Source organism: Chiloscyllium punctatum, chromosome 9, assembly GCF_047496795.1.
Source record: "Chiloscyllium punctatum isolate Juve2018m chromosome 9, sChiPun1.3, whole genome shotgun sequence".
Lineage (NCBI taxonomy): Eukaryota > Metazoa > Chordata > Chondrichthyes > Orectolobiformes > Hemiscylliidae > Chiloscyllium > Chiloscyllium punctatum.
This window is the reverse complement of record NC_092747.1, coordinates 58,037,328-58,146,910: the sequence shown is the minus strand read 5'-3', so window position 1 is coordinate 58,146,910 and position 109,583 is coordinate 58,037,328. Positions and strand designations below refer to the sequence as shown.

At 40.9% G+C, this 109,583-nt stretch overlaps 1 protein-coding gene across 1 annotated transcript; it reads left to right on the top strand.

Annotated features, from left to right (window-relative positions):
* Positions 1-7,034: 7,034 nt before the first annotated feature.
* slc9a2 (solute carrier family 9 member 2) lies at positions 7,035-98,641 on the top strand. Its single transcript, XM_072577598.1, has 12 exons — positions 7,035-7,615; positions 28,145-28,608; positions 39,721-39,971; positions 62,287-62,504; positions 64,249-64,451; positions 70,217-70,306; positions 74,747-74,817; positions 85,105-85,266; positions 86,344-86,440; positions 93,199-93,321; positions 94,761-94,848; positions 97,884-98,641. The coding sequence occupies exons 1-12, from the start codon at positions 7,312-7,314 to the stop codon at positions 98,258-98,260; spliced, it is 2,448 nt and encodes an 815-aa protein (XP_072433699.1). The 5' UTR covers positions 7,035-7,311; the 3' UTR covers positions 98,261-98,641.
* The last annotated feature ends 10,942 nt before the right edge of the window (positions 98,642-109,583 follow it).

The window sequence follows — 109,583 nt, the reverse complement described above, 5'->3', positions numbered from 1 at the left end:
TGGAAGAATATTGGAAGAGTAGGACAAGTCTTAAACGAAGAATCACGCAGGCTAAAAGGGGTCAAGGAATAGCTTTAGCAAGCAGAATTAAGGAGAATCCCAAAGCATTTTATTCTCATATAAGAAGCAAGTGGGTAACTAGAGAAAGGATTGGTCCACTAAAGGATAACGAAGGAAGGCTGTGGGTCAAACCTGAGAGAATGGGTGAGATTCTGAATGATTACTTTGCATCAGTGTTCACTGAGGAGAGGAACATGATGAATCATGAGATTAGAGATAGAAGTTTGATTAGTCTGAATCACATTGACATAAGTAGGGAAGATATGTTGGGTAGGTTAGAGGTTACTAAGGTGGACAAATCCCCAGGACCGGATGGAATCTAACCCAGGTTGCTGAGGGAGGCAAGAGAGGAAATAGCTGGGGCCTTGACAGATATCTTTGTGGCATCCTTAAATACAGGTGAGGTGCCGGAGGACTGGAGAGTTGCTCATGTTGTCACCCTATACAAGAAGGGTAGTAGGGATATTCCGGGTAACTACAGACCAGTGAGTCTGACGTCGGTGGTGGGAAAGTTGCGGAAAAGGTACTGAGGGATAGGACCTATTTATATCTAGAAAAGAATGGGCTTATCAGTGATAGGGCAGGGGAGATAGTGCCTTACCAACTTAATAGAGTTCTTCGAGGAAGTGACCAAGTTGATAGATGAAGGAAGGGCTGTTGATGTCATATACATGGACTTTAGCAAGGCGTTTGATAAGGTTCCCCATGGTAGACTAATGGAGAAAGTTAAGTCACATAGTGTGCAGGGTGTTCTAGCTAGGTTGATAAAGGACTGGTTGAGCAACAGGAGACAGAGAGTAGTAGTTGAAGGGAGTTTCTCAAAATGGAGAAAGGTCACCAGTGGTGGTCCACAGGGATCAGTGTTGGGGCCACTGTTGTTTGTGATATACATAAATGATCTGGAAGAGGGCACTGTTGGTATGATCAGCAAGTTTGCAGATGACACGAAGATTGGTGGAGTAGCAGAAAACATAAGGGACTGTCAGAGAATACAGGAGGATATAGGTAGACTGGAGAGTTGGGCGGAAAAGTGGCAGATGGATTTCAATCCAGACAAATGTGAGGTGATGTATTTAGGCAAGACTAATTCTAGAGTGAATTACACAATGAACGGAAGAGTCTTGGGAAAAGTTGATGGGCAGAGAGTTCTGAGAGTGCGGGTCCATTGTACCCTGAAGATTGCTGCACAGATGGATAGAGTGGTCAAGAAGGCATATAGTATGCTTGCCTTCATTGGAAGAGGTATTGAGTACAAGAGCTGACAAGTCATGTTAATCTTGTAGAAGACATTGGTTTGGCCACATTTATAATACTGTGTACACTTCTGGTTGCCACATTACCAAAAGAATGTGGATGCTTTGGAGAGGGTGTAGAGAAGGTTTACAAGGATGTTGCCTGGTATGGAAGGTGCTAGCTATGAAGAAAGGTTGAGTAGGTTATGTTTATTTTCATTAGAAAAAAGGAGATTGAGGGGAGACCTGATTGAGGTTTACAAAATCATGAAGGGTATAGACAAGGTGGATAAAGACAAGCTTTATCCCAGGGTGAAGGATTCAATAACAAGAGGTCATGCTTTAAAGGTGAGAGGTGGAAAATTTAAGGGGGATACACACGGCAAGTACTTCATACAGAGGGTGGTGGGCATTTGGAACGTGTTGCCAGCAGAGGTGGTAGAGGCAAGCATGGTAGATTCATTTAAGATGCATCTGGATAAATGCATGAGTAGGTGGGGAGCAGAGGGATACTTAGGGATTGACTGACAGGATTAGACAGTAAATTTGGATCTGTTCTGGCTTGGAGGGCCAAAGGGCCTATTCCTGGGCTGTAAATTTTCTTTGTTTTTTGTAGATAGGGTGACAGTGAGAGCCTTTTTCCTTGGATGGTGAAGGCTAACACAAGGGGACATAGCTTTAAATTGAGGGGTGATACATATAGGACAGATGTCAGAGGTAGATTCTTTACTTCAGGGGTGTGGAATGGCCTGGCTGCAATAGTAGTAGACTTGTCGATGTTAAGAGCATTTAAATGGGCATTCATATGGATTAACAACCCCAATCAGGGAGTCCTGGCTGACAGATATAAACAGGAGTATCAGGGGTTCTGAGGGACCAGTGTCATGGTCATCCAGGTGAGGCGTCACCTGGATGATCACGTTATAATCACTACATCTCTCCCCCTCTAAACCCGCAATGTAGGCCTGTTCTTTTCTCTTGTAGCTTCTCCTGGAGTGTTTTCACATGGGGTCCACTTCCAACGAATCAGTCTCAGATACGGGCAGCAGTACTGGACCGTAGCTTGCCTCTTGTGCCCTGAGAATCGAGGAAGAAGTTCATTCTCTTCTTCAGGTGGTAAAGATGTCGAGGCTGTTGTGTCCATCTCAGACTCCAAGGTTTCTTTGATGCTAGACAGAGGGAGAGAACCCATATCCTTTCTGGCTGCTCTGAGGGCCTGAGTATGTTTTGTTCCTGTTGCGTTTGCAAGTTTGCAGCTTTCACGTGGTTCATGTGCTTGTTCAGGAGTGTCGCACCTATCTGTGTTTTTCACGTCATGTGACCTGACTTCACGTCGACCATGCCTCTTACCGCGTGGGGCCATTTCTGTGGTTTGGCACCATACTTCATCATCTAAAGTGGGCGGCAAGGTGGCTCAGTGGTTAGCACTAATGCCTCACAGCACCAGGGTCCCAGGTTCGATTCCAGCCTCGGTAGACTGTCTGTGTGGAGTTTGCACATTCTCCCCGTGTCTGCGTGGGTTTCCTCCAGGTGCTCCAGTTTCCTCCCACAGTCCAAAGATGTGCAGGTCAGGTGGATTGGCCATGCTAAATTGCCCATAGTGTTAGGTGCATTAGTCAGAGGGAAATGGGTCTGGGTGGTTAATCTTCGGAGGGTCGGTGTGGACCTGTTGGGCCGAAGGGCCTGTTTCCACACTGTAGGGAATTTAATCTAAAGTGTCTCTCTCATTTAGAGGGGTTTTGTGTCCGGCATTGATGCTCCTGATGCCATTCCACTCTCCCTCCCCCAGGTCCAGGAAGATCAGTTTTAACCTGGTGCGGAGTCTTGCCCCATTTGCAACTTTGCTTGAGCTATCCTTGTAGTTGCATGAGGGGTGGTCCAGTAATTGAATAGGAACCGGGACAGTTTGGTATCAAGTGAACTTGTAGACTGTTTCTTAAAGCCTGCCCTCAAAGTGATGGCCCTTTTGCTTCCCCCATCACCACCAGATGTTTTAGTCTGGCCAGGACCAGATCTTTTTGCATCCACAGTCTGCTATTGTCAGCAATGACTGGAAGGGTGTCCAGAAAATTTCAAACCAGAATGAGCTCTTGCAGTGGCAGCACCACCAGTGGCGTGCCTGCCAGTGAGACGCGGTGCAAGGCATCTGCATTTGCTACTTGGCTTCTCCGACGGTGGTCCAATTTGCAATTATACGCACTGAAAATGAGCGCACTGCCATTTTCGACCTGAAACTCTTGACAGCACTGGCCTGTCCTCTTTCAGTAGCCCTAGCAGGGGTTTGTGGTCTGTTACTATTACAAATTTATGTCTATAAATTTGGTGGAACTTTCTCACACCAACGATGACCGCCAATCCTTTCTTGTCTATCTGGACATATTCGCACTCTGCATCAGCCAACATCCGGGAAGCATATGCTATTGGATTTTACTCTCCATTGTGTCATCTGTGGGCCAACACCACCCTGATACCATACAGAGAGGCATTGCATATCAGCACAAGATCTCACTTTGAATCATAGTGTGCTAACACCTTAGATGATGAAAGCTGCATCTTCACTTCCCTAAAGGCTACATCTTGGCTACATTTCCAAGGTTGACCCTTTTCCAATACAGATGCACAATCCTTTATCTGAAACGCTCGTGACCAGCATTTCGTAATTCAGCATTTTTTTGAATTTCAGAATAAGTGACAGTTTAATGGTGAAATTTTAAAAAATCTTACCAGAGGAGCAGACTCACTGAGTAAAATAGGCCTTGAGACAGAATTGAGGCCTGCCAGTGCTGGGCCACGCCCCCCCCATGTCGCATCTGAGTGACATGCATCTGAGTGACATGCATCCAGTGAGTGTCGAATTGAGTTAACTGTTTGCACGTGCAACAACCTTGTTAATGAGAAAAACACTTCACAAAAAAACCTTCGGACTTTAGAGCTTTTCGGATTTCAGATAAAGGGTTGTCTATCTGTAACATATGTAAGGCTGCCAGGATGGAGGCCAGGTTAAATGTGAACTTTCTGTAATAATTCACCAATTCAAGGAAGGACATACTCCTCCACGAGCTTTGCTTGTAAGTCTTCTATGCAAGCGATTGCGTATTTATCCAGCTGTGAGAAACGGTTTACCATTTGTTTAAAATCCAACAAAGGCGAATTGATCCATCAGACTTCAGAATTGGTCTGACCTGTGTTGCCCATTCTGCACACTGGACTGGTTCGATGATTCCTTCGCTTTCCAGACTCCTGATTTCTGATTCTACATTTATCCATAAGGCAAATGGCACTTGGTGGGCCTTGCAGAATGGTGGAATTGCTTCCTGGTCAAGGTGCAATCAGAAAATGATGAGTCAATCAATGTCAACCTTTCTCAACCAATGTGAGGCTTGAACCCAAGCATTTTACTATAATCAGTAGTAACTGAACCAGTTGCTTCTCATACAAGACTGGAACCAAAGTTGTATCATTAATCTGTAAAATTAAAGATAATCAAAGAGATTAATTCAGATGGAACAGTCCCTTCAGATAGCCAGTCCACGCCGATCATTATCCCAAACTAAACTAATCTGACCTGCCTGTGCTTGGACAATATCCCCCCAAAACATTCCTTATTCATGTACTTATCCAAATGTCTTTTAAATCATAGAATCATAGAATCCCTACAAATCCACACCAACCCACCAAAGATTTCCCACCCATTCCTCTACTGTATTACTTTACATTTCCTCTGACTAATGCACCTAATCTACATGATCCTTGAACACTACGGGCAATTTAGCATGGCAAATTCACCTAACCTGCACATCTTTGGACTTGTCGTTACTGTACCCATATCCACCACTTCCTCTGGAAGTTCATTCTATACATGGACCACTGTATGTGTAAAAATGTTGCCCCCATGTCTTTTTTAAATCTTTCTTCTCACCTTAAAAATGTGTTGAAATATCCTACCTTTGGGAAATCACAGCTGCCATTCACCTTATCTATTTCTCTCACAATTTTATAGACCTTTGTAAGGTCACCCCTCAACCTCCTCTGCTCCAGTTAAAAAAAATTCCTATCCAGTTTCTCCTTATAATTAAACCCTCCATTCCTGGCAACATCTTGGCAAATCTTTTCTGAATGGTCTCCATTGGGTTGGGATATCTGGTCACCATGGACGGGTTGGACCAAAGGGTCTGTTTTCATGCTGTACATCTCTGTGACACAATGGCTGTATAACAGAGTGACCAGAACTGGATCCAGTACTCCAGAAGAGGACTCATCAATCCATTCAGATAAGATTGCAAATAATTAGTGTAAGATTTGAGAAGTATAGACAGGCCAATCAGATACAGGAATTAAAAGATACAAAGCTAGCATTGGAGCATTATACACACGATAGCAACTTTCAAATTAGAGTGTTCAGTCTACGCCTGAAGCCACATGTTGAAGCAAAAGACATAAAACTTGCAATTGTTTCGATCAGTTTCGGTATTAATAATTCTGCAATCCTGTTGCCATTTCAAAACATAATAATCGCAACATTGCTTGCAGATTTCATGGTAGAAACACAATTTTCACACCTAAAATCCTCCTCAAAAGAATCAGACCTCTTCAGTTTTTATTGAAGTCCAGGCTTCTCTATAAAAACAAAAATTGGACATAAAATAGAAAATGCTGGAGAAACTCAGCACATCTGACAGCATCTATAGAGAGAGAAGAAAGATCTTTGGAATCCAAACATTAACTCACAGATGGTACCAGACTTGTAGAGCTTCTTCAGTACGATCTGTTTTTCTTTTAATTTCAGACTTTTACATTCTTTATATTAAAAAAGAACTAATTCTGGTCTCCCTGCTATAGGAAGGATGTTGTGAAACCTGAAAGGGTTCAGAAAAGATTTACAAGGATGTTGCCAGGGTTGGAGGATTTCAGCTTATAGGGAGAGGCTGAATAGGCTCGGGCTGTTTTCCCTGGAGTGTTGGAGGCTGAGGGGTGACTTAATAGAGCTTTATAAAATCATGGGGAGCATGGATAGAGTGAATAGTCAAGGTCTTTTCCTGGAGCAGAGGAGTCGAAAATTAGAGGGCTTAGGTTTAAGGTAAGGGGGGAAAGATTTAAAAGGCACTTAAGGGCAACACTTTCATTCAGAGGACGGTGTGTGTCTGGAATGAGGTGCCGGAAGAAGTGGTGGAGGCTCGTACAATTACAACATATAAAAGGCAACATTGGTAAGTCTGTGACATCAGAACCTCATGCCACAGTAGGAAGGTGTTTATTACCGTGTTATTTAAATGACTACATTACCGATGGGTATATGAATAGGAAGGGTTTGGAGGGTTATGGACAAAATGCTGGCAAATGGGACTAGATTAATTTAGGATATCTGGTTGACATGGACGAGTTGGACCAAAGGGCCTGTTTCCATGCTGTATAGTTCTAGGACTCTTGAAGGACTCACATTCTCGAAGTTGCATTGTTGAAACTGGAGTACTAGCAATGCCAAAACAGATAAATATCAGAATTATGAATGGACACAGTAAACTAGTTCTTTATCAAGATTTCTGCATACTCTTACCAGCATTTACTTTCCCAGAAGCAGTTTCTGCCACCACAAGCTATTTGAGGAATACCTGAGGGCGAAACTGAGTCATCCAAGTTGAAACTTATTCAAGGTAATTAAGGGAGTGGTATGCAAGATCTTCCCCGGTAGGGATGCAATAGCAAAGATTGTTAATTGGTTCTGCATCGCCCAGATTGAGGTTGCTGTATGTTCCAGACAGAACTTATTTCGCTGGTACATACAGTCTGGGACGATCAGGTATCATTGGAGCTGGGAAGTCACCGGTGAACACGTTCATTGGTCGGTGCAAGTTGTTCCACCTGTTGAACCGGTTCAGCAGATCAAAACAGCTTGTGTGAGGCCTAGAAGGTTTGATCAGACCGTGTACTGACTCTAAAGCTCAGAACCCTTGGTAAAATAATGTGCAGCAACTGGCCTGATACGATGTGATAAAGCAGTGTTTTTTTTTAAACAGTTACTATGGCTCTGGCCGGTGGTGGTTCCCGGGATACCCGGGGGCTTTGCCGTTTGTCTCTACCTGGATATTTTATTTTGCTTGTTACCCTTTTGAACAATGCTGAGGCCACTTCTAGAAACGAATCGATTCTCCATGGTCAGGAAGTAGAAGGTGGTAACCGGCATCCAGATTCTTCCAAAATTCACCTTTCCAGAAGTCTTACAAATCAGGAAGAACGTCTCAGTGTGTTTTCTCTGGATTATTACCACGTGCAGATTCCCTTTGAGATCACCCTCTGGATCTTACTGGCGTCCTTAGCTAAAATTGGTAAGTTTGCAATATCCGAACCTGACATCACGGTAGGAAGGGGCATATTTACCGTGTGATTTAATTCAGTACATTACCTCCCTGTTACATTGTTGATCTCTTTTAATGTTAACTGAGGATCCCAATGTAAGCAGGTTAAATTGCATACTCCGTTTCCATTAGCTATCCATAAATCTACCTGTTTTGTTTTTGTTTAAATATAACTTCTCCTCAGGTAAGACAAAGTGAATTCTATTCCAGGAAATTTGCAAAGGGAACCGTTTCATGCAAATGAAGTGAATATTTTTGAAACCTCAGCGTCCCAAAATTCTATAAGAAACGCTACAGCACTGTGTGTATTTTCAAAAGGAGGCTTTGGATTGTTTTACCATAAAAATGCTTAATTTTGTTTTTTAATATAACTCCATGATCACCATTAGAATGGATCTTTTGAAGTTCTAGATTATGGATTCAGGGAGAACACTTGTTTAACTACAAAAAATAATATATGTATGTTGGAAATCTGAAGTGATAATGTTAGCATCACCCTGCAGTACAGGTGGCAACTGTTCATTTCTCAGTATAACAAAATATGCGATTTGGGGTGTCGGTCTTAGGAATGGAAGATGTTACAGCACTTTTAGAATGCGCAGAGCATGAGGGAGTGGAACAATCCAAACAAAAGAGCTGGAAAATAAATATTGCAAATGCTGAAGTGGAAAGCCAATGGTGGCTAAATGACAGAAGGACTATTCCCATGACACAAAAGGTTGCACTGTTGAGGGAAATTAAAGAAATAAATGACATTACTTACAGGAAGGTAAATAGATGGACAGGGAATCTTCGAAAATGCAACAGGATCTGTCACAGTAATCCAGACATCGAGAGAAATCAGGAAGGCAAAAGCAGTGAGGACACCAACCATACTTCCATTAACTTAGAAATTCTTCCGAAAAATCAAGAGTATGATATTGAATAGGGTAAGTTAAAAAAATCACAAAACACCAGGTTATAGTCCAACAGGTTTATTCGGAACCACTAGTTTTTGGAGGGGCACTGAGTCAGGAGTGCCTCACTACCTACCAGATGATGGAGCAGTGCTCGAAAAACTTGTACTTCCAAATGAACCTGTTGGCTTATAACCTGGTCTTGTGTGATTTTTAAAAAATTTTGTTTTAATTTTGTCAACCCCCGTCCAACACTGGCACCTCCACATATTGGATGGGGTGAAGTGAAGAGCCCGGATATTATTGTACTCCGATATGGAAATGTAGAGGGATTGTAAACATTTATGTCAAAAAGTGATGGTTGCAGCTAGCAAACTCTGTTAAACAGAGCATAAAAGATCTCTCTGTCTTCTTCACAAATCAAGACATTTTCTTTTACCAATTCCAATGTGACGATTACATTTTGTGAATGTTTGTTTATTCTATGAAATATTAACCAATGTAATGGACTTATTTTAATATAAAAAATATCCAAGTAAACCAAATTGAACTTTTGAATAATTTGTACAATCCTGGGCTTCCATGCTTTAGAAGCTTAATTACAGGTCTTCTAGTGACAAAGTAATTCAGTTTAGTGAATGGTAGGTCAGCTTAAGCCAAAAAAAAACAAATATTGCTGCAAGCACTTGGCAGGTCTGGTAGCTTTTGTGGAGAAAAATCAGTTAATGTTTTGGGTCAAGAGCTCTGTTCTGAGGAAGGGTCACTGGACCTGAAAGGTTAACTCTGATTTCTGTCCACAGATACAACCAGACCTGCTGAGCTTTTCCAGCCATTTATGGTTTTGGTTCTGATTTACAGCATCTGTAGTTTTCTCAGTTTTTATTTCGTCAGCTGAAGTCGTCCATTCAAGGCATGATCTTGTAAGCCACACTGGGTTCACCATTCTGCTAAAGCCTGGATATTGTCGAGGTTTTGCTGCATATGAATACAGACTGCTTCAGCATCTGAGAAGTTTCAAGTTGATACTGAACTCTACAACTGCCAGCAGTTTGTGGTTCACCATAACCATAAATAGAACAGCATGGTGGGTAAAGTTGAACAGAATATTTATTGTGGATCCTCTCAGCTAATTTCATGTTAGATTCTTCCCCTACCCCTGCCTCCAGGTCACCTGACCCACTTTCTTAAAGGGGCAACACAAACCCAACTGCATACTACAAAAAAACCCCTCACTTCTGACTTAATCAATGACTTGCACTCCATCATAAGTAGCTGAAGTTGGTTGGGCCTCAGACACTATCCTGAGGAACTCCTGCAGTACTGTCCTGAATTAAAATCATAGACCTTGAACCATTAATCTAACATGAATTTAGCTGAGAGGATCCACAATAAATACTCCCTGTTCAACTTTACCCGCTATGGACTTCTATGCACACCCCTTCTCCTCCTTCCCAGGGTGATGCTAGTGTTTCCCTTGTCCTCACTTTCCACCACAACAGTCTTCAGCTTTAAAGGATCAACCTCTGTGAGGATGCCATCAAACAGATCCTCCCTGCCCCGGTCAACATTCCACAGGAGCTGTTCCTTCTGTGACCCCCTGGTCCACTCCCCCTAATACCTCCTAACTCCCCCATTAGCGCCTCCTCATGCATTCATTGAACATTTGACACTTCCAAGGCAACTTGTTCCAAACTGTACACCGCTGGGCTGCCATCTCTGATGGGTGTGACCTGTCAGTGGGACAGGACATAACTGGGGACATTGTAAGGTATGATTTTTGCCAGTCTGTCACATGATTAATCAGTGGGGCCCACCTTCCAAATTTTTGCATGAGCACCAAATTGGGAAGATTATACAGGGTTGACTGAATGCAATTGGTCCTTTTTGTTGCCCATCAATGTGAGATGATCCATCTAATTTTACTTATTGTATTTATTTGTTGATTTATTTTTAACTTTTCTGTTGCACTTTGTATCATACTGAGAAGACCATTTTAGAGAGCACACTTAGCCACACTGTGCATTTAGAATCAGATGTAGGCTAAATTGGCTCAGGATAGCTGATTTCCTAAACAATGTTGAGCTTTTCATAGAGCCTTGGATTCTGTCTGCTTTGTTCAACCATGTTCTAAGTCTGCCCTGCTACCTTCAATCCATCTTCCTCTGCTCCTTCATGCCTGTTATAGTTGTACTGTTTGGTTTACATTGGCTCCTCTCATTTCTCCAGAAAAATGTATCTGTTCACACTTTAATGTCTAAAATGTCATCTCCTGCATGTCCACCTGCCTGTTTGTCCTTTGCACTTTTTATTAATATCCTTACCAAAGTTCATAATTGTTTCAAGTTTGGTGTCATCAGCAAATTTTTGAAATTGTGCTTTGCACATCCAAATCTAGGTCATTTCATTTAGACGAAGAAAAGATGTGAAAGTGGTTAATGCACCTGGTTTGTCATTTTAAAATATAAATGCTTATCTCTCAAAATAACCCAAGCACACTGGGCAAAGGAAGGAATCATATAGGGGCCACTACTATGGTGAGCAGTAGGACAGAATCATGTGAAAAGTTCATTGTTGTTGGGAACAACGTGCTACATTTTTAAAACTAAATTTTGGGAATTGAGGCGAGATTCCTGCTGGACGGGAAAATTGCTTATTAAGGGGGATTATTGCTTGTTTTATTGACCTTTTATTAGCTATAGAACTTGCCGCATATATGCAGTGTGGATGTGCCCTAAGCAAGTATAGGGGTATGGGACAAATATTGGAAAGTTGGACTAGATTAATTTAGGATATTTGGTTGGCATGACAAGTTGGACCTTGGGGCCTGTTTCCATGCTGTACATATCCATGATTCTAAAGTGAGTAGGCAGTGTTCAGGCCATGCAGAGATAATGATGTTAAGTGTTAAGACGTGCATGTGAGGGAAGAGTTTTCAGGTGATGGTGAGTATGGTCGAGTTTGGACCTCGGGAGATTGGTACAGGAGCAGAGGGGAGTCAGTGTGAGATATTGGAGAGAAGATGGTAACTTATGCTAGCTAAATAGAGAAGGTATAGTAATTCCTGCAACTAAATGGTTCTAATGTCTCCTAGTTCTGACTTTTGTAATTGGATTTATTCCAGGTTTTCCAGCCTTTCTCAGGAGGACTCATGATGGAAAGTTTGAGCAGCAGCCTATCCCAAAGCTTTCCCAGTTTAGGAAAAAATCAGTTTATCTGTCAATAAAACTAATGAATTGTTCCTAGTGTTATGATTGTTCAAGAATGCACAAGATTTTTACATTTGAAGACTTTTAAACTAACATAAACTTATAATGCAAAAAGTACTTTAACTAAATAAGTAACTGAAAATGCTTGGTATCAATATTTGTGAGTTACGCCACTCTTGGCAGATACGTAGCCTTGTATATTAAACCTCAAACTCCCTCTGTCTTTTTAGAATGTTCTACTGTCCCTGTCATACCTAAGGTGGGTCTTCCAAAATCATTTGAAAATCCCTTCTGTGAATTTTCAGAGTATCCCTAAAATGGCTTCCAAAAGTAAGGCAGTCTCTGGTGATTTCTTGACCTTAAATGTTTACAAGTCCTATCTCTTCAAACAGAGAAGGCAATCTCATCAGCATTTTGCATGGTGGCTAATAGAGAAGATTATTTTCCTGTGATTGTCACAACATCAATTATTTGGGCTCTGTCACCAAATCCGAATCAGTGCTCTGTAAGAACAAATGTCCTTCTTTTGCATCAAATAATGGAAACTTGCATTTGACTTGGGCCTCAGTCTCAGTGACTACTAAATCTAATGTGCCTGTAAGTTTGCTATGTTTTCACCATCTTTTCAACTCTCTGCTACCCAGTTCTTGGCCATACTTTTTAATGCAAGGCAAAATAGAAACACTTTAATGCATAAGTACCTCATAAATTCTGCTGTTCTCAACTCTGTGTTGGAGGCTGGCAACATGCCATTCCTGGTTAACACAATTGTTCGAAGATAATGTGCGGTTCTTTTTACCAAGGTGTCTTGAACTTAGTTATTTTAAATTAGGGTCTCATGAGTGAAGAATTTGTTAACTTGTAGTCACCTATGGCGATGTCTTCTCCAGGGTGCAAACTACTCAAATATTACGAAGATCCTGGACTTCCCAAATATATCGTGGTCCTCTTCCATGCTTGTCTGGCTGGCTTCACAGAGAGGCAGTTGTGTAGTGATAATGTCACTGGGCTAGTAATCCTGAATCCCATGCTATTGCTCTGAGGATATAGGTTCAAATCCCATCTTAGGAAATGGTGAAGTATAAATTCAATAAAAATCTGGAAAAAGATAGTATCCAGTGGCAACCGTGTAAGCCACTGTTAATTGCTGTTAAACCCCATCTGGTTCACTAAAATCCTTTAGGGAAAGAAATCTGCTATCCTTATCTGTCTGGCTGACATGTGACTTGAGACCCACAGTAATATAGTTGACTCTTAACTGTGATTATGCTCTCATCCTGTGAATTGATTCAAAAGCAAGTGTCGGGTCTGGCATTGGCTTGGTTACAGTGGTTGCTGCATGGATGATGGACTTAAACCAAGCTACCATTGGGCTCCATTCCAACTTTTTTGTCAGAGTTTCTTCCATTAGTCTGTACCATTTAGCCTCTGGCATCGAAAGTGAGAATTTTGTCAATGGATTGGAGTTTGATTCTCAAATGCCATAACATATCCACACGCCAGTGTGCCTGCATGCTGCATTCTTAGAAGCTTAACCTCTCGAGGTGCTCACAAGCTTTAAATTGGGACCATGAGGCTCTCCTTTTCATGTTGCTGTTAGGCTAAAAGTGAGAAACACATTAACTCTCCATTCACGCACTGGCTGTATCATTTTGACTTGTGGCTGGAAATACTGTTCTGAAGAGACATTTTGTACAGTATGTCTAGAAAATGACTTCTGCATTTTTATTCCCCTTTTAACTTTCCTTCAATTTAATATAGTTTACACTCAAAACTATGAGAAATACCTCTTGGGAATATAATGATCTACTATTCAATCACAGGAGATCACTTACCTCCAGCAGATCCTGGGGTATGATGTGAACAGAGAGGGAGAATATAAAGTTCATATGTTTTATCTTGTGACAGTGTCACACTTCATGCTTGAAATAACATTATATTTTATGTACTGTGTTAACCATTTAAGCTGTAGGGCAGCATGGTGGCTCAGTGGTTAGCATTGCTGCCCCACAACGCCAGGGGCATACGTTGAATTCCAGCCTCGAGTGACTGTCCATCTGGAATTTGCACATTCTTCTTGTGCCTGCATCGGTTTACTCCCACAGCCTAAAGATGTGCAAGTGAGGTGGATTGGCCATGGGAAATTGACTGTAGTGTCCAGGGACATGCAGGCTAGGTAGGTTGCCGTGGAAAATGCAGAGTTACATGGATGGGTTTGTGGGGGAAGGAATATAGGTGGGATGGTCTTTTGGAGGGTTGGTGTGAGCTTGATGGGCTGAATAGCCTGCTTCACACTGTAGGGAATCTATGAAATTTGCCTAATGCTTGGAAAAAATTGAAGCCTATGGGATACAGGAGAATATGATGAATTGTATTCTAAATTGATTTTGTGTTGACGGAGGTTTGTGTGAATGGAAAATGGTTTCCAGTGGTGTACCACAGAACTCAGTGTTGAGACCCTTGTTGTTTTAGATTAGATTACTTGCAGTGTGGAAACAGGCCCTTAGGCCCAATATGTCCACACCGCCCCACCAAAGCGCAACCCACCCATACCCCTACATCTACCCCTTACCTAACACTATGGGCAATTTAGCATGGCCAATTCACCTGACCTGCACATCTTTGGACTGTGGGAGGAAACCGGAGCACCTGGAGGAAACCCATGCAGACACTGGGCGAATGTGCAAACTCCACACAGTCAGTCGCCTGAGGCGGGAATTGAACCCGGGTCTCTGGCGCTGTGAGGCAGCAGTGCTAACCACCATGCCACTGTGCCGCCTACTTTGTGCAATATATTAATGACTTAGACTTAAATGTGGGAGCCATGATTGGAAATTTGTGGATGATATTAAAATTGACAAAATAGTTGGTGTTGAAGAGGATGGCTCTCAAATACAGGATAATATCGATGGTCTGGCAGAGTGCGCAAAAAAATGACAAATAGAAATCAATCCAGAGAAGTGTGAGGTTCTGCATTGGTGGGGAGCACGTAAAGCAGGGAGGGTATTTTGAGGGCTAGAGGAAGTAAGAGATCATTGAGTTCATGTCCATGGTTCTCTGAGGCATATGAGACCAGTAATTAAATTGGTAAATAAGGCCTATGCGATATCATCCTTCAGTAGGTGAAGTGTTGAATACAAAAGCAACAACTTAGTGCTGGAACAATAAAAAACTGTTACAGCTGAAGTTTTGTATCTAGTTTTGGTAGTCAAATCAAAAGAGGGCATAATTATTCGAGAGTCAGTACAGAGAAAATTTACAAGGAGGTTACTAGGGCTTGAAACCTGCAACTATGTGGAATGAATGGATATGCTATGTTTCCTTAAGGACATAGGAGATGGAGAGGTGACTTAATCGAAGTGTACGAAATAGTAAGAAACTTGGGTCTTCCCTGCTCACACTATCCATTTCCCTGATCAGAGACGTCAACCATAAGAGGGTGCAGATTTTAAAATAATTGATAGAATGGTTAGAGAGAACAAGGGGACACTTTTTTTTTGTTCACCCATTGGATGGTGAATGTATGGAATTTACTGCTTTGTTTGGTGGTAAGGTGAAAACTGTCAACTCATTTAAAAGGAATCTGAATATTTATCTGAAACTCTCTAACCTACAAGATCATATACTTGTGCTGGGAAGTGGGTTAAGAATAGATGGCTAATTTGTTCAGCTGGTATGGACGCAATGGACCAAATGGCCTCTATTTGTTGTGTAGTTTTTCTACAATCGTGAATCACTACATAGAAAAGACCTTTTATATTTTGGAGAATTAAAGTTACAACAGAAATTGCTCAGTCACCTATTTTATTACTTATTCTTATCAGATTTGTGTACTATGCCCTTGATCATGTTTTAACAGCGGTTTCACTTGGCATCAGTCTGTTTCACAAACCATAAACAATTGCCATTGTTCGAATTTTTATTTAGGCAAGCAACAGGAAGAAGGTTCTTTATCATTACTACTTTTTGTTCTACACTATTGTCAACATTTGGTTTGGGTGTGATAGTTTTGTGCAGTTTAACTATGTTATTTAACTCACTCCAATCGTTCCAAAGGCTTGCAGCTTTGGCTCAGCCACACTTACTCTAATTAATCCCTCTTTTGTCTTTAGTCCTCTTTATTTTTAACCCCCTCCTGTTTTGTATATCCCAATTCCCAGAAGGTACCAGCTCTCTACTCAATTACACCATGGCCCAGGTTGAATGTTTAGCAAAACAATGGATCTCGGCCCCCAAATCTATATCAATGACATGGATAAGGAGATTGAATGAACTGTGCAAATTGATGATACAAAGCTAGATGGTAAAGTTAGTATATTGTAGCAAAACAAAAGTTATTGAAAAATCAGTAAATCTGGCAGCATCTGTGGAGAGAAAGCAGAATTAACGTTTTGGTTCCAGTGACCGTTCAGAAGCAAATTAACAGAGGTACAGCAAACAGATCAAAATGTAATGTCATGTTATCTTTGATAACAATGGATTTGAGATGAAACAGCGAAGAAATTTGGAGGGGCATGAGCTGGGTGTTGGCAGGTGGGACTAGATTGCGTTGGGATATCTGGTCCTAGATTAGTGTGGTGCTGGAAAAGCACAGCAGTTCAGGCAGCATCTGAGGAGCAGGAAAAATTGGTGTTTCAGGCAAAAGCCCTTCATCAGGAAGCCCTGATGAAGGGCTTTTGCTCAAAACATTGATTTTCCTGCTCCTCAGATGCTGCCTGAACTGCTGTGCTTTTCCAGCACCACTCTAATCTATAATCTGGTTTCCAGCATCTGCAGTCCTTGTTTTTACCTTGGGATATCTGGTCGGCATGGACGGTTTGGACCAAAGGGTCTGTTTCCATGCTGTACATCTCTGACTCTAAATCCTGCTGCAGTTACTTAAGAATTTGGTAAAGTTACACCAAAACTGTGCAATTTGGCCCTGCTTTCAGAGGTGCTTTTGGATAAGATTAGATTCCCTACAGTGTGGAAACCGGCCCTTCGGCCCTACCAGTCCACATTGACCCTCCGAAATGTAACCCACCCAAACCCATCTCCCTCTGACTAATGTACCTAACACTATGGGCAATTTGACATGGCCAATTCACCTGACCTGCACATCTTTGGATTGTGGGAGGAAACTGGAGCACCCGAAGGAAATCCACGCAGACACTGGGAGAATGTGCAAATCCACACAGACAGTTGCCCAAGGCTGGAATCAAACCTGGGACCCTGGTGCTGTGAGGCAGCAGTGCTAACCACGGAGCCACCGTGCCACCCATAAGATGTTAAACAATAGGTTCATGTTCTTCTTTCTCCAGTCAGCCTAAAAGATCTCACAGCATTGACATGACTAGGAATGAACTGCACGCTGAGAGAAGCTATAACAGAGGATACACGCTAAACAGAGCTGTCTGCCTAAGGGAGATTGAGAACAAGTTCATGTTATTTTTGTTCCCTTCTTGATGTTCTCATCACATTGGGGGTCAGTTAGCTCAGTTGGCTGGATGGCTGGTTTGCAATGCAGAGTGATACCAGTAGCATGGCTTCAATTCAGCGCTGGCTGAGGTTACCATGAAAGACTCTCATTTTCAAATGAGAGAACATTCACATCCTCTATCACCAATATATAATGGTGGCAGTGTGTCCCATCTACAATATGTACTGCTGTAATTTACAAGAGTTGCTTGAATCTCATCTTTCAAACTCTCAAACTCTACAGTCTAGAAGCACAATAGCAGATGACACACAGGAACACAACCATCTGCAAGTTCCACTCTAAGTTATACACAGTCTTGACTTGGAACTTATCACCATTCCTTTACAGCCACTGGAACAAGGTCCTGGAGCTCTCTCCAATTAAACAACCAACAATTGTCTCTCTAATGAGAGAGCATTCCTGTCGTCTGGTACGACTATGATGGCCTGAGCTTTACCTTCTCAACATCTGCCACAGCTCCAGTCCAGCAGGAAAATCCTTTCAGGTTTCTTCAGTAGTGAGCTCCTCATGATGGTGCCCACCTTAGATACATTCTCTGCCCTTGCTACCCTCAGTATGTCATTCAACAAGGTGTGATACTAATTCATCAGCTGGCGGGGTGGGGGGGGGGGGGGAAGCTGCAGTGGTAGGTTTATTCAGCAAGAGGTTTCCCTGCTCATGTTTGACTTGATACCATGTTGATTCAAGATTTAGAGATGCCAGTGTTGGACTGGGGTGTACAAAGTTAAAAATCACACAACACCAGGTTATAGTCCAACAGGTTTAATTGGAAGCACACTAGCTTTCGGAGCATCGCTCCTTTATCAGGTGGTAGTGGAGGGCTCAATCCTAACACACAGAATTTATAGCAAAAATTACAGTGTGATGGTACTGAAATTATACATTGAAAAATTGATGGTCTGTTAAGTCTTTCATCTGTTAGAATACCATGATAGTTTCACTTCTTTCATGTGTAAATCACAAAACCTTTTTTTAAAAAGTTGCATTCTCAGATTAACTGTTAACAATGGTGATAGCTAGACAATATGTTGAAGGTGTTAGTCCCCTGTGTTCTCTGTCTATGCCATGATGTTTAGATTGATTCTAATCTAAAAAGTGAGATAATGAAGTTTTACATAAATTCATGTAGTTTTTGAGCAAAGTACAATGTGACTCAGCCAACGTTGTCTATCTTCTACGTTGCAAGCAAGGATGCCCAGATAGGATTTCTTCAAGACATTTTTTAAAAAAGAAGTTTGGGGTGAGTGTCTCTGTGGAGTTTGTACATTCTCCCCGTGTCTGCGTGGGTTTCCTCCACGTGCTCCAGTTTCCTCCCACAGTCCAAAGATGTACAGGTTCGGTGGATTGGCCATGCTAAATTGCCCATAGTGTTCAGGGATGTGTAGGCTGGGTGGATTATGGGAAATGCAGAGTTACAGGAAGAGGGATGAGTCTGGGTAGAGAGTTGAGTCTGGGTGCGATGCTCTGCAGAGGGTTGGTTTGAACCTGATAGGCCAAATGGCCTGCTTCCACATAGTCGAGAGTCTATGATTCTTGTTCTTTTTCAGTGAATGTGGGTGTCTCTAGCTGGGCCAGCGTTTATTGCTCATTGCCCTTGCAAGGTGCTGGTGGTGAGCTGCTGCCTTGAGCTACTGCAGTCTGTGTATGTGCACCTATAATGTTAGATAGGGAGCTCCAGGACCTTGATCCAGTGACTGTGAAGGAAGGCTGATAAGTTCCAAATCAAGACTATGTGTAGCTTTGAGTGGAACTTGCAGATGGTGGTGTTCCTGTGTATCTTCTGCTGTTGTGCTTCTAGACTGTAGAGTTTGTGAGTTTGAAAGATTATATTGAAGCAACCTTTGTCAATTACAGCCGTCCATGTTGTAAATGGGGCACATTGCCACCACTGTACATTGGTGATGGAGGGAGTGAATGTTCAAGGTGTGGCTGCGGTGTCAAACAAGATGGCTGCATCATCTGAGATGTCATTTTGAGTGCTGTTGGTAATTGCAGTCATCCAGGCAATTGAGGGAAATTCCGTCTCACTTGACTTGTGCTTGTAGATCGTGGACAGGCTTTGGATTTAGGAATGGAGTTGCTCACCACAAAATTCTAGCCTCTGATCTGCTCTGGTAGCCATGGCTTTTTATGCGAATTCAGTTCAGTTCCAGTGTTAGCTCCTGGGATGTTGATAATGGGGGTGCCAATGATAATAATATTGTGGTAAGATAACTTCATCAGATTGTACTCTGGCATTGTAGGGGAGAATATTTGCTGCAGGAACTTACCCCTTTAAAGGTTTAAATACCATTTACAGCATGGGAATGGGTTATTCAGTCTCTGCTGGTGGCTGTGTCTTTCCACATTTCATTCATCTTGCCCACTCAAACAAATACTTCTTTCTTTCACCTTCACTTGGCTATCTGTCCTTGAATTGCATCTTTGCCCTTTGACAATTCCAGGTCAGCTAGGTCCACCATCTCTGAGAAAGGCTTCTTGTCAGTTTTATTTTGTTTGGATGTATTAGTGATAATCTCATTTCAAATCCTGGTTAATTTTTACATGGTTTTTCTAGAGTTTGAAGTGGCAGTTGACACAGGGCATGCTGACATGGGGCACACACAAACTAGATGGCCACTGAGCCATTGCATGGAAAAATACAGCAAAGTACTGCCTAAGGTCAACAGGATACCAGCACAATAGACACAGAACATAGATAATTAGTTTAAGGCGAGTGGGGGAGAGAATGCACATCAGTAACATCTACTGCCGCCACCTTCAATAGAAATGTTAACTACCTGAGACTACTTGTGTACAAGTGTTAATACCTTAGATTTGCAGTTATGGTAAACAATCTTTCTTCTCAGAATGATAATGACCAATTACTACAGCAATGGATTTCTGCATAGCTGCTGAAACTGACAATGACTGTGTAACATTCCTCTGGAACTAAAACGGACAATGACTCTAGTGTTTTCTGTAACAAACCATGCTGCACAAACAAAGACTCAATATCTGGACATTACACCATGAAATATATGTATAAAATATTGCAACATGCTCCCAGGGTGAGAGAAACCAGTCGTGCTGCCAGACGTCTAATTCTCTCTCCCCGGCGCTCCGGTTTCTTTGTACAATAAACTCTTGTCATTGAATCTCGATTCTGACTCTGAGACTGGTGATTTCCCCCACAACAATCTCAGCCTTTCTTTCCCAGAGAAAAGTGTCCAGTCTTTTAGGAGTGTTGTCTCCTCTCAGTTCTGGGCTATAGTATCATAGAATTCCTTTTGTGCAGTCCATCTGGTACGTGCTGACTCTTCAAAGAGTATCCCACCCAGACCCACTCCCATAACCCTGCATTTTGCGTTGCTAATCCATGTAACCTGCACAAGCCTGGACACTATGGGGAACTTTAGCATGGCCAATCCACCTAACCTGCATGGTTTTGGACTGTTGGAGGAAGCCAGAGCATCCAGAGGAAACCTACGCAGACACTGGCGCAATGTGCAAACTCCACACAAACGCCAAAGATTAGAATCAAACCTGGCTTCCTGGCACTGTGTGGCAGAAGTGCTAAATATTGAGCCATCATGCAGCCCATAAATCTGGGTGGGGAAAAATCAACAGCAGTAAAAATTGGGCTCAACTGCTGTTGAGAAAGTTTGGTTTGATGAGACTGGTATCTCTTTGTCACTTACTATCTTTCAAGTATGATGGAATCTTGATTTATTAATCTGAATGGAAATTGGCAGGAAGTCAAGTTTCTTCATGCTCCATTTGCATTGCAGGTTTCACATCCATAAAAAGTTCTACTTTTGTATTGATATGGTATATGTAGCTTAAAATGTTCAAGTTGCAAGGAGAACCTTATTCCTTGTGCTATTTCTCAGTATTAGAGGCTCTGACTCTTAGTTCAGAGTGTGTTTATATTGGAAGTGTATAGAGTTATACAGCACTGAAGTAGACTCTTTGGTTCAACCAATCTATGCTGACCATAATCCAAACTTAATAGTCCTATCTACCTGCACTTGGCCCATATCCCTCCAAGCATCTCTTATTCCTGTACCTATCTAAATATCTTTCAAACATTGTAACTGTACCCGCAACCACCACTTTCTCTGGAAGGTCATTCCACACAAGGACCACACTCATTTTATTTTTAAAAGTTGCCCCTCATGGTTTTTTTAAAAAAGCTTACTCCTCTCACTTTAAAAATATGTCCCCTATCCTTGAAATTCCCCACCTGAGGGAAAAGAAGCCTGCCTTATCCCAAGCTTATCTATACCCTTCGTGATTTTAAAACTTCTTTAAGGTCACCTCTCAACCTTCTGCACTACAGTGAAAAAAGTCTGTATGTTCAAAATTTGCTAATAATTGTTAGCTGCTGCCTTACTGCTAATTTGAACGGGGACAAGGCTAAATGTAAATTACCCTGCTCCTAATTTCTCTGGAAACAGTATGACACTATGATCTTTTGCTACAAATTGTGTCCTAATGTCCTGCCCCACTAGCTACGTGACAAAGGAGCAACGCTTTGAAAGCTTGTACTTCCAAGTAAACCTGTTGAACTGTAACCTGATGTTGTGTGATTTTTAAAAAACTTTTTCCACCCCAATCCAACACCGGTACCTCCACATCATATACAGATCATTACTATCTTCCAGGGTGGACCACGGATGTCCAATGCATATCAGTCTTGCCCATAACTACAGCATCTCATGAATGCAGTTTTAAAAACCTGGAGTATATGGTGTACAGTTTTATCTAAACCAGACGTATATTGCTGGCAATATCTTTCAGTGCCTTTTGAAATGTGTACAATATAACCTTTACAAATACACAGCACCATGCTTCAGGCAACGACTATTTTGATGTTAGAAATCTGGGAAGAAAAGCAACACATAGAGTCATAGAGATCTACAGCACGGAAACAGACCCTTCTGTCCAACCCGTCCATGCTGACCAGATATCCCAACCCAATCTAGTCCCACCTGACAGCGCCCGGCCCATATCCCTCCAAAACCTTCCTATTCATATACCCATCCAAATGCCTCTTAAACGCTGCAATTGTACCAGCCTCCACCAAATCCTCTAGCGGCTTATTCCATACATGTACCACCCTCTGCATGAAAAAGTTGCCCCATAGGTCTCTTTTATATCTTTCCCCTCTTACCCTAAACCCATGACCTCTAGTTCTGGACTCCCTGACCCCAGGGAAAAGACTTTGTCTATTTATCCTATCCATGCCCCTCATAATTTTGTAAACCTCTATAAGGTCACCCCTCAGCCTCCTGTGCTCCGGGGAAAACAGCCCCAGCCTGTTCAGCCTCTCCCTGTAGCTCAGATCCTCCAACCTTGGCAACATCCTTGTAAATCTTTTCTGAACCCTTTCAAGTTTCACGACATCTTTCCGATAGCAAGGAGACCAGAATTGCACACAATATTCCAACAGTGGCCTAACCAATGTCCTATACAGCCGCAACATGACCTCCCAACTCCTATACTCAATACTCTGACCAATAAAGGAAAGTATACCAAATACTGCCTTCGCTATCCTATCTACCTGCGACTCCACTTTCAAGGAGCTACGAACCTGCACTCCAAGGTCTCTTTGTTCAAAAGCACTCCCCAGGACCTTACCATTAAGTGTATAAGGCCTGCTAAGATTTGCTTTCCCAAAATGCAGCACCTCGCGTTTTTCTGAATTAAACTCCATCTGCCACTTCTCAGCCCATTGGCCCATCTGGTCCAGATCCTGTTGTAATTTGAGGTAACCCTCTTCGCTGTCCACTCCGCCTCCAATTTTGGTGTCATCTGCAAACTTACTAACTGTACCTCTTATGCTCGCATCCAAATCATTTATGTAAATGACAGAAAGTGGAGGACCCAGCACCGATCCTTGTGGCACTCCACTAGTCACAGGCCTCCAGTCTGAAAAACAACCCTCCACCACCACCCTCTGTCTTCTACCTTTGAGCCAGTTCTGTATCCAAATGGCTAGTTCTCCCTGTATTCCATGTGATCTAACCTTGCTAATCAGTCTCCCATGGGGAACCTTGTCGAACGCCTAACTGAAGTCCATATAGATCACATCTACTACTCTGCCCTCCTCAATCTTCTTTGTTACTTCTTCAAAAAACTCACTCAAGTTTATGAGACATGATTTTCCATGCACAAAGCCATGTTGACTATCCTGAATCAGTCCTTGCCTTTCCAAATACATGTACATCCTGCCCCTCAGGATTCCCTCCAACAACTTGCCTACCACCGAGGTCAGGCACTTGTTGTAATGTGTTTGACAAATTGGGGACACTGTTTGTTTTTAAAGTGCAAACTTTTAAAATATGTGTTGGCTGTAACGTGATTACTCACAAATACTGTATCTAAAGAAACAGAATACTACAAAATTAATCATATAATTTTTGTTTATTGAAGAAGATATACGATTTTCTATGAAACATCCTACAGTAGATAGAATAAAACAAGAACTGTCAGCAACATATAGAGTACATTGTTTCAGGGGAGAGCACTGTTTCTAAATCTCGATTTTTCTATAATGCGGTGTTGCACAAGAATTGCATTATTGAAGAACTGACTTTGTATTTGCCAATCAGAGTAGAAATCTCATTCAATAAAATGCGAGCAATTAGATTTAAAAGCCTTTGGCGGGGCAAGGTTAGGGGGAAATTCAGCACAAATCCAGAGTTAATGGCAAAAAGTAGGGAAAGCTCAAAGAATCAGGCAAATTGCGAAGAAGAAAGAGATGGAACATGAGAAATAATAAATATTTCTTGTAAACATAGGGCTAGACAGAAATAAGACAGGAGTATCTAGAGGTTGAATAAACTGATTGCCCTACCTCCATCCTCTCAAATGATTGTGGTAAAAAGAATGTTGTATGTGCTAGTTTTAATGACAGTACATTACAAAATATTTACGTACTTGGTAAATATTACACTGTTTGCTGATAGTATTTTTGGGATTCAATTTAAAAGCTGCTTACATCTAAAGATGATCAGATAACAATAATAAAACTGATTTTCAGAACTGCCGCCTTTGTATAAATAATACTCTCGTATAATGTTCTCATGAGGCTTTATTTCATCACTGGTTTCGGTTGGCCTCAGTCCATTTGCAAAACTGGGAAATCATTCTCTAGTTCTCAAGAAACTAGAAATGACTTCTGGAAATGTTGCAAAACTACATCAAAGAGTTTATTCTTGGGGTGGGTGGCAAGTTTGTGATGGTTTTTATAGGATACCTAAGGGTAGACGAGAAACCTGATCCTCCATAAGACAGCTTTTACTGCCTCTGTGTGGTTTGCAATAGTGGCCTTGCAAAGATTATAGGTTTTGTTTTATCCATCCCCCATCCTCCAAATTCCTAGCCCCTCTTAGTGCCTGCAGAACTGAGATTGAGTTTCGAAATGATACTAGGTGGAGTTGTGGACAGTGAGGAGGGCTGTTGTCGGCTGCAGAGGGACTTAGATATGATGCAGAGCTGGGCTGAGGAGTGGCAGATGGAGTTCAACCCTGCCAAGTGTGAGGTTGTCCATTTTGGAAGAACAAATAAGAATGCGGAATACAGGGTTAATGGTAGGGTTCTTAGTCAGGTGGAGGAACAGAGGGTTCTTGGGGTCTATGTACATAGATCTTTGAAGGTTGCCACTCAGGTGGATAGAGTTTGTAAGAAGGCCTATGGAGTATTATCGTTCATTAGCAGAGGGATTGAATTCAAGAGTCGTGAAGTGATGTTGCAGCTGTACAGGACTTTGTTTAGGCCACAGTTGGAGTACTGTGTGCAGTTCTGGTCGCCTCACTTTAGGAAAGATGTGGAAGCTTTGGAGAGGGTGCAGAGAAGATTTACCAGGATGTTGCCTAGAATGGAGAGTAGGTCGTACGAGGATAGGTTGAGAGTTCTCGGCCTTTTCTCGTTGGAATGGCGAAGGATGAGGGGTGACTTGATAGAGGTTTATAAGATGATCAGAGGAATAGATAGAGTAGACAGTCAGAAACTTTTTCCCTGGGTACAACAGAGTGTTACAAGGGGACATAAATTTAAGGTGAAGGGTGGAAGGTATAGGGGAGATGTCAGGGGTGGGTTCTTTACCCAGAGAGTGGTGGGGGCATGGAATGCGCTGCCCGTGGGAATGGTAGAGTCAGAATCATTGGCGACCTTTAAGCGGCATTTGGATAGGTACATGGATGGGTGCTTAATCTAGGTTAGAAGTTCGGCACAACATCGTGGGCCGAAGGGCCTGTTCTGTGCTGTATTGTTCTATGTTCTATGTTCTATGTTCTATGTTCTATTCTACAAAATTCGCCTATCTCACCCGAAACAATGTGTTCCATATGTTGCTGACAGTTTTTGTTTTATTCTATCTACTGTAGAATGTTTCATAGTAAATTATATATCTACTTCAATAAACAAAAATTATATATAATTTTGTAAAGTATTCTGTTTCTTCAAGTACATTATTTGTGAGTGTACCAAAACTAAGGCCTAAGCAAAAAAAGACTCTGCTCTTTGAATATTCAAAGGGACCTTGTTACATCTACTTGTGAAAACAACCATGATACAAGTAGGTTTTGAGATTTTTAAAGACACTATCCTTTGTTTTCCATTAGTAGTTGGCTGGGCCCAAGCTTTGGAATAAATGTAATTTATTCCTGATGAAGGGCTTTTGCCCGAAACGTCGATTTCGAAGCTCCTTGGATGCTGCCTGAACTGCTGTGCTCTTCCAGCACCACTAATCCAGATAAATGTAATTTAAGCTGAATCAGGAATTAGGAGCATATAAAGTGTCACTTGACATTATTACCGTTGCTGTACTGTAAGATTTTAATGCTCATAAACATTGAATCCATAAGATTTATTATATTTTACGAGACTTCCACAGCAATACTGAATCATCTGTATTTATTCTCATAGATAATTTCTGGTTTGCTGTGGACCACATTTACTACTAGAGCTACGCAAATCTATCTTTTAAGTAGTGGAATAATGATTTGGGCTAAAGATCAACCAGGACAAATCATCCCACTTGATTTCCACTCCACTCTATCCACCAACTTAAGCATTCATGTCTTCACCAAAGTACACAGTTGTAACTCTGTGCATCTTGTAGATGGTACACAACAGTAATTCACCAAGGCTCCTCATTCGGCACCTTCCAAAACGGCATGGTGGTACAGTGGTTAGCACTGCTGCCTCACAGTGCCAGAGACCTGGGTTCAATTCCTGCCTCGGGCAACTGTCTGTGTGGAGTTTGCACATTCTCCCTGTGTCTGCGTGGGTTTCCTTCAGGTGCTCCGGTTTCCTCCCACAGTCCAAAGATGTGCAGGTTAGGTGAATTGGCCATGGTAATTGCCTGTTGTGTTAGGTGAAGGGGTAAATGTAGGGGAAAGGGTCTGGGTGGGTTGGTGTAGACTTATTGGGCTAAAGGGCGTGTTTCCACACTGTGTAAGTAATCTAATCTAAAATAAACTGGAAACTCTACCATCTATTTGGACAAGCGCAGCAGATGTAAGTGAACACCACCACCTTCAAGTTCCCTTCCAAACTTCTCACCATCCTGACTTGGAACCATATTACTGATTCTTCATGGTTGTTGGAATATAATCCTGGAGCTGCCTTCCTAACAGCATTGTTGGTGTCCTAACATCCCGAGGATTGCAGTGGTTTCAGAAGGCAGCTCACCACCACCTTCTCCAGAACAATAACGGCTGGGCAGTAAATACTGCCTAACCTACAATGTCTACATCACATTAAGAAATTTAAAAATGAATTTATGTATTTATTTGCAAAATTTTGATGTCAATTGCAAAGGTTGTTGCATTTAAATGTAAATGTTGTTGTGTATCACTTTTTTGGTAATGACTCTTAGGAAATTAATGAGATTAGATTAGATTCCCTACAGTGTGGAAACAGGCCCTTCAGCCCAACAAGTCCACACTGACCCTCCAAAGAATAACTCCCCCACCCCCCCCCCCCCACCCGCCCCACCCCGACTAATGCACCCAACAACTATGGACAATTTAGCATGGCGAATTCACCCGATCTGTACATTTAGATTAGATTTAGATTTAGATTACTTACAGTGTGGAAACAGGCCCTTCGGCCCAACAAGTCCACACCACCCCGCCGAAGCGCAACCCACCCATACCCCTACCTTTACCCCTTACCTAACACTACGGGCAATTTAGCATGGCCAATTCACCTGACCTGCACATCTTTGGATTATGGGAGGAAACCGGAGTACCTGGAGGAAACCCACGCAGACACTGGGGGAATGTGCAAATTCCACACAGACAGTTACCCACGGCTGGAATCGACCCTGAGACCCTGGCACTGTGAGCCACCGTGCATTAAAAATTACTCCATACTGTATCAGTTCCTGAGATGGTCTATTTTTGTTTCTTTTGAAGCTGTGAATTAAGAACAAACATTTGATCGAGTGAACCTTACAATAGTGGAGAACATTGAACATGACTTGTTTTGCATGTACAGACAAAATGCTTGAACTGTTTTGTTTTAGGTTTAACTATCAATAAGGCCAAACCTTGAGGTGCAACTTCAGGCTGTATTTATTAGCATTATATGTATGATTTGTAGAAGACATTTCTGTTCTTTTTGTAGTGATTTGAGGTCTTGTCACTGCCTTTTAGTGTTGTGCCAGATCCCTACATATTTGAAATAAGTGCTGATGATAAGTTATCACTCTGAAATGCTAACGTTTTGTTTCTCTGTTCACAATTGCGGTCCAAACTGCCTCAGTATTTTTGGCATTTACTGTTTACATTTCAGATTTCAAGAATTATATTTTGCCTATGGCTAAAATATTGTTGGCCAGACTGTTAATTATCATGTATAACATGTGTATTCATCGTTTGCTTTATTTTTTCATAGCTAATATTTATATTCTGCCTTCTTCCAGGGTTCCATCTGTATCACAAACTCGCTACAATTGTGCCAGAGAGCTGCCTGCTGATTATCATTGGGTTGTTACTTGGAGGAATCATCTTTGGAGCTAAAGAGAGATCTCCTCCTGTTATGAGCACAGATGTATTTTTTTTGTACTTACTGCCACCCATAGTGCTTGATGCTGGTTACTTTATGCCCAGCAGGCCTTTCTTCGATAATATCGGAACTATCTTATGGTATGCAGTGGTTGGAACCCTCTGGAATATAATTGGTATTGCTGTGTCGCTATATGGAATTTGCCAGGTGCAGGCTTTTAATTTGAGTGACATCACCCTGTTCCAGACCCTGTTGTTTGGAAGCCTGATCTCTGCTGTGGACCCTGTTGCAGTTCTAGCCGTCTTTGAAGAAATCCACGTAAATGAACAACTCCATATATTGGTGTTCGGAGAGTCGTTGCTGAATGATGCTGTCACTGTGGTAAGTAGTGTACCTTTTGTGTGTATACTTTTGAAATAAAATGAATGTGCATTTGTTTGCACCTTTCATGGTGTTAGGAAATCACAAAGTGCTTGCTATCAGTGTAATACTTCTGAAGTCTGGTCCCTGTTAGAATGTAGAATTGTGGCAACCAATTTAGACACAGCAAGCTCCCAGTACCTCCATGCCTCCCTCCCCACAAAAGCAGTGTGATAATGACCAGATGATCTGTTTTATTTTGTTAATAAGGTTAATATTACTCTAGATGTCAGGGATAACTCCACTGTTCTACTTCACAGATCTCATGGCAAGTGTTTTGACACTGACCTAAGGGAGGCTTAGGCCTCACATGAGCTTAATATTTGCCCAGGAAATGTAATAGGATTACAACTTACTGTAACTCGTAGATCATTTATTTAACTGAACACTGATTCACTAGTGGGGCCCCTCTTGACACCTTTATGGAGTTGCTCCGCCACCACAACCCTCCTCCCCCAACCCAAGCACTCATCACTTCACTGCCCCCAACCATACTTTTCTCTAACACTCTTACACTACATTTCCTCATTCACTACAAACAGTGATTCCCTTTAATACAGTAGCAATTGCTATAACAATAGACTGTGAATTGACTTGCAATGCTACTTCCGCATTGAGTGGACTTCCCACTGGTTTCCTCAGATGGACCCATTCAGGATAAACCAGGCTTGGCTACATTTATTGCCAAAATTCCAACATATAGGTAAGTTGGTCTTTTTTTAAAAAAAAAGACCATTTGGTTGAATCTGTTGCAATGGTAATTGAAATTTCTACACTTACATTCTTTGTTACTGTGACTTGACTCCTGTCATTTATTTTGACATGACGCACCACTATATCCTCCTCTAAGAAAATATTGAAATACACAAAGTTGGATATGGCAAGGTATCCTTGCTATCGGAAAGATATTGTTAAAACCTGAGAGGGCACAGAAAATATTTACAAAGATGTTGCTGGGATTGGAGGATTTGAGCTACAGGGAGAGCCTGAATAGGCTGGAGCTATTTTCCTGGAGCATCTGACGTTGAGGGGTGATCTTTATAGAGGTGGCATTTATAGCGTGAATAGTCAAGGTCTTTTATCCCAGGGTAGGAGAGCCCAAAGTTAGTGGGCATAGGTTTCAGGTGAGTGGGGAAAGATATGAAAGGGACCTAAGGTGTAACTTTTTCAGAGAGTGGTGTGTGTATGGAATGAGCTGCCAGAGGAAGTGGTGGAGGCTGGTACAATTGCAATATTTAAAAGGCATCTGGACGGGTATAAGAATAGGAAGTGTTTGGAGGGATATGGGCCAAGTGCTGGCAAATGGAACTCGATTAATTTAGGATATCTGACTTGACATGGACGAATTGGAGTGAAGGGTCTGTTTCATGCTGTAGGTAAGAAATTATGTTGAACATGGAGATTAAGGAAGAGGACAAAATTGTGGCAAGTGGAATTCATTGTGGAGAAATATGAATACACACATTTGGATACAATGTTTTCTTCATGATAAGTAACTAGTAAATTCTGAGGAGCAATTACTAATACAGTAATCACAAAAAGAAGATAGAAAGTTGATATTTTTCTCTCCAAAACTAGAATAGAGCTTGCAAATTAGCTTTAGCATTCAAAACATTGGTCATATGTAATCTGTCCATTTTAGGTATCCTATCATGTAGTGGAGATTAATCAGAATCACACTGGGGATTCAAAGGTTAAATTGTGAGGAGAGGTTGTCCACACTTAGTTTGTGTTCTTTGAGTTTAGACGTTTTGAGTGTAATTCTGATTGTTTGAAACAGTGAAGGAATTCTTTGACTAAGAGATAACAGAAACAACTTATGAATTCAAATTTCTAGGCATCCTGTTTGGCAACATCCATGCCAACTGAACTGAGATTAAATATCAGACCTTTTCTCTTTAACCTTTTGAAACTGCTGGCTGTTTCAGTCTTGAGGAAACTTTATTTTTCAGTTTGAGCTAGCCAGACAATGTGAGCTTTGGAAGCAGCATGTGAAGAAAGCTGCTGTTGCTAGGTGACAGTACACAATGAGCCAAGTCCTCAGTGTTACTCAAAGTAATATGTTTTATATGTGCCAGCTTCTCAGTATCACTATTAATTTCATATTTTCACACAAAATTCCCTCTGCCTTACATTTTGTTAATTCAAAAATCATTTTTCTTTTAAAGCAAAGTTTGAGTAAATGTGTGTAGTCTAATTGTGACTTTAATTTACTTTTCAGTATTTTAAATTCTTGGCAAGGGGAGATGACTCAGCATTTTGTGAAGCCTTTTTAGTTAACAGACCAGTGTAAATGAGGTATAAAATAACTTTGTTTGTCCACATGTAGTTTGGTCACTTTTTCTGAAGCTCATAGTGCAGTTGCATGGAAACATACTTCTCTGTTGTGCCTTTTATCTGTTACATGAGAATCAATAATGAATTTTTTTGACAATGAAATCTAGCCATGTAGCCTATCCTGCATACTAAACTGAGGCAAAGATATTATCTGCTGATCTTGAGGTTACTTGAGCAGATCTGAAACTGCCAGCAGCATTGTTTGTGCTACATTGGATTATGAGGTGATCATTTCTGGTGCTGGATTGAAGTTGATACACTCAATCCAGTGCTAGACTGTCAATTAGTAAAAGTCGCCATGAAGTAGTAGAGGTGAAAGTTAATTGTTACATATTTGCATTCCAATAAGCAAAGTTCAAAATTACTAGAATATCAATGCTACTAAATTCCATTTGGCTTGATGTTTATGCACATTCCTTGCATTCTTAACATTTCTCTGTGCTCCCTTTTGCATGTTATACAAAATCTTTATTTAATCACAGGACAAGAATTGTCTGTTGCCCTCAGGCAAGATCAAAAATGACAGTGTACCCTACCGTGTAAACAGTACAGAATCATTAAAACCACATAACCAAATTTGTGATCTAACACAGAATAAAGTTCTTCAATCACCATCTTCCTCTTCATCCTCTTTGACTTGTTCTCTTGATTTTTATTAACATACTGGACTTCCTTTCTGAATCTTGAGGATGGGATAAACTGACATAATTCAATATTTCATTTGCTATGAATTTCCACTGTTGTGTTCTTTTGTCCGCCATTTTCTTTCGCTTACTTAATTCATTAGAAGTGTTATTTTGGCTAATTCTCTTGCCACTTTGTGCTGATCACTTTCAAGCCCCACACAATCTCAATTTTTAACTTTCAAACAAATCTCCTCAGTAGCCCCAGACCACTGACTTCAGGCTGAAGACATTTTTTTTTTGCCATAGTTTATAAGCATATAGACACCAAATTGATAAGCAAAATCTCGACTGCATTGGGTGGCTCAGTGGTTAAGACTGCTACCTTACAGTGACAGGAACCTGGATTCGATACTAGCATCCACACTGTCTGTGTGGACTTTGCACAGTCTCCCCTGTCTGTGCAGGTTTCCTCTAGGTGCCCTGGTTTCTTCCCACAGTTCAAAGATGTGCAGGTTAGATGGATTGGCCATGCTAAATTGCCCATAGTGTCCTGGTTAAGTGGATTAATCATGAGAAATGTAGGGTCCCAGGGATGGGGTGGGTCTGGGTGGGATATGCTTTGGAGGTTCAGTGTGGACATGATGAACAAACTATAGGATTTCTGTAGCAATTATCATGGGACTATTCCCTGATCCAGTGCAAATTGGTAGAAGATAAATAAGATTGGAAATTAATATGTGACTGAAAGACTGGTGCGGGAGAGGTAGTGTCAAGTTTGTGGGGCATGAATAACCAGTCCTACAGAAGATCTTGAACTGCTGCTCGAACAAGCTGCAGAACTAGGGACGAAAAGGAGTTTAAAAACAGTAGGTAAAGATATCAAATTTGGGTAGATGTGGTAAATTAAAGCGTAGAGGCAAGGCAAGAGAAAGCTATCAAAATGGAAAAAGATAAGCCGTGCCAGGAAGGGATGGTGAGTACAAATCTACAAGTAAATCAACAGATACATTTTAGATGTTATAAAATTAATAAAAGGGGAAAAAAAAAACTATCTGACTGCAAATAGCACTCCAAACAAAACAGACAAACTCGTGGTACAAATGGAAATGTGTGATCTGATAGCCATTACGTCAGTTTGGCTGTATAATGACGTAGATTAGCACTTGAATATTCATAGTCATACAACATGAAAACGGACCGCTCGGTCCAACTTGTGCAAACCAGATATCCCAAATTAGTCCCGTTTGCTAGCATCTGGCTGATATCCCTTTATCCCTTCCTATTCATATACCCATCCAGATGCCTGTTAAATGTTGTAGTTGTACCAGCCTCCATCACTTCCTCTAGCAGCTCGTTCCATACATGCTGCACCCTCTAATTGAACATGTTGGCCCTTTGGTGTCTTCTAACTTTCCCATCTCCCTTCAAACCTACGCCTTCTAGCTTTGGACTCCTGCACCTTGGGGAAAAAGATCTTGATTATTCACCCTATCCATGTCCCTTATAATTTTATAAAGCTCTGCAAGGTCATCCTTTAGCCTCCAATGCTCCAAGGAAATAATCCCAGCCTATTCAGTGTCTCCCTATGTATGGTTCTTTTCCCGAAGTTTCACACACTAGATGTAATTCGCACACGCCAACTTCAACAAACAGTTAAAGTTTATTAAAGCTTGTACAAGCTAGGTGACCCCCTTTGACCTTCTTTGCAGGCGTGTAAAGTTGAGTCAAAGAGGCAGCGAACAAAGAAAATACATTCCCTTTATGCAGGTCAGTTGGCCATGCTTACAAGCACTCTGGCCACTCCCCCCATAGTCACATGCCACTCAAGACAACTCCCAGCCTTCATTACCTGTTACCCCAGGTACAGTGGTATGATGCAATCATCCTCTGAGATAATGGAAATACTAATGCTCTAATCCTGGGGAATCATTATGCAAATGATTTCCTGACTCAGTGATTTCCCCAAGACAGTGCAGGTGCGACATATCTAGTTTCAGGGGATGGCTAGAAAGCATTTCTGAATGGAAGAGTTTGAATGAAAGCTTAATTTGTTAAAAGGAGGAGTATTAGCAAATGATTGTCTGATTGGAGTGGGGGTCATTCACATTCCTGAATGAATGTCGTCCCGCCTGCTTCCAGAATGTTCACTCAGTGCAGTTTAACTATTTAATATTACATTAATATCCAGAGAGAGATTCCCATTTAATCTTTTAACATTACACCTATAGCTTAAACCGTCCAATCCCAGTAATATCCTTGTAGATCTTTTCTGTGCCCTTTCAAGTTTAACACCATCTTTCCTATAGCAGGGAGACCAGAAATGAATGTGGTCTTGCAAAAGTGGCCTGACCCATGTCCTGTACAGCTGCAGCATGACATCCCAACTCTTATTCTCAATGCACTAACCAATAAAGGCAAGCGCACCAAACGCCACCATCACTATCCTGTCAACCTGTGACTCCATGTTCAAAGAACTGTAAAACTGCACCCCAAGGTCTCTTTGTTCAGCAACACTACTCAGGACCATATCATTATATGCATAAGTCTTGCCTTGATTTGCCTTTCCAAAATGCTGGGCCTCACATTTATCTAAATTAAACTCCACTCCTTGGCACATTGGCCCATCTGATCCAGTTATACTTAGAGATAACTTTCCACACTGTCCACTGTACCGACAATTTTGGTGTTATCTGCAAATTTACTAACCATTCCTTATATTCATAAACAAATCATTTGTAAAAATGTGAAAAAGCAGTGGCCCCAACACTGATACTTGCAACACATTGGTCACAGGACTCCAGTCTGAAAAGTACTCCTCCACGACCACCCTCTATCTCCTACCTTCCAGCCAATTTTGTATCCAAATAGCTAGCTCTCCTTAGATTCCATGTAATGTAATCTTACTAACCAGTCTACCATGTGGAACCTTGTCGAATGCCTTGCTGAAGTCCTATAGAAAGCATCTACCATTCTGACTTCCTCAATCTTCCTTGTCACCTTTTCAAAAAACTCAATCAAGTTAGTGAGACATGATTTCTCATGCACAAAGCAATGTTGACTATCTTTAATCAATCTCTGCCTTTCCAAATGCATGTAAAATGACCCTCTGAATCCCCTCCAACAATTCACCCACCACTGATGTCAGGCTCACCGGCCTATAGTTTCCTGGCTTTTCCTTACCACCTTTCTTAAATAATGGCACCATATTAGCCAACCTCTAGTCCTCTGGCAGCTCACCTGTGGCTATCAATGATAAAAATCTTAGCAAGGGGCCCAGCAATCACTTCCCTAGCTTCCCACAGAGTTCTGGGATTAAGTTTCAAGGATTTATCCACCGTTATGCATTTTAAGACCTCTAGCACCACCAATTCTGTATTATGGACACTTTTTTTCTAGACATCACTGTTTATTTCTCTAGCTCCCATATTCTTATCCACAGTAAATGCTGATGGGAAGTATTCATTTAGTATCTCACCCCACCCCCTGTGATTCTGCAGCCTTGTTGATCTTTAAGGGGTACTGTTCTCTTCTCTAGTTACTCTTTTGCTCTTCATGCATAAGATCATAAGACATAGGAGTGGAAGTAAGGCCATTCGGCCCACCAAGCCCACTCTGCCTTTGATGGGCGTTTCAACTCCACTCACCCGCACTCTCCCCATATCCCTTAATTCCTTGTGAGATCAAGAATTTATCAATCTCTACCTTTTGAAGACATTTAACGTCCTGGCCTCCATTGTACTCCGTGGCAATGAATTCCACAGGCCCACCATCCTCTGGTTGAAGAAATGTCTTCTCATTTCTGTTCTAAATTGGCCCCTCTAATTCTAAGGCTGTTCCATCTCTGCCTGAAGGAACAACTTCCCAGAGTTCACCCTTTCTAAGCCATGCATTATCTTGTACGTTTCTATTAGATCTCCCCTCAACCTTCTAAACTCTAATGAATACAATCCCAGGATCCTCAGCCATTCATCATATGTTAGGCCTACTATTCCAGTGATCACCCATGTGAATCTCGGCTGGACACGCTCCAGTGCCAGTATATCCTTCCTGAGGTGTGGGCCCAAAATGGGACACAGGATTCTAAATGGGCCTAACTAGAGCTTTATAAAGTCTCCAAAGCACATCCCTGTTTTTATATTCCAACCATCTTGAGATAAATGACAACATTACATTCACTTTCTTAATCACAGACTCAACCTGCAAGTCAACCTTTTAGAGAATCCTGAACTAGCACTCCCAGATCCCTTTGTACTTTGGCTTGATGAATTTTCTCACCGTTTAGAAAATAGTCCATTTCTTTTTTCCAAAGTACAAGACCTCGCACTTGCTCACGTTAAATTTCATCATCCATATCCTGGACCACTCTCCTAAACTGTCGAAATCTTTCTGCAGCCATCCCACCACCTCAGTACTACTTGCTTGTCCACCAAACTTCACTAGAATGCCCCCAGTCCCTTCATCCAGATCAATAATATATAAAGTGAACAGCTGCGGCCCCAACACTAAACTCTGTAAGACACCACTTGTCACCAGCTGCCATTCTGAAAAAGAACCTTTTATCCCAACTCTGCCTTCTGCCAGACAGCCAATACGCAATCCATGACAGTAGCTCACCTTGAACACCATGGGCCCTCACCTTACTCAGCAGCCTCCCATGAGGCACCTTATCAAAGGCCTTTTGGAAGAATTTGTAGAATCTCTTTGAATTCTCCTTAACTTTTTTGCCGAAGTGATCTCATGTCCCCTTTTTTGCCCTCTTGATCTCCCTCTTGAGTATACGCCTACTGCCCTTATACTTCTTGAGGGATTCACTCGATTCCTGCTGTAGATACCTGACCTATGCTCCCTTAATCTTCTTGGCCAGAGCATCAATTTCACTTGTCATCCAGCATTCCCTACACTTCTCAGCCGTGTACATCACAATAACAGGAAAATACTGCCTCTGGAGTTTTCATTATCTCATTCTTGAAGGCCTCACACTTTTCAGCTATCTCCTTATCTGCAACATTCCACCCCCAATCAACATTTGAAAGTTCTTGCCCAGTACTGTCAAAATTAGTCTTACTCCAATTTAGGACTTCAACTTTTAGATCAGATCTATCTTTCTTTATAACTATTTAAAACTAATAGTATTAGGATCATTGACTCCAAAGTGCTGCTCCACTGACACCTCAGTCACTTGCTGTGTCCTATTTCCTTTTGCCCCTTCTACATTAGGTACATCCACACATGAATAAGAAAATTTTGTTGCATACTTTTTTTTTTAAAAAGAAAACCTGTCCCTCCAAGCCCTTAATGGCAGCGCCAATCTATACTTGGAAAGTTAAAATCCCCTACCATTATAACCCTATCATTCTTACAGATATTTGAGACCTCATTATAAATTTGCTTCTCAATTTCCTGTTGACTAGAGGAGTGTAATCCACCCCCCCACAAAAAAAAACTAGGGACAAAGACTCAGGTGAGTGGCAGATTATTATTCAATTAACAACTGATTAATGCAGGGAGAGGGCCAAAGATCTTCCCCGAATCTAGCCTCGACATGAGAACCCAGTAATTCCCTTAATCTACAGCTCAGATCGGAAGAGAGATCAATGTCGCACTCTGATTTTTTACAGTGGAATACAACATTTTTATACACATTCTGTAAAATCACACACAGCTTGGTTACTGTGTCCTTCTCCCTTATGCAAGACACCTAATCCTGTGAAGCACCTAATCAATAATGGGCATTCCTAGGGACAGCCCCAGGTTCCTGTGATCTTATGGTGTTTTATCAGACATTGTAATCGACAAGGCTTGGGATCTTTCTATGCATCCTAATAGTTCACATTCCAAGGTTACTGGTTATACTCCTTCAGGTCCATTCCAGACTTGCCTATTTCTAAAGACTGCTTGAATCTGTTAGTCATTGTATTCCTTGTGCTATGTTTACCAAATTCTGTTATTCCTCTCATATATTTTCCACTGTCCCAATTATATATGTAACAAAATACAAAAGACAGATGGTATTAGGTAACTGCTATAAGATTTATGATATTAATTTGTTATGTTAGTTATAAGGTTTTAAGTTATACATCTACTTCTACTGTTAGCACTTGCTACTAATAAGTTTACAAGCAATCTATTTCGTTTAGGACGTGCCAGGTGTATTTTTAGAGATAGTGAATGGTTCCCTAGACTGAATAACTTTCATATCTAGGTTTAAATGTTTTTCCCTCATGCTTCTATTATACTTTGGTTATACGTGTATCTATATAATTATGTTGAAATCTATCTCTGATTATCTGAAGAACCTTTAGAACCTATTTCTTAGTATTCTGAATAACTTCAAAGAAACAACTGATTACTATAAAATAACTTTTGCTGTTTTCATAAGGAGTTAAGCTGACTGGTTCACGGACTGAGACTTACACTCGTTATTCTAATGGGCACTGTCCACCTAATGGGATAGTATCCCTTTTATTAATGAGGCTGGAATCAATCACATGTCGTATTTTCACGAGCTTGTGTCTGTCCTTAGATATCCTCTTATCGAACTATCTCGGATGATTGCTTGTAGGGCATCCCATTCACCTTGGCGTAATCCTGTCCAAAGGTACCATTATGTTTCATCCTGCTGGAGCAGATATCTAATCCTGTCTATCTCTTGTCAGTCATTTTTTGTCTTTCAAACATGGACTGCACTTATTGATATTTTGCAGGTCTATAGTATAATCCCAATAAGGTGATTATCCCTTTCTTATTTCTCAGTTCCAAATAACTTCACTAGAAGTACTCCCAGGAATATCCTCCTGAAGTACAGCCATAATGTTATTTCAAACCAAACATGCTACATCCACCTCCCCTCTTGACCCCCATTTCTGTCAATCCTTTAGTTTCTGTACACTGGAACATTGAACTGCCAGTTCTGCCCTTCCCTTAGCTACGTTTCTGTACTCGCTCTGGTATCCTAGTCCCATGTTCACAACCATGCCCTGAGTTCTTCTGCCTTAGCTGTCAGGCCTCTTGCTTTGAAATAAATGCAGTTTAATTAATCAGTCTTATCTCATTCTCTGCTTGCCTTGACTATTTGACTTGCTCCTCTTCTGAACTGTACCAGCCACAGACTTATCTCTTTTCTCATTATCTCCCTTTGGGTCCCACTCAAACAATCACCACTCTCCTCCTGTTTAAAGTAACGTTGTTTTTGATTTTTTTTTAAGTTCCAAAAACTTTGTTGGCCTTGGAGCAGAGAGAAGGTGATTTGGTGAATGAACCAGAGGGGACGTAACTCTAATGGCTAGTTAACTTGGATATAGATTTTGGATATAGATTCAATAGTAATCTTAGGATAAAGTTGGATAAATATTTGAATTTCTTCAGGGCTGCATGGTGGCTCAGTGGTTAGCACTGCTGCCTCACAGGGACCCGGTTCGATTCCGGACTCTAGTGACTGTGTGGAGTTTGCACATTCTCCCCATGTCTGCATGGGTTTTATGGGTTTCCTCTGGGTGTTCCGGTTTCTTTCCACAGTCCAAAGGTGTGCAGGTTAGGTGACTTGGTCATGCTAAATCGCCCATAGTGTTCAGAGATATGTAGGTTAGGTATGTTAGTCAGGGGTAATGTAAAGTAATAGGGTAGGGGAATGGATCTGGGTGGGATATCCTTCAGAGGGTTGGTGTGGACCTATTGGGCATAATGGCCTGTTTTCGCACTGTAGGGATTCAATGAAAATGTTGAAATGGTAAATGGAACAAATAGGGGAGTAGGAATAACTATGTTGCAGTTGAAAGAGCTAGCTCTGACCCAGTGGACTGAATTGCCTCCTGAGTAGCATTGTTCTGTGATTTGAAGAAACATAATTGTGGAGGATGGGGTGTAAAAGATTGAAGTGATGTTGAATAGTTCAATTTAATGTACTTTGGAATGGATCATATCAGAAATCAAATCAAATTTATTTTTCTAGAAAAGACTGATTATATGGGCATGAGACAGTATTTCAGTATCTCTAGGAATTCACCATAATTTGAGTTTGTGAATGTGGAAGGTAATTTCCTGTCCTTGAAACAATCCAGCTATTCCATTTAGCTGTTTGATTTAATAATCCTTTTTCTTTTGCTCCCTTTAGGCCCTGTACCACATATTCAAGTCTTTCTGCCAGATGCGTGATATTCTAACAGTTGATATCTTTGCTGGAATTGCCCAGTTTTTCGTGGTGGGCATTGGTGGCATAATAGTTGGGATTATTTATGGATTTGTTGCAGCTTTCACCACCCGCTTTACTCAGAATGTTCGTATAATCGAGCCATTGTTTGTCTTCCTGTACAGCTACCTCTGCTACCTGACAGCAGAAATGTTCCGATTGTCTGGAATCATGGCGTGAGTATGCAGTTTCTCTACTGAATGAAGGATCAGTTTGTTTTCAAATAATGTCCTCTTGATGAACTTTGGCCAGCAGATCAATGAATCAATGTTATTTTGGTAGCAAGGAAGTACTAGTTTCAAAGTTTTTGCTTTGTTTAAAAAAACTGTACACTCATTCAATTGATAAAATAATGAAAATGTTGTTCTGAATCATTTTCTTTCTGTTTTATTTCCTCCTGGTTTCTTGCAGCAAGATTACTATATTATACATGTTGGTCACTTTTGCAATCCAGATATGAAGGGAATTTTTTCCTTTTGACTTGAGGGATTGTTTACTTCCTGGAAATGACTAAAGGGATCTTTTGTCCACTCAACAGAGAGGCTTCTGTTGGAGCCAGGCCTGCATCACAAGGACACGACTGGTGTTGGGTAGCAATATGTCCTTTGGTTCCGTTGAACTGACCTATTCATTGACAACTGGCACCATTAACGTAATAAAATGTCTAAAAGAGTGTCATTGGAACAATATCAAACAAAAAAAGACAGTGAACCACATATTAAGTCAGACAACCAAATGCTTTGTAAATCATAAATGGGGAAGGTGAGATGATGAAGCATATGGAGAAAATTCCCAACTTTGACACCAGTGCAACTGAAGGCATGGTCACCAGTAGTCGAACTATTAATATTTGAGGCGCTCAGGAGGCCAGACTAACATGAATGCTTGTACCTCTGAAGGTTGTAGGGTCGGAACATTGGGGTAAGCTATTTGAGGGTTTTGAAAACAAAGGTAGGAATTTTAAAATCTGTTAGTTACTGGAAAGGGATTTGATACAAAGTCGATGTATGAATAGGACTTTCAACAGTAATTGAAGCCACCAGCAGAGTTTTGGACAACCACCAGTTGGGAGAACATAACTGACCAAATGCATCCTAACTCCCCATCTGTCACATTTTTACAGGTGTCTGTGTAATTGTCAGTGGAACTGAGTAACTCTGCTGCAGTACTGTAAAGAGTTTTGCTCTCCAGGTTATTTGACTTGAATTTCACACTGCTCACCTTTTGAAGAGAATGACCTGTTGGATAGCAGCTTTATAATTCCTGATGCTGTGTGTACCTTGAAGCTTTAAAGTTAAAATTAAATAATTTCAAACAGTTTTAATGTACCTGTACTGGCATTAACAGGTTGAATACTGTTATGAAACAATATGATTCCTTAGAAAATCTGCCCAGAAACCACTTAGATTTTCTTTAATGTTGGAAGAAAAACTGGTTGGTACTGGATCCTGCTGTTCGCAGTAGCCAGGTGACAGTAGTATTGATTTCATGAAACCAATTTTGATGAAAGTAGTTTCAGTTGTTCACATATATATGATCATTAACTTACACAGCGGGAAGAGTCTTGATTTAATCCTGCCATGCAAACAATTCTTGAATACATTTTGTGAAGACAAAATGCGTCCTAATGGTAGATGTTTAAAAATTTAATTGAGCAGCATTTTGATTGTATGAATTGTGGTGTGGGGTGGGAACTTCAAGTTTCAAAATGGTAGGAAAGGAGAATGCATTTGGACTGTTAGGGAACACATTTGTCTGCTCACTCAGTTTGGTATTACAAGCTCTGTGTCTATCCTCAGGAGGATGCAAAACACTTGTTTCTCCCCCATCTCTTAAAAGTTTAGAGATATTACTGGAAAACACCTTGTGAACAACGCTGTCACAACTTTGGAATTGAAGTAGTCCGATCATGCTTTTTCATAGAAGCAGATTTCTGTGGAAAGAGCGTTTCTGTTGGGTGGGTGTAGAAACCAAAATGTAATTTAGGGGGGAAAATTTTATGAGGAGGAAGTGAGGACTGCAGATGCTCGAGATCAATGTCAAGAGTGGGGTGCTGGAAAAGCACAGCAGGTCAGGCAGCATCTGAGGAACAGGAGAATCGACATTTCGGACAAAGCCCTTCATCAGGAATGTTTATGTCTGGCTTTGCTACAAACAGAATTTTCAGTTAGGTTTTGGAATGTGAGTGTCAATGGTAGAGCTGACCTTGTATTACTATCACTGCCTAATGTTGAGGCTACCTACCTTTTTGTTCGATTTAAGTTATAGTTTTCATTGTCTTTGGAAGAAGTGCAAAAAATGTAATTATTAAATAGTACGGTTTAAAGGTGCAGTCTTAAATACAACTAGCGTGTTACACTATCTGTGCTTCTGAATTTACCCATACTTTTTTACATATTGTAATATGAATATACAGACTAGGAGCAGGAGTAGATTACCCGATCCCTTGAGTATACTCTGGTGTTCAATAAGATCACAGTTGATCTGATTTTATCCACATTCTCCTTCTGTAAAAGCATGAATTTAAACCTGAAAATATAGAAGAGAATACCATGCTCTTTGGGGATTTCTTCATGCACTCTGGCATAAAATTGCCTCTGGAAATTGAAGTAAAGTACATCCATTTATCCACAGCATATTACCATCTCAAAGAACTCCAATAAGTTGGGTGAACATGATTTCCCTCTTACAAAACTGTTGACTCTTTTGGATTTATCTCAAATGCCTTCTCTTAATGTTTGCTGTAATGTTTTGTATAGTAATTTCTAACATTTTTCCCTATGGCACTCATACTTACAGGACTGTAGTTTCCTGTTGTCTGTGTCCCTTGGGGATCAATTAGCTTAGTTGGCTGAATGGTTGTTTTGTGATGCAGAGTGATGCCAAAAGTGTGGGTTCAATTCCTGCAATGGCTAAGATTACCACAAAGAACTCTTCTCCTCAACCTCTCCCCTCATCTGAGGCGTGGTCACCCTCAGTTTAAAGCAGCACCAGTCAGGGCATAAGTTTAGTGTGAGAGGGGAAGCATTTTAAAAGGGACCTAAGGGGCAACATTTTCATACACAAGGTGGTGCGTGTATGGAATGAGCTGCCAGAGGAAGTGGTGGTGGCTGGTACAGTTGCAACATTTAAAAAGCATCTGGATAGGTATATGAATGGAAGGATTTAGAGGGATATGAGCCAAGTGCTGGCAAAGGGGACTAGATAAGGTTTCGGATATCTGGTCGACATGGACAAGTTGGATTGAAGGGTCTGTTTCCTTGCTGTACATCTCTATGACTGTATCTCATGACTCTCTCTCATGGGAGAGCAGCTCTATGGTTTGGTAAGACTGTGATGACTTTAGGTAAAGAAAATACACCTGTTATTTCTGTGCTAATGGAACCTTCCCTGAATCTAAGGAGTTTTGGAAAATTAAAACCAACATGTTATCTTACTTGCTATTTCTTTCTAGAGCTCAGGAGGATGTCCATCATGGCCTGGGGGACTTGTTAACATCCAGCACCAATAACTAGCTCAGTGCCATATCTCTGATTTTGTAGTGTTTTTAATGTTCCTTTTTTCCTTCAACTTCCGGACTTGTAGCTATTTCTGGGATGTTACTTGTGTCATCTATAGTTACAACTGATGCAAAATCCCTGTGTGATTCTCTTTTGTTCCCATTATTAACTCCCCACAAACTTTCTATGTGATCAATACTCATTTTGTTAGCTGTTTCTACAGGTGTTTTAAAAAGAAACCCTGCTTTCTGATTTTAGGTTTCTAATTGGTCAGTCTTTCTTTCAGTTAACCCATGCTTACTGTTAATGTCCTTGCTAAGCAGCAATCTGTAGCTATTCTAAATAGTGTCCAATCATGTCTATTGTCTGTTTTAAAGCAATACAATCAAATCATCAAAAATCAAAGAAACTGTCTGCATTACAACTGTCTCCTTTTTGCAGAAAGATATCTGGAAATAGTATTATATTATGAGTTAAACAGTGCAAAATATTTTTACATTTGTCTGCGTGTATTTTGCTGAAGCACTCTTCCTGGACTTTTGATATTTTACATTCTTGATCTTGTGCCTGAAATGGAACTGCACATTTCTTTTATTCCAAAACTGCTACAGTTAATTTTGAAAAAAGAGTTGGCTTAATTTTTCAGAGAAGGAGAACCCCTATAGTGTGGACACAGGCCATGTGACACAACAACTGACCCATACCACTAACCTATTGCGCTGCATTTACTCCGTCTAATACACCTCCCTAAACGCTCTGGACAATTTAGCATAGTCTATTCATCTATCCTGCACATCTTTGGAATGTGGGAAGAAACCGGAGCACCCGGAGGAAACCCACGCAGACACGGAGAATATGCAAACTCCACACGACAGTCACCGAGGCTGGAATTAAACCCGGGCCTTGCACATTTCATGGTACTTCTTTTCCTTTCAGCAATTGTTTAACTCTCTGTAAAGCTTAGTATTTACATTTTTTTTCTCTCCTTTGCCCCTTTCTTTGATTTTTCCTCTCTTCTTCCAGTATCTGTACTGTCTTTTGGAATTCAGGCAGGGCTGAAACCTGTCTGCTTGTTCAAGCACAACAAAAATATAATTTCCCTGTTCTAAGGCGACCAACAGGAGACTGGAAGAACACAGCAAGCCCAGCAGCATCAGGAGGTGGAGAAGTTGATGTTTCGGGTGTAACCCTTCAGGACTGGGGGGGTGGTGGGAGTAGGGGTTGCTGCAGATAAAGGGGGAGGCAGGGCAGGGTGGTGAAGTGGGGCTAGGTGAAGACAGGTCGAGGATACGACCTGGTTGGTCAGTGGGAGGAATGAATCCGATTGGTGGCTAGGAGGAATGGAAGGGGGTGGTGGGGGGGGGGGGGGGGGTGCCTGTGGCAATGAAGGAGGCCAAGGGTGGCCATGTTGGAAAGGGAGTGGGAAAGGAATTGAAATGAGCAGTGACTGGGAGGTCTGATTGGCCCCTGTGGGCCCGGCTGCAATGCTCAGCAAACGTTCCCTGAGCTTACGTTCAGTCTCCCCGATATAAAGAAGACCACATCAGGAGCACCTGATGCAGTAAACTCGGTTGGAGGAAAGGCAGGTGAACCTCTGTCTCACCTGGAAGTACTGTTTGGGGTCCTGGATGGAGTTGAGGGGGGTGGTGTACTGGCAGGTTTTGCATCTTTTCTGGTTGCAGGGGAAGGTACCTTGGGGATCGGCGGTGTGGGTTGGGGGGGAGGGGGGGGGGGGGAGTTGGTGGGAATAGTGGCGCAAACCAAGGACTGTCGAAGGGGATGGTCCTTGCGGAAGGTGGAGAGGAGTGGGAGGGGAAGATGTTCTTGGTAGTGGGCTGTAGTTGGAATTGGCAGAAGTGTTTAAGGATGATGCTCTGGATGCGGAGACTGGTGGGGTGGTAGGTGAGGACAAGGGGGGGCTCTTAAGTAGTCTCCTGTTGCTACTAACCAATATTTGATATAAAACTAATATCATTTAAAACCGAACAAGTAGGCATTGTCAGGCAAAATACAGAAGATACTGAAGTCTGGAATTAAAAACATAAAATGCTGGAAACTCTCCAGTCTGACAGCATCTGTGGGGTGAAACAGTTAACATTTCAATTCTCTCTCCAATAATGCTGCCAGAACAGGTTCCCCACCCCAGCACTTTGTTTCTCTTAAATGGTAATTTATCTCGATTGCTATTTGTGGGACCTTGTTGTGACACGTTTGTTTATAAATTTGCCTTTAACAAATAGTATGTGAACTTGAAGTAACACAGATGCTGTTGTTGGTCTGGTCTGGGGTACACTTTCATAGTGACCACAGGAAGTGCTGTGTGAATACGCTAAAGGCAAGGACCTTGATGTCGACCGAGGGTCCTGGGAGGTGTTTGACCAGGATTGCTGCACTGGACCCAATCAGATTTTATTTTAAAAAAATTGCGGTCTTCTGTGACAGCAAGCAAATATCTTGGGCAGAAAGAAGATTCGAGGAGAGAAACCCTGAATAAACTCAACTGTAAGTGGCATGCTGTCCCATTTGCAGCCAATGCCAATCTACCTCATCCATCAGAACTTTGCCAGATACGCTAGGTGATGAAATTGGCTCACTTCTCCTTTGAAGGAAGAACAACAAAACATAACAAGTTTCAAATTCTGCTTCACTGGGACTTTTCCTAACTCTGAAATCTAATGCTTGCATTTGTTGTTTTTCTCCGTTTTGTCATTAGCCATTTGATCAGCCTCCTCCTTTCCAAGCCAATGTAACTGTGTACGTGAAGCCTGTCACTGCATCTGCACACTTTGCAGACCCCGTTTTGTTAACTTTTCATTTCCTCTTTCAATCGGTTTGCAGTGAGCTGTTCTTGAAAATGAATTGCCCAGAAAAGGAGTAAGCTGAGCAAGTTCAGTGATGTGATGTGGCTAAAGGCTCCAGGAAGTCATCCATTTACTTAAATCGTGCAGTATTTAGGGGTGATGGGAACATTTGACCTATTTTAAGATGCAAGTTTTATTAAAATGGCCTGTTTAAATGCAGCATGTGAATGATGTCCACGAATGTGATGCTTTGCAATTTCAGGGGGAGTATCATATAAATTTGGTCTGATCCTGTGCATATGTAATATGCATAAAAAATGCAACTTTTGGATTTTTTGCATGGTGCTCTTTTTAGATTGCTTTCACAACTGGAATGTAGAGTCCTCCAATCTTTGTACAGAATACCTGATCTAATCAAGAAGTTCAATGCTGTTTGCTCTCGCAAACTTCCACCAGAATGGTCTGGAAGCTGCAATCAAAGCAGCCAGAAGGCTTACAGTATTTATAGTAGCTGAAATCTAGCAACTTCTTTCCACAGAACAATTTGCATTCATCGTGTTTAATATTCCAACAGGCTATTACATCTAACATTGAGCTAAATTTTTTGGTCCATGTGACATAAGAACACCAAGTGCACAGAATTGTACAATGATTACTGACAAATGGAGACCTCTTGGACCATTGTGGCTGTGTTGGCTCTCCTAACCAGCAATCAACGAGGGTCATTCTCCTGTGTAATCTTAATCCAAATTCTACCTTTATCAGATAAAATTCCAAAGCCCTATTTAAAGACCTGATTTGAACCTGCCCCTGCCACTTTCTCAGGTATTCCAGATCTTGACCATTGCTTCTTTGGGAAAGCTTGTCCTCCTGTCGCGTTGCTGCTTTTGCTGTTACGTTAACTTGTGTTATACAGTCATACAGCATGGAAACAAACCCTCTAATCTAACTCGCCCATGCTGACCAGACATCTCAATCTGACCTAGTCCTGTTTGCCAGCATTTGGCCTATATCGCTCTTCAACCCTTTATATTCATGTATCCATCCAGATGTCTTTTACATGTTGTAATTATATCTGTTCCCACCAATTCTTCTGGCAGCTCATTCCATGCATACATATCTCTGGGTGAAAAAGTTTCTCCTCCGGTCCTTTTTAAATCTTTCCCCGCTCACCTTAAACTTGCACCCTCTAGTTTAAGACTCTCCCACCTTAGGGGAAACAAACCTTGGCTATTCACCCTATCCATGCCACTCATTATTTTATAAACTTCTATAAAGTCATTCCTCAGCTTCTGACGCTGCAGGTTTAAAAAGAAAAGCCTCAAACTAATTACCCTTTCCCTACAGCTCAAACCCTCCAGTCCTGGCTACATCCTTGTAAATAGTTTCTGCACCCTCAAGTTGAATAACATCCTTCCTGTAGAAGGGTGACCAGAATTGTACGTAGTACTCGAAAAGTGGCCTCCCCAATGTACTGTATAACTGCCGCATGAAGTCCTAATTCTGATACTCAGTGCTCCAACCAATGAAGGTAAGTATGGCAAATGCCGCCTTCACGCCCTGTCTACCTGCAACTCCATTTTCAAAGAGCTATGCACCCCACTCCTAGGTCTCTTTGTTTGGCAACACTCCCCACGGCCATACCATTAACTATATAAGTGCAGCCCTGATTTGCCTCACCAACATGCAACACCTCATATTTATCTAAATTCAACTCCCATCTGCCTCTCCTCAGCCCATTGGCCTATCTGATCAAGGCCCCATTATACTCGTGAGATAATCTTCTTCAGTGTCCAAAACTTCTATATTCACATCCAAATCATTTATATAACTGATGAAAGGCAGTGGACCCAGCACCAAATCTTGGGACACACCACTAGTCAGAGATCTCCAGTTCAAAAAGCAACCTTCTATTATCACCCCCCTGTCTCCTAACTCGAAACCACTATCATTCTGCCATGTGGAACTTTGTTGAATGCTTAGCTAATGTCTACCACTCTGCCTTCATCAGTCTTCTTTGTCACCTCTTCAAAAAAATAAATCAAATTAATGGGGCATGATTTCCCACACCCAAAGCCATGTTGACTATTCCTCATCAGTCCTTGCCTTTCCAAATGCATGTAAATCCTGTCTGTCAGAACCCCCTCCAACTTACAAAGAACAAAGTACAATAAACAGGAACAGGCTCTTTTGATCATCATACTTACACCGATTCCGATTTCTTAAATTAGACCTGCTTCTTCTAGCCCACACATGATTTCTCTCCCTCTGTTCACCTCCAGTGAATGTGTCTATCAAGATAGACCTTAAACGTTGCTAACGTACCTGCTCCCCCACCTCCATTGGCAATGCATTCCACATACCCCCAATCTGCTCTATGAAAGATTTTCCACACATTTCTCCCCAAACCTGCCCCCCTCACCTTGAATCTGTGCCCTCTTGTAGTTGACCTTTCCATCCTCATGGGGGAAAAAGGTCTTTGACCATCTACTCTATCTATACCTGATCTCTATCAGGTCGCCCCTCAGCCTCCATTTACCAGTGAAAACAATCTGGGTTTCAGCAACCTCTCCTCACATCCTTCCATTGCCATGTCCTCTGTTCAGAACCTTCATGGTTTTGAATATTTCTGAATCTCCCTGAGCCATTTGGTCCTCCTCTCTATGTAACTGAGATTTCTCATCCCTGTACTCTGTAATCTTACCTGCAATGAAAAGTCTTGATATTTTTCTTTTGAAGATTGGTGTATACAACTGAGTGCAATACTCCATTTGAAGCTAAAAATGGATTTAGTAAAGGGAGGTCATGCCTGACAAACCTGTTGGAATTTTTTGAAGAGGTAACAAGTAGGTTAGACCAGGGGAACCCAGTGGATGTGGTCTATCTGGACTTTCAAAAGGCCTTTGATAAGGTGCCACACGGGAGACTGCTGAGCAAGGTGAGGGCCCATGGTGTTCGAGGTGAGCTGCTGGGATGGATTGAGGATTGGCTATCAAACAGAAGGCAGAGAGTTGGGATAAAAGGTTCTTTTTCAGAATGGCAGCCGGTGACGAGCGGTGTCCCGCAGGGTTCGGTGCTGGGGCCACAGCTGTTCGCATTATATATTAATGATTTGGATGAGGGAACCGGGGGCATTCTAGCGAAGTTTGCCGATGATACAAAGTTAGGTAGACAGGCAGGTAGTACTGAGGAAGTGGGGAGGCTACAGAAGGATCTAGACAGGTTGGGAGAGTGGTCCAGGAAATGGCTGTTGGAATTTAACGTGAGCAAGTGCGAGGTCTTGCACTTTGGCAAAAAGAATATAGGAATGGACTACTTTCTAAATGGTGAGAAACTTAATAAAGCCAAAGCACAAAGGGATCTGGGAGTGCTAGTCGAGGATTCTCTAAAGGTAAACATGCAGGTTGAGTCTGTGATTAAGAAAGCGAATGCAATGTTGTCTCTTATCTCAAGAGGGTTGGAATATAAAAGCAGAGATGTACTACTAAGACTTTATAAAGCTCTGGTTAGGCCCCATTTGGAGTACTGTGTCCAGTTTTGGTCCCCACACCTCAGGAAGGACATACTGGCACTGGAACGTGTCCAGCGGAGATTCACACGGATGATCCCTGGAATGACAGGTCCAGCATAGGAACGGCTGAGGATACTGGGATTGTATTCGTTGGAGTTTAGAAGATTAAGGGGAGATCTAATAGAGACGTACAAAATAATACATGGCTTTGAAAAGGTGGATGCTAGAAAATTGTTTCTGTTAGGCGAGGAGACTAGGACCCGTGGACACAGCCTTAGAATTAGAGGGGGTCATTTCAGAACGGAAATGCGGAGACATTTCTTCAGCCAGAGAGTGGTGGGCCTGTGGAATTCATTGCCACGGAGTGCAGTGGAAGCTGGGACGCTAAATGTCTTCAAGGCCGAGATTGATAGGTTCTTGTTGTCTAGAGGAATTAAGGGCTACGGGGAGAACGCTGGCAAGTGGAGCTGAAATGCGCATCAGCCATGATTGAATGGCGGAGTGGACTCGATGGGCCGAATGGCCTTACTTCCACTCCTATGTCTTATGGTCTTATGGTCTTAAAAATAATGTTTGATACTGGCTTAATATAACCTCCTTTGCTTCGGTATTCGATGCCCTTTTACTGTGTACAAACTGAAGGTAATGTGTACAAGTGATCCCCTTTTTGGGTTTCCCAACTTCCATAGACGGTAATGTAACATGAAAATGCTATTTTAAAATCCTCTCTGCCCACCTCACACATCTGATCCATGATGATCCCTCTGCTCCCCCAAAACCTTCAAAGGTCCTTTCTTTTTAGGCCCTCCCCAATTGAGGGCTGAAAATTGAATGCAGTTTGAAACAATGTTGTCAAGAAGACTTTGTTTCTGAGTTGGCCTCTTATATTTTCCCCTATTACATAACTTTTTGGCAGAGACTTTTAATTGCTTTGGTTTTGCTGCTTATGGACCTTGATCTCCACCTTTGTTTGTCTTGTTTATAAAATAAAAGGAACAATCTTTTGGAACCAGTTTGAATTCCCTGTTTTATCTGCTTGTCTGTGAAGCACTTCTAGAACTTCTCTTGTATGTAGGAGAGACCCTTTAATGCTCAAGTATTTGCCCATCATTTTGTTGCCTTCTATTTTGCCTGTATTAAACCACTATTTAAGATTTTTTTCAATTAAAATGTTTGTCCGCGGATATTGTATATACATTAGTTTAGTTTATGGGAAAATTTTCATTTAAAATATTGGTGCTACATAAACAAATAATTGATTTTGTTAACTTGCCCGCTTGTCGTAGAGTCATAGAGATGTACAGCATGGAAACAGACCCTTCGGTCCAACCCGTCCATGTCGACCAGATATCCCAACCCAATCTAGTCCCACCTGCCAGCACCCAGCTCATATCCCTCAAAACTCTTCCTAATCATATACCCATCCAAATGCCTCTTAAATGTTGCAATTGTACCAGCCTCTACCGCATCCTCTGGCAGCTCATTCCATGCACGTACCACCCTCTGCGTGAAACAGTTGCCCCTTAGGTCTCTTTTACGCTTTAATGACTCCTCACCTATTTACAAACCTATGGTTTTAATTATTGACCACTAGCCAATAGTGATGCAAATTGTAAATCAATTGGATTTCCTGTTAGATACTGAGTTGCGGTTTTGGGGGAAAAAACCCTTCTTGAAGGACTGTTTTCTAAAAGGTCCCCCTGCCTCTTATTAAATTTCTCAGAAATGAAGCTTGCAGAATTTCAGCCTGTGCTTGATTCTGACATCAGGCTTAAAAACAAAAACCACAAACCGTTTCCTGAACCTCCTGGCTTACTGACAATTTAATTTACATTGGAGAAAGGGAGGAAGAGCGGTTGACAGGGCGTGTTACGAAAGAATCTTTGCTGCTGAGGTGAATGGGAACAGCACGCATATGAAAACGCTAGTGTAGTAAAGCAGGTTTTCTCCTCTTCATTATCTGTGTCTTAAAGGGAAGCTCTGAACAGTCAGCTTCCCACCATTGGATAATGTTGTGGTTTCCACAAACACACTGTTTTATATCTCAAACATGTGATCGTGAGAAAGTAACCTTAAGTGATTGCAATGCTGCTCATGTTGAAATAGGTGAGATGAGACCGCATTTGGAGTACTGTGTATTGTACAGGTCACCACTACTTATGAAAGCACCCACAGAAAAACTCTGCTAGGCCAGTAATTGGAATGAGGTGAAAGTGAGGACTGCGGATCAAAGTCAAGGTTAGAGTGATGCTGGAAAAGCACAGCAGGTCAGGCAGCATCAGAGGAGCAGGAAAATCGACCTTTCAGCCAAAAGCCCTTTATCCCGATTAAAGGGCCTTTACCTGAAATGTCAACTTTTCACAGATGGTGGTGGGTGCTTGGAATGCGTTGCCAGCAAAGGTGGTAGAGGCAGGCACGGTAGATACATTTAAGATGCGTCTGGACAGATGCATGAGTGGGGGGGGGGGGAGCAGAGGGATACAAATGCTTAGGAATTGACCGACAGGTTTAGTCAGTACATTTGGATCGGCTCAGGCTTGGAAGGTCGAAGGGACTGTTCCTGGGCTGTAAATATTTTGTTGTTTCTTTCTTAAGCAGAAATTTGTGTTGCTTGAGTGAATTTTTGATGAAAGTCAGTCTTTTCTAGAATAATGAAATGTGGGGATTGCTTATAAAGGCAACATTCAATGACTATCCCTTACTGTGCCTGAAAAGGTGACGGACAGCTGCAGTTTGTGGATGTAAACTCTGCTGCTGTTGGGAAGTTCCAGGATTTCAACCCCGCAATAATGAAGCATTGATATATTTTCAGATCAGTCTGGAAAGTATAGGGAAGGAAATGTGTACTTGGTGCTTTCTTGCACCTGGTCCCTTGTTCTTCCAGGTGGCAGAGGTTACATGATGATGATGTTGATGTAAGATGATGTTGATAAAACCTGGTAGAGACTACAGCCATGGAGCATTGATGGTGGAGGGAGTGAATGTTGATGGTGGTGGATGGGATGCCGATGAAGAAGGATACTTTATTTTGCATGTTGTCACACTTCTTGAGTGTTGGAGCTGCACTAATCCAGACAAATGAAGAATATTTGATCACAATCCTGATTTGTGCCTAATAATTGGTGGACAGAGAGTTGTACAGCACAGAAACAGACCTTTTGGTCCAACTCGTCCATACCGACCAGATATCCTAAATTAAGCTAGCCCCATTTGCCAGGATTTGGCCCATATCCCTCTAAACCCCTTATATGAATAATGCTATTAGAGAAAATGTGACCTATTCTTGGGAAATAAGGCAGGGCAGGTGACTGAGGTGGCAGTGGAGGAGTGCTTTGGGACGAATGACCATAATGCTATTAATTTTAGAATAGTGATTGAAAAGGATAGACTGGATCTAAAAGTTAAACTTCTAAATTGGAGGTAGGTCAATTTTAATAGTATTAGGCAAGAACTTTCAAAAGTTGATTGAGGACAGATGTTTGCAACTAAAGGGACAGCTGGAAAACTGGAAGCTTTCAACAATGAGATAATGAGAGTCGAGAGACTATATTCCTGTTAGGTGAAAGGCAAGGCTGGTAGGGAATGCAGGATGACTGGAGAAATTGAGATTTTAGTTAAGAATAAAAAGGAAGCATATGTGAAGTCTTGATAGCAGAGATTGAGTGAATCCCTAGAGGAGTATAAAGGCAGTAGGAGTGTACTTAAGAGGGAAATCCACAGAGCAAAAAGGGGACAGGAGATAGCTTTGGCAAATAGGTTAAGGAAAATCCAAAAGGATTCTGCAAATACATCAGGGATAAAAGAGTAACTAGGGAGAGAATAGAGTCTCTTAAAGATCAGCATGGCCACCTATGTGTATAACTGCAGGAGATGTTGGAAATACTAAGCAAGTATTTTGCATAAATGCTTACTGTGGAGAAGGATTATGGAAGATAAGAGAATGAGGGGAATTAATTAGCGACATCTTGGAAAAATATCCATATTCCAGAGGTGATGCTGTGCATCTTAAAAAGCATAAAAGTGGATAAATCCCAGAATCTGATCGGGTGTACCCTAGAACGCTGGAAAGCTAGGGAAGTGATTGCTCGGCCCCTTGCTGAGATATTTGTATCATTGATAGCCATGGATGAGGTGCCGGAAGACTGTAGGGTGGCTAACATGGTGCCACTATTTAAGAAAGGTGGTTAGGACAAGCCAGAGAACTATAGACCAACGAGTCTGACATCACTGGTAGACAAGTTGTTGGAGGGAATCATAATATTTACATGTATTTGAAAAGGCAAGGATTGATCAGGGATAGTCAACATCGTTTTGTGCGTGGGAAATCATGTCTCACAAACTTGAGCTTTTTTTTGAAGAAATAGCAAAGAGGATTGATGAGGGCAGAGCAGTGGACTTGATCTGTATGGATTTCAGTAAGGTATTCAACAAAGTTCCTCTTGGTGGACTGGTTAGCAAGATTAGCTCACGTAGAATATAGGGAGAACTAGCTATTTAGATAGAGCTGCCTTGACAGTAGAAGACAGAAGGTGGTGGTGGAGGTTAATTTTTCAGACTTGAAGGCTGGTGACCAGTGGTGTGCCACAAGGATCGGTGCTGGGTCTACTGCTTTTTGTCATTTTATATAAATGATTTGGATATGACTGTTGGAGGTGTGGTTAGTAAGCTTGCAAATGACATCAAAATTTGAGATGTGGTGGACAGCGAAGAAGGGTACCTCAGAGTATAGTGGGGTCTTGGTCAGATGGGACTATTAGCCAAGGAAGATGGAATTTTGTTTAGATGAATGTGAAGTGCTGCATTTTGGAAAGACAAATCAGGGCAGGACTTAAATACTTTATGATAAGCTCCTGGAGAATGTTGCAGAACAAAGAGACCTTGGAGTGCAGGTTCATAGTTCCTTGAAAGTGGAGTTGCGGGTAGATAGGATAGTGAAGAAGGCATTTGGTATGCTTGCCTTCATTGGTCAGTGCGTTGAGTATAGGAGTTGGGAGGTCATGTGTGGATGTATAGGACATTGGGTTTAGGTCACTTTTGGAATACTGCATGGAATTCTGGCCTCCCTGCTTTCGGAAGGATGTTGTGAAACCTGAAAGGGTTCAGGAAAAATTTACAAGGATGTTGCCAGGGTTGAAGGGTTTGAGCTATAAAGAGAGGTCGAATAGACTGGGGCTGTTTTCCCTGGACTATTGGAGGCTGAAGGGTGATATTTATAGAGGTTTATAAAATCATTAGAGGCAAGGATAGGGTAAATAGACATGGTCTTTTCCCTGGGCTGGGGGTGTCCAGAACTAGAGAGCGTAGATTTAAGATGAGCGGGGAAAAGGGGAAACGTTTCATGCAGAGGGATGTGCATGTATGGAATGAGCTGCTAGATGCAGTGGTGGAGGCTGATACAATTACAACACTTTGAAAGACATTTGGATGGGTAAATGAATAGGATGGGTTGAGAGATATGGGTCAAATGGGCTGACAAACGGGACCAGATTAATTTAGGATATCTGATCAGCGTGGACAAGTTGGACCAATGGGTCTGTTTTATGTGCTGCACCTCCCTATGACTTTATTCATGCACCCATCCAGATGTCTTTTAAATTTGGGAGAATAGATATGAGAATAATCTTTATTTTTCCCCTTGTTGGATGTATCTAAGGCAAGAGGGCATATATTTAACATGATTTTTATTTTGTTTGCCAATGGTGACACAAGAAAGCTTTTTATGCAGCAGGTGGTTAGGATCTGGACTGTTCTGCTTGCGAATGTGGCATCGACCAATTAAGTAGAGGCTTTAGATTGCTTTCTGCGAAGGAAAAATGTACAGGGTGACTGCTGTATCTGCAAAATCAGCTTCCGCAGTTTCAGCAGGAAATATTACATGAAACATTCCCGAACCAGGAACCAGGGGGCTGCCGGGGAGGTGGTAACATTCCCATTTGAATGAGTGGGTTCACTACTATCTGTGGTTTCAGACTTCTGCGGCAGGTCCTGGAACATATCCCCCAGAGGTACGGGGCGGTGGGGAGGGGGGGGGACTACTGTAGGAGGCTACTGAGAGAAGGTGGGCCAGTGGCAGTAGGTCAGTTGTTTTTGTGTGTTTTGAGGGTGTGGGGCACTTTTACTTAAGATTTCTGAATTCTTAATTTATAACAATGAGGTGCTGAGTTGTGCCTGATCCAACTATGTATACATAGTCTGTATTTATGACTCTAGTAGAATTTAATAGAGAGTGATTGCTGTTGATATTAAAGTAGTGTTTGACTGAGTAGAGCATCAATGATCCTCAGTAATCAAAGTCGACAGCAATCAGGTGCTCCCCTGCAGTGGCTTGAATCATACTAAGCATAAAGGAAGATAATAATGGTTGTTAGAGGTCAATCATTTCAGAACCTGGTCTTCACTGTAGGAGTTCGTCACTTTACATTTTTATATCCAGGAGTGTTGTTGCATACTACTGATTTTGTTTTTTTTTCTCCACCACTGAACCACCCATACTATTTTTTTTCAATTATTAACCACCAGCACGGGTTCTCCAATTGATTAGTTCCTCAGGTTACTCATTATTTAACCTACTTTTACAATTGATCTGTTCAGAGATGTTATTATTGCACATCTCTGGAGCAGGTGGGACTTGAACCTGGGCCTCTAGGTCCAGGATAGGTGCACTGCCAGTGTGTGTGCCACAACAGTCCTGGTTACTCAGTTCATTGTCCTAGGTTCTGTCACTTGCAGCTGCTTAGTCAAAAGACCTTCCCGTCTGAGAATGTGCACTGATGTTTGCAAAGTGTTCAGGTAATTAAGTAGTTCATGCCACATGTAGCAATACCTGAACAAGATTTAGATTTGGGCTGATGAATATTATTGGCAAGTAAGTGTAAAACAATGATGGATATTATTGGCAACACCGTGCACAACAATGACGATCCTAACTTGACATTCAGTAACATTGCCATTGCTGAATCCACTACTATCAACATCCTGGGGAGATGGGGCGGTTGGGGGAGGGGTGGAGTTGCATTGACCAGAAATTCTGTGACAAGAAACTCACCGGCTGACTCCCCAGACCCATCCGTTCTCCCAAATATACAAGTCTGGTATGTGATGGAATGCCCCCTGTTTTGTGTAGATGAGTCCAGCTTCAGCCGTGCTGTCTTGACATCATCCAGGAAAAAGCAGCACATGTAAATGCTGCATCATCGGTCACCTTTACATACACACACTCATTCCCTCTATTAGTACAGTACTGCAGTGTGACAGCAGTTTGTACATTCACATGGTTCAATTTGTCCAGGCTACTTCAACAGTAACTTCCAATTTTGCAGCTATTGAATCTAGAAAAAACAAAGTTAAAAATCACACAACACCAGGTTATAGTCCAACAGGTTTAATTGGAAGCACACTAGCTTTCGGAGCAACGCTCCTTCATCAGGTGATAGTGGAGGGCTCGATCGTAACACAGAATTTATAGCAAAAATTTACAGTGTGATGTAACTGAAATTAGACATTGAAAAATTAATTGTCTGTTAAGCCTTCCATCTGTTAGAATACAGTGATAGTTTCACTTCTTTCATGTGTAACTATCACTGTATTCTAACAGATGAAAGGCTTAACAGACAATCAATTTTTCAATGTATAATTTCAGTTACATCACACTGTAAATTTTTGCTATAAATTCTGTGTTACGATCGAGCCCTCCACTATCACCTGATGAAGGAGCGTCGCTCCGAAAGCTAGTGTGCTTCCAATTAAACCTGTTTGACTATAACCTGGTGTTATGATTTTTAACTTTGTACACCCCAGACCAACACCGGCGTCTCCAAATCTAGACAAAACAAGTGAGTGTAAAACATGTGGGTGGCACAATGGTTCTGTGGTTAGCACTGCTGCCTCACAGTGCCAGGGACCCGGGTTCAATTCCAGCCTCAAGTGACTGGGTGGAGTTTGTACATCCTCCCTGTGTTTGTGCAGGTTTCCTCTGAGCACTCCGGTTCCCTCCCACAGTCCAACGATGAGCAGGTTAGGTGGTTTGGCCATGCTAAGTTGCCCAGAGTGCGCAAGGACGTGCAAGCTGGGTGGGTTATTCATGGGAAATGCAGAGTTACAGGAATAGGGTAGGGGGATGGGTCTGGGTGGGATATTGTCCGGAGGGGTAGTGTGAACTCAATGGGCTGAATGGCCTGCTTCTTTGATTTGAATATAACCTCTTGCAAGTTCCACTGTAGCCTCATTAATAGAAAGTGAGGGCTGGAGATCAGAGTTGAGAGTGTGGTGCTGGAAAAGCACAGCAGGTCAGGCAACATCCAAGGAGCAGGAGAATCGATGTTTCATGCAGAAGCCCTTTATCTGAAGCTTCTCGGATGCTGACTGACCTGCTGTGCTTTTCCAGCACCACACTCTCTACTGTCGTCTCATACTATCCTGACTTAGAAATCTGTTGCTATTCCTTCATTGTCACTGGGTCAAAATCCTGGAATTCTGTCAACTGTGCTGTAATGAACTGGTTCCAAGAAGGCAGGTCATCATCATCACCCTCTCAAAGACAATTGTGGTGTAAAACAAATGCTCTGCATTGTTGCCCATATCCAGGAATTTTTATTTGACAAAGTGTTTGACACTACGTACATGTTGAGACGCATAGCCTTTTTCCCTATCCACTGCCCTTATTCCGTTCCTTAACATTACTAGGAGTGAGTGTAGTTGCCCAAACTTTGTATTCATGTTGCTCTAGAGCTCAGAAGGAAGCTGAGCTGGGTCATTCATTTAGCATTTCTGGTATGGAAGCAGCGACAGGAATGTCTTTTGCACTAATAGGCTGAGCTTCCCTATCATTGAGGAAAGAAAAATTCATGCAGCAACCACCACTTTATCCTGTTGTTTAGTTGTCCACCTGATTAACTAGATGTGGCAGAATCTGCTGTAGAATGTTGCTTCTGATGTTTAAAAAACAAGTAATCTTGTGGTAGTTTCATCAAGTTTGTACCTCCATTCTTAGCTATGCCTGCACTGAAAATTGTAATGCTTGCTGATTTAAAAAAAAATACTCTGTAATTCATTTATTAGTTTAAGTATTTTTCAGTGGAAATTTTTTTGCATTATTAGGAGCAAAACAACACATTAACGATACTTTTTCCTTGCGTACCCATTTGAAAGATAAAGATGCTACGAGATCCATGGGTGGTTAAAAACTGCTAACGTACACCTTTTCTTCTGCAACAACTTAGCTTATAATTCAGAGCAAGAGTGTAGAACAAGAAAGGTATGTGGTTATTAGACCTGCTGCTCCCACAGATGATGCAAAATCTGTCCATTGTGGAGAATTAACTGCTTTTTAAAAAAACATTTCTACATATTGGCTTACCACATGTAAACCATCCAAAAGCTCTGTAGGAGTTTGATACCTTACTAAGTCATATTCAGCTAAATCTATCCAAATATGGTCAGTCTTGGTTAAGATAACTTTAAATGACATTTTGTCTGCAGCACAGCAACAACCATTGTGCCAGGAAACATATTTTTGTAAGCAAGGACATTTTCCTATGTTTCACATGACTTTTAGTTTTCTGTTATTGACACAGGTGGGCCTGTGTGTCCAAAGGAGACAATTTTTTTTATTTCATCCACAGGTGCATCATCCACCTGTGGGGGACCAGCTATTTAATGCGTGAAAGCTCCTTTTGAATGAACCATATTCTAAACCGAACGTGTCCTGTCCAGTGAATTCCAGCTCTTTGTACTGAGGTTCTTTTGATATTGACAATTGTTATATGTTTTGCAGCTGAATAAGATACATGGCAAATTGCAAATCTTGGATATCTGAAACAAGAATAATACGTGGCAGTCAGCAAATTAAGAGCATCTGCACAGAGAAAAGACAGGGAGCCATTTTATGAAAAATTCTTCTCTGAGCAATAATCTGAAAAACAACGTTAATAGTATCAGTAAGAGACTTGGGTTTACACAATGCCTTTTCATGTCCTCTTGGCATCCCAAAACGTTTTACACCAAATCATTTCTTTTTTTCATCACAATCATAACATAAACATAGCAGCCATTTTCTGCACAGCGGAGTTCCATAGGTAATGTGATAATGGCCCGACAAATTGTCTTTTTATGTTAGGCAAAGGATAAATATTGATCCAAACACAACAGATATCTTCACTTTCCTTCTACAAATTTCCATTGAATTCTGAAGGTAGAATAGTTCTTGGTTTAACATCTTCTCTGAAGGACAGTACATTAGGATCAATCTAGATTTCAGATTTGGTGTGAACTGGGAATACAGAGCGAGAGGGAGACAACCAGGTGAACTGGAAATACAGAGTGACAGGGAGGCAACACACTGAACTGGGAATACAGAGCGACAGGGAGACAACACGGTGAACTGGGAATACAGAGCAACAGGTTTGGAAATGGGTTTAAGGGGAGAAGAAAATATTCAAGTCAGCACACTTAAATGCTCGAGAATGCAACTTTTAAATTGTGTTGCCTCTAAAAGACCCATAAAATTCTTAAAGTAAAAAATAAAGGCTAAGATCACTGTATATTTGTTTACTTAAAAACCTTGCTTTGAATCTTCCATGGTCAGATACCAAACTAGCTTTGTTTTCTTGATCTCATTTCCAGTTAACAAGAAAATGTTGTATTTATCTCATGCTGTAATAAAATGCCCACAGAATTTCATTAGAGGATTTGACATCTCGATACTTGAAAAGTTACAGCACGTGATTAGAAAGTTTGGCCAGACATTTCCACTTATGTGGAAGTAGAGAGCACGAGAGGTTAAGAGGGAAAATTTCCAGGGTTTCGTTTCTTGCTATAGTAGCTGACAATGATGAAATGATTAAAGTCTTGGAATAATCAAGAGCAGAGTTGATGGAGTGCAAATATATGGGACATGGGAAGGAGTGGTGTCATGAAGGGATTTCAAAACGAGGCTGAGAATTGTGTGGTATTGCGTGGCAATGTAGGACCAAACAGATGGGTAAATGGAACTTAGTTTGTGCTGGTAAATTGGCAGGATAACTTAAGGTAGAATAGAACAAGGGGCACTTTTCAGAGGCTGGCACCCTATCACCATTCACCCTTTATTTACAAATCAGTTGACAATAGAACCGCCTCTCACTGTCTCTGGCATTCAGCCCTCAATATCCTTGACATTCATTCTTTTATGATAACCAAGGCTGCCTGATTGAACCACATTTACAGCCTCAATTATAGAATTCATATTAGATTAGATTAGATTAGATTAGATTACTTACAGTGTGGAAACAGGCCCTTCGGCCCAACAAGTCCACACCGCCCCGCCGAAGCGCAACCCACCCATACCCCTACCTTTACCCCTTACCTAACACTACGGGCAATTTAGCATGGCCAATTCACCTGACCCGCACATCTTTGGACTGTGGGAGGAAACCGGAGCACCCGGAGGAAACCCACGCAGACACGGGGAGAACGTGCAAACTCCACACAGTTAGTCGCCTGAGGCGGGAATTGAACCCGGATCTCTGGCGCTGTGAGGCAGCAGTGCTAACCACTGTGCCACCGTGCCGCCCACCGTGCCTGCAGTCATCTGGTTACAATTACTACACTTGCCAAATTGTTTTCAAGTAAAACCAGTGTGCATATTTTTTTAAAAAAGATAAATCATGACAAAACATAACATTTATGTAGCCATTAGGTTTTGTTTTAAGTGATTTATATGGGATATCTGGTTGGCATAGATGAGTTGGATCGAAGGGTCTGTTTCTGTGCTGTACATCTCTATGATTCTGACTCCACATGACCATTTTCTTAATTGCATTTATAGTTTTGTCGAACTCTTGATACTTGTAAGGCTGTTAGGAGGAAAAGGTAAACTACTTCAGAATAAGTAAAATTTGACTGACTATCTTATCAACTGGTGCAAAAGCAGGTGATTCTTGAATTGTGGAGAGGAAAAAAAAGGAAAGTCATCATGTGTGGCACAACTATAACTTCCAGAAATAATTTGGGGACTCTTGCTATGGTTACGTCATGACACAAATGTCATGAAATGTCTGGACATCATAACGGAGATGAATGCATTTGATGCTTGTTGTGTACCGGGTCAAAATCTGCAAAGGTGGTACAGATGAAACAAAATTAAAGGGAAAGAGATATGTTGTATTAAATTTTAAATTCAAACTATTAATTTAAAACATATGCCTCATCTGAAAATTGGAATTGATTTTAAAAGTCAAACCAAGTCCATAGAAAATCTTTCCAATTCCATTTCTTCTGCAGCACCTTAAGCTACAATTAGCCAGCTCAGCACGAAGTAAGTAAGTAAAGTCTCTGTTGTCCTACTGGACCATCGGACTGTGTTCCCATTACAGAGACTCAGCTGGTGGTGGTTTAATCTGAGGGGCACCACACCTCAAGTAAATTGCAAGGTGGAGCAGGAGAGTCCTTTGAGGTAAACTCAACATATGCAGGAACTGAGTCTACATTGTTGATGTCACTCTGTAGAAAGAAGTCTTAAATTGTACATGGAGTAATGCAACATGAAAATTGTGATTTGTATCTGTCAAATTACTGGGGTTGAGAAAATCTGTCATTAAATGGGAAGGGGATAGGTCGTCATCGTCTTAGGAGAAGCTATCTCCAGAGTCGATGCCTGTGTGATATTATTTGAAAACGAATTAATAAAATCCTTCCTCTTCAGATTGATAGCCTGCTCAATGAGCATGAAGTACTATGTGGAAGAAAATATTTCGATGAAATCTAGCACCACGATCAAGTATTTCATGAAGATGTGGAGTAGTGTCAGTGAAACTCTTATATTCATCTTCCTTGGTGTATCAACAATTACGAATACCCACGAATGGAATTGGGCATTTGTTTGCTTCACTCTATTGTTCTGTTTGATTTGGCGAGCACTAGGTAAACGATTGTTCATTTTCTAAACCTTTTAGATTGTCAGTCTGTGTGCAGGAGTTTTTACCTTTTGGCTTTACGCACACAAATAAGAATATTTGAGTTTGAGTGTAGGAAGAACAGGTATGATTGTGAAAGAATGTGGTTATTTAATGTAAATCAATGCAAGGAAAACTGACTGCGTACTTATAAATAAACATCGAGTCAGAGAGTGTTTGGCATGGAAAAAGACCCTTTAGTCCAATTTGTCCATGCCAACCAGATATCCTAAATAAATCTAGTCCCATTTGCCAGCATTTGGTCCATATTGCTCTGAACTTTTTCTATTCATACATCCATCTAGATGCCTTTTAAAAATTGTAATTCTGCTGGTCTCAACCACTTCCTTTGGTAGCTCTTTCCATACATAAACCATTCTCTGCATGAAAAAGTTTCCCTTAAGTCTCTTTTTGAATCTTTCCCCTTATGCTAAACCTATGCTCTGTAGTTTTGGACTACCCCACCCTAGGGAAGAGACTTTGTCTATTTATCCTATCCATTCCCCTCATGATTTTATGAACCTCTATAAGGTCACCCCTCATCCTCCGACACTCCAAGGAAAACAGCCCCAGCCTATTCAGCCTCGTCTCTGTAGCTCAAACCCTCCAACCCTGGCAACATCCTTGTAAATCTTTTTTGAACCATTTCACGTTTCACAATATCCTTCCCTATGGCAGGGAGACAGAGTTGCATGCAGTATTCCAAAAGTGGTCTAACCAACATCCTGTACAGCTGCAACATGATCTTCGCTGTTTATTTATTTTGCTCAGATGAACTCCTATGTCCAGAGATACTTGAAACCAAACAGCAGAGGCAGTCAGCAGTGAGGGTTCACTGCTGGGTCAGACAGATGTGCAGGTTTACTTCTCTGCTTGTTTCAACTGCCACGTCATCACTGCTTTGCCTCCTTTTCTTCCATTTTAAAGTGCTGTTTTGATTTTATTTTTCCCAAAATTCCAGAACAATGCAACAGTATATAAAAGAGTAGTTACTGCCCCTACTGACTGTGTGGAGTTTGCACATTCTCCCCGTGTCTGCGTGGGTTTCCTCCGGGTGCTCCGGTTTCCTCCCACAATCCAAAGATGTGCAGGTCAGGTGCATTGGCCATCCTAAATTGTCCTTAGTGTAGGTAAGGGGTAGGGGTATGGGTGGGTTGCACTTCGGTGGGGCGGTGTGGACTTGTTGGGCCGAAGGGCCTGTTTCCACACTGTAAGTAATCTAATCTAATCTAAAACACTGAAAATACCTCAGAAAAGGAGCACCTCTTACAGCCCCAATTTTGGCCCATCCTCCTTCGTGGAACGTTGTTTAGTTTTGCAGTGTCCAGTGCACTGAAGTAATTGCATTTGGAGCCAAATACAAGGATGTTCTCACCTTTGTTAGATTTACACATATGTATTTGTCTTGGATTTTGCCCAAGTTCCATTCACTATATAACAAAGCTGGTGTCTCAGCTGTCTTGTGGATGCAATGTGAATAACATCAATTAATTTTGGTCTTATATAGGCTAGAGCAATCTGCAATTTCATTGTGTTCAGCTCTTTATAGAAACATTGAGCAAACCTTGTTTGGGAAGGGACAATACAATAACAATGGGCTTGTATGCCAGTGATTTGCATGTAGTTTCAAAGAAGACCATTAGTGAGTGATATCACCCTTTGACAGATGTACATGGTTGCCAATTTTTAACCAATTTCTTTTTTAATTTCAGGTGTTATTGTGCTAACGCAGATCATTAACAGATTTCGGAAATTGATTATCACCCGCAAGGATCAATTTATCATTGCCTATGGAGGGCTGCGCGGGGCAATTTGCTTCTCGCTTGTGTTCCTGCTTCCTTCTCATATCTTTCCTCGAAAGCATTTGTTCATCACATCAACCATTGTGGTCATATTCTTCACCGTGTTTATTCAGGTTAAAACTATCTGCTTATATGTCTTGGTTGCTGAAATATCTGTTACAAAACTTTGTTCTCCACTTGAAATTAGAACTTAGTTATCAATATACTTATTAATACAATAACAACGTTATTACAAGTCCTTAATGTGCAATAATTGACCAGCTTCAAAATATTGAGTTTATTTAAATTGCATGCTTTTTGCAAAGTGTATTCACGAAGACTCTACTAGTTATAGATTTGAATTTTCCTTGAATGTAGAGAGGGCTGGAGAAGTACTTCAAGTTCTCAATTGGACATAAAATTTTGTTCTGATTTGGCTTTCATAAACCATTTTGGCCAACTCTTATTGTAGTTGTTTTAGACAATCTGATGTCTAAATGTTATTTATTTTTTCAAGTGCATTGTTTGGTGAAATCTTTCATTCCAGTTAGTAACAAACATAAGTACCTCCCCAAGTAACAAAGAATATAATTTGTGACCTTGATCAAAGGAAAACCATCCAAGGAGCAGGAGAATCGACGTTTTGGGCATGAGCCCTTCTTCAGGCTTATGCCCGAAACGTGGATTCTCCTGTTCCTTGGATGCTGCCTGACCTGCTGCGCTTTTCCAGCAACACATTTTCAGCTCTGATTTCCAGCATCTGCAGTCCTCACTTTCTCCTCAAAGGAAAACCACCCCTCGTTATCCTTTTTGAGCAGTCTGCAGGCTTTGACAGAGTTGACTGCACTGTCTTCCAATGCCTCGCCAATATAATCCAGCAGTGTGGTACTACTCTAACCTAGTTCCATTATTTGTCTACCTGTAACTACAGAATACTGCCAATGGTTTTTTTCTTTCTACTCCTGTTAACTGGTATTCCCCAAGGTTCTAAGTGGGATTCATCCGCCTTCTCAATTACATGCTACGTCCCTCACTCCTCTGACATAAGGAGGACAGCCCCTGCTGCTTCAATAACAATTAATTTTCACTAACGTCTTTTTAGGAAATGAGTTATTCCTCCTTACCCATTCTGATCCACATGTGACCTCCAACTCTTAGCGACAAGGCTGATGCTTAACTGCCCTCTGAAATGACTTAAGAAGCCACTCAGTTGTACCAAACTGCTAATAAAGCCAAAGAGAGGACTGAAACCAGACAGCTGACCTAGGCACTGGAAATGACAACAGCAAACCCAACCCTGTTAATCCTGTAAAGTCCTCCTTTTTAACATGCATTTCATTAAATAGAGAAGGAACAGCCTGATGTAGTCATACTGTCCGAATTGTGCCTTATAGACATCACCATAATGTGAAGAAATCATTGCTGGACTTGGAACATTAATTGTGTTGCCCTCTTCTCAGATGCTGCTAGACCTGCTGAGTTTCTCAACATTCTCTGTGTTTGTTTTGGATTTTTAGCATCCGCAGTATTTTGCCTTTATATCACCATTACCATCCTGCTCCACTGGCTGGGCAGACCCACTAGTGGTGGGGACACAGTGATACACAGTTGGTAGAGAGTTAGACCAACTGGAGGAAGCATAGCGTGTACTTTGAGTGGGGAACTTTTGTGCTTATCACCAGGAGTGACTCGGTAGCGTTGCAACTGACAAAGCAGGCCATGTCTTAAAGAACATAGCTGTTAAACAGGGTCTGCAGCAAGTGGTCAGGGAGCCAACAAAAAGGAAACCTCATCTTGCCTTCGACCTCAACAATCTACTATTCCAGATGCATCTGCCCATGATGGTATTGGTAGAAGGACTAGCTGGGCCCCTCTCCAAGCTATTCCAGTACAGTTAGAACACTGACATCAATCTGACAACATGGAAAACAGCCCATTTATGTTATGCCCACAATAAGAGGGGGATTGACCAGGTTAGAATTGTCCTATCCCCTTATTCTTGATCAACAGCAAATGTTGGAAGAAGTGGTCAACAGTGCTGTCAAGGAGCATTTGCAAAGGAATAACTTGCTCACTGATGCTCAATTCAAGGTCTACTGGGGCAACTCAACTCTTGGACTCATCACAGCCTTAGTTCAAATGTGGACTTAAAAAAAAAAACTGAACCCAAGAAGGGAGTGAGAATGACTCCACTCGAATCAACTGGAAGAAAGTGGGGACTGCAGATGTTGCTGATCAGAGTCGACAGTATGGTGCTGCACAAGCACAGCAGGTTAGGCAGCATCTGAAGAGTAGGAGAATCGACATTTCGGGCATAAGCCCTTCATCAGAGCCCTTCCTGCTTCGATTGTCCTGCACCTCGGATGCCGCCTGACCTGCTGTGCTTTTCCAGCACCATAATTGCGACTCCCCTTGAATCAAGGCACGATTAGGCAGAGTACGACATTCAAGGAGCCCTGTGTAAACTGGTGTCAATGGGAATGAGTTGGAAAATCTTTAGAGTCATAGGTAATACAAAGGAAAATGGTTGTTGGAGGTCCGTCATCTCAGCACCAGGACATCTCTACATGAGTTCCTCAGAGTAGTTACCTAGGCCCAACAATCTTCAGCTGCTTCATCAGAAACCTTTTCTTCCATTATTCGGTCAGAATGGTGATGCATAATTATAAGTGAAAAATATTCAATCCATTCATGACTCCTTAGATACTGATACAGATCGTGTCGATATGCAGCTGGACCTGGACAATATCTGGCTTAGGTTGATAAGTGGCAAGTAACATTTGTGTCACACGTGTTGTGGCAGTTACCATCTCTGAGAGATTCTGATTATTTTTCCTTTGCACTCAATGCCATTACCATTGCTTAATTTCCCACTATCAACATCCTGGAGATTGATCAGAAACTGATCTGGACCAACAATAATAAATGCTGTGATTACAAGAGCAGGTCAAATTCTAAGAATGCTGCAGTGAGTGACTGTCCCTTTGCTCCCCCCATGCCTGTCTACCATCTGCAAGGCTCAAGTCAGGAGTCCAGTGCAATATTTTCCATTTGCTTGATGGCTGCAATAACACTCAAAAGCTTAAAACCATCCAGAATAAAGCAGCCTGCGTGATTGGCACACCATCTACCACCTTCAACATTCACTCTGTTTTCCCATCCGTGCACAGTGGTAGCAGTATGAGCCATTTACAAGATGCACTGCAATGACTTACTAAGGCTCCTTTAACAGTATCTTCCATACATGTGACCTCTACAACCTATAACGATAAGGGCAACAGGCACGTGAGAACACCACCTGCAAGTTCCTCTCCAACATCATCTTGACTTGGAATATATTGCTGTTCTGTCTTTTTCAGGTCAAAATTCTGGAACTCCTTTCCAAAAAGCAGTAGGCATTCTACACCTCAAAGATTGCAGCAATTCAAGAAGTGACTTACCATCACTTTTCCCCAGGGCAATTAGGAATGGGTAATAAATGCTGGCCAAGTCACCAATACCCATATTTCATGAACAAATATTAAAATACCTCATCCCTGTTACCATTCTAGTGAATCTCATGTACATCCTCTCAAATGCTTTTGACCGTGTAAAATTGTGATGCACAAAAAAACAATATTCCAGTTGTTTTCTACATGATTGCTAATTTATGCTAAATCTGTGGTGGTGGATTTCAACTAGAAATTCAGCTGTAACTGCCCATTTATGGTTCTTGGAGACCACAGATCAATTCATCACCTAGACGAGTCATAGGGTCATAAAGATGTTTAGCACAGAAACAGACCCTTCGGTCCAATAGATAACCTAACTTAATCTAGCCCCGTTTGCCAGCAATTGGCCCATATCCCTCTGGACCCTTTCTATTCATTTGCATATTTTAAACATTGTCATTGTACCAGCCTCCATAACTTCTTTTGGCAGCTTATTCCAGACATACACCACCCTCTGTGTGAAAACATTGATCCTTAGGTCACTTTTAAATCTTTCCCCTCTCACCCTAAATCTATGCCTTCTAGTTCTGGACTCCCCCCAGCCTACCCCCTCCATCCTGGGACAATACCTTGTCTATCTACCCTATCCGTGCCTCTTATGCTTTTATAAACTTCTATAAGGTCACTCCTCAGCCTCCGCCACTCCACAAAAGAAATAGTTGTCCTATTCAACCTGCTATCCATTCGCCACTTTCGTACCTGCTTGGTGATTTTCAACACAGCTTCCCCCTTTACCCACGTATTTTGTACATGCTGACATCATTACCTGACACAGTGGAAAGTACTGAAATGTCTATGACCTTTCTATTTCTTTTAAAGTGTTAATATTGGTCAAGATGAGAACTGCAAAAATTAGAAATATGTAGACTACCTGTCAACTTTGAAAAGGTTGTGTGACGAGGTAGCTATGGGGATAAAATAAGCAAATGTTTGAAATATAAGAGCTAATTTTAGTTGTCCTCAGAAAAATGTAAAACCAGCACACCAAATTGTCATTTTATCTACAAAAACACAAGGTTTTTTAAATCTACAGGACTGTGTGCAAATGTCACCCAGACATTCTCACCATGTGTCTGCATGGGATTCCTCTGGGTGCTCTGGTTTCCACCCATAGTCCAAAGGTGTGCAGACTTGGTGGATTAGCCATGGGAAATGCAAGGTTACAGAGATTAGGGTGGGGTGATGGGTCCAAATAGGGTGCTCTTTGGAGAGTTGGTACTTGATGGACTGAATGGTCTGCTTCCATGCTGTAAGGATCCTATGATTCTATGAAGTAAAATATACAAGGTAGATAAACTAGAATATCATAGGGCTGACCACTAGAAACTCATTGGACTCATATTGACTATAGCATTTGGATGAATACAAGCTGATCAGAAAAGGACAAAGAATTTGTAAAGGGTAAGTCATGTCTAAGGATCTAGTCAAACCCCTTTGACATGGCAGAGAAAGGAGTCTCTAAAGATGTTGCTTATTGACTTCCTGAAGGCATTCAACTAGGTTTCACATAAGACACTGTTAAACGAATTGACAATGATTGAAATTGGATACAACTAATGGCTTGCATAGGGAATTGGATGGAAGATAGGGTACAGAATCATGTTGATGGGTATGTATTTGAATTGGCAGCATGTGTCTCCCAAGGAACACTCAAAGCCTCCACGTTTTTGCTAGTTTAATCAATGGCTTAATGAAGTAATAATCAGAACTGAATCTACATTTGCTGATAATACTAAGCTGAGTAAATTGTCTAGTAGAGAGCAATGGGACAGTACCAAATTATGTTTGTGGGTAAAACTGACAGATGAGGGTTCCTGTAGGTGAAGTGAGATCATCATGGGTTTAAAGATATTTCTGAGCATTTTCTAAATGTTGTCGTATTAGGAATTGTTGCTGAGCAGAGAAATTTCTGGCTCCAAACACAGAAGCTGCTTAAAGCAGGTACAAAAAGTAATTTAAAAGGTTAATGTAATGTTGGCCTTTATTTTAAAACTAGGCCAGAATTCTACTGCGTGAAAGTAACTTTAAAAATGTCGAGCTGTACTTAACTCTTACTTGAGGACTGGGCAACGCATCACAGGAGATATTAACCTTGAACACTACAGCACAGATTCATTAAAATGTTATCAAACCTAAAACAATGTTAAATAATGAGTTTGCATAATTTAGGACTTTTCTTTCCATAAGAACAAGGAACAGAAGTAGATCATTCAGCTCCCCAAGCCTGACTTACTGTTCTATAACGTCATGGCTGAACTGCCCCAGACCGTAAAGCCTCTTTTGTGCCATCTCCTCAGACTTCTTAATATTCCAAAAATTAACCCACCTGCTTTTTATTTTGAACTGAAATCCTAAATATGTGTGTGCCTCTATTTGTTGAAAGTAAATGCTCACTGTTGATCTTTTAGGGAATGACTATTCGCCCATTGGTTAATTTTCTGGATGTCAAAAAGACGAATAAAAAGCAGCCAACTGTCAGTGAAGAGATTCACATTCGTGTAAGTGTCCCAATTATGTTGTTCGACTTTGTAACAATCTTGCATTTAAGTAACTGTTATGGGTTAGAATCCATAGTGTTTGAGCTGAATTAATGCTGGCACTAAAGGTTGAGCAGCTGATCAATGTGGCAATGAGACTTGGATGGTGTCAGCATACATGTGGAAACTGAATCTTCTTACAAGTAACAAATGAAAGAGGTAAACCCTTGATGAATATCAGTTGTTGCTACTATTTGGGAAGAGAAATTATTGCAGAAACAGGGAAAAGGGAAGTGCTAGAGAAATTATCTTCCTTGACCTCTCTTCGGCCTCCAATATTGTTCAACACATCAAATTCCCACAGTGTTTCTGCACCAGTGTCTACTTCCCTAATGCAGGACCTGTATTATTTAACACTTGTGTATGACTTTTTTTTTAACATGAACATGTTCACCTGCACTATCACTGGGAATTCATCCTGGATTTTTCCTCTTCATTTACCTAATACCTTTTAGTGATGTTATCAACTAACATGAGAATATCTCTTGCAATCTCTTGGTTGTTTGCCACAAATCTGGATGCCTCTTGGCTTCCTCAAATGTTCTATGCATGACTGATGCCAGTCTCTGCCCTCTTCCATTGTGGAATCTTACTGCTTGAAATCTTGCTTCATTTGATTTGGAACTCAATGTTCACCACACATTGTGTCTATCACAAAAATCATCTTCCAAGTATTTGGAACAAAATAAATTAACAGTACACAGACACATTAATGGGAGTGATCAGCTATTGTGGAGACATGGGTACTGGGAGTTCAAAGCTGGGCACGCAATATTCAAAGCATGTTTGAATGGAAAAGTAGAAGGAAAGGGTGGCAAGGATGGAATAAATGCAATAGCAAGAAATTATCTTAGATTGGAAGATGTAGAATACATATGAGTGAAGTTAGTATTAATAAGGGGAAGAAAACACTGTAAAGAGATTTGCTGTATATTGCATAGAAAAGAGAATAAAACAGGAGATAATGAGGCCATGTAAACAAGCCAGACCATTATTTATGGGTGACTTTAATCTTCTTGTAGATTGGGACTGTCAGATTGGCAGAGGTAAGAGGTATGAGGAAGTATTCATAGAATGTTTTCAGGTTAGTTTCCCAGAACAGTATGTTGTGGATCCAACCAAGTTATTAGTTCTCATAAAATGTAAGCAAGTTGATTTCAAAAGGATTTTAGAGTAAAAGGTTCCCTAGGAACCAGCGGTAGACACGGTAGAATTTAATATTCAATTTGAAATGAAGAAACTTTAGTCAGATACAACTGTGTTAAACTTGAATAAGGGTAGTTATAAAGCAACAAAGACAGAGGTGGCTGGAACTGAATTTGAAAGGAATTTAACAGCAAAGATGGCTTAAGAACTATCTCAGATGTTGAAGAGAACAGTTTGACTCTCAAAAAAAGTACCCCAAATGAAAAAGCAACATTCTAGGATGGGCAAAGTCAATTAGGGAAATTAAGGTTAGCATCAAATTGAAGGAAAAGAAAATATCTACTAATCCTTACAAATGGTAATCTAGAGGATTGGGAAAGTGTGAAAAACTAGCAAAGATAACCAAACAATAATAAAGGGCGAGAAGATGAACTTTAAAGGTAAATTTGTAAGTAAAATGAAGATAGACAGCAAGAGCGTCCTTAATTATATGAAAATGAAATGAGGCAAAAGTGAACAAAAGCCTTTTAGTAAACAAGGTTGGGGAAATAATAATGAGAATGAGGAAATGACGGATGAATTAATAAATACTTTTCATCATTCTTAATAGTAGATGGCATTAACAGTATTACAGAAATATTAAATAATCAAGGAGCAAAAAGAGGAAAGAAAACATATAATAATTATCACTGGGAAAATAGAACTAGAGGAACTAATGGGGCTAGAGACCAATAAATACCCTGGTCCTGTTGCGTTGCATTCTAGAATATTAAATGAAGTGGCGAGATAGTATCTTCACTGTTAATAATCTTCCAAAGTTCCTTCGATTCTGGACAAGTCCCAGAGGACTTGAAAACTGCCAATGTAACACCTTTTATTTGAAAAGGGAACAACACAAAAACAGGTATCTATGGGCCAAGTAGCTTAATGTCTGTTAATGGGAAAATATTAGAAAATAATGTAATATCAGAACATTTAAAAATATCTACATGTTCAAGAATAGCCAGCATGGCCTCATTTGTCTGACAAAATTAGTAGAATTCCTTGAGGCGGTTACAAGTAATGATGGATTATTAAGAAGCAGTGGATCTAACATATCTGGATTTTCACAGGTGGGTGATAAGGTCTGCACATTAAGCTACTGACTAAGATAAGAGTCCCTGGTTTTGGAAGTAGTATTTTAACATACATAGAGGATTGAGAATTGGGATAAGGGACGCATTTTAGGATGGCAACCTGCAACTAGTTGTGGGCTACAGGGATCAGCCTTGGGGCCACCATTACTTGCAATATATTAATGACTTGGATGAGGAAAGTAAATCTGCAATCACCGAGTTTGGTGATGACACAAAAGCAGATGGGAAGGTAAGTGGTAAGGCCACAAAACACTGCAGTGGAAATACAGACCGATTTAAGAGAGTGGGCAAAAACTTAGTAGATGGAATGTAATTTGGGGAAATATGAAGTTGTACACTTTGGCAGGAAGAATGGAGGAGCAAAATATGTTTCTAAATGGAGAACTTGCTGTAGCTTTCTGCACTTTGAGGGGCTTAGGGAGTTGTAGAGTCACAGAGCTGTACAGCATGAAAATATGCTTCGGTCCAACTTGTCCATGCCGACGAGATATCCTAAGTTTAATCTAGTCCCATTGCCAGCATTTCGCCCATATCCCTCTAAACCCTTCCTGTACATGTACCCACTCAGACACCTTTTAAATATTGTAATTGTACCAGCCTACAGCACCACTCTGTGGACAAGTCGTCCCTTTGATCCCTTTTTAAATGTTTCCCCTCTAACTTTAAATCTATACCGTCCAGATTTGGACTCCCCCACCCTGGAGAAAAGACTCATCCTATCCATACCCCTCATGATTTTTATAAACTTCTATAAAGTCACCCCTCAGCCTCCAACACTCTAAAGAAAATGGCCCCAACCTATTCAGCCTCTCCCCAACCCTGGCAACATCCTTGTCAATCTTTTCTGAACCCTTTGAAGTTTCACAACATTCCTTCCTATAGCAGGGAGACCAGAACTGAATATAATATTCCAAAAGTGACCTAACCAATGCAATATGAGCTCCCAACTCCTATACTCAATACTCTGACCAATAAAGGAAAGTATACACACACCTTCTTCACTACCCTATCTACCTGCGCTCTACTTTCAAGGAACTAAGAACATGTACACCAAGATCTCTTTGTCATCCATGAATTCCAAAAACTATCATCCAATCAGCAGGGAATTGAAAAGGCAAATAGAATATTGGCCTTTATTTGAAAGGAAATTGAATATAAGGATAGGGAAATCTTACTAAAATTATATAAAGCACTGGTTAGACCACAGCTGGAATATGTGAACAGGTTTGTCTCCTTATCTACGAATGATATTCCACCAACTGAGGCAGTCCCAAGAAGGTTCATTAGGTTGATCCTGGAAATGAAGAGACTGTCTTATGAAGAGGTTGAATAGATTATGCGTGTGCACACCGGAGTTTAGAAGAATACCATTACCTTATTAAAAAATATAAGATTCTTTGGGGACTTGAAGGGTAAATGCAGAAAAGTTGTTTCCCTTGTGGTAGAGTCTAGGACCAGAGGCATAATCTCTGAGTAAGAGCTCGCGCATTTAAAACAAAGATGATGAAGAAGGTGGAGAATCTCTGGAATTCATCTCTGCAGAGGGCTGCCAAGGCTGAGTCTTTAAGTATATTCAAGGCTGAAATAGATTTATTAATCAGTAAGGAAATCGTGAATTATGGGGCAAAGGCAGGAAAATAAATTTGAGGATTATCAGATTAGCGATGATGTCATTGAGTGGTGGAACAAGCTCAATGGGCTGAATAGCCTACTTCTGTTTCTATATCATCTCTTATGACCTTGTTTCTATTACATGATCCTAATATTTCCCACACCATCTGCTGCTGACATCCTCATTTCTTTCACTGTCTTGAAACCTGATAACATTTTCCAGCTTTCTCAAAATCCATTCTATTCTCCACGGACTCCTGAAATAATATATTGAAGTCTGAAATTTGGTGAAATCTAAAGAAAGTATTTCATTGAGAAATGAAAACCTGTTTAAGACCAATATTGCTGCCATTGATTACATGCTAAGTGGAACATCTCATCTTTCAGAAGTTTCATGATCTCAGACCTGGTCATCTCAGCATAGAAAACTGATTATTTTTGACCTTGAAATTCTTGGTGGAAAATCTAAAAGCAGAAAATACATCTAAAATGTCTTTTTTGTGTCTAGTTTTTTGACCATCTGTTGGCTGGGGTTGAGGATATCTGTGGACAGTGGAGTCACTACTACTGGAGAGACAAGTATGAATTTGTTTTGCATCTAAGTTTTAGTAATAAATTTAAATGTCTCTGATTAGTTACTCATTGGGCATCCTGGAAGCCTAATCAGTTAGTTTGGTAACAAAATAAATGGTAAGTTTTTGTAAGACTGACGTTGATTAATTGTTGGCCAGTGTGTGTTACCAAATCCAACTGCAAATTATAAACACAATATGTTTGTGCCTCTGGTGATGTCCATGAGTCACGATGTACCTTATCCCATCTTCCAATCCCTTGGATGTCAAGTCAACCGATTTGACCCATGGTGTATATTTTCCTCCACCCAATAGTCAGGTAGACCACACAAACTCTGATATGCATAACCCTTTGTATGTACAGGAAAGTTAAACTTATAATGATTGATGCTATCTCTGCCTTGTAACTTGTGATTCAATGCCAGCTCTGTTCAGTTACAGCCACTTTCCAACAGACATCTAAGTTTGTGCAAACTGCACAAAAAGATTCCCTAATTATCAAAAAATGTGGAATTAATATTTTGCATAGTTTTTTTAAAAACATAAATACACTTGGAGTTTTCCCATGTACAAAGTGGTCCAGCACCTTTCTTTTCACTGTCTTCAATAATTAGAGAATGTGATTGCTTGAGCAAGCCATGTTTCTTCGCTCAGACATTTAATGTCATGGTTGTCAAATTAGAGTTCAGTTAATCACCAGTGCAGGAATAACTTTCCCTCTAAACTCAGACTAACTGTGATTGTGAGGAAGGAGCCATCTCATTTGTTTTTGTTTTAAAGAAAAAAACATTTATTCTTGAAATGCTATTTTTGTTTTGTTAGCAAAAACCCAACTAAGTGCAGGTGCTTTGGTACCTCTGTTCTTATGAACACAGGGTACTATGCCACATTGTTGTTGGCCAGAAGTTAATAATTAATGTTGGAGTTAGATAAATGATATGGGTTCTTCAGTGAACTTTGTTCTGTACCTTACCTTAGAGCCTTAAAGGGATTTTATGGCTGGATGAAAAGTGAACATTTTCAACTGGTTTTCAAGTTTGATACATCAATTTGATACATCAGGTCATCAAATAGAAAGATTATTTTACTTCTCATTTGAGGTAATCACTTAAGTTGAATAACTGAATCTCAAAAGTTAAATTCACCGTTTTCACAGATTTGCTTTTCAATTCTTTTGATGGTCTACAGAACCTGAATATTAAAACTGAATCCCTCAAGGAGTTATTAATGAATTTATCATCTAGTTTTAGAACTGACCATTTCAGCACTGGGTATTAAAAGGGTTTGCATTGTTGCTCTTTTCATGGGATGTGGGCATTGCTGGCAAACCAGTGTCTGATGTCCATCCCTAATTGTGCTCTAGAAGATGGTGATGAGTCATTGGATTGACCTGCTGTAGTCCATCTGGTGCAGCAATGCCCTCTGTATTGTTAGAAAGGGAGTTCCAGTTTTGACCCAGTGACAGAGAAAGAAAAGAAATATAATTGTGAATCAGAATGATGTGATTCAAAGGTGAGTTTGCAGGTGATATTCCTTCCAGTGACAAGGGATGACTATTGGTGTCTTAATGAGGGAGTTTTCTGAAGTCAAAATTGAAGATTCCATAAACCAGTATAACTTGTAATATTGATTATTGTAGCCAGCTTTGAAACAGGTTTATGAATGTTTGAATTGCCAAAGAAAAGAAAAATGAAATGAATGTTTCCAAAGTGAATATCAGATCTACCTTTTTTTTTAACTACAGACAGGGAATCTTTCAAATTAGAATCATGTTAAACTTCTTGCACACTGCATCTGGCAGTATAGTATTACAATGTCTCATTTAAAATAATTACATAATTGATTATGTCTTCAAGGCTCTTCAGAGAATTTCCGTAATAGGAAGGACAAAAGTAGCCTTTCCCTCTATGGGTTTTGTAGGCTTTGTTAGCTGTTTAAAACAGGCACCACATGATATAAGTGAACAAGAGCCCAAAACAGAAAATGACAACATGATTGCTAATGTCATTGGTTCCTAAGCAGTTTGTGTTATGTTAAGAAGGCCACACTAAAAATGATAATCTTTCAGAAAGTAAACACCCCTAAAGAGTAGGGTATTCTGAAGCAATACTTGTGTGAATGATCTATCTCCGCCTCCTCAGTGATCCCCAGCATTACAGATACTAGTCTTCAACCAATTCGATTCACTTCACGTGAAATAAAGAAATGGTTGGAGACACTCAACACTGCAAAGGCTATGGCCCTAACAACACTCTGGCAATAGTACTGAAGACTTATGTTCCAGAATGTGCCACTCCCCTAGCCAAGCTGTTCCAAGCTGTACAGTTATAGCACTGGCATCTACTCGACAATGTGTAAAATTGCCCAGGTATGTTCTGTACATAAAAAGCAGGATAAATCCAACCAGAAAATTTCCAACCTATCAGCCTAATCTCAGTCACCAGTAAAGTGATGGAAGTTGTCATTAATAGTGCTATCAAGCAGGCACCTGCTCAGTGATACCCAGTGGCCAGGGCCACTTAGCTTCTGACCTCATTACAGCCTTGGTTCAAAAATGGACAAAAGAGGTGAATTCCAGAGGTGGGATGAGAGTGATAGTCCTTGACATCAAGGCCACATCAAAGAGCCCTGGCAAAACTGGACTCAGTAGGTATCAAGGACAAACTGTCCAATTATTGGAGTCATACCTGGCACATTGGAAGTTGGTCGGGGTTATTAGTTGTCAGTCATCTCAGCCCCAGGACATCTCTGCAGGAGTTTCTCAAGGTAATGTCCTAGCCCCAACCATCTTCAGCTGCTTCCTTGTATCATCTGGTCAGGAGTGGGGATGTTTGCTGATGATTGCATAATGTTCAGCACCATTTGTGACTTCTCAGATACTGAAGCAGTCCATGTTCAATTGCAACAAGATCTGGACAATATCCAGACTTGGACTGACAAGTGGCAAATAACATAAACACCACAAATGCCAGGTGGTAATCACCTCTAATAAGGGATAATCTAACCACCATCCCTTGACATAATAATCCTCCACTATCAACATCCTGAGGTTACCATTGACCAGGAACTCTACTGGACTCATCACACAAACACACTGGCCACAACAACATGTCAGAGGCTAGGAATACTACAGTGAGTAACTCACCTCCTGACTCTCTAAAGCTTATCCACCATCCACAAGACACAAGTCAGGAATGTGATGGAATACTCCCCACTTGCCGGGAAGGGTTCAGTTCCAACAATACTGAAGAAGCTTGATACCATCTGGAACCACTTGATTGGCACTACATCTACTAGTATCCGCTCCCTCCACCACTAACAGTCTTTTGCAGCAGTGTGTACAATCTACAAGATGCACTACAGTAATCCACCATTAGATCCTTCAAGAGCACTTTCTAAGTTCCTGACTGCTTCCATCTTGAAGAACAAGGGCAGCAGATATATGGGAACACCACGACCTTCAAGTTCTCCTCTAAGCCTCTCACCATCCTGACTTAGAAATATATTGCTATTAGTTCACTCTCGCTGGGTCAAAATTCTGGCATTATGGGTCAACCCACAGTAGATGGACTGCAGCAGTTCAAGAAGACAGCTCACCACCACCTTCTCAAGGTCAACTAGGGACAGGCAATAAATGCTGGCCAGCCAGTGATGCCCACATCCCAGAAATGAATTTTTAAAAAATCTATATGATGACCATTTTTTTACTATAAAGACAAAGTACTAGAGAAACTCAGCAGGTTGGTAGAGAAAGAGAGAGAAAGTGTTAACATTTCAAGCTCAATATGACTCTTTGCAACCTCTCTCTTCAATTTCAAAGTGATACATTTGGTACTGCAGAGAAATGTGGGGAGCAGCAAGTGGAACAGAATTGGAGGTTGGAGAGTGAGGGAAATTAGAAATAATAGATGTCATAGGACAAGAGGGAATAGTAATGGCAGAAGACTGTGTTAGTAGTAGAGCATGGGTCAGCTTTGCTTATAGCCCACAATGGGCTTCACTGGAACACTGTGTTGGAAATGTGAGCATGTTGATGTATTAAAATGGTCATGCTTGTGGACTGGGGGGCAAGTGTTCCACAAGGTGGTTATTGAGTGTGCGTTTAGTCTCCCTAAACGTAAAGGATACTGCATTGTGAGCAACAAATACAACAGACTAGTACAAGTAAATCACTGTCTCATCTGAAAGATGTGTTTGGGACGTTGGAAAATGAAGAGAGAGGAGATGAAAGGGCATGTTATACTTCTAGTGATTGCACAAGATGCCTTGGGAGGGGTGATGTGTACGAGTGATAGATGAGTGGACCAAGCTGTGTCATGGAAGGAATGATCTCTGTCATGAAGGGAATGAGTGCAGCAGAGGTTCATCAACCTGATACAAGGGATAGCAGGACTGTCATATGAGGAAAGATTGGTTCAACTGGGCCTGTATTGTTAGAGTTTAGAAGGATGGGGGACCTAATTGAAACGTATAAACTTCTAAGGACTGGACAGATTATATGGAGTTAGGATGCTTTCACTGTGTGGGGAGTCTATAACCAGGGGCCATGCTTTCAAGACATGGGGTAGACCATTTAGGACTGAGATGAAGAAAACTTCCTTCACTCAAAAGGGTACTAAACCTGTGGAACTCTCAGAGAAGACTGTGTGGAGGCTAAGTCATTGAATACATTCAAGAAAGAGAGAAACACCTAAAAAAAATTTTAAATGAAGAGGATTGGGGCATATGGGAAAAAGTGGGTGTATGGCATTGAGGTAGAGGGTCATATTAAATGATGGAATAGGTTTGAAGGGATGAATGGCCTACTCATGGTCTTGGTTTCTACGTTTCAAAATGTCGAGAGGAGAAGGAGGAAAGATGTACTTGGTGGTGGTATACTCCTGAAATTGGTGGAGAATAATCCTTTGAATACAGAATCTGGTGGGGCAGAAAGTGAAGACAATGAGAATTTTATTGCATCCCTCAGGAAGGAGTGAGGGAACTGTGGGGGTCAAAGTTGAGGACCTTGTCCAGTACAATTATTGGGTGTGGGACTCTCATCAGGAAGAAATGTCACATTGGAGCCACCACTCTGGAAAGTAGGACTATTGGAATAAACGAGGCAGTGAGAATGGGAGATCTCTAATCACCCTCACCCTCTAACCTGCTTCCAGTCTGTTCCACTTTCGCTGTCTTTCACCATGCCTCTCCCTAACAATTTTTGGTTCTCCAGTATAAGTCCCAGCAATTTTCCATCTGTCCCTTTTCCATTTTGAGGAAGAGTCATATTTGAATCAAATGTTAGCTCTGTTTCTCTCTTCATAAATCCTGCCTCACTGTTTGGATTCTTGAGTACTGTTTGTATTTTCAGATGTCCAGTACCTGCCATTTTCATTTCTCTGTAAACCCGCATTTGACGTGTTTTTCCTTCATTAATCTTCGAGTGAAGGAAATGATAAACACAGTATCATCAACCAACATCAAAGATGTGCTGGCTGGGTGGATTAGTCATGGAAAATGCAGTGTTACAGGAATAGGTTAGGGGGTGGGTCTGAGAGGGTTGCTCTTCAAAGGGTCAGTGTGGACTCAATGGACCGACTGGTCTGCTTCCACACTGTAGGGATTCTATGATTTCTATGATCAGTGCTTGACTTGCTCTTGTATCTCGCAATATCTTTGTTGTTTCACTATTTTGAGTAGATGAATAAGGCATTAACTCTTCATGTGAAAAATATATTACAGCCTCCAAAGGTCTGATTGTTTTCATCGATAATTAAGCAAAGATTTACTTGACTGACCTGAGTTATCTCTCCCTTTCTAGGTGGTTCAGAGGGAACACACCAATTGCACTGCTATATTTTTAACACCCATTTCCTTGTTGCATCCTTTTCTGAGGATTCCTTCGGCATTTCCACTAGAAATGTACAGCATGGAAACAGACTCTTCGATCCAACTCATCCATACAGACCAAATATCCTAAATTAATCTAGTCCCATTTGCCAGCACTTGGCCCATATCCCTTTGAACCCTTCCTATTCATATACCCATCCAGATGCCTTTTAAATGTTGTAATTGTACCAGCCTCTACACTTCCTCTGGCAGCTCATTCCATATATGCACCATCCTTTGCATGAAAAAGTTGCCCCTCTGGTCCTTTTAAATTTTTCCCCTCTCACCCTAATCCTATGCCCTCTAGTTCTGCACTCCCGCAAACCAGGGGAAAAAAAACCTTGTCTATTTACCCTATCTGTGCCCCTCATGATTTTATAAACCTCAATAAATCACCCCTCAGCCTCCGATGCTCCAGGGAAAACCGCTTCAGCCTATTCAGTTTCTCCTTATAGTTCAAACCCTACAACCCTGGCAACATCCTTGTAAATCTTTTCTGAATCCTGTCAAGTTTTACAACATCTTTCCTATAGGAGGGAGACCAGAATTGCACGCAGTATTCCAAAAGTGGCTTAACCAATGTCCTGCACAGCCGCAACAAGACCTCCCAACTTCTATACTCAATATTCTGACCAGTAAAGGAAAGCATACCAAACGTTGCCTTCACTCTCCTATTTAGCTGAGATTCCACTTTCAAGGAACTATTCAGTACGATTCCCTTTTAAGTTTCAGCAGTCATATTCAGTATTATTACATAAAAGCATGTTATTTTATTTCCATCTCTTATAGGCTGCACCCTTTCTTGGTATTGTTTTTGCATCCTCCTGTTTGTTTTCTTAAAACTAATAGCATTTTCCCCCAAATTTGCTTTTCCTCCAATTTCATTGTGGATTCTCATCTGACCATTTCCCCAAGTGTAACTGTTTGTGTGAGATATCCTGGATAGCTCCCAGAATGTTGCGTCTTTGACCTTTGATACTTGACTTTTGCCTACATATATCTTAAGGGGTCACTGGATTACTATTTCAGAATTCTTCAATAAGCATGATTCCACTCTCATTACAAAAAGAATTCTCTAACTTTAATTATTAAAACCACTGACCTAATGACATTTCTTTTTCTCTTGCAAATTTGACAAAAGTCTCTTTAGCTTCCTAAGGTGATAGTGCAGTGGTATTGTGTGGTATAATTATTGGGAGGCTATGGTCTAATTACGTTGTTGCTAGACTATTAATCCTGAGACTCGGGTAATGTTCTGGAGAACTGGGATTGAATCGCACCATGGCGGAGAAAAGCTTGGAATTAAAAGCCTAATGATGACCATGTAACCACTGTCATGTTTTGGGGAAAATCTGCTGTCCTTCCCCGGTCTAGCCTTCATGTGATTCCAGACACACAACAGTGTGGTTGACTTCCAACTGCCCTCTAAAATAGCCAGGCTTGCCATTCAGTTGTACCCACCACTATGCAATTGCAACAAAGACATTCAACTGGATGGATCTCTTGGCATCGACCTAGGCACTGGAAACAACAACGGCAACAAAATCTCTGTTGACTCTATTAGGTCCTCCTCACTAACATCTGGGGGCTAGCACCAAAGCTGTCAAGCAACAAAGACTAGTCAAGCAACAGGCTGACATTGTTTGGAAGGTATGATTCCATGAGTATGACTATGTCCCAGACACCACCATCTCCATCCTTGGGTATGTCCTGTCCCACTGGCAGATCAGTCCCAACAGAGGTGCTGGCACTGTGTTATAGTGTCAGGAGGGAGTTGCCCTGGGAGTTGTCAAAATTGACTGTGGACATCATGAAATCAAGTTAAATATGAGCAAAGAATCATTGCACATACTCTCTCGACCGATGAATCAGTACTCCCTCCATGTTGAACACATTTTGGAGGAAGCACTGAGGATGGTAAGGGTGCAGAATGTACTTTGGCAGTGGGTTTCAATGTCCACCACCAACAGTGGCTTTGCAGCAGCAGTATCGATGAAACTGGTCATGTCTTAAAGCACACAGTTGCTAGACTGGGCCTACGGTAGGTGGTGAAGTAAACAACAAGAGGGATTTATCTACTTGACCTCATCCTTACCGATGCTGCTGCAGATGTATCTGTTCATACCAGTATCAGAAAGTGGAGAAAAGGTCCTGCCTTCACATTGAGAATACCTTGCATCATGTGTGGTATTATCACCTTACTGAATGGTACAGGCTTTGAACAGATCCAGCATCTCAGGACTGGGCATCCATGAGGTTCTGTGGGCCATCGACAGCAGCAGAATCATACTCCAACGCAATCTTCAATATCATGGCTTGGCATATCTTCCATTCAACCATTATCATTAAGTCAGGGAATCAACACTGGTTCAATGAAGAATGCCAGACCAGATCTAAAAATGGTGTCAACCTGGTGAAGCTACAAAATAGATTTGTGTGCTAAACAAAAGCTGCAAGTGACAGAGCTCAGTGATTTCACAACCAATGGTTCAGATAAAAGGTCTGAAGTCCTGCCACACCCAGCCATGAATGGTGCTGGACAATTGAACAACTCACCAGAGGAAGAGGTGCTACAAATATACCCATCCTCGAAGATAGGATAGTCCAGTGCATCAGTGCAAAAGATAAAACTGAAGCATTTGCAACAATCTTCAGACAGAGTTAAAAATCTCACAACACCAGGTTATAGTCCAACAGGTTTATATGGAAGCACTAGCTTTCAGAGTGCTGCTCAACCACCTGACGAAGGAGCGACGCTCCGAAAGCTAGTGCTTCCAATTAAACCTGTTGGACTATAACCTGGTGTTGTGTGATTTTTAATTTTGTACACCCCAGTCCAACACCACCATCTCCAAATCTTCAGACAGAAGTGCCGAGTGAATGATCCATCTCTGACTCTTCCAGATGCCCCAACATCACAGCTACCAATCTTCAGCCACTTTGAGGCATTTCACATGATATCAAGAAATGATTGGAGGCATTGGGTATTGCAAAGGTTATGGACTCTGACAACATTCTGAGGCAATAGTACTGAAGACTTGTGCTCCAGAACTTGCCACACCCTTAGCTAAGCTTTTCCAGTACAGCTTCAACACAGGCAACTACCTTACAATGTAGAAAATTGTCCCGCTATGTTCTATACACACAAAAAACAAGACAAATCTGACCCTGTCTACTTTTGATCATGAGTAAAGTGATGGAAGGGTTTGCCAGCATTGTTGGGGATAGGATTAAAGTTTTCTTTATGCTGCTTGTGCCACAAACTTCCTCAATTATCATTTTATTTTATGTATATGTATTCTTTGGGCTTTTTTCTTTTGTATAATAGACTTGTGTTCTTAAGTTAAAAGGACATTGGCAGCCTCCGGTAAATGTGTACAGTGTCTGACCATAATGGCAACCAAACTGTAAAAATAAAACTTAATTGCTACCAAGCCAGCTTTCACTGTGGAAATTGATTTGTCCAGTGTTAGTGTCAACTGCAATCATAAAACAGAGTCTCTTGGCAGATTGGATTTCCATTGGATTTAACAGGATGTGACATCTTTATATAAAGAAATGAATGAAATATTACTGCTAACTTTACTCTTTAATTTCTTGCTTAACTAACTTTTACTCTATGCTTCTTCCTGCCTCTCCCAAAGAGAGACAAAGACAGATTAACTCACTGACTCTTTTCCTTAGACTACGGAAACAGTTTAAGACTTCTTTTCCATTCTGGTTGGAAGGTTTCTTTCCTCCTCTCAGCCTGGGGAGGTCTAGGAACTAACAAATAGTCCTTCTACTGGTATGACTTCTGTACCTCTGCATTTATCCTGTTAGTGGCCCCTGACCAACTGTTTGTAGATGATTAAAACACAACCTAGTAAACATTCAACAATTAGTTTCCCACATGCTGATCAAATCATTCTGCTTAGTTCGCGTTCTTTCTTTGAAATGATGATTGAACTCATTGTTCAAAAATTATTTTCTATTTTTTTAAACAAAAGTCACCTTTTATAAAACTAAACCCAAAATTCTACCTACTTTTGCTTTAAGTAACAAATCCCCAAATGATGAGAATATGTTATAACCCTTTATCACAATACCTATGTTCTTAAACGTGCAGGAGAAGCCAATGATACCACTCTTAAATTGATTGATTGTGTGAAAAAAGCTGTGTAGTCTTTAGAATATTTTGTGCAGAAACATTCTACTCTGAAAGCTCCACTGCCCTGTTTTGTGCTTTTTTTTTTACAAATTCACTCTGAAAGATATGTAGTTTGGTGAAAAGGGCAGTCTGTGGTAACATAGAAGACAATAAGGGGAGATTTTTTTTGATGTAGATCTATTATACAAATATGTCCAACTGATTCCTTCTAGGATATATTGCAGTTCGTTATTCTTCAACTTCTGCACTAAAAAAAATCTCTGGCTTTATTTTCAGGGCCAAGAAGTTCAATCGTAACTATTTGTCAAAGCTTTTGATCAGGGATAAAGAGCCAAAGTCTGGTATTGTTGCTCTTTATAAGAAGCTGGAATTGAAACAGGCGATTGAGTTGGCTGAATCTGGACAACTCAGTAAAGTGTCGTCATCTGCTTCCCTGCTGTAAGTAAAATGTTGCTTTCATGTTGGTTAATAAGTTGCATCAAAACTTCCTAAACAGGAACAGGGGAATTAGAAATAGACATTGTCTTGAACATTTTGGATTTGATGTGGTCATGGCTCAAGCTGTGTGCAAATTCAGTGAATGAATAGCAGTGGCACTGGAGAATGCACATTAAAAGCACTACATGTTTTAAAACAGATATCTAATGAAAAGGTACAGGGTTGATCAGTTAGTTCTAAGTTCGAATGTTAGGAGTTTTGAGTCTTAGGGTGGAAGTATTAAAATCCTCAATTTCAGAACTTTTATTTTTCATTACATTCACATTCCGTTTATTTTCACTTGCACTCCTTGTCTACATCTCTGAAACCCACATCTAAACCTTTGTTAGTTCTAGACTTGATTATTCTGATTAGATTTCTGTTATCTATCTGTCAAGTCGGGGTTTGCTGAAACATCGATGACTGACTATGTTTGATTCACCCCAAGATCCATTTACATATTTTGTCCAGAGTACCTGGTCAAGCAAGCTTTATCATTTTTTTTAATGATCTGTTTGCAATTCACTTCATCTTCTCCCAATCTTCTTCAGCCTACCAAGTTTCCTAGGTCCCTACACAGCTCATCAGTCTCATTCAATTTCTGGCTTCTTAAACATTTTTGACTTTATTCATATCAATGACAATGGTGCTTTTAGCTACCATGATCTTGAGCTTTAGATTTCCCTCCCTGTACCTGAGGCTGTAAGACAGGTGCAGAGGGAAGCCATTTGACCCATTTGAGTCAGTTCTGCCGCTCAACAAGATCATGGCTGATCTGATGCTTAACTTCACTTTCCTGTCTTTTCCCATAACCTGATACCTCTGTTTTGTTTTTGAATTTCATCACAATGCTTCTTAAAAGCTTATGTTTCATCAAAGCAATGGTCATCCAGCCTAATAGCTCCATGTGTACGTTGGTGTTAAGTTTTGCTCCATAACTCCCTGTAAAGGCCTTCATACGTCTTTACATTTAAAACACTGTATAAATGCAAGTTATTTTTGTTTGGTTTTGATATGTCTTTATTTTTAAATTTGCAGAAATAAGAAGCCACAAAAAATAAACAATGTCTCCCCTGATGAGCTGAAGAAAATCAAAGATATCTTGGCTAAAAATTTATATCAGATAAGACAGAGGGTAAGATGGACAAACTCCAATGGCTTACTGAACATTAAATGAAATATCTTTAAAATTCAGATCCAACAATAAATCTCATGCTCTCCCACTGAGATATTATCAGAGACCTGTGGCAAAAACTTAATTTTTTAACTGCTGAGGGTTGTTAAAATGTGGGGATTTTGTCAGTGTTCTTGTTTTATGGGAAGCATAATTAGATATTTAAGTCAATGTTACCCTGCTACATCCCAAAAACCTATGTTCTTTCTATATTCCATAATACTAATGACGCAACAATTATTTAAATTATTTCCATGATCTTTCTCACTGAATACAACACAATCTTGCAGTAAAACTACCAAATTTTCATTACATTTGGACAATGCTGGACATTATTGTATTGATTCCCCACTGATGTCTGAAGGAAGCCAGACATTTTCTTCTTGACTTCCTGCATTTCTTGATGGCTGGGAAAAGAAAATCTAGAATTTTACTTGCTATGAAGTAAAATTATCTCCAAGTAAGGCTGCTAAGTGACTAAATGACTTGGAGAAGGTATGGTTCCTGTGTTTTTACTGCTCCAGTCCTTTTAGTTTAAGAATAGTCTAAAGTAAAATTTAACTTATTCCAGGGCATCCTAAAAACAGTTTTGGCCTTCATATTACAATTCAGTCATAATATCAATAGATACCAGAAAACCTATCAATTTAAGAATACCAGAAAACCTATCAATTTATGTCCCAGTGACGTTTTAATTTCTGGTCGGGTAAAAGCAATTCTTTGCTATTTCAGAGAATGTGTTTTATTTCAGTGTATTGCATTCATTAAACAAAGCCTCTCTTTCATCAAACCCCCGCCCACACCCTTGAAATTCACTTCTGCAATTCAAGCCTCTTCCCTTTCGAAGACTCCAGCACTGTAGTTCTTTACTTTCAACCTCTTGGGTATTAATGGCACTCATCCACAGATTCAAGCAACAAACACATCGACCTGGACCCAATATACCGGCCACTACAGTGGACAGCTCGAACTGACAACCGGAAGCGGCAGAGACAGGCCACTATAAATACCGGAGAAAACAGCACAGAAGCGCTTCACAGGAGGCTCCCAAGCACTGAGGATGTCACCTAGACAGGGGACGAAACGTTTGCAAGACAAATTCCCAGCTCGGCGAACAGAACCACAACAACGAGCACCCGAGCTACAAATCTTCTACCAAACTATGATCTTGGGTATTAAGCCCAGTATTTGAGTTTTGTAGTAGAGATTTTCCAGGGCAAATTTGATATGCAGTTCACAAGAGAAAAAAAAAACTAAAGAAAATATCTAATAACCTAGATAATGAGAATTCACAACATGATTGCACACACAACCTGTGCAATCATTATTGATTGTTAAGGCAATTTAAACAAAAACAAGTTTTAATCGTCCAAATATAAATGCTAGCAGTTCAAACCATATTGCATATGCTTGGAATTTTGAAAACCCTGGCATGTTACTTGTTTAAGGTTATGCTTGAGGTGCTAGGCCCTGACTGACAATTGATTTCAATCTCTTCCATGGAGCTAGAATAAAATGAGTGGTGCATCAAGGACGGAGAAAATAAGTATTTAAGAGAAACCTAAAATATCGGGGAGGAGTGGGGAGAGGAAATGAAAAGAAGACCGGTAGATAGAATTAGGAAGAAGAACAAAATAGAGGAATGGGTATCCTAATGACTACCCTAAGTAAGCTGTTCACACTCAGAAAGGAGAGATTGAGGGAGTATATAGTTCAAGGCAATGTGGGAATTTGGTCCAGTAGGATCTATTATAGGTTACTTGCAGATTGAAGGTTTATATAAAAAAAAGTATTTGCAGATTACAAATGAAAAGACCAGTAGGAAATATTTAGAAGTCAAATTAAGAACTAAGTTATTAAAATAGAGATATAGGGCCAGGTGATGTACTGTATCTGCATGATGTGGGAGCTGTTGGACTCCATTGTGGTTCATCGTGACCACATCTGTGGCAAGTGTTGGTAGCTTGAAGAACTCTGGTTCAGAGTTGATGAACTGGTGTCAGAGCTTTGAAAACTATGATACATCAGGGTGTGGGGAGAGTTAGCTGGACACTGTGTTGCGGGAAGCTGTCACACCTCTCAGAATAACTACCTCAAATTCGATCAGGGAGCACTCCTGCAAGAGGCAAGTAGAGGAATCCAGGAGGTTGTGCTGAAGGATCCTCAGCCCTTGAACTTGTCCAATAGGTTTGAGATTCTTGCTCTCTATGTGGATGAGAATTGGGGTTGTAGGGAGGATGAGCAAACCGAACATAGCACTTTGGTACAGGGAGCCATTCAAGAGAGGGCAGAAAAAGAAAAATGTAGTTGTAATTGGAGATAGTTTAGTCAGGGGGAACAGACACCATTCTCGGTGAACAGAATTGTGTGTCTCAAAGGCTGTGTTGCCTGCTCGGGTTCAGGATATCTCATCTGGGCTGCAGAGGAACTTGGAGTGGGAGGGTAAGGATCCAGTTGTTGAGGTTCACGTAGATACCAACGATATAGGTTAGAAAGAGGAAAAGGGTTCTGCTCAGAGAATGAGTGGCTGGGGGCGACATTTTAAAAAGCAGACCGAGAAGATGATCTCTGGACTACCCTCCCCATGAGCAAATAGACAGAAGGTCGACAAGATTAAAGAGGACAGTGCTTGACTCCAAGATTGGTGCGGGAGAAACCGGTTTGAATTCATGAGACATTTTCATCAGTATAGGGGAAGCAGGGAGCTGCTCGAGTGAATGGATTCTGCCTGAATCATGCTGGGACCAGAATCCCGGTGAATTGCATTACCGGGCCTGTGGATAGGACTTTAAATTAAATAGTGTGTAGGAGTGGGGGGAGGGATCAGGATTCGGATGCATGGAACATTTAGGAAAACAGGAGGCAGGAGGGCTTAGCAGAGGTTATTAAAGATTCCAGAGCAAGTAATAGGACATACATCCCTGAACCTTTCCATACTCTAACTTCAGGCACAGCAGATAAGGGGACAACAATGAGGACAGCGTCAACACAAGACTGAGGATGCTGTACTTAAATGCATGCAGTATAAGAAACAAGGGAAAAAAAGCTTGTAACAAGGCAACCGTAGCTGACTAGGGAAGTCAAGGTCAACATAAAAGCTAAAAAAAAAAGCATTCAGTGTGGTGAAGATTAGTGGGAAGCTGGAAGATTATGAAGCCCATGGGAGACTGACTAGCAAGGTTAGATCTCATGGAATACAGGGAGAACTAGCCATTTGGATACAGAACTGGCTCAAAGGTAGAAGACAGAGAGGGTAGTGGTGGAGGGTTGTTTTTCAGACTGGAGGCCTGTGACCAGTGGAGTGTCACAAGGATCGGTGCTGGGCCCTCTACTTTTTGTCATTTACATAAATGATTTGGATGCGAGCATAAGGGGTACAGCTAGTAAGTTTGCAGATGATACCAAAATTGGAGGTGTAGTGGACAGCGGAGAGGGTCCACTACAACAGGATCTGGACCAGATTGGCCAATGGGCTGAGAAGTGGCAGATGGAGTTTAATTCAGAAAAACGCGAGGTGCTGCATTTTGGGAAAGCAAATCTTAGCAGGACTTATACACTTAATGGTAAGGTCCTAGGGAGTGTTGCTGAACAAAGAGACCTTAGCATGCAGGTTCATAGCTCCTTGAAAGTGGAGTCGCAGGTAGATAGGATAGTGAAGAAGGCGTTTGGTATGCTTTCATTTATTGGTCAGAGTATTGAGTACAGGAGTTGGGCGGTCATGTTGCGGCTGTACAGGACATTGGTTAGGCCACTGTTGGAATATTGCGTGCAGTTCTCGTCTCCTTCCTATCGGAAAGATGTTGTCAAACTTGAAAGGGTTCAGAAAAGATTTACAAGGATGTTGCCAGGGTTGGAGGATCTGAGCTACAGGGAGAGGCTGAACAGGCTGGGGCTGTTTTCCCTGGAGCGCCGGAGGCTGAGGGGTGACCTTATAGAGGTTTACAAAATTATGAGGGGCATGGATAGGATAAATGGACAAAGTCTTTTCCCTGGGGTCAGGGAGTCCAGAACTAGAGGGCATAGGTTTAGAGTGAGAGTGGAAAGATATAAAAGATACCTAAGGGACAACTTTTTCACGCAGAGGGTGGTACGTGTATGGAATGAGCTGCCATAGGAAGTGGTGGAGGCTGGTACAATTGCAACATTGAAGAGGCATTTGGATGGGTATATGAATAGGAAGGGTTTGGAGGGATATGGGCCGGGTGCTGGCAGGTGAGACTAGATTGTGTTGGGATATCTGGTCGGCATGGACGGGTTGGACTGAAGGGTCTGTTTCCATGCTATACATCTCTATGACTCTAATAGTGGAGAAGAACTATAAAAGGGGTAGAAAATGAATTATGAAGCTACCTAGTAATGTAAAAGAACATTGCAGGAGTTTTAAGTTACATAAAGGATAAGAGAAAGGCAAGAGTGGACATTGGACTGCTGGAAAATGAGGCTGGAGAAGTAGAAATGGGGAGCAAAGAAATGATGGAGGAACTAAATATGAGTCTTCACAATGGAAGGCACCAATAGCATATCAGAACTTCAAGAGAGTCAGAGGCCAGACATGAATCTCATGGCCATTACTAAGGAGAAGATGCTGGGGAAGCTACAAGGTCTGAAAGTGGATGAATCACCCAGACCAGATGGACTGCACCCAAAGGTTCTGAAGGAGATAGTGAAGGCATTGGTGGTAATCTTTCAAGAGTTACTGGAGTCCGAGAGGATCCCAGAGGAGTAGAAAATGGCTAACATAACATTCCTTTTTAAGAGAAGAAGGAGAAGGCAGGAAATTATGGGCCAGTCATTTGGAATGTTGTAAAGTACATTATTAAGGATGAGATTGCAGAGTACTTGGAAGCGCATGGTACGTCGGGTGCCTCAGCACGGCTTCATCGGGGAGGTCATGCCTGACAAATCTGTTTAGAATGCTTTGTGGTAATAAGCAAGTTACATAAATGAAGCCAGTGGATGTGATCTATTTTGATTTCCAGAAGGCCTTTGACAAGGTGCCACACATGGAAGCTAAATAAGACAAGAACCCATGATTTTCGGGGCAAGATACTGGCACATATAGAGGATTGGCTGACTGGCAGAAGGCAGAGAGTGGTGACCAAGGGGTCTTTTTCAGGATGGCAGATGGTGACGAATGGAGTTTCACAGGGGCCAGTGTTGGGACCACAGCTTAATTTATTACAGAATACTGAGAGGCCTGAATAGAGTGGATGTGAACAAGATGTTTCCACTTGTAGGAGACACAAGCCCCAAAGTGCACAGGCTTGGAGTGGAGACATGACCCTTTGGAGGAGGAATTTCTCCAGCCAGAGGTGATGAATATATGGAACTCATTGGCGCAGAAGGACTGTGGAATCCAACTTATTGAGTGTACTTAAGACAGAGATAGGTTCTTAATAATTGGTAAGGGAATTAAGGGTTGTGAAGAAAAAGTGGGAGAATGGAGTTGAGAAGCACTTAAGCCACGATCAAATCGTGGAGCAGACTCAATGGGATGAATGGCCTCATTCTCCTCCTATATCTTATGATCTAATACTTTTATTTTTGGCTGAAACTTGTTAGTCCACCGAGTGGAATATGTAGCTGACTTTTATCTGTGGAAACTGTGGCTCAGTTGTGTTATTCCACTAGATAAATTAAGCTGCATGTATCATTATTACAGTCAAATGTGGGGGGTGGGGAATAAATTCCTCCCCTTTCATTCCGGAGATTGTAATGACACCGTTTGAATTTTCAAAAAGATGTGTTTTTCCCAATTTGGTTATATATTTAATCGTGCACAGACTTATGATGAAACAAGCCTCTTCAGTTAGCAGGAAGTGAGCTTGTTATTGTGACTCACTCGTTTAAAAGTATAAACAGTGTTAAAAGGTTAAATCTATCTGAATCCTGAGTGTGAGAGAAAGAGAAACACTAGCATCTAAGAAAACTGAACAATTTTTAGGGAGAGTTGGATGAAAGTTGAAGTCAATAAGTTAAAATAATTATATGTTCTAATGTTGGTCTTGAAGCTTAATGAGTTTGCAGCCAAGCTGAATATCTTCTGGAGATGGTTACTTTTAGCTGACAATTAGTTATTTTCCAGGGTGGTGGTATTGCATTTGAAATTTATTTTATATGTAGGTATGGTGGCTTCTGCAGCCATTTTAAAACCACATCCTGACTCATTTAAAGGTGTTTGCTTCCAAGTAATTTCCTGGTATTAATCCTTGATGGAATTAAAACTTAATAGCTCGTGTATTATAATTTCAAGATGCTGTGGGTGATAGAGATTTAAACCCTATTAAATCATTGAAAGATTAGCACTTCTTTTCTATAGTTCAAAGTGCACATCTTGAAAAGAGACAATTCGTGGAAAAAATGCTGAGCAATTTTTAAAAAATATAGCTAAATATGGCTTATGTGTATCAGCTTGAAATGCCTCACAAAGTTGAATTTCACAACGTGTTCTTCTAGCTGAAAATATAAGTTTTGCCTACAATGCATGAAAATTAGTATATTTTCTGTAAAAAAAAAATGTAATCTTGTATCAACATTTCCTGAATGCAGCTCATGAAAGAATTACAGCAGTGCTGAAAGGATGGAGTGTGTTGAGCTTGCTGCTGCCCTGTCATCCACTGCTCCCTGTACTTGAAACATTTTAGACAAACACTTTTTCTTCTAGTATTTGCATTGATGAATATTTGAGTTCATATACTATTAAAATTGTTTAAACACAGACACCATCATACAACAGGCACAGTCTGCCAAGAGACACCAATGAGAATCAGGTTAAAGAAATCCTAATACGACGACACGGGAGTCTACGGGAAAGTATGCGGAAAACAACAAGAGCCAAACAGGTAATTCCCGAAACTTTCCACAGCTTTGTTCATTATCCTGGCACTGCATGTAGAACGTGAATGTATTAGATTGAACTGTCTGGTATGATTGGTATTATTTCAGAAACTGTATGATACTAGTACTAGTTTTGGCATGTGGTAGTCTAAATATTGAGCAGTTTAACAAAGTAAGCACAATGTATGGTTTTGGAATCTATACATTTATAATCTTTTGGTAGAGGAAAAGAGTGCTCAAGTGAACATAAGCAATTTATCCAAGTGCGAATGACAATCTATGTGGGGAGAAATGAGGGGATATTAGCAGGAAGTATGTAGGAGGCAAGATTAAAAACATTTCTTGCTCTCATTTTTGAAAAAAAGAACATTATTCATCTGATTCAACCTCAAATTCAGTATAGGGGAGATTTTATTTGCTGTAACGTTTACAAGGGAGAGCCCCTGCTACGTTACCTTACTCTTAGGGTTTTGGCTTAACAAATAAACTTCAGGATGGATGTTTTCAAATTTAAATTTCAAGTTTCAATTGGTTCCCCCTTGTTCTGCCAGCAGATACAATTAGAGATGAGTGAAAGGAGAAAATTCCAGTTTCAACCTTCCTTCCTTTCTCTCAATACCATTAAGATGGCGGCTGAGAAGCAGTGTTGAGTTTGAGCTCCTGAGCTCGTTAGCTTCCATCTGCTTTCTTTTTTGTCTCTTCTTTCTTTTTGCTTTTACCATTTCTTTCTTTCCCTTTTGTTTAAAGTATTTTGCTTTGGTGAGGCATTAGTGACAGTTCCTGCCCAAGCAAGTTCCATGAGTCAGTTGGGGCACAAGTAGTTACAGAATGGGCAGCAGCAAGCTCCTCTCCTCCTGACACTCCAGGCTGTGGCTTAGCTGGGTGCCTGCATGGAGATAAGACTTCAATAGGACTTTCATATCTGGACATTTTTTCATTTCTTTTGGCTTTGTTTTCTTTATTTCTGCATTGTTTTTATTCCAGTTTTGTCATGGCGGTGGTGCCAGTTATGTCAGTGGAGGTGAGTTGGCATGGAAGAGTGGCACCTTTTTGTTCTGGGGGCCACCTGGTGAAAGGGACTGTTATCTGGCTGTCAGGCCTACGGCCTGTGACTCAACACTTAACAAGGACTGTACAGCTGGACACTTCCTTTATTTCTTCATTTTTCTGCCTTTACGTTCGATGTTTTGGTTTATTTTTCTGTATTTTGAGAAGGTGCTGGAGAGTGGCGACACTATACAACACTTCACTCTATTTTCTAACAAGATACACGTTACAATGAATAAACCAAATCAAACCATACACTGAATGTTGATTATTTTTTAAAGTAACACCAGAGTTTGTTTCTTTTTTTTTGACAAAATCAAATTGTTTGGCAAGTATGAACTTGTGCTGTGAGGCTGCCTGGTTGTGGACGTTCACATGTTCCTCTCTTTGTCCACAGTCGGATGCTGTAAAGAATAGTCCATTTTCACAGCCTCAAAATGCCAGGACTACTACTCGGCCCAGAAAAAAAAACGTTGCTTTCACAGGTAATATTTGCTGCATTGCAATAAGCTATTTTCAGCGTTGTGTCTTTATTTTGCAATAGAGAAACCAGCATCTGCAGTGACAGAATAGAGATAGTAGAGAAGTAGAATTTGTTGTCACTGGAATTTAAAGGAGAACTAATTACAATTGGGGGGAAAAAATTTTTTTTTAAACATTCATACCTACAAGCAGTATTTGCCATCAGGTATATGCACTCACAGGACTGATGAATAATTTGATAAGGTCATTTTTCTGTGGATGACCATACTATGTGGCAGCCTCTGAAAAAAACTAGAATTTTAGTCAAGCAAAGGGACAAGCAGTTTATGGATATGGTACCACTTTGGTTTCCATCATCTGCCCCTTACCTCAGAAAAACAATATGTTAAAAGGTCAGAAATTCTTTTGATAAATTTACACTTTCTCAAGGGCAATTAAGGTTGGATAAGAATTTTGGACTTGGCAGTGACATTCACATTCCCATGAAAGAATTTAAAACCGGGAAATGAGGTTTTGAAGTGAATGAGAAAGTTTTATAATCAATACCAAACTTGATTCACAGATGAGATGTGAAAGGGAGAAATGATGCTGAGCAAAATGAAGACTCTGTCAGTTTTGAGGTCTTGAGAATGAATGAGTCTTTTTCTTGCAGCATTGGCACCAAAAGGGATGCCTCGTTAACACAGTTTGAGATACATATGTATGACCTGATGGACAACCTCATGGGTGAAAGGTGACCAAAAGCTGGGTGCTGAAGGTTGAATTAATAGTGTATTTGTTACAAGGTTCTGTTTACACAGTTGCTCATTCAAGTTGTGGGAGAAGTTACTGCAGTCAAGCTGGAGCCAGGGAGATTCAATTAGTAACAAGTAGCTGATTGGTCTGTAGAGTGTTGACCAGTTGTCAATGACCAAAGGCAATATTTGACAGGGAGCTAGAAAAAGATGGTGAGGTGGTTGATTAAGGGTGGCATTGATTCAGTACTGAGATCTTACCTTCACTTGAAAGATCATGATATACAATCATTTGGGTACAGATGAGAAATAGCAAAGGTCACTTGTAGAAGTTATTTACAGGCCCCTTAACAGTAATTATACTATAAGATGCAGTAAAAAGCAAATTGAGCATGTTAGAAATATATTGTAGTAATAATAATAATGGGTGACTTTAATCTACATGACAATTGAGAGAATTGAATTGGCAGAGACAGCCTGGAAAATTAGTTTGTAGCATTCTGGGACAATTTCTTAGAGCAGCACATTCTAGAGTCAATTGAGGAGTAGTTAGTTCTGGACCTGGTAATGTGCAATGAGTAGGATTCATCAAGAAGTTCCTGGTAGAGAAGTCTCTAAGTGAAGGTGATCACAACACGATTGAACTGATGTTCACTCTGAAAACAAGTGTGAGTGCATGACTAGTGTTTGAAAACTAAGTAAAATTAACTATGATGCTATGAAGGCTGAGCTGAATAAGGTGAAATGGAAAGCTAGCTTAAAAGGTAGGTCAGTCTAGTTCCTGTGGCAGACATCTGAGGGCACACTGAATAAATCTCAGTAAAGATTTATCCCAGTGAGAAGATTGCACCATCTGTAGCTCAATAATTAAGGACAGTATTAAATTGAAAGAAATACTGTAAAAATCTGCAAAGATTAATGGTATGTGAGAAGATTGGGCAAATTTGAAGAACTAGCAAAGAATAACGAAAATGGCAGTAAAAAAGCAGAAAAAAAGAGTATGTGAGGAAATTAGCTAATGATATAAAAATGGTAAGAATTTCTACACTTATTTGAATTTTAAAAAAGTAACAGAAACTACTAAAGCTCCTTTGAGTGAGTCAGGGGAAATAATAATGCAAAACAAAGAAAGGGAAATTGCCTGAAGTTATCAAGTACACAAGAGAGCAAGCGTCTCTGTGAAGGTTATGTACAAGCAACAATAGAATGCAGAGATTTTCATACAAAAACAGTTACATAGACTGTCAAATAGCACCTAAACAGTTAATACTGTTAAACCAATCAACTCAGTACCTGAGTGTGCACAAGCATCAAGGGCATGGTCAGAACTCTGTCAAGTTACTGCATTTTAAACTTTTACCAATCTGAGCCCCGACTATTGTGCTCAGCTATCACATGATACTGATGAGGTTAGGCCACATACCTTTACACATGCACGCACTCAACTGGTGACTTATAAAAATCATGAGAGCCCTTAGTGGCTGCTGTATCTTGCTTCTCTCAATTGAATTTTGGATTTTTCCCTTCAAAGGTGGTTTGGTGGTCCCTGTCTGCTGTGATTCTGGTTTCTTATCAGGATTTGCTTTCCTTAATCTTCCTTTCAGTTGCTTGCAGGAGGAATTGTTCACAGTCTCTGGCTTATTCATTAAAAGCCACTGATCGCAGCACCTGATTGGAAATAAATTTCCTCAGGCTTGTTCTGGCTATTTTCCTGTAGAAGGAAGAACAGCTTGTTCCTTTTTGGTGGTTCAGTGCTTTCTGACCAAATGTTCACAACCGCAAGCAGCTCAGCTACCTGAGAGCCGATCTTAGCTGCTGGCACGTAGAAGGCCTTGATCATTGACACCCGATCACCATTCCCCACACTAATCTTGCCAATCCAAATCTCCCTTCGCATATATGCCCTGATCCATCTTGACTGTTGTAACCTCTTCCCATTACTTGAACAAGTATCAGTTCAAAAACCTGCACCTTTCGATTAGTGTCATGTAACTTGCTTTTTAAAAGTGCAGTAATCTTCTCCACAATCCTTGGTTTATATAACAGTCCTCTACCCATTTCAGTCCACAATCTTAAATACACAATTTGAAAAAAATCTGTTTAAACAGTAACCACTGGATAGGCCAATTATTTATTATGCAAAATTCAGACTATTATATGATTCATTGCTGTTTCTTAAATGCACTCTCCAAATACAATTTTTTAAATAAAGAATACTTCAGTCTAAAATCACTCTATTCTAATAACGTAATTTTAAAATCAATTTTTAAATGATTGAGAAAATTTCTCTTTCTTATCTTCAGTGGGAGAAGACAGCAATTTAGAAACTGATTCCTTGCAGTTAGATAATCTTTCGCAATCCAAATTGAGACCATCACCTCGTCATCAAGAGGCATGCGGAATGGAGTGGAAGAATGAAGTTCACAGGGAGAACGATAGAAGTCAAAAGCCTAATTCTTTTGGCTATGATGGTGGCGGAGTAGGCAGCGGAAATGATAGCAGAAGAAGACCTGCACTCAAAAAGCCAAGGACAACATCTGATAATCTGGAACATCATTATAATGAACACAGAAGAAGTAGGCAAGGATTTGTGGAATTTTCACCAGATAACTGGAGAGCTGAAAGTGCATGTGAGGAAGACCCTGAAGTTAATGATCCTTTGATAAGAAAACCAAAGTGATTTCACAGAAAGGTGACATATGTACATCCTGTTCACCAGACCTCCAGAAATCAAATCAGTTATTTGCATTAAGTAATTTAACATTAATTAAAAGAAATTCATGGAGTCTTTCAGAATTAAGTGGCCATGGACTTTTGCTCCTAAATTAATCCGAATTTTTTTTGTCAAGACAGCCTCCATCTTTGTGTACTTGTTGACACTACTAATTATTCAAATAGCGTAGGATGCTTTGCAAGCACCAATAAAAATGTGGTCTGGGCATGTCTTCACCCATTTGGTGAGTTTTACTTTGTCGAACTGGTCCTTGTTAATGGTTTTAATTTTCAAATGAAATGTTGCTTTTTAACAAATAAAGAAATAAAGATTTGAATTTATATAGCATTGCTTATGATCTCTGGGCATTCAAAAGTGCTTTACAGCCAACGAGGTATTTTTAAACTAGTTACTATAGTTATGTCGGAAATACTGCAGCCATTTTGCCCAAAGCAAGGTCCTATAATTAGCAAAGTGATGATGACTATGCTATTTTTATTCATGTTAATTGAATAACAAATATCAGACAGAATATTGTGACAGCAACTTTTTAGAGGGACAAAAGTTTTGGCACATTTTTAACATCTGTGAGAAAGCAGGGCTATAAATCAATGTTTCAACAAGAAGACACCATCTCCAACAGTGCACCAATCTCTCAGTGCTGCACTGGAGAGGTAGCCTGGATTTTTGGTACATGGGTTTTTAAGTGGGATATAAATCCAGAGTCTTTAATTTGGAGAGAAGGACTTCTGGTTGAATCAATGTTGACTATGAAGTTGTTGGCATGAGGAAATGAAGGATAATTTGATCTCTTTTTAATACAAACACACTAATTAATTATCCATCTGGAATCCTCCAGCAATATTATGACCATTATCTTCTCACATACTTTGTGTATCTCTACTTTGCTCAACTAGGATTCGTTCCTCAATTTAAATTCCTTCCAGCATCCTATTCAGTACTTTACAATCCAATTGCATAGAAGTGTGCTAGGCTTTGAATGCACGCCTCAGCATTAATCCCTTAAATCAAGTCACATCCAAATGTATCATTTGGACTTGGTGGGAGAAGATCTTTGGACCTTCAAGAAGTAACAGCTAACACTGAGGTCTCCCTCACAGACTTTGTTACAAAAACTACCAAGCCAAATGTAACTTGTACGTAATGTCATTCTGACCAACCATTATCTTGCTGAAGGTAACAGGCTGTTCTCCGTCTACCAAGTTGCTTTCCTCCACTGTGCGAGATCAGCCAGATGCTGTGCATCAGCCAGGAAGAGGATGGTGGCATCAAATTATTGTGGGTAAATCACCATAAGCTTCCTTTTTAATTTGGCTACTTATTAAGAAATCTCTCAATCAAATACTGAAACATTTATTTAAAAGTTATTGTGTGTAGCATCAAAGTAAGATCCCTCAAGTAAGCAAGTTAAGCAGCACAACTTAATTCATCTATTACCTGATTTAAAGGTGGAATTTAGCTACAATTCCAACCAACAGTGTCGATCCGTCTTTGTCCAGGCTTTGATCCTTGTGAAGTGTTTTTTGAAGTTCTGCTGATGAAATTTCTGATGTTGAATTCTTAGTTTTTTGTCCTTCAGGTCCATGGTTATTGGTGATTTTAGATTCTTTAATCCAAAATATTGATTACATTTCTGGCCATTGAGTCTGCAGCTTGCTTCCTTATCAGAAGTAACTCTTCTGTTCCTTTTACATTCAGCCTTAACTGTCTGTTTGAAGACCCAACCTATTTTGAATTAACTTCTTAAATTCTTCCACAGGGCAGTCATTTGTCCTAGTGACATAAATCATCAACCTGGTGTCGAATAGTTTCGTTTATGTACCCTTACCACCTCCTTTGCTTCCCAGGCATGGCTAATTGTTTTCAATCCCCTATATAAAGCTTATTTCAGACAAAGTTATTACTGATCCCTTTGTGTCTAGCAGTTTATTCTTTCAATCCACACACAGTTATTAAAGTTCTGATGTTTATAAAATCACAAAATCTACAAGATGGAATTTCCAACTGGATGAAGGCTATTGAGAATCCATTGTGCAACATAGTGTCAGCAGTGGACATCATTTCATCGTACAACGAACAGTGGAAGTTGCTCGTGCAGACTGACAGCAACTGAAAGATGAATTTTTAAGATCATTGCAAGACTCCACAAGGCCAAATCTAGTTGTCGGTAAAAAGCATTTCAAAACTGGTAGGACACATGCAGAAGCAAGTATGAGCTACAGACTTAATGTGATCTGAGCAACACTTGGACAGTTATAAATTGTATTAGGTGTAGATGATCTCAGAGGGAGGTTCAATCTGACAGCAGATGGCCATTGAAGGTTCCGTGTATGAAGTTGAAATCCCTAGTGGATATGCACATGATTTTGTCCCATCAATTTACAGGTCCGATGTACAATTCTTTTATCATGCACCATTTTGATTAAATGGAAGCAGGGACAAAGAGACTGACAGGTTGTGTATTTACAGTATTATCCTGGATGAGTCCAACTGTCTGCAGTTTAAGTAAATGTTACTTTGTAATAGATTGCCTATGTTTAAGAAAACATTTACTTTTCTTTTACAACCTAATTTCCTCCAGCTGTTACATCTAGTTTGCTCAGGCTTTCAAACCACCCCATTGTCACTATAATTCTGGCCTTATGACATTTGCAGTCTGTGACCTCCGATTGCTTTGCTTTGTTTTCCAACTGTCACTGTAGGTGAGGTCCACCTGCTATATCAACTCAATGTAATTTGAGCTCCACCTACTTTGCTTAATTCTAGCTTTACAACATTGGAAATGCACATTTTGTTTTTGAGAAGTTTTCTGTTGCCCACTAGGGATTTCAGTTTTTACTCCTGGAACCTCCAATGGCCATTCACTGTCAGGCTGAACCCTCTGGGATTATGTAATACAATCTGCAACTGTCCAAGTATTGCTCATATTGTATGAAGTCTATCATATTGTATGTGAGCTTCTATCTGCATATGTCCTACCAGGTTTGAAATTCTTTTTACCATCAACGAGATTTAGCCTTGTGTGGGAAGGTGGTTAGTTTCTGGTATTATTGCTTGATTATAAATCCACAGACCCAGGTAACACCCATTCTGGTGCTAAATCTGGAACTAAGAGACTAATGTTGATTGTCAGAAAAACATATCTGGTTCACTAACCTTTAGGGAAGAAAACTGATGTATTTACGTGCTCTGGCCGATATGTGACTCCATGTCCATGGCAATATGGATGATTCTTAACTGCCCGCTGACATGGCCTAGCAAGCCATTCAGTTACATCAACTGCTAGAAAGGAAAAAGGGAGTGAGCATCTGTTTATTATCTTAGGCACTGAACTGACACAGCCAAAACCTGAACACTGCAAAGCCGGCTCAGTAGCATCTGGGGGCTAGTGAATTCTGGAATTCCTCCAATGTTATTGTGGGTCCAGCTGCAACACATGGACTGTCGTGGTTCAAAAAGACAGCTCACCACCATCACCTGAGGCAGCTAGGAAAGGCAAGAACTGCTGGCCCAACCTGTGATGCCCACATCCCAGAACTGAATAAAACAATTGATGTTGAAATTAAGCTTAAAGAGACAAAAACAGTTTGCTAATATTTCCTATTTATAGGAGTATTTGTTTCATGTTGCAGGTTGATTGCTAGTCTTGGCTGTCATATTTGATACGTAATTAACCAAAACAAAATTAACTAAATTTTGTATCAATAAAAATACAAGTTTGAATTGTCAGTTCTGTGAATATAATTGTTATTAATTACCAGAGTAACTTAAAGCTGCAATCTACATTTTAGTTATTAGTTATCTGACTTTGCAATATCAGTGTGAATATATTTCATAAAAATAAATTCATTTTAAAGCAGTTTTTGTCTTTAACTAGTTTTTCAGCACTGGAACTTCTCAGAGTAATTCTGAAACTTTGTTTATTTTCCAGTCTGTAGTATTTAACCAGGAATGTAGATAATGTTAAATCAACCTGCACAGATGTGTCATGACCCCTCTGGAGCAGGTGAGACTTGAACCTATGCCTTCTGTTTCAGAACTAGGAATACTACCACTGTGCCCTTTCATGGAATCTATACACCTTTGCAGCTGGTAAGCTTTGTGACTTTGAGGCAATTGCTATTGGGAGAACCATTAATTTTATTAGTTTGGTAAACAAAAGTCTAGAAAGATCCAGCAATTTCCGTTGAGTAGTAACCATCCACTCAGCAACCTGACTCACTAACAAGCAGGAAATGCAATTTTTAATTCCCTTTTAAAAGCTATTTGATGAAAAATAATTTTCTGGAAATAATTCAACCATCAACCTTTTTGGGCACCTTACCATGCCCCTGCGGCAGCTCAGACTTAACCTGGGCCTTCTGGCCCTGGGGTAGGGACAAAACTACTGCACCCTTGTCCCCTTTGAAATTCGGATTGAAATAAAGAAGAAATGTCATGAGCCACAAAACTGGTGCTTTTGTAAACCCAATGACATTCAGTTCAAAACGGTTGTGTACAATCAGACACTTAATGAAAGGATCCTTCATGAATATCCCCTTCCTTAAATATGGTAAAACCCATTGAGTGTAAAAGACTCAGTGTAAAAATGGTGAGTTTCTTCAGCCAAAAGTAGCATGTTAAACAAAATTACACATACTGGTGATCTCCAACAAACAAAAATTGCTAATGAAACCCAGCAGGTCTAGCAGTGTCTTAACTGTTGCTAATTGCTCCTACAATCTCTATCATCAAGACAGGATGAAAAGTACCTGCATCTGTTCAACAGAGGACGGGCTTGGATCTCTTTTCTAATCAACCTTTTCAGAAATGTTATTACACATCTCTGAAGTGGGGGGGGACTTGATCCCAGGCCACATGGCTCAGAGTGGGGGCACTGAAAGAAATCGCAAGACATCTAGATATAAATTGTCCCGTTAGGCAGCTGCAGTATGGGTTCATGAAAGGCAGGTCATGTTTGACTAATAACTGGAACTCAAAGAAGACATCAGGAGCACGGTGGACAACAGGACCCAGTAGATGTGTATCTAGATTTCCAAAAGACATTCGATAAGGTGCCGCACAAAAGGCTGCTGCTTAAGATAAAGATGCATGGTGTTACGGGTAATGTGTTAGCATGGATAACAGGAAGTGAAGAGTGGGGATAAATGAGTGCTTTTTGGATTGGTGATCAGTGACTAGTGGTGTGCCTCAGGGATCAGTTGGAACTGCAATTACTCACAATTTACATAAATGATTTGGAGATGGGCACCATGTGTGGTGCATCAATGTTTGCGGATAACACTTAAGATCAGTGATAGAGCAAAGTGTGCAGAGGGACACAGATACTTCAAGTGAGTGGGCAAAGGTTGGAAGATAGAGTACAATGTCAATAAATGTGAAATCATTCATTTTGGTAGGACTAACAGTAAAAAGGTCTATCATTTGAATGGTAAAACATTACAGGATGCTGCTGTGCAGAGGGACCTGGGTATCCTTGCGTGTGAATCACATAAGGCTGGTCTGCAGGTGCAACAGGTAATTAGGAAGGCAAATGGAACTTTGAAACTCAATCCCTTTAGCAATGAATGACAAAGCAGGGAGGTTATGGTGCAGCTGTATAGGGTGCTGGTGAGGCCACACGTGGAGTACTGGGTGCAATTTGCTCTCCTTATTTGAGAAAGGATGTACTGGCACTAAAGGGGGTGCAGAGGAGATTCAATAGGTTGTTTCTGGAGTTGAGAGGTGTTGGCTTAAGAGGAGAGACGGAGTCGACTGGGATTATATTCATTGGCTGTTAGAAGAATGAGGGGGGAGTCTAATAAAATATATTAAATTATGAAGGGAATAGATAAAAGTACAGAGGATGTTTCCACTGGTGGGTGAAACTAGGACAAGAGGGCAAAGCCTCAAAATTAGGGGGAACAAATTTAGGACTGAATTAAGAAGGAACTTCTTCACCCAGAGGGTTGTGAATCTGTGGAATTCCTTACCCAGTGAAGTGGTTGAGGCTTCCTTATTGAATGTACTTAAAGCTAAGGTAGATAATTTTTTGAACAGTAAGGAAATTAAGGATTATGGTGAAAGGGCAGGTAAGTGGAGCTGAGGCAACAAAAGATCAGCCATGATCTTACAGAACGGTGGAACAGGCTCAAAGGGTCAGATAGCCTACTCCTGCACCTCGTTCTTATGTTCCTATGTACTACTGTGCCACAAGAGCTCCCTAGAGCAACAGCATAGCCGTAATGCTGAAAACCTGCACATCTAAACTCACCAGTATGATACTGACGGTTATGGGATGACATGGAAAATTGCATGGTGTCAGGTCAAATTTAATGCAGCCAATTACCATGCCATTGGCCTGCTTAAATTAGCAATAGAATGGAAGGTATAATCAATAGTGCAAGTAACAGTTACTTATTAATACCAGGCTGCCTCATGCCTATTTAAAATTTAAGTACAAGCATCTGGCATCTGACCTCATCACAACCTTGGTCCAGAAATGGGCACCAGGTAGATAGAGAGGAGCAATCAAAAGTGGACAAGGAAAGGGTTAGTCACTATAGAAGTGTGGTACTGGAGAGGGGTAGCAGATTAAATAGCTTCAATATAAGGCAGAAGTTGATTGTAAACAGCCCTAATAAGCAAAGCAATAAGAAATTTCTGCAGCGAATAAATCTGGTTTTGTACAGGGGGATGTAGCTACAATTATCATAGACCATAGACTGACCATTGTTTCACCAGATTCCTTATAATTGGACCCTTGGGGTATCTATTTCCAGCTGTTTTATTTTTAGTGTCTTTTCCCATGCCGTATCCTCATTGTATAGTTGTGAATATTCCCAATGTTTGACTCTTTAACTCCTTTGGAAATACCGTGGCTGAGTCAATACCCTGACTTATGCGGCACAAATGTTAGCTAACAACAGTCTGTCAAGAGTGTCAGTAAACATATCTATTAAAACAATGTCCAACCACTTCCAATTGTTACACCATCACAGATACCCATCATTAATATTCTGGTTTCACTATCAACTAGAAGCTTAACTGGACTAGTTGTAACAATATCATACAGAGAATGATAAGCCACCACCATAAGGAAGAGGTGACATTTTCTGGACCTCCTTTCCTGACCTTTCACCCTTGTAGTATTTGCATGGCTCAACTTAATTGAGGTGATGGACCTCCCTTAACCTACCTAGCTGGTTTCAGCCACAAATCTCAGAACTTGACACAATCCACAATAATGCGAACATATTGATTAATGCTCTAATGAACCAATTTGATTTCTTCTTGGTTTTTTTTTCTTTTTTTTAAATAATTGCTGAAGCTATTGTAAAGACGATGTGGTATCTTTTTTTTTAAGATTAGATTACATACAGTGTGGAAACAGGCCCTTCAGCCCAACAAGTCCACACCGCCCCGCCAAAGCACTCATACCCCTAACCTAACACTACGGGCAATTTAACTTGGCCAATTCACCTAACCTGCACATTTTTGGACTGTGGGAGGAAACCCACACATACACGGGGAGAATGTGCAAACTCCACACAGTCAGTCGCCTGAGGCGGGAATTGAACCTGGGTCTCTGGCGCTGTGAGGCAGAAGTGCTAACCACTGTGCCGCCGTGCTGCCCATATGATTTCTTCTTGTCCTGCCACTGCCAGTGTTGTGATAGGATGCACTAACGATATATAATACAGCAATTCATCAAACCTTGGGCAGTAAACCACTGAGATTTTCAATTGCGTCCCAAAAAATTAGTTAATTCAGATAGCAGTTTTATTAGCCTCAATGTACATATCAATAACAAGATATTTAAAGATAAGATTGAAAATCAAGTTTTACAAAAAAATTACTCGATAATATGTGAACTGCCAAGCCAAATTCAAATAACCAGTACTTTCACATTCCTTTTGTAAACACTACTGTATAATGTTCTGACAGGAATTGAGCAACATTACCCAGTTAGCTCAGGTGGCTGAATGGCTGGTGAGTGATGCCAACAGCACAGGTTCAATTCCTGCATTGGCTGAGGTTACCACAAAGGACTCTTGATTTCAACTCTCCTCTTGCCTGAGGTGTGGTGATGCTTATGTTAGATCATGATCAGTTGTCTCTCTTTAACAAGAGAGCAGCTTATGGTCTGGTAGACTATGGCAACTTTACCCCTTAAAAGGATGAGACATACAAATAGCTTGGGCAAGTTTTGTAAAAATAAAATTAAATTTAGTGCCAATTTGCTTTTTTCCCCCCAAGACAATACAATTCTATAAAGATTCAGTGATTGGAAGTTTAAGTAAGGACATAACAATAGGAGCAGGAGTAAATCTTCTGGCCACTGTAGCCTTTACTTTCATTCAGTAAGATCAGGGCTGATCATTTGCTTCAAGTTCAGTTTCCCTTGCACTATCAATATGTCTTAATTTCTGAGACACCACAAAGCTTTCTATCCTACCTTGAATATACTCAACAATTGGAGCATCTGCAATCTTCTGTGGTACTGGATTAGTGGTGCTGGAAGGGCACAGCAGTTCAGGCAGCATCCAACGAGCAGCGAAATCGACATTTCGGGCAAAAGCCCTTCATCAGGAATAAAGGCAGTGAGCCTGAAGCGTGGAGAGATAAGCTAGAGGAGGGTGGGAGTGGGGAGAGAGTAGCATAGAGTACAATGGGTGAGTGGGGGAGGAGATGAAGGTCAAGGAGGAGAGGGGGGAGTGGATAGGTGGAAAAGAAGATAGGCAGGTCGGACAAGTCAAGGAGACAGTGCTGAGCTGGAAGTTTGAAACTAGGATGAGGTGGGGGAAGGGGAAATGAGGATGAGTTGGTTACGGAGGCAGGCACTGAGGAAGCAAATGTGGCTGTGGTACCGAGTTTGTTTCACAACATGGTTGAAGAGCTTCAGGGCAGAGGAAATGACCTGGGAGTTGCAGTGGGAGAGGGACTCCCTGAGATTCTTGTAGAGAGAGGAGGAAAACTTCTTCAAGGCAGGCATCCTTGCAAGAGGATTCGCAATCTTCGAATCTTCTGTGGTACACAATTCCAAAAATTCACATTTCTTCTCATCCCAATCCTAAAGAAGTGAACTTTTCTCCTTAGTCCATGACTATATTCAAGGTCAGGAGAAAGTGAGGACTGCAGATGTTGGAGATAGAGCCATGAGTACGGTGCTGGAAAAGCACGGCAAATCAAGCAGCATCCGAGGAGCAGGAGAATCGACGTTTCGGGCATAAGCCCTTCATCAGGCCAGGGGCTAAGGGGAGGCCACAAGCCTCATTCCTGATGAAGGGCTTATACCTGAAATGTCGATTCCCCTACTCCTCAGATGCTGCCTGACCTGCTGTGCTTTTCCAGCACCACACTCTCAACTATGTTCAAGATTACCAGGTAAGTGAAAACAACTGGCTTCCAAACTTTTCAGAAGCTTGCATGTTTCACTGAGATCATCTCTCAAAACTTCGAAGTCCACAGCCCAATTTGTCTGGTCTATCATTAAAGGACAATCATTTCACATCAGAAATCAATCAATGAACCTTTACTCTCTCACTTCCAAAGGAATTATATGCTTTTTAAGTACAGAGACCTAAGCTGTACACAGTCCTTCTTCAGTTGTCACCAAAGCTCTGCACCAATTGTAACAAGACGTCCTCACTTTTGTACTTGGATCCCTTTGCTAAAACACCCTTTACTTACCCAATTGCTTGCTGTCCCCTGTATGGTAACATTATTTTTCTGGTGCAAGTACACCCAAGTTTCTCTTAACATCAACAGTTGACACCTTTTAAAAAAAATCTACTCATTAACAAATTGAATGATCTCAACTGATCCACTTTATACTTCATTTATCACCTTGTTGGCTCTGAATATCCTCAGAATGCTAATATTTGAATAGGTCTATTTTTCTGCTTTAGGGAATGCAATGAAAATCGTGGAAAATTTCCAGTGTAACCTTTGGTTATGTACCAAAGTGGCTATTTTGAAAATTTCTTAACCCTTCAAAAAGAAACTAAATCAAAAACAAATATGAGACTTTATAATTAAAGGAAACAAAGTTTTTCATCCATTAAAGATGTGATAGATATCTTAAAATACAAAATAAATGCCTTGGGATTTATACAATGCTTTTCGCAACCATAGCAAAATACAATGGTTTCCATTAGATAGGGTGAGGAAGAACGGTCCTGAATCTACCTCAGCCAGAACAGGGATTGAACCATGTTGCTGATACTAATTTGAGCCATGTTATTCCTGTCATGTCAACTGAGCTAACCAGCAACGGCCCTCCCCCAGTGTAAGGAATGTGGGAACAAAGTACATTTATACATTTAATGGTAGGGCCGTGAGTATTGTTGTAGAACAGAGGGACCTAGGAGTTCAGGTACATATGAAGTTTGCGTCACAAATATACAGGGTGGTTAAGAAGGCATGCTTGCCTTTATTGCTCAGTCCTTTGAGCATAGGAGTTAGGAAGTCATGTTGAGGTTGTACGGGGCATTGGTGAGGCCTGTTCTGGAATACCGTATCCAGTTCTGGTCACCCAGTTATAGGAAGGATATTGTTAAACTTGAGAGGGTTCAGGGGAGGATGCTGCTGAATATGGAAGGTTTGAGTTATAAAGAAAGGCTAGATAGGCTCAGACTTCTTTCACTGGAGTGTAGGAGGTTGAGAGAAGATTTTATATAAGTTTGTAAAATATTGAGGGCTGTAGACAGTGAATGATAGTTGTCCTTTCCTTAGGATGGGGGGGTGGGGTTCAAGACAAAGAGGCACAATTTTAAGGAGGAGAGGAGAGAGATTTAAAAATGACATGAGGGACAAATATTTTACACAAAAGATGTTTGGCTATGCACATGAATAGGAAAGGTTTGGAGGGTCATGGGCCAGGTAGGATTAGTTTAGTTTGGGAGTATGTTTGGCATGGACTGGTTGGGCAGAAGGGTTTGTTGCCGGGCTTTGTGATGCTATGACTCTATAATACTGCAGGAAAGAAAGGGTTGCGAGGTAAAAGGTTCCACCAGTTTCCTCATTTCCCCTCCCCCCATCTTACCTCAGTTCCAACCTTCCAGCTCAGCACCATCCTCATGACCTGTCCTACCTGCCAATCTCCCTTCCACCTATCCACTCCACCTTCCCCTCTGACCTATCACCTCCATCCCCACCCCCATTCACCTATTGTACTCTTTGCTACCCTCTTCCTAGCATCGCCCCCCGCCGCTGCCGCGCCCCCCCCTGCATTTATCTCTCCACCCTGGACTTCTATACCTCTATTCCTCAGGCCTGTATTCCTGAT

What these genes read in the sequence shown, in the direction of transcription:
- slc9a2 (XM_072577598.1), top strand. Translation starts at nt 7,312, where the DNA reads ATGGCTCTGGCCGGTGGTGGTTCCCGGGATACCCGGGGGCTTTGCCGT. An exon ending in TGAATGATGCTGTCACTGTG is followed by an intron (nt 28,609 to 39,720) that starts GTAAGTAGTGTA and finishes TGCTCCCTTTAG; the next exon opens with GCCCTGTACCACATATTCAA. An exon ending in CGATTGTCTGGAATCATGGC is followed by an intron (nt 39,972 to 62,286) that starts GTGAGTATGCAG and finishes CTTCCTCTTCAG; the next exon opens with ATTGATAGCCTGCTCAATGA.